Genomic DNA, 131,759 nt, shown 5'->3' with positions numbered 1-131,759 from the left:
TTCCTTCAATTTCCCAGTCATGCGGGTTTCATTTATAGTTTTGGGCTACTCTTTAATGAGACTTGCTGCACTTTGCAGATTTCCGCCCCAACTCATAGGCCTTACAGTACTGTAGTCACATTGAGTCGTGCTCACGCAGAACGCCAGCTCGTAGAGAACGGGAGGCGTGCTCTCTTCGAGCCGCGCCGCCACGACAGAAGAGCTCTCGGAGGGTTCGGCGGGCGACGCTTGTTTTCTCCCGTAGCACGAATCTTTTCACTAGGAGCGTTGACCTCGACGGCTTGAGTCACCGTCGAGACGCAGTCCTTTCGGTTTCCGAATCATCATGTACTCAACCACAGGTATATCTAAGGCTACAATTCTTGTGTTCCGAGAGCACACACTAAATGTCCGATAGTTGCTAACATTAAATAATTATTGGAAATTCGTTATTTGCACGTCTCCTTACGTTTGCTAAAGTTATCGGCTTTTGCTATTTCAATGGTTCGAAAACACAAGCAGGAGCCACCGGATGAGTCCTGAGTTCAATCACTCTTGAAAGAGCTTGTAAATCGGTTCAATGACATGTCTCTCTCATCAGAACTGAAAGCCGGGCGAGTTGGTATTTATTCATCGTCGAACAGCGACGGGTACATAGACGCACCGGCGCACACAAGAGCTGAATTCCTGAGGAATTTATTTTGGAACACTAAAAGACAGAAATGAGCATGTGCAAAAAAGAGCCAACGAATATTAACAAAACAAGGAAAAAACAGCAAAGCTATGCAGATCACTTGTCGTTCAGGGAAAGAAATTACTTCATTCTTTGGATCCGCGCTGAAAACTATGCCAACAGAAAAAGGGCAGAGCACAGTACTAGCGCTCGGAATGCATGAATTCCAACTCGCCCAGGTCTCAATCTTCCAGAAATATATTTTTCGGTCACTGCAAGGCGCTCTTTGACGCACATAATAGTGATGTTTTCAATAAAATATTACTATTATTCTATTAGTTCCGCTCAGGTGAAATAAGAACTAATGTGTACCAAAAAAAAACGTTCATACCTATCGTCTTTGCAATAGTTAAGTGCGAATAATTATCATTGCCAAATGAATGCAGGCGTTCTTTCGGCCTGGTATTAATGCATCGACCCTTTTGGTTTATACAAACACAGCCACAAGTTACGGTCAACATGTACTCGGCGCGTGTTTTACATCTTACAAATTTCAAATTTTCTTTCGTGTGACAAGCACTTCTCCCGATTTTTTCTTTGCCTTCTTTGTCTCAGCTTTGCGAAGTTATTTCAGCTTGTTAGCGACACTAAAGACAACACCACCACCAAACCTGTTGGCTAATTCTTTAGCCCATGCAAAAAACGGTGGATCTATAAAACGAGATGTGCACGCCTTCACTCTCTCCTACATTGGCTCCTTTATTGGCCCTTGGTGCTAACCTAACCATACTCATAAATTTTTCAGCCGGTCTTCAAATAGTAGGCTGAAGAAACCCCACTAATTTCAGCCTCGCTGCTTGATTGAAAAACCTAATTCACACTGTGAAAACGTGATTTGAACACCGCTGATCTATACTACACGATTGCACAAATACGATTTTTACTGTCTTGGAATGTCAGCAGTTGTAATGTGAGTTTGAGATCTAGCATCATTTAATATCAAGCAGGTTACATTTCGTTGCCATGACAGTGTCAAGCCTAGAAATCGCACTTAATTTTATTTGCAAATATCATGAATGAACTTCAGGCCTAACCAACATTCACGCAACATGATGTTGACAGTGTTGTAGCCACGTTTAGACCTGTGAGAAATAAATAGGTAATCAACAAATTACAAAACATCATTTAATTAAATTATTAATTGATTATTATTTTATTTATATATAGATATATTTATTTATTTATTTTCTCGTAAATTACATTGCTAAATGAACTTAACAGTGCAAGCTTTGTTCCGCATTATGTCACTCATGACTGTTGCAACTCTAGAGCCAATACATACGACAAATTTTCGGACAAGCAGCAGGGTTATGTTTCAACATTTGCATGAATTGTTACCAGCCGTTGTTGCTTAGTGCATATGGTGTTGGGCTGCTAAGCACGAGGTCGCGGGATCAAATCCCGGCCACGGCGGCCGCATTTCGATGGTGCTGGAATGTGAAAACACCCATGTGCTCAAATTTAGGTGCACGTCAAAGAACCTCAAGCGGTCCAAATTTCCGGAATCCCTCACTACAGCGTGCCTCATAATCTAATCGTGGTTTTGGCACGTAACCCCCCGCCCCAATTTTTTTTTCGTCAATTCTTCCTTTATTGTACGCGGTGTATTACAATGACTGTTTATGTGAGTTTTGGTCTTTTGGAAGCGTCAGCAAGAGTCTCTCATCTATGTGTCCTTTTGCGTTTTCGCTATTATTGTTTTGGATTTCCTGAAAAAGCGGATAAATCTGGAAGAGTTTATTCACCTTGTGGACTGCTTTCAATTTTCAATAAATACAAAGCAGCGACTGCAGTGCGGCTCATTGTTCGACGCGTGCTTTAAAACGCAAAGCGTTGCTCGGGAACTTTAGGAGCGCAGACAAGCATTTCAGACATTGTGATCGCTTCTTGATCCCACAAAGCCGAACGTATCATTTTTGATACGCTGAATTTGATGCCCGATAAATGTGATTTAGCGCTGTAAACCCAATTTACAGTCAATACTAGCGTTTTCGATATTCTGGAAGGAAGGTTCGGTTGGTGAATAGTTCAGCAAAAGAATTACTAATGAAATAATGGCCACAGTAATCAACTTTTACTCAATTAGAGTTTCGTTGTTTTCTTCATACCAATATACTCTCCGCGTGGCCAGAAGTACGTGTGAGCAAGTTATGATATTCTTCTACGTGAAATGGTGTTCGAGCTTTGTGGGGTTAATGTCATAATAATCCAATTCCTCATTATCCGACACAATGTAACATTCCAGAAAAGCGCCCCCAGTTTTAAAGAAAAAAAAAATATTTTAAACGACTTTAATTTGTGCTAAGTGGCTTCATGTATGCATTTTTGTGCGTAACATCTCGACAACATCGTTATATCTCGGGAGGATACAGATACAAAAATACTTAGTGCAGATACAAAAATATTGATATTTAGTACACAGCAAGGTCCCAAAGTGTAAACACTGTAGGGGGACCTTTTATAAAGTTAAGGAACACTAATACTACTTGACAGCAAAAAGGCAGCGAATTATAACAATACAAGAATGCAAATACAAATGCAAATGCATAATGAGGGAAAAGAATAATACCATGGAAAGTATAAAACGATAGGGGTAGGGGTTAAGCTGAAGTAAGAAACGAAGCAAACAGTATTAAGAACGACAGAATTGAAGTTGTGTTTTAAAGGACATATTCAATAAACGAAGCTATAGGTTAAACATAAAATTGCGAAGCTGATGTTTGAATGACGATATAGAAAAGGCACATTTAATGTTCAAAGGTGATTAATTCCAAAGTTTGATTAAAACAAATGCTACTCTTTGTGAACCATAGTTAGTTCGTACCTTAGGGAGTTTAAAATTGTTATTGGAGGAAAAGCGTGTAACATTTGAGTTAGTATAAAGTGTCGGATGAGAACAAATTTGAGAAGGTTATGGCCTTGAACTGCTTGATAAGCAAATGCGCAGACATTAAATTTCATTAGATTGTCAATATTCAGTATGTGCAGTTCCCGGTACAGATCAGTAACATGTGAACGTCGGTTGCTCCAGGTGAGAATGCGAGTGGCTTGATTCTGTACATGTTGGAGGGATGAAAGGTGGCAGCGATATGTTTACCCCAGGAAGCAATAAAATAATTTAGATTACTGTGAATCAATGCATAATATAGGATGACCAAAGTAGTCAAGTCAAACTAACATCTAGATTTTAGTAATACCCTAATACCATAGGAAATTTTGCGCTGTAGCTCATTAATATGCAAATTAAATTTCAAGCGGGAATCAAGTTTGATACCAAGAAATGAACACTGATCTGATAGATCAATAGGATGTGTGTTTATAAGGAGATGCATAACTTGCGCGTTATTTATTGACCTGGAATAGAAAATTAAGAACTTACTTTTCGAGGGATTTATCAAAAGCTTATTTTTAGCACACTATGCACTAACGTTAATAAGTTCAGCATTAAGGGCTGTTGTAATGTTGCTTAGAGAATTAAACGAACATAAGACAGTCGTGTCGTCAGCATATAAGATGCATTCTGATAATGTGGTTAGACACTGTGGAAGGTCATTAATGTATACTAGAAATAAAAGCGGGCCCAGAATTGAGCCTTGCGGAACGCCGATGTTAATTATTTTTTTAGTAGAATAGATGCCGGAGATGGATACTAATTGCTCACGATCAGATAAGTAACTACGGGAAAGATTAAGAGAGTTGCCAATAATGCCATAAGATGCAAGTTTAGAAAAAAGAATGTCTTGATTTAGTGTATCAAAAGCTTCAGCAAAATCTAGAAAAACAGAACCAACGAAGTTACCATTGTCAATTTCTAGTTTACATTTTTCTGTGAAATAAATAAGGGCTAGGTTACTCGAATACCCTTGTCTAAACCCAAATTGTTTCGGATGAAATAGATTAAATTTCGTTAGGTAGTTAGACGGGCGAACACGTATTATTTCTTCAGTTACATTGCTAAAGAATGGGAGAATGGATATCGACCTATAAGTAGAAAATTAAGCATTTGTCACCTTTTTTAAATACCGGGATAACCTTACTCATCTTTAACTCACGGGGAAATACGCCGGTTTCAAAAAATAGATTGATTGTGTAGGTGAGCACATCCGCACTATGATCACCAATCATTTTCACGTGGTTAGCAGAAATATTATCGATACCTGCGCTAGAGGAGTTTAGACTAGTCATTGTTCTTCTTACCTAATCCGGGGTAACAGGAAAAAGAAAAAAATGAGTGATGATGATGAGCGCGCTCTTGAGAAAGTAGTGACATCTATGTTTGGTTTATCACATCGACTGCTAAGCTGTGCTTTTGAAGCTAAAACGATGTGTGCATTGACCGCACGGAGACGCGGCGAACGGCAAACGTGTCAACTAATGCGGACAAATGTGCAGTAGGCAGGTCTTCCAAGGTGGTTGGTCTCCTTTCAGTGTTCCCTCCCGTCTGGTAAGCAAGAAAAAAGCGCTGATTTTACTCACCTCAGATGATTTAGTCGCGAGGCCTTCATAAAATTCGGCCTAGAATCATCGCGCACGCGATGATTCTAGATTAGCCGTTAGGCTTAGCAACAGACTACAAGCAACTTCGTACTCCACTTCTTCTTGAGGAGGTTCCCAAGGTGTTCCTTATGGGCACACGCCTGAATTCACGTGTGCGGGTTGACGCAGTAGACGTTGCGAAGAGTGAAACCGCTGCTTCGCTTCGCACGAAGTGATCTCCTGAAATTAGGGACGCTCAAGTGAGCATTACTGCGCAGCTAGAACAGCCACTCGTGCTTCTGTGCCCTCATACGCCTGGAGAAAAACAGGAGACGTATGCGTGCTCGAAGGCGTCGCTTTAAGATCGGGATGACGTTTGAGCTCATCATTACGGAACAGCACATAGATTGTTTTGCAACCATTAACCACCCATCTGCGCGACCCGCCGTGGTTGCTTAGTAGCTATGGTATTGGGCTGCTGAGCACGCGGGATCGAGTCCCCGCCACGGCGGCCGCATATCGATGGGGGCGAAATGCGAAAACACCCGTGTTCTTAGGTTTAGGTGCACGTTAAAGAACCCCAGGCGGTCCAAATTTCTGGAGTGCCCCACTACGGCGTGCCTCATAATCAGAAAGTGGTTTTGGCACTTATAATCCAACATTTTGTAAATATATTTACGCAGACTGATGTAGTGAGATAAAAAAAATGTCGGCACATCACCGCTCGGAACTTGGCCATGATTTCGCCCCTTCTAACGCAGGCTTTTATTCTGATCTGCATCACCCCACCGCCTTCCTGCTTCAACTATCCTGTTGGATTCTTCGATTTCATCGACTTACCTTGGAACCCTTCCGTCACCGCCCACGAAGAACTTGAAACCTGCCTACCACCGCCGTTCCGGCCACTTGTCAAGTATGACGCCTGGCAACCTGCCGGAACTATCAGCGCGGGAGATACGCATCGACTAGAAAAGACGCATCTGCTCTGGAGCCACTTGGGGCACATCACTGCTCGGAACTTGGTCATGATTTCGCCCTTTCTTACGCAGGTTAGTTACCTGCCGTCCTCGGCATCATTCCGTTCAAATGACCCGTTCTTGCTCGAGGTGGCGTGCCCCCCCTGTAATGTTTGATTGTTGTCGCCGAGTGCTTCGCCTGTCATGTTTCCACTATTTTAATGCATTCCTTGTTTTTTTTATGCTCGTTGAGTCAGGTGATATTGAACTTAACCCTGGGCCCCCTGTGTCATTAGAGTCTATTTCTGAGGCCTTCGCTCGTCTCGAACAATCTCATGCCACAATAATTGCCGAGTTGTCAGCTATTCATGGTGCGCAGTCAAACATAGAAGAAACTGTCAATCATCTGTCGCTGCTTGTCGATGATTTGGAAAGAAATATTGGGAATGTTCAATCGAGTAGCCCCTGCCCACACACTAGCACAAGCCAGAACAGTACTAAGCTCTCGTTTGAAATCAAACAACTCACCGAAAAATGTGATGACGCGGAGAACCGCCTCCACAGGTAGAACCTTATCTTTTTTGGAATTTCGGATGTAAAAGAAGAAACGTGGGCGCGATCTGAAGAACATGTCGTTTCCTTCTGTCGCGAGAAACTTCGTGTGTCACTTGATCCTGCTGCCATTGAGCGCGCGCACCGAGTGGGTCGTTACACGGAAGCAAAGAATTTCCCCATTATTGTAAAATTTGCGCGTTTCAAAACCAAATCATTAATACTTTCACCTACATCTCAACTTAAAAATTCAGGGTATACTGTTCGCGAAGATTATTCAACCCGTGTCAAATTGGCCCGGAAAACACTTTTTGCCTATGCTCAGCAAACTAACTCTGCGTTCAAGATACGTTTCAACAAACTTGTTATTGGTAGCAAGCAATACGTCTACAATGACACAACCGATACTATAACAGAGCTATTGTCGTCATAGCCACCACCACCACCTGCTTTCTGCCCACTACGTGCCAATCCTCATCAAACATCATTAACTAACAGAAATGCGCGGGCTTCAAAGAACATGACTCTAATATTGACAAATATCCGCAGTTACCTCCGAAAGAAAGAAGCAGTAGGGTCCCTTCTTGAAGATAGTCCCGCGGACATTGCTATTTTTACCGAGTCTTGGCTAACTCCTGGTATCGACGACACAGAACTTCTTTCGGAAACGAAACATTTTATTGCTTACAGGCTCGACAGACCGGGAAGAAGGGGTGGCGGCATCGTTGTTCTCTCGAAATCAGAATTGCATACATCCCCCGTCCATGTTTGTTCCTCTCACGAGATAATTTGCGTTAAACTGGCCCTTCCTAGCTGTACAAACATTATTGTTGCTTGTTATCGGCCTCCTAATTCCGACTCCTCCTCTCTTACCGACCTACACTCCGTCCTACTTGATCTGCACTCTCGGTTTGTCCATGCGAACTTCCTACTTTGTGGGGACTTTAACTTTCCCGATATCGACTGGGAAACACTGTCAGCACGGTCCGGTCCGTCGAACAAATTCATTGACTTAGTCCTCACGTTTAACTTCACCCAGACAGTTAAAGCGCCTACTCGTGGCGACAACATTCTCGGTCTTGTTCTCGCTTCCAAACCTGAGTTAATTGAGTCATTAACAAGCATCACTGGTCTGAGCGATCACGAGGTGCTTGTGTTTAATTTTTCCGTTCCCACCCTCACAAAGCAACGCTCCATAAAATACATTCGCGAATACAATAAAGCAGATTTTCACCCTATTAATCGTGAGTTAGAAACGTTTTTCCACCTTTTCCGGCAGGCCGCACCCACTAGATCAGTAGAACAAAACTGGTTGGTCTACAAGAATAAAATCTTACCCCTTGTCGAAACCTATGTCCCCCTTGTCTGTATACGTGGTGACTGTAACAAGCCCTGGTATAGCAACGCCTTGCGACAGTTAGCAAACAAAAAGAAGCGCCTCTATCGTGCGGCCAAGCACACGAATTCTGTAAAGAAATGGGAAACGTACAGCAAGTGCCTACAAGAATACATTAGCATACTGCGACGTTCTAAAAAGAATCTTTTTCACGAAGATCTTTAAAACATTATGCGCGTTAACCCCCAAAAATTCTGGAATCTGGTCACCCCGTGCAAAAGCCGTACTCAAAACATTTCTTTGGTTAACCATGATGGCTTACATGTCCCTGATATTGAGCGCGCAGATGTCATGAATTCATATTTTTCCTCCGTGTTCACCCACGAACCTACACTTCGTATTCCCTCAACACCTGCCACTAGTTTTTCCCAAATGCCACCAGTTTTTATAACCCATGAAGGTATCGCTAAACTCATCGACAACCTTAAGTTGTCAAGCGCTCCTGGGCCAGACAACTGCCAAAATATTGAAGGGCACCGTGAGCAGTTCTAGCCGTATTTTGCAAATTATTTTTCAGCAGTCTGTTTCAAACGGCGAAATACCAAATGATTGGAAAACTAGTAAAGTAACCCCAGTATTTAAGGCAGGCAATCGATCCGATCCTTCTAATTACCGCCCAACTTCATTAACATCTATTCCATGCAAGCTACTGGAGCACATTTTATATTCGCAGATCGCATCACACCTCGACAATAACGCTTTGTTTTATGAGAAACAGCACGGTTTTAGATCAGGCCATTCTTGCGAGTCCTAGCTTTTCGAATTCACCACAGACCTTCACTTAAACTTAGATTCTTCTTTTCAAACTGACGTCATTTGCCTAGACTTCTCCAAAGCCTTCGATCGCGTTCCACATCGGCGTTTAATGGCAAAACTGTCCTGCCTCCACATTAACCCTTTAATCTTGTCATGGATTGACTGCTTCCTCCGCGAACGCTCACAATATACAGTAATAGGGAACCACAGATCGCAAAATACTACAGTCATCTCTGGTGTCCCCCAGGGATCGGTGCTGAGACCACTCCTTTTTCTGATATTTATAAATGATCTTCCTAAGGCCATATCATCTTGTATCCGCCTCTTCGCAGACGATTGTTTCCTTTACCGCCGCATATATATTCCCGATGATCAGACTCTGCTTCAACGCGACTTAAATCTCATAGAAACCTGGTGTACGTCATGGCTTATGCAACTGAACATTTCCAAATTTAAGTTCGTGCATGTATCAAGAAAGCGAATTAACCTCAGCTATCCATATTCATTAAATTCTACACCACTCTCTGAAACAGAATCATACAGGTATCTTGGAATCATCGTGAACAACAAACTAACATGGTCTGAGCACATTGCAAAACTTTGTACAGATGCTTCCAAGTTGCTTGAGTTTATCAGATGATCCCTCGCTTTTTCACCCCGTTCTGTCCGTCAACTCACCTACGTAACATTCATCCGTTCGAAACTCGAATATGCCTCGGCGATCTGGAATCCCCATCAGAACTATCTAATCGATCAGCTTGAAGCCATCCAAAATCGCGCGGCCCGTTTTATCACATCGCAGTATGACAGACGACACAGCATAACTCTTATCAAGACATCCCTTAATCTTCAACCCCTGGCACTTCGGCGTAATATTTCACAGCTTTGCCTATTCCACAAATTGTACTATACATTCCCACAGCTAAGAAATTCTGTATTACACCCGCCGCTTCGCACCTCACGCCGTCTTTTCAAATCTTTAAGTTTGTGGAGCCATGTATGCGCTGCAAACTCATTTAATAAATCTTTTTTACCTAGCTCCATTACATTGTGGAATGACTTACCCGATTCCATAGTTAGTGAAATAGAACCTAATAAATTCAGGCACTTATTAACAGCACATTTCAAGGGCTGAGTTATTTTGCCGTGTCTTTGAATGTGTATGCGTGTTTTGTTTTGTTTCCAAGTTGTTCTTGAGCCGCTGCGTCTATCTTAGTGTTGATGCTCCTGATGATGTTAATATTGAACATGAACCCTGCACTTTGTATTGCTTTTTTGTTGTTACCGACCATTGTATATGTAACGACTGCTCCCCCCCCCCCCTTATGTAATGCCCTAAGCCAAGGGCCTTTAAGGGTAAATAAATGATGATGATGACTTAAGGATTCCTTCGGCTCTGAAACCATGCATTTTACTGCAAGAGCAGCAGGTGATCACAGCTGACACCGCCCTCTGCGAATGATGATCCTCTACAAAAACGGCACAAGCCCCCGCAGGGGGATAGGTCAAGCATCCAAAGGCAGTAGGAAAAAAGAAAGCAAATGAATATTTCGAGGAAACTGCCAATGAAAACGTGCCGCAATCTTAATAAATAATGTGTACCAGAGACCTTCACCTGCTCAAGAACTTCTATCCCAATTCTATATTCTTCTGCTGCACAGTGAAAGCCTAGGTGGCCTCCGAAGCATGTGCTCAGGAGGCACGTGCGTGAACGCAACTCCCCACACGAATAAACAAGCAAACGCATGACGGAACCAGTTCTCAAGTGCAGGTTGCCGCGTGGCGTATGAGTTCGAATCCAGCTGTCGTTGGGCAGCTTTGTCTTCCTGTGTCCTATGGCGAAGTCCAGGCCTGGCAACAATGCCTGGACGACACGATCGTGATCATCGCCAGCGTAACGGCAGCGCCAGCGGACACGCAGTAAGCGAGACCTAAATTGTTGCCGCAGTGCAAGGAAAGTACGAGAATAACGACATTGAACACACCGCAAGACGTGAGCCAGTGTGCGTGAAAAAAATTTGGAGTTTTGAAACAGTAGTCATTGAATTCTTCAATTTTATTAGTAATGTACATTTCACAAGCAAGAATGAGAAGACGCCTTCGTAATAACACATTACGCGCTGATCGATCCAAGAAAAATGAGAAAGTTCTATACCAGCCGTTTTTTTTTTCAATAAATATATTTGAGCCAAAACACGCGCTAATAATTGCTACGTCTCTTTATAGATTTTCCCTCACTTCCTTGCTAAAATGATTCAGAGTGCGTTGCCATTCTGTTTCCATGACGCACCGCAGTTATGGCAGATTAAAATTGGGCATATAAAATTACGCATATACGGTTCTGTTCGCCCAAACGTGCTTAGCATATTGGTTTCATTGACCATTGTTCTCTATAAATCCTGTGAAAAAATGGCCGGTCTCATATCGCTTTCCATTATCGCACTAATGTATCTGTCATGCGTGCTCACTGACAAAAATACAGCCCAAGTTATACACCACATTCATCTCATAATAGGTGTTCCTGCATTTAAGGCAGGAACATGCATTTAATGCAGGAGCCAGAAGCCTCTGCCCTTTTGTTCGTAACTATACGAGACAAAAACCTGGCTGCGTGTACAAGATTGTTTTTCGTTTTCTAACACAGTTGATGCTGTGCAAAGTAGCCCTAAGAAAGAAGCTTAGGCAAGCACAGATACTGTCGTAAGTTTGCTGCCCGTCAGATTCATTCGAACGCACACACAACAGCAAAAATAAGACATTAGGATTTCATACCTTCCACGCTAAAGCAGCGCGCGTAGTGGTAACACACTAGAGTGGTGAGTTTAGACTAAGAAAAAAAAATTGAAAGTCACACATACAGTTCGCACCTCGCGTATTCTTGCGTGATGATCGACATGAGTGATTCAATGGAGAGGTAACGCAATAGGAAATGAAACGCTTCACTGGTACTTCCGCGTTCAATTGTGTCTGAGCCCTTCCTTACTCTAGATGCCCGATATTTCACAAGAATGCCGTCAAAGTAAAGATGCCGCAGCGGGCAGTAAGAAAAATGACGTGCTTTCTGGTAGAATGGTATTACCAATTTTACTTTATAGGTTAGACAGTAGTAAACAATTCAACAGCCCATCATCCATTTCATCACCAGAAAGATGGATCTCTTCACTTATTTCGCATGATTGCGGCAACAGCGACAGACGCGGCATCATTTCAACGAGTCTTAGTATCCCATTCCGATCAGCACCAGGTTGAGAAATCCAATGAGCCCTAAACAAGCACACGTACACCACATCCCACTCGCTAGAAATCGACTTTCAGTGCAGATATAGTTGTGACAGAACAACAGCACGTTTATTTACAACTCGTACGCGCAGGTTGGTCTGAGACTATCGTCCAAATAACTGAGGTCCAAGAATGTCTTAGTTGCAGAGAAAATGACAGCTGGAAAAAGAAATGTTTTACGTTGCAAGTTTGCGAATTACGTCTGTCAATAAAAAAAATTTAGCAGCCATGTCTAGAACTCTGTAACTCAACACCAAAGAAACTTTTGGCAATTCTATAAACTACGTATATTAGGGCGTATAATGAAGACGCAATAAATCTGTAAGATGAGAGTTCATGTCAGATCGGTACTATCAAAGGCACAAATAGATTTTTGTAGAAAAAGAAATAGGCGCATCAATTGAAATTTGCTTCTGAATATTACAATTCGACGTTTTCCTTGAAATGTGCTAAACGTCATTGAAGTAGCGTCGGTGGCATCCAAATGACAGCTTTTATATATATATATATATATATATATATATATATATATATATATATATATATATATATATATATATATATATATATATAGGGCGAGCTCTAAATGAGCACCCCTCTTAAAGCTGTACGTGCGATTTTATGTTGTTTTAACACCGATGGCTATTCCTTTGTGGTGGTAAGTGAAGCACAACATGAAAGGACTTCTTCACATTCCTTAGAACATGGATATTTATTGTTACGATAACGAATGCCCAACAAAGAGGGAATTTTCAATTTCTAGCCAGGGCCGAACTATTCCCGCGTGTGGAAAGTATTGACTATCCTACAATCACCGCACTGGGCAGCTTTGTTGCGGCGAGTCCTTTGTGCAGACGCATCACTCGAGGTTATGCGTTTCCAAGCGGCACAAAACTCCTGCTGTTGATCCATTCTAGCGCCTGCAAAATAGTCTCCGTTGCATTATGCTATGTAGATGTACGCTTGAAAAAAATACCATTTAATATAAACAGCAAGGGAGTTCATTGATTCCATGAAGTTCTCATGCACACCATTACGGTGCTCTACCAGTGAACGAAGACCTCTAATTTTGTGTTCTTTGCGGTCACCAGAAATAGGTTGAGAGGCGAGGAAGACATCACATGTGCCACTTTCCCAAATAGAAGTGCATGACGCGAACAGCAACTCGCAGATCGTAATATTGGCAGTGTTGTAAGAACATTCCTATATCGACAAACGATTCTGCATTCTCGTTAACAAGACATTCAAAGCTTTTGCACGCACAAGTCGATGATTGTGGAAATTAGATCCGAAAACGAATAATTATATAAACGCTATCGTCTAACGCCTACCGATTCTTTCAAAAATATCAGTGAATTTGAATGCTGAGCACCTAATGGATTTGGCAATATTATTGGGCGTGCGTTTTTCACTGTGTTCGGAGGACTGAACATAGATTCGTGTTTTCCGCAGAAATGTACTTGAATGAAAAAAAACAACCGAGTACGCAGACAGTTGATGCCAATTGAACATCAAAATTAGTGGGGGTGGAGCATATGTTGAGGAGCATTGCTTTTGTCTTGTGTGAAACATGCTGCATATGAGAAATATGGATATGCTACAAGACACCGATATATAACAATTGACTTTTCATATGCACAACATGCAAACAGCTACGAAGTCTATAGATAAAAACTTGTTCAACACCTTGTGAGCATTTGACCATCAAGTACTGGTCTCGCGTTTGCGAAATTCTGTATAAAAAGATGCACTTTGTATACATTCATATCGTTGGCAGCTTCAGTCGTAGGATTAATCAATTATCTGGAAAATAATTGTGCGGCATGACAGAGCGACACGTGGAAGGGATTGCGTGGGGTGACAGTAGAAAAAAGAACAGCATGTCTTGTTAAGTGCTATAAGACTTGCTAACGACATGCATACAAGTTCGCAATTACAACGGATGAATATTATTTAAAACACGGTTTGCGTTAAGCCGCAGAGGCCAAATTCCCCCACTTCGGTCTACACCTCTATCAAGGCTTTCTCCTCCCAACGCATAAGGCTTTACAGGACAAAATCGACTCCTTGAAATTTTAGAAACTAACTTGCAAAATGAATTTTGTCTTAAATGTGTTTCACAATAATTGCGTCAGCGTTCATTTTCATTTATAATTGGTATTATAACTGAAATTAAAGAATAGTCACGGTACGTGTGAAGGTAAGCTGTCATTATAAAACAAAGAACGTGAAATGAAAACATAACGAAGGATGTGGATGAAAATTAGGTTTTCGCTCAGAAAAACACTTCTGGAGAGAATTCCGGCCTCCTGCACACACTGGCATGATAAATGCTGAGTCTTGGCTTCAGCGGAACCAACGTTGTAGATTCCGGCTTCGGCCCCCAACAGGAGAGTTACGCGCAGGCCAGTGGTTGGTCGATGTACTCCTTTTCGGGTATTTGAGCTTCTTCCGTGGGCGCTGCATCTTCACCCTGCGGAAATGTGCACTTGGATCACTTTAACGTACACCGGTTGCAGGCTGTAACAAGTCGAGTGCCAGCCGCCTTACACGTGCTGCGAGCACGGCACAAATAGGCTGAATGAATCACCTACGCGCAATTGCGCGCGATAGTCTGAGGACCACAGATGCTACCAAAAAAGAACAATTTTTTGCAGAACCTAGGCATGCAGGCTGACATCAAGTGCTACAACGTACTTATGGCTGTTCGACCAATGCAGTTTATTGAGACAGCTCCAGCTTGCCCCGAAGGGCTGTGCTAGAAGAAATCTTTATCACTGAAGCCATGGTTTGTGGAGCCTTGCTCGCGACCGTACGTACCGTACCGTGCTTGTTACTTCGTACTATGCTACTGCAAACATTAACATTTATTTCGTCCGCTAGAGGAAACTTGGTATGCGCAATTAGACCCAAGTTATAAGTTAGGCTGTCAGAGAAAAGTTGCCGTCTACAGATCCTATGCCAATAAGCCAATAAGCAACTTGTACAGAAGAGCACCTTTGCCATATGAAATATTTGTTATGGCCTCGAATCGAGGCCGGGCACATTTCAAGGAGAAAATGTAGGCAATGCGACAAGTCTGGCGAGGATGTTTTTGCACCGAACATTTTACGTTCCAGATCACCGAGAGTGCAGAGATCTTTTGGATGAAAAGTGAGCTGCCTCGGGGAAACCTTCTGAGCACACTGAACGTCACATTCCCGCTGCTGCTCAGGCAAACTATTTCTGGCAATACGTTATGCATGTAAAGGATTAAGAATAGTTGTTACATTTTTGCGTCCCTAGGCACCACAGAATCTGCATACATGTCGGTAACTATGTGCTTATACTTTGTCAGAGAACCTTGTGCAATCTGCATACATGTCGGTAACTATGTGCTTATACTTTGTCAAAGAATATTGTGCAATATTCGATAATCTATCTGCTTTGTAGCGTGGCCAAGTTAAAAAAGATGAGTACTTGTGCCCACTAATATCCATGTAGTGGAAGACATTTGTACCGTTTTTGCAGTTAAATTTTTGTAGCACACGCCCCCCCCCCCCCTGCCGTACACTCCGTTCAACAAAAGTTCCTACACCTGCTATTCCAACATTACGCGTGTCGCCTTAAAGTCAGCACTGAAATGAACACTGCAAATCAATATCCGAGTCAGTGCAACAGCACCATTTCGGATACGCACCAACAGCAGCCTGGTGCGACCCCGCTCATTCCGAGGCTTCTCGTACGCACCTTGGTGCATGAAGAACTGCGCGCACACGCGCGGTACACGATCTCGATGAATCCCACAAGGAGGCCAAGCGCCACTCCTCCGCCGAGGATGAAGAATACACCCAGGAAATTCTCTAATGTCATCACGAGGCCATCCTGTAAGAAGAAATTCGGTTAGGCTATTGCCATCAAGACAAACAAAACATTAGCGCTTATGTGGTTCCAACAAAAGAACCACATAAGCGCTAATTTTTCAAAGTGCTGAAAGTTCGTCCTCAATATTAAGCACGTGACATATCCAGGTGCCTTCGTATGCAGCAGTATTTCAAAAAAAGCATGTCAGTGAGCCTTCACAAAAAACAATTGTCCAGAAGATAATGATATATTAGCTTATTTTCCTGCTGGGCTTTATTAAAGAGAACCAGCTTTACATACATTCATATGATAAGTGTATGTGTATTGCAGACATATAAGATCTACAAGGGCAGCAAATTCAGATGTCTTACTACTTGAGCTGCAGGCAATGCATAACGCAGTCAAAGCCTCCAATACGCTGAAGAACATTAGTGTTATTGACTGCTATAGACTCGCTGAGCACTGAACATCACATTAAAGATATTTAGAAGATACCACAATTTTGCGAAGACATACACAATATTTGCACGTCTTCCCCATTCATCACCTATGTACACTGAGTGGAGGGATAACGTGAAACATAGTACAATAGTCTAGCAGAGAGACATGCACACTATACTTCAGCACCAGAGGTCCCACCTGATTCCCTCTATTCTGTGTTTACACCCATTCTTATATATGCTTACCTTTCTGAAAACTTCTTGACAGACAGATTTTTCAGTCCACCACTTCTTCTTTAGCTTTAACAGCTCCCCAGTTTCTGTAAGCCTGGCAATGGCTTCATCAAGAGGCATTCTGTTGAAGATAAAATAGATGGGCAAAATCACAAACTACGCACTAGTGCACTCAAGCACAGCATGCGATATTTTCTGTCATGCTTTGTGTGCATTTGTGTGTGAAATAATAGCAGATGAAGTGCAATCAAGATTTGTTACGCAGAGAAGCTCGTTCCATTCGATTATTTAAGATATCTTGTGAGTACAGAAAAACTTGTGCCGTGCCTACCATTCTTGAAGTGCGATAAGGAAAAAAAAATAACGCTTGATTTTCCTCTAATATAAATGCTGAAGTTATGCACACTTTCATCCTTGTAGCAATAGTTGTTTCGGTTCCTAACGAAAGACGCGCGCAAAGTATTTTAGGTGATGTAACAATAAAAAAATCAATAACGCCAACGTTAGGGAACACTGAGAAAGACCAAGTTATTTCCAGGAATATACTTATTAACATCAAAAGCATCTGAGTGTACAGCATCCCCTTTTAAGGTGCTTTTTAATCAAATACGTTAATAGGCGTTCGTGTCCTGAGAACACGTCGGCTACACCTCCTTTACGATATGTGAGGAACAGAAAGGTAGGAGAACGCTGCCAATATTACAATAAAAATGGGGTAATATCGTTACATCAAACTTGTTAATAGTTCCCGGATAAAAAACGTTTCCCCTGGAACAAACAAAACCGAGGTCTCTCTTGGATGTTGCAGCACAAGCACTGCACTCGTGCACATAGAAACAAAAAACACACGGCATCGTATATGTAGGCACATTAGCCCCGCATGTGACTTGGAGATTTCCTCATAAAAAAATGAAAAAAATCTGATTGCACACATGTCCCAGAAGTAAAAGCATCCATTGTTTTCTAAACATACACAAAAAATGTAATAATAAGACCAACATTTCAATATGACCATGAAAAGTTTCCGATTGATTTTAAATATCTTACACAGTTTATTATTTTTCAAAATTTCCCATGGCTGAAGACACAGCAATAACACCCACAGTGGCAGCTTAGTCGCTGTGTGTTGCTCTGCTAACCTCGAGGTCGTGGGTTTGATCGCAGCCTCGGCTGCCGCACTTCCGTCGGGGCGAATTGCAAAGGCGCTTGTGCATTCAGATTTAGGTACACGTTAAAGAACACCAGGTGATCAAACCTGTTCAGGAGACCCCCACTGTCGCCTGCCCCGTAATCATATTATGGTTTTGGAACGCAAAATATAATATTTTGTTTAGGCAGCAATAACACTCGACCAGCATTGTTTGAGGATATTTTTTCCACTATGCAGCAGAGAGAGAGTAAAACATCTTTATTAATAATATCTGAATGGCGAGAGCAGTGTGGGAGGCACCCTCAGTCCAGGGTCCCTAAGACGATTCCGGCGATGTTTCGAGCCCGTTGTATCACTGCTCGGAGGACCTCGGGAGGTCCATCGCGGAGGGCATCGTCCCACAGCTCTTTGTTGCGTAGGGGGTAAAGGAGAGTTGGCAAGGGAGGAAAGAGGTTTGCAGTGCAAGTATGTCTTTATAACGGAGCAAGGGATCCCCCCACTCTGAACTAGTCGCCTCACCACGCCGAGTCGCGCGGAGGGAAATTTCTCGGGCAACCGCATGTGCGCGTTCGTTACCCGGCAGCGAGGTATGACCAGGGGTCCAGAGTAAGTGGATGCGGCAAGGTGTGGTTAGTGTATTTTGCGGGATCTGTTTGAGAAATTGGTGCGCCGCTCTCGGGATGCCATGTCCTGATAGGAACGCCCGGCATGCCTGTTGCGAGTCTTTCAATATATACACTTCCTCAGGAACACGGATGGCGTATCGAATTGCAAGAGCAACACCGAGAATTTCTCCGTAAACGGCATTTGTTCCGCGCATTGCAGCAGAGTCTCTCAGGGATTCGGTGCCGTCCAAAACTACCGAGGTATAGCCCTCTTGAGTGCGTGATGTGTCCGTGTATAAAGTGTGTGTTTCCGGGATGTTTGCAAGCATGCGGCCAATGTATCGTACACGCGCTTTGCGCCGCCCTTTGTCATGCTCGGGGTGCACATTACGTGACAATGGATGAATTCTTAGTGCTTGGCGTATCGCTGACGACAAGATCGTTGGACGCGTTTCGGACTCAAGGGGTGGGACAGAGTATCCTAGCTGTGTGAGAAGATGGCGGCCAGTAGAAGTGAGTAGGAGGCGCTGGCGATGGCTGACCCAATGTGCCTCCAGCAGCTCGCCCAGTGTGTTATGTGTCCCTAAGTTAAGGAGACGGTGTGTGGAAGTATAGTTGGGGAGGCCATGGGCCAGTTTCGTCGCTTTGCGAATCATTGCGTCTATGCGAAGTTGTTGCGCTTGGGTCAACCGCTGAAATGGGAGATGGTATGTAAGGCGGCTGATCACGCATGCCTCCACCAAGCGCAGCAGGTCCTCTTTTCGAAGGCCCGAGCACCTGTTGGAGACCCTCCGGATCATAGCCAGAATTTGCTCAATCTGTCTGGATAGAAGGGAAACAGTGTAGTTTGACCTGCCATCCGCTTGGATGTGTAGGCCGAGGATACGAGCACGATTAACCTGTGGTATCGGTGTGCCATCCACGTGCACAGTGATAGGGGGAGTACAGGAACGGCTCAGGGGGCGAATGATTATGAGCTCCGACTTTTCCGGAGCACATATTAAGCCGCATTTTCTCGCGTACTCGGAAACTGTATCGACTGCTTGCTGCAGTCGGTCCTGGATGGCTCCGTCGGAACCCCGTGTCGACCAGATAGTAATGTCGTCCGCATAAATAGCGTGGGCGACATCAGGGATATGGTCGAGTAGCCGGGGGAGCCCTGCGAGCGCGATATTGAATAAAGTAGGGGAAAGAACTGAGCCCTGGGGTGTCCCACGTCCTACAAGGCGAATCGTACCGGATCGATGCGGTCCCATTCCTACGGTGGCTGTGCAATCTCGAAGAAATGCGCAGATATAGTTGTACATACGAATCCACAGTGTGAATGTGCAACATTGCGAAGGATGAGGTCATGTTCAACATTATCGAATGCCCCTTTTAGGTCTAAGGCTATGAGTGCTCTCGTTTGGGCGGACGACGGAGGTCCTATGACCTCCTCCCGCAATTGTAAAAGCACATCTTTGGCAGACAGATGAGCCCGATATCCGAATTGACAGTTAGAAAAGAATGATTTTTCTTCGGGGAAGGGCTGCAGACGCCGCAAGAGTACATGCTCCGTGAGCTTACCAATGCAGGATGTTAGGGAGATGGGTCGTAAGTTTTCAACCTTAACAGGCTTGCCCCGTTTGGGGATCAGTGTGATGTCGGCGTGTCGCCATGCTTGGAGAAGCATGCCCTTGCGCCAGCAATCATTGAAGATATGGGTGAGGTGGTTAATATCCGCGTCACTGAGGTTACGAAGGGTGCTGAATCGGATGTGGTCGGCTCCCGGTGCCGTGTTGCGGCGTAGGTCTTGTAGGACCACCCGCACCTCGTCAGATGTGATGTCCGCATCTAGCAATTCGTTCGCCTCGCCTACATAAGGATAGTCAGGGTACTGCGGCGGCGGGCCTGTGGGTATGAAATGCTTCTCTAGCTCTCTGAGGAGTGTCGAAACATCGTCCCTGTACTCGTGCATTAGGATGTGCAGCTGTTGAAATGTTTTTCCCTTTGTTGTGGTGGGATCTGTGAGTGAGCGAAGAATCGACCACGTTTTTGCTGTGCTCAATGTGCCTGAGAGGCGATCGCAAAATCCTCGCCAGTTATTCCTCGTAAGGATCTCTGCATACTCCTGAGATTCCCGTGTAATTTGATCTATACGTTTCCTAAGTTTGCGGTTGAGGCGTTGTCGTTTCCATCGTCGTGTCAACCCTCTGCGGGCGTTCCAAAGATGAAGATGAGGTTTGTGTCTGGTGTCTCGGTTGTGGTGCGCAGTGTGCTCGTGGTGGCCTCTAGATCTTGTGCGAGAGAGTCAAGCCAGCGTTCGTACCCTTGGCGCTCAGGTGGGTCCTGGCGACGTTCCCTGAATTTCGCCCAATCCGTTATACGCACATTTCACTCGGGCTTGCGCGCACCCGGTAATGACAAGGTGGTCGCCACAATGTAGTGGTCACTACCAAGGTGCTCCTCTAAAGGCCCGTGCGCAACGACTGGGCCAGTATTGCGCACGAAGGTAAGGTCAGGGCAGGTGTCACGAGATACGCTGTTGCCCATCCGAGTGGGGTGCTCTGGGTCGGTAAGGAGTGTGTATCTCATGTTACAAATGGCATTCCATAAGCGAGTCCCTTTAGCCTGCGATTTAACGTAACCCCATGCAGTATGCGGAGCGTTAAAGTCACCGGCCACCACACAAACCCGTCCAAACCTACCAATTTCTGTTAGTAGGTGCTGAAAACAGTGCGTTCGCGAACGGCGGGAACTGTATGCATTGAGTATAAACAGACTCTCGCTGCGTTTACCTTGCGTAATTATTTCCAATATTTGGTGAGGAATGTCAATGTTAGTGGTATGCATGCGACATGTAACATGTTTCGAAACTAGGGCTCCCACAAGAGGAGAGAAACCCGAGAACGTGCTGTAGCCGGATAAAGAAGGGGTGCAATTGACTTCCTGTAAGAGGATGACATCGGGAGGGTTCGTGGATGTGGCGATATACTGCTGTAGGGAACCTCGTTTTCGGCGGAATCCCCCATAATTCCACTGCCACACCACTAGTTGCTCCGCGTTACTCGGTGCCATCATCATCGCGAGAGGAAGCAGGCGGTCGTGCATAGGGATGCGGGCGCCGGGTGCCCACATCTGAAGGTTGCGGCCGAGAGCCCTGGTCGGAAAGCGCGCTTTCGTTGTTACCGCTAAGCTCAGGAACTTGCATGCGTGCGAAAGTGCACTCTATACATGATTTTACTTGCTCCGTAATCCCTATTTGAAGGGCCCCCATTTGGCGTTCTATCCTGTCCAGAGCCGCCTGCATACTAGTGCTCATGTCTGCCACCAGCGCGTCCATTTGTTTTTGTGGGCGCTCACAGCGCGCCTCCATGTCACCACGTAGGCGGGCTGTTTCTATTAGAGGATCGGGATTTGGTAACGAATTGGTAATTGGGTAAGAGGTAGGGAGAGATTTACTGGGCGGAGCGAGCTGTGGGGTACCCTTCGCCCGACCTACCTCCCGAGGCGCCTCCATTGCTGTTTTCTTCTCCGGGGTCCGCTGCACCCCTGAAGATACCAGGGTCACCTTGGCTGGGGCGTTGGTCTGCAGGGACTTCTTGTAGGGTTGTCGGGAAAATGGGGAAGGAGGGCGCTTCTCTGGGAGGCGCACCGATGCCTCGCGGGATCGGGACCGAGACTTGGAGCGGGTCCGGAACTTGCGACGGGAGCTCGAATGGGTCTCCGACCGGACTTTTCTGGTCTCCTTCGTTGGGGCGCGCGACGTTCGGGTCTCTGCCGTATCTGTGGTAGTGGTCGGGTCGCTAGAGGGTTGGAGTTCACGCTGCTCTTTCTCGAGAGCTTTCCGCACCCAAGCTTTGTTCAGTGTCTGCCTAGCACGCCGCGGGCAGTTTGGATCCGCTGTAGGGTGGGTGCCGTCACAGGATCTGCAGTGCGGGGTGCACGGATGTGACGGGGGGGGGGTTGTCAGTCCCGCACGTCGCGCAAATGATCACGTGCGGCGTAGGACAGTAATCAGCCCAATGCCCGAGCTTGTGACATATCTTGCAAACCAGTTGGCGGGGTCGGTGTGGGTAGCAGCGGAGTTCGGCACCATAGAAACGCACGTAGCGAGGCACTTTAAATCCTTCAAATGTTACCAACGCAACGTTGGTTTGACCCATCATTCGTGCTTGAAGTATTTGAGTTCCAGGAGCCACAAGCTCATCCACTAGCTTGGATGACGATGTACCGGGCAAAAGGCCAGGAACAATTCCCTTGCATGAGTTGTCTGGGGCCGCAAAAATATGTCGTGATGGGATAGACCCGCTGACCAAGGTTCAGCTCCCTCACCTTGTACAATGCGTCGGCTACGTGTGACTGGGGTGTCCTGATGATTGCCAAGTTCTGCTGAGGTCGCAGTCGGAATATGATGTCCTGACGATCCTCGGTGGTCAAGCCGGCAGCACTCCATAGAGCACTGGCGAGTTCTGGGCGCGTCCACTTATCGAGACAAAGTCCTCCGTGAGGCCGCAGAATTATCTTTTCATCGTGCAAAGGAAGTTGCGGCAGGTTCTGATTCCGAATGCGCTTGCGTACGGTAGGCTGGGAGGCGTCCGCAATGCCCAAGACGTTCTCGGAGGGTTGCGTCTTAGCGCGTGTTTGACGGTTGCGTGGCTTATGTATGACTGTCTTCTAACAGCCACCTGTGTCGTCGTCAGTTTGTCGTCGTAAATGTTCGGGGCAGCATCTTCCTCCATCCTTTCCCCGTTCGGAGTGTCTGCCTCTCGTTGTTGGGAGGGAAAATTGGCGACGATGGGATCGGCGGCCACTCCCGCAGTATCCACCTCGGGTGTCTTCGTTATTGTCGAGGAACGCGCGTCGGCGTTCTCCGTCGCCGATTGCGTCTTCTGCTCGTTCGAAAATGAGTTTGCGGTAGATAAATGCTCCATCGAAACAGAGCGGTGAATTGGTCGATGGCCCTTTGCACGCCCGTTTAGAACATGGGCCTCGGAAGAGCTGGTCGCTTGGCGCTCTTGGTTCATGGTGTAGAAAACACGCCAAGGCAGCTATGGCCCCGGCAGGGGCAGCTGCGTTGGAACTGCTTCAGAGCTGTAGAGGCGCGTGGAGCGGCAACAAAGTCCCGGGAAGAAAAGGCGGTCGGTGGGAAACGGCGAGAAAGCCGCTTCCCATACGACTCCCGGCGAAAGCGGCCCGGGTAAGGGCGGTCAAGGGCGGTCGGTGAAGGTCGCGTAGTCTCGACGGTTGCGGAGCGCGCCGACGACACGTCCGTTCACTTCGGCCGACCGATTGGAACTCCCTATGCAGCCAAGATTGTTTTCGAATGACAGCGACGTCGCATTTGGATTTCCCGCTTTGTGCGCAGCTCCATATGGAAAGAAAGAGCTCAATATATCACTGAAATATGTTACCAAATAAAATCGTATCAGCTCTAAGTCATGATGATTTCCTAGCAAAACTAAAACACTATTTTAACGTACTAACGTAGTGTTCTCTTGCTCATTCGTTATAGGCACCACTGTGTTATTGTGCGCTTTTTCCTTATGTTAGCTATTTCTTCCTCGCCATATTTTGATGTTCCTTGCACAAATGGTTTAGTTCTAGGTTAGCAGAGAGTTCCTTGTAGTGCGTAAAATTTTGTCTGGTTCTGCTTTTCGTTGTTTCACGCAGTATCTGCTGGTATGTATACCTTTTTATCAAGCATTTTGCTTGTATGAAGTGACCACGTTACGTTGATTTTGTGTATCTTCAACATCTTGGGTGTGTCGTTGTATTGCTCTTACCGCTTTTTTCTTTTGTTTTTGTGTTCCTGTTTTTGCGCTTGTCTTGGTTTTCAAGTCTATTAAGTATAATCGCAGTCCAGGATCTGATATTTTGACAGCTGAATTTTACGTTAAGTTTTGGAAGCTGTTAGGGAAGCAGTTCAGATCACTGATGAACAGGCTGCCCATTGAAGGGACTTTGTCAGCGTCTCAAAGAGAGGGGACTAATCACTCTCGTTTGTAAGGATTAGTCGAGAAGCACCAATCTAAGAGCATGACGTCCATTCACACTTCTGAGCAACGAATACGAGCTCATAACAAAGTGTCTGTGCATGCGACTCATTCCAATGCGCAACATTGTTTTGGGCCCCCACCAGGCATGTTGAGTCCAGGGACGTTCCACTCGGCTTCAAGGTTTAGCAGTAAGGAATTGACCTTCTCCTGCGGGCGAATGCAAGGAAACGTCCAGGTATTATCTGCTCCTTCTATCAGGAGAAGGCTTTCCATATCATTAGCCACAGGCACCTTTTACAGTGAAGCTATCTATGGCTAGAATCTGGAGAAGTATGTGTCTCCCCCCCCCCCCCCGAGATGTTGACAAAAACAGATCATCATGTGGGCCGATCCTGGTGATTTGCAGAAAGGGTCGAAGTGCAATGGCACATACCGCTGTGGCCTCGCTTGTCTATGACGATGTGTGTGGAAACGTCAGTGTATATGTACAAGGTGAAAATGTAAAAAAGGAAAAAGGAAACAAAGAAAAAGAAAGAAATGGAGAAATAGAAAAAGAAGCTTAAAGAAATAAAACAATATTTTTAAAAGGCAAAACAAACAACGAATTTATGTATTTGTGCCTTTATTCAACCAATATATTTTATGTCGAGTTTTGTAGCATGACCACCATATAGAACTTAATATAGCTATTGAGCAATACCGCTTCGCTGGTCTTACATCTTCGCACAGTGGAAGGGCTCTCATTTTCTTTTTCGATTTTTGTAAGATGTTAGCTACGTTTTGCGTTGTCAACACCAGGACGGCAAACCAACAAGCCCAAGCTGCTATTTTAATGAAACTAAGGTTCAGGAATTCAGCGCGTTGATCTGTCCACTGGCAACTCAAGCGACAATTCTTCGGTCACTTCTGTTTTCCTTTCTCACGTACTTAGCATGTCTGTCTCCTGTCCCAACCCGAACCAAGCCTATCTTGGAAAGAGTTACCTTCCGTTTTCTTTGAATAGAGACAACTGCTTGGCAAGTTCATAAATTGCCAAAGGATAAGGAAGGACTCAGGATTCCCAACCTGGGCATCGTGTCTACTGCACTACACGTCAGGTGGACCCAGGTCGCGCCTAACTCAGATGTGCTCCTGACTCGAAGATTTACTTATTTTTTTCTTAGCACTCCAGTCCGTTTGTTTTGGCAAAGCACATTGTCTCCCTGTGTGCCTCGCTCGGGTTACCCGCCCACCATTTATGCGGAGGCTGTCAATTCTCTGGTACGCCTCCAAAAGGTTCACCCCGCCATCAGTGTAGTTTAAACTCCAGTTCGAGAACTAGTATATATCCTCACCCCAGGTCGCCCCCGCATTGCCAAAGATACGATCTAGCCTTCCACAGGACAAGCTGGAAGCTCATTACGGCCAGCTTCTTTGACGCCAGGCGAGCTAAGTTCGTGTACCGCCTGGCACAGGGCTGTCTGCCGGTGAGCTACAGACCCTTCACAGCCATCCCGACTCGAGGAATGTGCCCTTTTTGTGGTGGCCGTGAGGATACGGTCCATATCTTTTCGCAGTGTTTGCTTCCCGCAGCTATTCTTAAACGGATAGTTAGTCTTTTCAGCATCCCAGGTGTTCCGTTTACGACAGTTCGTTTTCTTCACCCTTTGTCTAAGCAGGCGACAACCAGTTCGTGTTTCTTGTCGCTTGTCGAGTGCTCATACCAAGTTTGGTTGGCACGCTGTGATGCAGTTTTCGGGAGGTGAGCGCCGGGCCTTCTCCCAGTGCTTGCGAAAGCACTGAAGGACGTGTGGTTCCATCTCACCCGGGAACGGCATCGCATATATGAGAAGTTTCTCGAAGTGTGGGCTCCCTGCCGTAATTTTTTACGAGTCAAGTGGAAAGCTCTCCATTAAGTTATGAAGCATGCGTCTAAGGTCACTCGACTTGGCCGTGTGAGCAAGTCGATCCACGTGTTTTTGTTCGCCTTAGTGGAACCCAGAGCCAGAACCAGTCGTGGCGCATTTTCGTCGTGCGATCGCGCTGCCCTGCGGATGGCTTTGGTGGTCTCCATGGTTGTTTGCCTTGACCTCTTTTGTGTTAAGGCAATCCGAGGGTCTGTCGGGATAGATTCCCGCCAGACCGACATGGCTGTTTTTGTGTTGGGCACAGTAACTCAGGTACAGCAGCCCCCTTGTCCTGGAAGGACCGTTGGCGCGTGTAGAGAGGGGTTGCCGGGGTCAATGTGCTGAATGATGCTGGGTTGAAGAGCACATGTAAGCTCTGGGACGCGGCACCTCCGGGTGCCAAGCCCAGTTCCCATCTGACAACGGAAACATGCATGGATGTTCTCGTTTGATGTTTTCGTCAGATTTTGCTGCCTCTCATATTTTCCTTCTGCACTCTAACTCCCTTCGTAAGCCATCTCCTATAGCAGAAGATAAAACATTATGAGTTCGTGCATCACCTCTTCCATCTCACGTTATTGCTAACCTGTCCCTTGCTACGCTATGAGGCAGCGCGCCTAGACATAGGTGCCTTGTCTAATACGTCCCGTTGCACGTTGTCACATCTTCAAGAGAATTACCAACCTTTCAAGAGCGTTCAGGGTGCTTCCTACAAATGCAAAGTATTTTTGTTCTCACTTTATGGTAAAAAGCAACATTTCAAGCACCCGCCGCGATAGCCAAGTGTTTATATGGCTGCACAGTTGAGCTCTAGGTAGTGGGAGCGGTCCCCACAGCAGCGGCCGCATGTTGATCGGGGCAGAATGCAGAAACGCTCGTGTGCCGTGCACCGGGTGCAGGTTAAAGGATCTCAGGCGGTCAAAATCAATTCAGAATCGCCCACTTCTTGCGGGCCTCATAAAGAGATCGTGATTTCGGCACCTAAAAATAATGATAATAAAGAAAGCTAATTGGAGGAGCAGCTAAGTATATAAAGATTAGGGTGACATTGGCCCACCGGCTGGAACAGACATAACACCGCGTCACAGCAAAAAATTCTCCAATGCTCTCAATCCATATTTTAGGATTGGAGCTGTGACAAAACTCCGACGCCAGAAGAAAGTTCTTTTGTAGGTTTATAGCACGAGACCCCAAGGACATAAAGACGAGACAGTGGACGAGATCTGTCCTTGCTGTCTACTTCCGGTCTTGCGTTTTCAACCTAAATAAATAAACAGGCCGAACTATTGCCTTCAGTAATTCTGTTACGATGTGGTACATTGATTTAAAGATATATTGATGAAAAAGGGGCCCCGCCGACACCGAGCCGCTGCAAACAAGCGTACTTCGTCCTCTTCTTCTTCCGTCCTTGCTGTAGCTTTAGCGTAACACTCCTTCCTTCACAGACGAAGCCCGCTGGGCGAGTAACTGTTACGTCGATTCGGATTCACGGGGATGACAGCGTTTCAGGCGCGCGACGTGAACAAGCTGCGTCTTCTTAGAGCGGTAGTCATTACAAACGAGACGAGAAGTCGAATAGGTCACATCACTTAGGAGATTGGTGATGATGAAAGGCCCGGTGTAACAAGCCAGAAACTTCTGGCACAGGCCGCGCTTGCTAAGTGGTGTCCAAAGACATGCCATGTCCCCTTTGTCGTACGACACATTTTTATGTCGTGAATCGTAGCTGATCTCGGAGTGGTCCTGGGATGCCAACGTACAGAGCTCAGCTATGCGGCGTGCTTACTCAGCGCGGCATAGAATCTGGGCAGTAGAAGAGGCTGCATGAAGAGTAAAAGGTAGAATCGTGTCAAGGAAGCTGCGGGTTGGTCTGACATAAAGAAGATAGAAAGGACTGTAGCCGGTATTTGCATGCTTCGCAGTGTTGTAGGCGTATGTGATAAAAGGCAAGATGCCATCCCAAATTTTTGCGCCTGTAATCCACGTACATCTAAAGCATGTTGGTCAAAGTTCTGTTAGTGCGCTCGACGAGACTATTTGTCTGCGGGTGATACGGGATGCCGTGGCGAATCTGGCAAGTAAAGAGACGCAACAGCTCTTCGACTACGACGGCCAGGAACTGGCGACCACGATCGCTCACAATAACCTGAGGGAGTATAACGGTGCATTACGCAGTATAACGAGGGAGTATAACGGTCCATGACGCAGTATAACGGAGAACCGGAGAAAGCTCGAAACATCAAAAACCGTGGCCGTTGGCATCGCTGCGCTGTCAGCATAACAAGTCAGATGGTTGACGCAGATTATAACCCTATGGTTGTCGTTTGTTGAGCGCGGGAATGGGCCGAGAAGATGCACTCCAACCATTTCGAAGGAAATAATGGTGGCACCACAAGAGGAAGGAGTCCGACCTGAGCAGTATCAAGGCGCTTGAATTTCTGGCACTTGTTACAACTGGCCACATACTTTTCTATATCCCGTCGCATGGTAGTCCAGTAGAATCGGCCCTGAATGCGGTGGTATGTTCTGGTGAAACCCAGGTGCCCAGAGGTCGAGTAGTCGTGCATAGCATGGAGCACGTGGGCTCTCAAAGTCTTAGGGACCACTAAGACGGGGCGGGCACCATCCTCCGCATAATTCTTCTTGTAGAGCAGGCCATCTTGAATGACAAAGCAATTGTTACCTGTCAGTTGAGCAGCTGAGGCGAATAGGCCATCCAGGCTTCAGTCGTCACGCTGCTCTTCCCGGAATGTGGCCAAGTCCGGAAAAACCAGAAACTCATTGAAATTGTCGGCGTCACATGCACTTGTTGGTAGAGGGAGCCTCGAAAGACAGTCGGCGTCCGCATGATGTCGGCCACTCTTGTAACGGACTGCAAAGTCACATCCTGCAAACGTAGCGCCCATCGAGCAAGGCGGCCAAACGAGTCGCGGAGACCAACCAACAAACATAGTGAATGGTGATCAGTAACGATCGTGAAGCCGCGCCCATAGAGATATGGGCGGAACTTCTGTACTGTAAAGACGACAGAGAGACACTCTTGATCAGTGACGGTGTAATTTTATTCAACCTTGCTCAACGAACAGCTGGCATAGGCAATGGCATGCTCGGCGTCACCAAAACGCTGGACGAGGACCGCGCCGAGGCCGATTCCACTCGCGTCGGTGTGCAATTCTGTTATGGCAGAGAGGCCAAAATGGCGAAGTATGGGTCCGGAAGAGAGTAGGAACTTCAGTTGACGAAACGAGCAATTGCAATCTGCTGTCCAGGTGGAGTTTTACAATTGCTAGTAGGTACAGCGGGGCGTGGCGCTTCTCACTGCGCTTGACGTTTCTGCGCAGGCGCGAGTAAGAGCGGGTGCGAGAGAGAAAATCTGGGGGCCTGTGCACCTTGAATCTGCGAGTCTGCCTAGGCACAACCGAGGAGGTTTCTTAACGCGTGTTGTATGCGTTTGTCCCCTAGGCAAGCCGGCGGAGTGCCGTCCAGTTTGTTTATGCTTCGCCGCTGGCTGCCAGCGCGGCGAGGCAGTCGGCACGACGCCCGATTTGGTGATCGCTGTGTCTGAAGGGGCAAGGTTCTGACTGGTGTTGTATAAGTCGTGGGTCGATTCTTTAGTCGCGACGATAGATTGCACATTTTACACGCACTGCTGCCAGGAGGGCACATGTAACCGGCAAACGGAGGCCTCAGGAGAGCACCTGAGGTTATATTAAAGCAGGCGGCGCAAGATCTCGAGGGCACCCAAGCGGTAGCGGGGGGATTAAAGCTGAAAGCAGGGGGGCCCGTGGGTTGGGGCCGCGGAGGCCAAAGCGTACCCGCCCCGTACTCTCGTGATTCGGTTGACGTGTCATCAGTGAAAGCGCCTACGCTGTGACAGGTATCCACTTCAAAAGAGGCAAGTCGCATACTGCTGGGTAGCACGACAAACTGGGAGGCTAAATTTGACACCCAGGGAGTAGTTGTTCCGCAAGCCACAGAGAGGACACATCGCGGTACGAGCGTGCGTGCGTGTGCGTGTGTGCGTGTGTGCGTGTGTGCGCGTGTGTGTGCGTGTGTGTGCGTGTGTGTGCGTGTGTGTGCGTGTGTGTGCGCATGTGTGTGCGTGTGTGTGCGCATGTGTGTGCATGTGTGTGTGCGTGTGTGCGTGCGTGCGTGTGTGTGTGCGTGCGTGCGTGCGTGCGCGTGTGCGTGTGCGTGTGCGTGTGCGTGTGTGTGCGTGTGCGTGCGTGCGTGTTTTGCCAGTGTAACGCTCAGCGCAACGTAATCAAAGCATACGTTGTTCCCCACGTTGATAGCTAATGGGGCTACTAAGGGACACAAAAAAAACGAAAGGGAGGGGGGGAGTATTTATGCTACCTTATTTTTCCAGAAGATGAGCAAAACGAGAACAAGGTAAAAGCAGGAGCCCACGTTTCGACAAGTGGACTTGTTTTCCAGGCAAGTCCACTTGTCAAAACGTTGGCTCCTGCTTTCACCTTGTTCTCGTTGTGCTCATCGTCTTGAATTTCCATCTCCCGCCTTCCCCGTGCTTTCCCTTATTTTTCAAGATGCGTTCTGTGCTGTGTTGGCTTTTATACAATGTGCCTGTCTAGTCCTGTACTTGCAACTGTTTCTATTTTTTTTTATTTAGTTGCTATCCCATACCAATCAATTGGGCTCATTTCTAGCCATTTTACCTCAATTTAGGATGTTGCCATTTAATCGTTGTTTCTATTTTGGTGTGGAGTAGGTTAGCGCCTGATTCATTCATTGTCACATGTCACATTTATTTGTTTGCTCCCCCTCCTTCAACAACGAATAATATCCAACAAAACAGACTGGTGAGCTAGTTGGTATTGCGTGTTAATAGTACTTAGCGCAAAGAAACGCGTGACACGAGAGAAGGCGCGTCCTGTGCGCCTTCCCTCGTGTCGTGCGTATCTTTGCGCTGAAAACTATTCACAAAGAACAATGCCCCTCGCGTCGACTGAGGCGGAAAATTCAAAGCGCACCTGAGCGCCGAGTCCTTAGGCAGCGCCACGGCGAAGTTTCGTCGGCCGAAAGGCTCTCCCAGCGTGGCCGTGTCGCAGGGGCGTTGGCTGCTAATGTAGCCCGCCTTGTTGGCGTCCATGAAGAAGGCGTAGCGGCCCTTCGACGAGCGCACGCGCTCCACGCCGTCGCCGTCCGAGGCGGTGAACACGTGGGGCCTGCTGTTCATCGTTTCCCACATGCGCTTGTGCACGCTGGAGTTCAGGTTCGGGTTCTGCCAAGGGAACGAGATGTGCAGCAGCTTTCTTATGTTGCAGCACCTGCGGCGCCAGAGTGGCTCGCCGGTATCAAATAATTAACAGCAATAATTTTAACAATCAACACAACATGGTAATTACACCGACTATAAGACGCAATTTGTAAACAAGTGCCCACATTTCTAGCTTTGTACAGGACTACGTGCCAGATTTTCATATAATGGTTCCAACAGCACTCGAATACTTGGTCGTAAAGGCCTAGTTTCAGAGCGTATTACACACGAGCCTGGTCATATTGACTATCTCCTGCAACTTGATCACACCATAGGCGGACTTTGCTTTACACATTCCTGTAACCGCTAGTAAGACAGCTCTTACCGACGCGCTTTGCTCATTTAAATATCTTATTACGCTGCCACCTCTCAAACGCCACAGTGTGCAGCGCATGACGAAAGGAAGACACACAAGCGCTCCTTTCAGCCGGCTTTATTTCAATTATGGTTACCATATATATGAAATCTATTATCAAAAATATCACATCCTCGCTTTTCAATTGATCTCTATTCCATTCCGCAATCACTGCAAAGCGCTGTGATTAGCTCCATATTCCCTGTTACGTCTGAATAATCTTACGTCATCTTGCAAATGCTGCACGATCGCTGCTATATGTGTCAGTTGACAAAGCGACATCTTGCTGTCGTCACCGTTGTCGTCGCTGAGGTTGTATTGTTATCACTCCGGTGTCCGTGTCGTTGTCACCATCGCCGTCCTCAGTGCCACCTCTGTCACGCTGTTAACTGATTTGTCACACACTGCCTGTGCCTCTTTTGTGTGCCCTCTCCCCGAAGAAAATTGTAAGGAACGAGCGAACAAGTCTTCTCCTGCCTCGTTCAAAATAAAACTCATGCGCAGAGCTAGCCCACTCAGAGTGAGCAATACTGGTAGCCTTCTATTGAACCGACAATTCGACAACTGAGTCCACGTACAAACCTACAATTGACAGGAAGGAAAACTTATTAGCATTTTGGAGTAAGCATAACGAACTAAGCTGATCGTCGTTGTCTACCGGCTTTCCCGTCGCGGCTTTTTACTCACCCTGCTCCGTTGTTTGATGGGAAATCAAACTTCAATTCGTGCCTGCTTACATGTCGTTGGCACCACGTGCGAATATGTAATGTTGGAAAGCACATACGCAAATGCATACATTATCGAGTCCGGGTGTTGCTCTTTCTGCTATTCCCAATTACCTCGAAGTAGTTCCTGGCGGACGACTGCCTGGTGAATCCGTACTCGACGGCCGCCTGGTCGGCGAGGTCGTCGGCGGTGGCGAGCCGTCGGGGCATCGTCTCGGTGGAGAGGAAGGGCACCAGGCTGGCCGTGTACGCAGAGAACACGAACACCACGAACAGCCACCACACGTTCCCGATCAACCGCCCGGCGATGGACCTGTCCGCGAAGAAGCGAAAAGGGCTAGATTTCAAAACATTTTCATCCGTGCTGCCTTTACGGTGACAGCGCGAGAAGCTTCAAAAGGAACAGAAGCCAAGAAATTCAGAATCTAACGAGAAATTGACGCATACCGAAAGTTACTAGTAAATAGTAAATGAGTAAATAAACAGGAAATCAATTCCATTCTTTTATTTAGGATAATAACGTGCAAAGCGTGTCAGCACGTTTTGTCAGATCTGCGCCACGAAATAGTCAGACGATGGCGCAAAAAAAATTTCGCGACGGCGAAACAACAAGTGCATGTAACGTAATGACAACTGAAAACGGAAGGCTTTTCCTACGTGGTAGGAGACGTGTTATCAATTACATATAAATAAAATGGAGTGCGACTATGACGACAATGAACGAGCAACGCACGTTCGAGGCTGACTCACCTGGCGTAATACGAATCAATGTAGTGCGGCGTGAAGGCCTCGAGCGTGTAGCAAAGACTTTTGAAGAGTGCGCCCGACGTGTGCCGCTCGACTCCTGGCTTTTCGGCAGCAGCAGAGGCTCGCGCCGTGAAGAAGCTCACGAGGAACATGACGAGCATGACGAAGGCCATGCCGGACACGAAGAAGATCCACAGCTCGAACGAGAAGGGCGCCAGAAAGGTGAGCATGCCGCGGCCCAGCACGGGCTCGGTTCGCAGAACGAGTGCCGCGGTGCCGGTCTCCAGGAAGGGCAGGCTGAAGTCCACCGCCTCGCGGCGCTCAGCCTTGACCAGGGTGGCGGCGACGCCCATGTCCACTTCCTGCGTGGTGGACATGGTCGACTCTGACAAGCGTCGTCCTTTGCGGGCGCATACGCTCGCCGACATGTGGGCTCCGGTTGAAAGCACAGTCGGAATACGCGGCTGGTACACTTTTGCGCGCGAAAATACAATTCGCACTTCGTCACCTATCTGTGCAGCTGGAGAATGTCTAACAAGAAGAATAATGGTATGTGGGCACGGACGTACAAGAAATGTATCCTCGAGACGCCAGCTTCAACGCCTGGTGAGGCTGCGACAGCGAAAGTATGCCGAGCGCTGATGATTACGCCAACGAAAGAGAAGTCCAAGTACGCACAACATCAGCAACACTGTGGTTTTTGAAAATATTACAGCTGACGTTTCGTAACTTGGAGATCTACGATAAACGAGAAACGAAACCAACCGACAGCCTGTGGTTTATTTACCGTTCACGAAAATATTATTGCAACGTGGAAGGGTCGGTGCAGAAGTAGAAAAAATAGCAGAAGTAATCGTAGAAATTTCTGAGATGTTGGCGAAACTCGAGGCCCCGAAATTGCAATTCAATGAGTTCCCAGTCATGCCGGCGTAATTAGAAATGAACGAGCGGACGAATTCGCAGAAAGTGCACTTGAATAAAGAGAAAAATATACCATTCCGCTGTTCAGCAACGGGGTTATAAACATACCACGAAAGCTCTCGGCGAGAAGGTAATCTGCGGCATGTTTCGATCAAGAGTCCAAACGATCAATAGTGTATGCCGTAGACCACGGGCTTAAATTCACTGTATATGTGAAGATATCGTGAAGTCCGGAAACGTTTCACCGCTTTCGTTTTGATTTGGCACACACGAAGCACCTTCTTCCTAGAATCCGCCGTGCAGGCTCCACGTCGTGTTCGTGTAAAGTGCCGGGCGAGGATATAACCAACGTGTTGCTACTAGGGTAGCAACAGTGCTACGATGTCAGACAAGAAAGCCCACCACCAAATCCTATAAATAAATACACTCAATCCACTGGTGCATGCTATTGACTGGGATAATTTATCTGGTCAGTTAGTTAGTTAGTTAGTTAGTTAGTTAGTTAGTTAGTGACAAATACTGCTATCTCGGAGAAGAGACATAGAAGCGGTGCGTACAAAAGAATAACAACAATAAAAATAAAAAAAATTCAAGTTACAAATCGCGTGCATATGAAATACAAGGAATGGGGTACAGTATATACAAATCCAGAATCCTAAAAACTTAAGAATTTTATTAATTATTTTTCATTTAGCTGTGCAGATTTTTTCTTAGTAGATGGCAAGTCCAACTTACAGTTCGTGTGCGTTATTCACGGGACCGACATCTCTCTCACTGTAAGCAACACGAGCTGTACACGAAAATTCGTTCGTGCATAAGAACGGTCCACGAGAAAGGGCGCCCACTAATCCTAGTATAACTGACGCGATCACAGAGCAGCCTGCCCTTCACTAGGTAGGAGCTCAAGCAACTGGGGGAGTTTCTGAATGCATTGTCACATTCCATTAGAATTGTCGCATCCGAAAGGCAAGAAAGCATGAAGGCCAGAATATTTCAACGCTCTGAGTGAAAAATATGGGACACTAGCACGGACTGCGCAGCTACGTGAAGCTGTGCAGTCTGCGCAGCCTCAACGAGTTGGCTGTCGATCATCAAGTGCCCGACTCTACTGACTAAACGTTTGCGTACGCTCAGGAAAGTGGCACGTTTACATTTTAGACAAGTTACTTCACCAAAGATGAAGCTATATAAGCACTGCGTCGCTCTACGGGTGTGCAGCTGCATCAACGGAGCAGGAAGCGCAGAACAAAGTGCCGCTCAGTTGATCGCGAAAGGCAGATCATCGCTGTCTGTCATAGTTGCGATTTTCAAAACATATTTTTTTTTATTTACACTAATTTTTGGTATGGCTAAATTGCACTATGGAACTCTGTCGCCCTGCCTTGTATACGTATGTTGACTAAACTTAAAATAGAACACTAAACAATTTGCGTACAATACAGAGCATTCAAGCCCAAGCTCTGAGGATATGCCTTGGATTACCACGCAGTACGTCTACGGCTGAGACTATTGCCATTGCTCAAGATTATTCTATCACGACGCACATAGTCGTCGAGACAATGAGTGCACTGTCAGGCAGACTGCTCGGACCCCTTACCACCACCTTGCCGCCCTCACCTTGGAACGACCCCGCACGTCATTTAGCACAACTGTCAGTGCATATCGTGCCTCGCTTACATCGGGGTACACACCTGCGGCCAGGTCGGGGTCTCCTCCATGATGTTTGTGCCGTCCTGATGTACACCTCGGAATTCCAGTACATAAGAAAATGTCAGACATACCACCGCTTGCACTAAACCAATTCATCTTACTCCTGGTGTACGAGAAATACAGTAGCCACGTACACATCTATACTGACGGATCGACCACATCGACCAGTTCTGGGGGTGCTGTGTTTATACCGACAGGAGGAGTAACACTGCTATTCAAGACGTCACATGTCACGACGTCCACGGCTGCAGAGCTCACGGCTCTGCGCAGTGCGCTTCAATTTATTGATACGGAAAGTCCTGGTACATGGGCCGTGTTTTCCTAACTGAGACCGGCTTTACACAGAATGCAGTCAATTCTCAGACGTGGAGCTCACGAACAGCTAACATACGAAATCGTCAAACTTCATCACGACGACAAAGAGGAAGGGCATGAAATTATTTTCCAGTGGCTACCTGGTCATTGTGGGATCAGCGGAAATGATCACGCAGACAAGCTGCCCGAGAGTCACATCAAGAACAACACATCGTTCCCATTCCTCTTTCCAGGACAGACGCTGCAAGGCAGCTTCGTCACCTGGCACGCAAGCTCTCTTTAACACAGTGGAAAGCCCCAAATATAAGGTGCACCAGGTTGTACGAACTGAACCCTTTGCTACAACTACCTCCAACCGGGCTTCACCGACGTGAGGCATCACTTCTATACCGGTTGTGGTTGGGAGTGGCTTTCATGGAGGCGTACATTACTTTGATTGGGATGACCGACAGTGCTGCATGCGACGTCTGCGGCGTGGAAGAGCACATCGAACATTTGTTGTGTCATTCTAATCGACTTCAGTCGGAAAGACAAACATTAGCTATCGCATTGCGACGACTGCGCAATCGGCTGTCGGCTGTGCAGGTGCTACTTGAAGACCGTCCCCGTCGCTCGTTGGCCCACAAAGCTATGAAGGCACTGTTGCCTTTCTTAAGGGCGACTGGCCTATGTGAAGCTCTTTGACTCTCTCAGGCTCTCCACGCGCGTGCGCGAGCTCAACGTGGTTTTCCTCCCCCTCCCCTCCTTCTCTCTACCTTAACTTTATATTCCCGCTTTCCCCTCCCCTAGAGTAGAGTAGTGTTACGTTTCCCCTACGACGCGCGGTATAGCCGGCGCGGATGCAGCGGACGCGGGGCTTCATTCAAAGCGGCGGACATTTTGGCCCGTTCAGCACTGCCGTAACGCTTCCTGCCAAGCGTGTCCAGGCATGTTTCAATGCCACGTGTCTTCGTGTGTGTGTGTGAGTGTGTGTGCATGTTGGTGCCCACGCTCGTCAAAGCGCGGCAGCCGGGGAGAGGAGCTCCCCAACTGTGAAGCGAGGAGGTCTGACCGGCGCCGGCCAGGCGGTTGCGTCACTTCTTGTCTCAATGTGTCTCTCAGCGTGTCCTTGCCCCGCCATCACGTGCGCCCCATCCCGAGCCGTTCCTTCTTGCCCTCGACTCCGAGAGTATAAAAGCAGCTGCCCCCGGACGCCAAAAGAGAGGCTCCGATTTCTTCCGTCGAGTAACGTGCTCTCCCGTCTCTCCACTTCGGTCGACCTGACCAGCCGCTCTTTTGCGGTGCTAGAATAAACAAGTTGTTCTGTTAGCAGTCGACTCATGCTTTGCCAGGACCTTTGGATGCTTCCAGTTGTGCCCCAGGCCGCCAGGCCAACGCTACCCTTGGGGCTTGCGACCCATATGCAACAACTGTTTGCCAGCGGTGAGATCGCGACAACGGAGGCCAGCAGCGAAGATATGCGGTTGACTGTATGCTGAGCAGCACAACGACCATCCGGGAGCAGTGCAACGAGCCCTGTGTGATGACTGGTTGCCTGCAGCGGAACGACTGCGCTGAATTCTTGGCTCCGAGGTTTTGGTGAGTGCGGGACTTTCTACTTCTGAGTTTTGCCAGGCTTTTGTTATTGTGAGAAACAGAGCTGGTAATTGCGGTTGTCGTTGCTGCCGGGTTAGTTTGCGGCAAGACAATAGTAGGCAGTAGAGAAAGCAGCATTCAGAGCAGCCATGGATTGGAAGTCGTTGCGCAAACCGAAATTGCTGGAGCTTGCAAGAGAGTTGGGTCTGGATGTCTCAGAGAAACTCAGAAAACCAGAACTGCTAAGGGCTATTCTTGAGTTAGAAGCTGAGGATGACGAGCTGTCGGAATGCCTTGAGACCATTGAGGAGAGGGAGACGGCAAAAAGACAGGAGCGCGAACGTAAAGAACAGAAAGATGAGCGCGAACGTAAAGAACAGAAAGAGCGAGAGAAACAAGAGAAAGAAAAAGAGCGCGACCGTCAACACGCTTTAGAAATGAAGCGTCTCGAGGTAGAGATGGAACGCGCTCGTAATGGAAGCCAGGCACATGGTGCAGGAGAACGAGTATTGTTCAAAATGACTGACCTGATGCGGCCATTTAAGCTTGGAGAGGACATTGGTTTGTTCCTGGTTAACTTTGAGCGAACGTGCGAGAAGCAGGGGTTCTCTCGGGAAACGTGGCCACAGCGCTTGCTAACTTTGTTACCCGGCGAGGCGGCCGACGTAGTCGCTCGCTCGAAGAGAGAGGAGGCAGAGGAATTCGACAAAGTGAAATCGAGTCTGCTAAAAAAGTACAGGCTGTCAGCGGAGGCGTTCCGTCGGAAGTTTCGGGAAAATGAGAAAGGCAGAAGTGAGTCATATACAGAGTTTGCCTACAGGCTTATGTCAAACATGCAGGAGTGGCTCAAAGAAGAGAAAGCGTTTGGTGACCACGAGAAAGTTCTGCAGTGTTTCGGGCTGGAACAGTTTTATAGTCGGTTACCTGAGAACGTGGGGTACTGGGTCTTGGATAGGCCAGACGTTAGTACGGTGGCTAAAGCCGCCGAGCTAGCCGAGGAGTTTGTGACGCGTCGGGCTCGTGGAACTAAGGACGGTCAAAAGGGTGAATTTGGCTCCAAGTTTGAGAGGCCGAAGTTCACATACATGCGAGCAAGGGGGGACACACGTAGTGCGGATGCGAGTGAAAGCAGTCCGACCGAACGTAAGGAGACGGCGGCAGCCGAAGCCGAACGCAGAAAGCGGTTCGAGACGAGGCAAGCGCACGTTTGTTATACGTGCCAGAAGCCGGGTCACTTTTCGGCGCAGTGTCCAGAAACAAAAACAAAAGTCGTGTTTTTGTCATTATGCAGCGCTGACGAGAACATGAAGCTTCTCGAGCCTTACATGCGAGACCGCTTCGTGAACAGGAAAGAGTGCCGAGTGCTTCGTGATTCCGCAGCTACAATGGATGTAGTTCACCCCTCTTACATAGAAACCGATATGTTCGCGGGCGAGTGCGCATGGATCAAGCAAGCCGTGGAAGCTCATAGCGTGTGTCTGCCCGTAGCAAAAGTGCTTATTGAAGGACCTTTCGGAGCACTTGAGACGGAGGCCGCAGTGTCATCTATGCTGCCCCCCCCCCCCAGTACCCGTACCTCTTTTCGAACAGGTCCGATCACCTCCTGCGCGAGAAGGGGCTTTTGTTTGGTGAGGCTAGCGTTCAGGCCTTAACCAGATCGAGAGTTCGGGAGCTAGCTGCAAAGGCGGTAGTTGCGGAGCCGACGTCGAACAATGAGAAAGGGTCGGAGGCGCAGCAAGCTGATATTCAGAGCACGTCCGAACTGAATAAAATATAGCCTGTAGCGTTGAAGGCACCAGATACTGGAGAAGAATTGCCCGACACGGGAAAGTTAGAAGAGCTATCTGCAGATTTCCTCATCCCGCCTACGTCAGATGGACTTAAGAGGTTGCTAAAAGTCAGCCGGTCGGCTTTGATAGCCGAGCAAAAAAAGGATGGCAGCCTAGAAAACATGCGCTGCAATGTCAAGGAAGGTATTGCCAAGGAAAATGCTCGTTTTGTGGAAAGAGGTGGGGTCCTGTACTGGAAGTATCTAGACCGCAGGGGAGTAGAGTTCGATCAGCTGATCGTGCCTCAGTGCTACCGTCAGGATCTGTTGCGCTTGTCGCATGGGGGTTTGTGGTCCGGACACCTAGGAGTTAAGAAGACTAAGGACCGTCTCTTGCAAGAGTACTATTGGCCAGGGTGTTTTCGTGACGCAGAACACTTTGTGAGGACATGTGACACCTGTCAGCGGGTTGGCAAACCAGGGGATAAATCGAGGGCGCCGTTGAAGTTGGTACCTATCATTACGGAGCCTTTTAGAGGGCTCGTTATTGATACAGTGGGACCTCTGCCGGTAACAACCACGGGGTACAGACACATTTTGACTGTGATCTGCCCAGCGACAAAGTTCCCTGAAGCAGTGCCGGCTAAAGAACTCAGCTCAGTTGAGATAGCCAATGCACTACTGTCCATATTTGCGCGAGTTGGTTTTCCTGCGGAAATCCAGTCAGATCAGGGCACAGTGTTTACTAGCGCTTTGACGACAACTTTTCTCGAAAGGTGCGGGATAAAGCTGTTACACAGCTCAGTGTACCACCCACAGTCGAATTCCGTTGAGAAGCTCCACTCCGTCATGAAGCGCGTGTTGAGAGCATTGTGGTTTGAACAACAAACTGACTGGGAGCTGTGTCTGCCTGGGGTGATGTTTGCATTAAGGACCCCGCCGCATGCGGCTACGGGGTTTTCGCCAGCTGAGCTGGTGTAAGGTCGCTCGCTGCGGTCTCCGCTTCGCATGCTTCGAGACGGATCACTGCCCTCTCCAATGGCTGCAGAACATCTCTTCCACAAATGGCCGCCTCCTGCGCTGGAGCCTCGCTTTGCAACAATATTCCTTTGAGGTGCGTTACAAAAAGGGGAGTCTCAACGGTAACGGCGATGGCTTAAGTCGAGGCCCCTAACGTAGGAATCAGCCTCAAAGTTGTTTGTTACTGATGTTTTTCTTCCTGAGGCAGGATTTTTAACATATTGCTTTCGTTTAGTGTTTCAAAGTGATGACGTGCTTTCTAGTGCAATTTTCCAATTTGTGGCCGCGTTCTGAGTGCTGCTAGACTGTAAGGAACTAGGCAGTAGTATAAAAGGGGAAAGAGCCTAGCAGGGCTTAGTGAGGGTTGTGTCGTGCTTGCTGACTGAGCGGTTGAGTTTCGGCGTAGTTCTAACGCTTGTTGGGAACGAGAACAAAAATGGCAACTCTCCCGAAGTCACTTTGCAGTGTCCTGTGTGAACCTGAACGTGAGAACAAGGCCTTCTCTGTGCGCTGCGCTCAAGAAACGCCGAAGGACGACCGACTTCGTTTATGAGCATCATCGAGCGACATCCCTCCGGACAGCGGATGCAGTGCCCTGACCACCGGGATCTCCTTCTCCCGGCGGGGCGGTCTGTTACGTTTCGCCTGCGACGCGCGGTATAGCCGGCGCGGATGCAACGGACGCCGGGGCTTCATTCAAAGCGGCGGACATTCTGGCCCGTTCAGCGCTGCCGTAACGCTTCCTGCCAAGCGCGTCCAGGCATATTTTAATGCCACGTGTCTTCGTGTGTGTGTGTGAGTGTGTGTGCATGTTGGTGCCCACGCTCGTCAAAGCGCGGCAGCCGGGGAGAGGAGCTCCCCAACTGTGAAGCGAGGAGGTCTGAACGGCGCCGGCCCGGCGGATGCGTCACTTCTTGTCTCAACGTGTCTCTCAGCGTGTCCTTGCCCCGCCATCACGTGCGCCCCATCCCGAGCCGTTCCTTCTTGCCCTCGACTCCGAGAGTATAAAAGCAGCTGCCCCCGGACGCCAAGAGAGAGGCTCCGATTTCTTCCGTCGAGTAACGTGCTCTCCCGTCTCTCCACTTCGGTCGACCTGACCGGCCGCTCTTTTGCGATTCTAGAATAAACAAGTTGTTCTGTTAGCAGTCGACTCATGCTTTGCCAGGACCTTAGGATGCTTCCAGTTGTGCCCCAGGCCGCCAGGCCAAAGCTACCCTTGGGGCTTGCGGCCCATATGCAACAGTAGCCAACAAGACGCATTTCTCCTTAACGTCCCTGCCTTTCCTCTTTATTTCGTCTTCCTCCTCCTCCTAAAATAGAGCAGTTGTAAGATCACGCCGCATATCGTAGTGCGAATCAGTAACCAAATTACGGCCTAATTGGCTTACGGTTTTCTAGCCTAAGCTGCAAAGTCGCAAAATTTGCATCTCGCCGAAAGGGTCTCGCCCATTTCGAGTCGTTTCTAGAATACCATGTATAGAATAGCTGGAGGTGCTTGAGTTGCTAGAAATTCGTTTTAATCTTTTTGACAAGCCATCAACTAAGATGTACATTTATGACTCTTGTGAGGAATTTATCCAGTCATCTCATCGAGCAAATTCGTTCGCGCGATTAGCCAGCAAGAGCCACTGGCGTTTTAGACATTTATTGTACGGTAAATTCTAAAGAAAACTGCCAGCAAGAAAAAGATGTTGTTTGTGTTGCTAGTCCTTTTCCCTAACATCCGAGTTTTGCTCATTGGCCCAGGTCCTCGGATAGCCGATATCTCTCTAGCCAAATTTCTAGTGTTTTCGGAGATCAACAAACAACTGAAAACTTCTACGTAGCGGAGACGCCTTGCCTTCCGCACTACTTGTCCGATGAGTCCCGTCCAACCACCCTGAACCTTGTGGTCTCGGCGGCCGTAGACGGTCTCCTCCGCTGCCCTCAGCTCGTACTTGATGTGGAGCTCCCTGGCGAGGGCGTCCATCAGATCTTTGCAGAAGCCTTCATACCGATCGTTGCCAGTGCGTTCCAGCCCGTCAATGGAGTCCCTCACCATCAGGTACGGCTTGTCCTGCGAGGAGCAACCACAGTGCGCTGTGCAATGTAGCCAGACATGTAAGCTGAGGCTGAAACAGGTTCCAGTTTCCTGCGCACATAATGCCTCTGCGTCGCGGTACTCTGGCTCCAGATTATCGGAGGCTATGTCGCATCACTGCACACACTTTGACGTTGTACAAGATGTGATCCAGAGTGGTTACTTTAAGGGGAGGATGGGCCATGGAGAATTCGTTCCAACGAAGGCCGTGAGGTCAGGCTCATCGAGCGTTGTGTAATATTAAATTCTAGTGCTTTACGTGCCAAAACCACGATCTGCTTAGGAAGCGCGCCATACTCCAGTCTGCGGCTCTGCACAGGGCAAAAAGTGACGGAGTAGAAGATAAAATAGAATGAGAGATGCGTACAGTTTGAGAAGTGCATAAATTTAGAGGCACAATGCTGCAGCATCGCTTACGGCACACGAGTAGGAAAGTGAACACGGCAATTCCGAGAACCACGTCAAGCTGCTAAATGAACGTGGCGTGACTGCTTCTGACACTTCTCGAAATCAAGGGTTCCTTCCCCAATGGCAAAACACTTAACTTAGGCACTGTGACTATGCAATGGGAATGTGGGCAATAGATCTGCAACGTCATAACCCCTGGAAACGCTGCCACGACACCGCATATGATTGTAACGATGCTACTTTTATTTATTTAGAGCGGATATAGCACGGAAGTGCGATCGGAAGGAAGGCGTCGTTGCGAACAGGCTCAAAGGTGACGCCGTGTAAGTCTTGAAGCGCACCGGTCCGGCTCATTGTCTCTACAGCGTTGCTTCTAGTTATTTGGCTGGCGTATACCTGTGGCAGTGCATCAGTTGCTCTACTGTATGACGGCACCAGGAACCACAAGGCTCCGCGTTACCACCGCCACCATTTTGGAACCAGAGGTGAATGAAAAAAGAAGACTGGGGCGCTGGTTTCCCAGATCCATACATATTATTTTCATTTGAAGCGGCAAAAGCTTATGCCAGATACTTATTTCTTAATGTTAAGAATGGGTGATAACATTTTGGTATTTATTGTAAGCAGCCATAGTAATGAAGTAGCCCTCTGTTGTATACACTAAGGCTAGGTTCCAAAATCACTAATACTTATAAGAGAGATGAAGTGGGAGCTACGAAAGTTGTCGATTGAGTACAGTCACTCCGCACAGAGAGTGAAGTGACACGGACTGCAGTGATTGTTACGATTCCTTATCAGATCTTTTATCAGAGCCCTGCTTTTCATATTTATGCTACTATGCAGACTATTTAATGAGCTAAGCTGTCACACATTCCCGCCAAAGAGGATATGTGACACCGTGACACACGGCTTCCTTTTTACACCACTTCGATGCTGCGACAACGCAACACTTTCCCTATTCTCCACCACCACCGCCATCGCTGAGTGCAACTCGCTCTGAATAACACAAATTAACTATTTGAGGTGTTGTAAAGCAATTTTTAAAGCCGCGCAGTGGCTCACTGATGGATTGAACTCTGGCCGGGTAGCTTCGACGTTATTCATTCTTCCAGATTATTTCACTCTCTTGTAGGCCTGGGCGAATATTACAAGTTTCGAACTCGAATCGAATGATACACGCTATCTATTCGTATTTTTATTCGAAAATGAAGAATTAGGTATTTTTGAATACCGAAACACCAACTGTTTCGCAACATCTCACTGTTGAAGTCCGCTTACTGTTCTCCGTCTGCTAAAGAAAGTACCGCAAATTATGAGAAGTGAAACGAGGGCAAATGTTTTCGAAACAATGCAGAATCAAAATGGCTAATGTATTTTTCGCTTTCGGTTTCCCGGTGGAAGCCTACATTGCAACAGGTGATCTTTGCTTGTAGTCTGTCATCTAGTATTTCTCGCAGTCTAGTCATGTAGCAGTTTGATGTTTTATGCTAGGACGAGTGCTGTTTTCGTTGCAGCGGGTCCTTTTCCGTGTCTATACCACACACAATCCCTTGAGCAACTTTTTCTTTTCTCCTTCCACATTTTCTTATGTTTTTTTTTCAACAGGCATTGATTGAGAGTTTTTCGAAAGCTAGACAAACAGAAACCATGTATTCCTGAAGAGCTTGTTTGCAAACAGGCTCTAAGGATCTTGAGAAGCTATTCGTGCGGTTCTCTTAATGACAATTAGTCATAGTGTCTATAAAACTGATTACAATTGCCCGCGATAACTGTCTTTTGTTTCCCCTACAGTACAAGCATGGTAGCTAATTATACTGAAATAAATATTCCCGCTGTAAATATATGCGTCTGCGTTTGACTGTTTGATATTCCTTTCAATCTTGTATTTGATATTCTACAAGTATTCGTTAATGTTTATATTCGCCCACCTCTACTTCTTTAAGAAGGCACTCTAGTGACTCCGCGACATTTTATTCATTTCTTGCGTGTCGCCTATACTTCCATGCAGTTGAAATTTGCTCCATAAATGTCTTGTGATACATGCCTCGAAAAAGTTTGAGCAAGGTATAAAATTTATTTTTTATTCGGCAATTGCTTTAGCATGTCCATGACTCCTGCCGCACACTTCAGCTAACTAGACTTCAATCACTTCTTGCGTACCCACCACTTTCCCCAGGTCTTTGTAACTACTCAGTACATGATGCAACTTACTCAATTCTTACAAAGTGTCACTCTATTCCAATTTTTAGTTCTCTTATAGCAGCTTTCCTAGGCGTCTTGGTGGGTCTAATTTAAGTTCGATACTTTCGTGGGTAAAGTACCGGCTCATTCCATTAAGGTTTTACTGTGGCCTAATGTTTATTTCAATTACATTAAATGTTTAAATAACACGGTGGGTGTTGTTTGAAGTTGTTAACTTTCAATGAATCGTACAATTAACTATGATTTTTATCGTGTAACCTGAATATCGTACACAAATCCCCTTCACATCACAGCCAAGTGTCATCCTAACCCGATGTTCTACAAAATTCAAGGTGGATGTTCAGCCACCACTAAAGCGCGACTAGAAAACGCACGAACGAATTCAATCGGGCCGTTTCTGAGCTCAAAATTGCTTTTCCCAGTAAATTGGGAGAGGCCTCTAAAGAAAATGGCATCAAACACTTTCTCACCAGAACACTCTGTACCAAGTACACGCGGTCCTTATTGAGTTCCTCTGTAATGTTGACCAAAGGTTCAAGGGGCTTAACCACTGGTTCGAACGCCTTAGTGTCTGACCACTCTGCCACCTGAAAGAAAAGCAAATATAGGGTAGAAACGAAGCCACTAAAGCATTCATTGTTCATATCTTGTTGTTGTAAAACTGACGGCATTCAACAAATCTGACGACATTATACCGTCATCCCGCAAAATCTTTAATTAGGGCAAGGAAAATATTGACACCACAAACACATCCTGGGTGATGCAAGATAAACTTGGTCACGTTTATAGCTGAGAACACGAAATTGTTCTGAAAACATTATCTTTCAAATGTCGAGAGGTGTGTACGTGGAGCTCCAGAAACAATGGCGTGTCGTATGCACGGCGTTACAGACGTATATGAACGAACTAATGTCGCGTTTAGCGCAAATAGTTATTTCCAGCTGCTTTCTTGCTCCTTGTCTCGCAATGTGCGGCCTTGCGTAGGTAATCGATGGCGTAATCATGCCAACAAAACAGAAAAAGTCCATAGCAGTACTTAACTGCCCCCCCCCCGGGGGGGGGGGGTTGATTCCGCGTCCGCGAAGCGAGAGCACCGTCATGTGGCCGTTAGCGTGCCCGTTGTGTAAATTAATACAAGTATTGTTTAGCCTGAAACACATATACAATTGAAAAAGAGAAGAAAAAGCAGGAAGCAGGCTGGTAACTGCTACCAGGAAAGGCCTGCTTAGTCTTTAGCAAGAATGCAGAAATGGAAGATAGTTATAAGGGACGAAAGAACTAGCTGGGGAAAATCAAAAATCCTCAAGTGAAACAATGAAGACAAGGAGAGTAGAGTAGTAGGAACAGAAAAAAAACTACTCCACGTCCAGCCCTTAAAAGAACGTTATAAAAATATCCGTTCTCTCGACACTCGCAAAAAGGAACAAAAAAGAGGAACAAACTGGTAGCGAAGTCCGCATCTTTAAGGAAAGTAAGGAGCGCGTGATTAGCCTGGTCATCTCGAGGTGCTGCAATGCTGCAGCTATTGGTGTGATTGTACTGCAAAAATGCGCAAGGTCGTTTGGCTTTACTGCAGTACGGACATTGTGGTGAACACTTCCTTTCTAGTCAAGGGTTCGACGAGAAATCATCTGGTGAGGGAAGGTCAAAGAAGAAGAAAGCGTACACTCGTCAATTCAAAATAGAACACATATTGATGTTTCAGCGCCCGTAGGAGCGCCTCGATCATAAAATGAAATGCACAGCAACAGCGATTACATACACACTTGACGTACTATTACAGATGCACTTCAAGTACCGACGTTCAGTTATATGAAGGACTCAAGAGTCCTTGTTGTGAAGTTAAAGAACACGGTCATCGGAGTTAGAGACGTCGTGGTTTCTCTTGATGTCAAGTCTACTTTCACGTGCGACTCGGTGGAGTACGCTGGCGAGTGCTACAAAGAAGCCCTGAACATTCCAACGCTACCTTCGTGCACTCACTTTGTAGTTGAATACCTTTGCCGTCTCTTGAACTTCTACCTGCGCAACATTTATTTGAGCTTCAACCAAGTATTTTACAGACAGACTTTTGCAACAGCAATAGATGCCTATGCGTCGGCGATTAGCACAACGCTTGCTTTGAAATCATTGGAGGAAAAGGCCTGGCCACGTTCCAGCCTGCCCTAAGATTACTTCTATGCTACGTGGACAACTGTTGTGTTCTTCGGCGACACAACGTCACATGTTTCCTGGCTCATTTGAACTCCTCCTACAGAACAATATAGTTCACCGTGGAAAAGGAGGTTCACGGCCACATAGCATTCCTGAATGTCGGCATCAAACACGCCAAGGGTAGCTTGGCAACGATAATTCTGATTATGTTTATTGGCCTTCCCTTTGAAACGTAGCGGAGAAAAATAGTCGCCCAGCTTGCTTGACCTTCAAGTGACCTTCAAGTAGGTCACGTGACATGACGTCAAATGATGACGTCACACCGGCTACAGATGGGGCCTCATATCGCGCCGTCGGTCGCCTCCCGGCGGTGGCCACCATTGACCCTGAAGTGAGATCACATGATGTGACGTCACGTGATGACGTCACACCGGCTGCAGATGGGGCCTCATATCGCGCCGTCGGTCGCCTCCCGGCGGTGGCCACCATTGACCCTGAAGTGAGATCACATGATGTGACGTCACGTGATGACGTCACACCGGCTGCAGATGGGGCCTCATATCGCGCCGTCGGACGTCGCCCGGCGGAGGCCTCCAAGCTTCGGTTCGCGCCGTCGCGCGCGACGCGGCGGCGGCGCCACCATCGCTGCATTACGTGATATGTGACGTCACGCCAGGGATGAAGCGGCGCGCGCCCGCCGTCGCGTCAGTCTCTGTGCCCGCAACCGCGCCAGCGTCTTTGCGCCGGGCGTGTATGCGGTCAAGATGCCTCCAAACGCTAAGGATACGCTAAAGTTAAGCCCAGTGGATGCGAAGCATCCACTGGGCTTAACCTTGATAAGCCTCCAATTTTTGCTCTTGACTTCTTTCTTGCCGTTTTTTTGTAAATCTCCATGGTTCTTTATTTTCTGTTGTTTCGACACTTTTCATTCAATTCACCATCTCTGCTTCTCTCACTTTCCTTCTTTTATGACTCCTGGCTGTCTATATACATTTTAATTACCCTGTATATTATTGTAGTGCCCACCGAAAACCGCCATCTGCTAGTTTCACCACCAAATGACGCTTGTAAGGTCCTTTAAATAATGTTGCTTCGATAAAATTTAGCCGACTCTGCACTCATGTCGTCTAGACGTTTCCTTCGTCCACGTGTTTCATGAGCAACGCAAGGTATTAATGTACTTTGGGTTGCGCACGAATATGCGAAGCTACACCCGTGGGCGAATACCTCAACTTCAATTCAACGCATCCTATCGGGTACAAAGGCTCCGGAGCGCTGGTACTACCTGCGCGTACTTTCTTCCTGTGTTCCACAGCTGATGCATGCAACCTAAAGCTCCAAAGTTCTGAAACTACTTGACCTACAACGGATACCCTCATCAACTATAATTAGGTGCCAAGAAACAAGTGCTGATAACCATTCTGCTAACCCTACCGCTGCAAGTATCACACGAAAGAAATGGGCATCGATCTCATCACCAGTGTGAGAAAATCATTCTCAAGAATCTTCAAAGATTATGACGTCCATCTTCCTGCAAACAAGCTAATCCAGCAGCTCGCCTGAGCGAGAGAGAATAACCATCATTAGTGGGTGAATGCAGCTTTGGAGAGGCGTCCTCATTCCAGAATGCCTTGAGCTCGGGCCGCGTCCTGGGCCCTCGCAATCAGCCGTTGCTGATCCTCGAGGTCGGAGCTAGCCAAGGCTCTCTCCCAAAGCTCGTTAGTGAGGTAAGGGTTCGGAGGATTTAATGGTGCCGCTCTGCAACCCCCTACTATGTGCCTGAGGGACCCGGGCTCTGCGCAGAAGCGGCATTGCGGAGAGAATTGTGTAGGGTCTATGAGGTGATTTCTGGTTGGGTGTGGGAATGGTATTAACCTGTAGAGCTCGGAGGAATCGTTCCTGCTCTCTAGGTAGTGACTTGTGTGGGGGTGCATATGTTCTGCGGGTTAGCTTGTAGTGTTGTGTGATGTCTTGGTAAGAGACTAGAGGGTGCATGCGCTCGGGTTCAGATTCCTCAGCGTCGGCTCGGTGGGTCAGATCTCGAGCCACGTGGTTGGCGACCTCGTTGCCAGGAATGCCTTGATGAGCTGGCGCCCAGATGATCATGACTGATCTCGTTGGCGGCTTTTGATTGATGATCCGGAGCGTAGTGGTATGAATTCTGCCGCTAGCAAAGTTGCGGCACGCCTGTTGGGAGTCGGTCACTATGACTTCAACCTCTGTTTGGAAGAGCCCGAGGGCTATGGCCGCTTCCTCGGCTTGGAGGGGATTGTTTCGTGTGGGCGAAATGCTGCACCGATGTTCTGTGTTGACGGCTACGGTGGCTGTTGTGGCTGCGCGTCTGGAGTAAGAAGCCGCGTCCGTGTAGGCTGTAGAGGGTGAAGTCCCGTATCGCTTGTGTATGGCTAGGGCGCGGGCCTCCCTTCGCTCTGCGTGGTGCACTGGGTGCATATTGCGAGGTAGAGGACGTACGGTTATGTTGCTCCGGATGGCATGGGGTAAGCTCACAGTCTGAGGCGGCGGATGGCTCAGAGGGGCAGAGAGCCCCAGGCGTAAGAGAATGGACTTCCCTGCTTCCGTAATCGCCAGCCTTGTTCGCTGACTGGATAAATGTGCCTCGATCAGCTCCTCGGTCGTGTTGTGCACACCTAGTCGTAGTAGGCTTTCTGTGGACGTACTGATCGGCAGGTCCATCGCCTGCTTATATGCCTTTCTGATCATTCTGTTGATTTTCTTGAGTTGCGTCTCGTTGAGTAGTGCGTATGGAATAGCGTAAGTTATTCGAGACACTACGAAGGCTTGGACAAGCCAAAGCGTGTCCGCCTCCCCCATGCCTCTTCTCTTGGTTGTTATTCGCCGGATCATGTGCGTAACTTCGGTTGTTGTATTCTTAAGCTTTTGAAATAATATTGTATTGGTGCGATGCGACTGGAAAACCATTCCCAATATCTTTACGCTCTGAGTCGCAACTATGGTGTGTCCCTCCAGCTGTATGTTGATAGTGGGCGAGTCGGATGTGTGCTTCTTTCGCGGTGAGACCAGGAGTAGCTCCGACTTTTGGGGGGCGCAGCTGAGCCCGCATGACTTAGCATAGTCACTCACCACGTCTGCAGCTTCCTGCAAGCGGTTCTCCATTTCCCCGATGGACCCTGTGGACGACCAGATGGTAATGTCGTCGGCATATAGGCCATGCCGGATCCCTGGGATGTTATCGAGGAGCGGCGGTAGGCCTATTAGGGCGATATTGAAAAGGAGAGGAGATAACACTGCACCCTGTGGTGTGCCGCGCCCGCCCAGTAGGAAGGGGTTTGTGGCTTTGTCCCCGACCTTTAGGATGGCTTTTCTATCTGAGAGGAAATCTCTGATATAGGAGTACGTCCTGGCCCCACAGCCCAGCGCGTTTAGCCTCTGTAAGATTGCTGTATGCTTGACGTTATCGAACGCCCCTTTAAGATCTAAGGCGAGGATAGCCGTGGGGGAGTTGCGTGTCGCTGGTACAATCACCTCCTCTTTCAGCTGAAGTAGGATGTCTTGAGTTGAGAGGTGTGGACGGAATCCTATCATCATTGTTGGAAGTTTCCCCGAGTCCTCCAGGAATGGTTGTAGCCGGTTGAGAACGATGTGCTCTAGGAGCTTTCCTACACACGAGGTGAGGGAGATCGGTCGTAGGTTTTCAATGGCTGGTGGCTTGCCTGGCTTCGGTATCAGACGAACCTCGGATATTTTCCAGTCCTCGGGAAGGTTTCCTTTCCTCCATACTTCGTTAAGATGAGCGGTAAGCTCTAGTAGTGAGGGGCTGTCAAGATTTACAAGTGCCTTATTGGTAATTTGGTCCATTCCCGGGGCTGTGTGGCGTCTCAAGCCCATTATCGCCGCTGTTACCTCATGTAAATGAATGTCCTCATCTAGGAGCTTGTTAGGGGCGCCGGTGTAGGGTGGCAGAGGCTCCGATGGCTGTGTGGCGAAGTACTGGGCTTTGAGAGTCAAAAGGAGGTCCGCCTCGTTTCCAGGAAATTGGCGAATTACTCGGGTCATATTGTGGTGGGATTCCGTTTTGCTGCTGACCGGGTTGATTAAATACCTCAATAACTTCCACGTCTTGGAAGTACTCAGTCTTCCTCTCAAGCTGTCGCAGAGGGATAGCCAATTCTCTCGGCATAGCGTGGTAGCCTATTCCGCAGCCTCTTGTGTGAGTAGTGCTATTCGCCTCTTGAGCTTGCGATTTAATCTTTGCCTTTTCCAACGCTTCAGCAGGCTACGCCGGGCTTCCAACATGTGGAGCAAGCGAGCGTCAATGCTTGGAGTGGTGGTGGATGTTTTAAGCATTTTGGTGTGCGCCTTCACATCCTGGTGAAGCTGAGTGATCCAGTCCTTAATTGACTGAATCTGTTGGCTCTGTTCGTGCGCAGCTCTTTCTTCTCTTATCTCCCGCAGCTTGGTCCAATCCGTGAGGCGAGCCGTGCCTATCCTGGCTTTGTATTCGAGCCAATGGAGAGTGGTCGCTAGCAGCGCGTGGTCGCTGCCTAGGTACTCCTCCAGATTGGTCCAGCAAGCTTGGGGGATACTTCTGGTGAGGGTTAAGTCGGGGTTCGTGTCTCTTTGAACACTTGTGCCAAGCCTCGTGCTATTCCTTGGATCGTTGACGAGTGCGAGATCCATGTCCTCAATAACTTTGTGAAGCATGTTTCCCCTGGGGTTGGTGTACGTATAACCCCAGAGGGGGTGGGCTGCACTAAAGTCGCCCACAATTAGAAGCGGATGGTTGCCTGCTGCGTGCGTGGCTTGCTCCAAAACCAGTTTGAGGACCGATGGCGCGCTTTTCGGCCGACAGTAGACGTTTAGAACAAACATGGGACCTTTCTTCTTTGTTGCCTGCGGGATAATTTCAAGCAGAATGGCAAGCGGTTCGGATTGCTGGAGATGGTGTTGAACGGCCACTAGCTTCTTACTGACCAGGGTGTGAAGGCTGCTGCCTGTATCGGTGCCATAAGTGACGTATCCGGGTAGGCGGACGTGTGTGTTCGTTCCTCACAGTGCGATGATTTCAGGTGGTCTTGTTGATGTAGCGATGTATTGTATCAGTGATCCATACTTGTTGTTGTAGCCCCGGCGATTCCACTGCCACACCGTGGTTTCGCCTGGGGAGCCCCCGCGCTTACTGCATATATGTTGAGGCGGAGCCATCTTGGTTATCAAGGGGTGGTGATGCGTGCACAAGCGGAGGTTCTGGGGAGCCCAGAGAATCTGGCAATTCTGGTAGGGTCTGATGAGCTGTTTTCTTGGGGCGCAGCTCGCCTGAGTTAACGACCGCATTGGAAAAGAAAACTTCCATGGTTTTGCCTTCAGAGTCCTGTGTGAAGGTTGCCAGGCAAATTATATTGGCGAAACCGAAAATCTAAAGAAAATTACCAACCTTTCCCCTACCGGAAAAGGGGGGTAAGCGAAGCTTGTCCTGCGTGCAGCTGATCTTCGTCACGATTAACTCACGCACAGGTAACGGTGCCGGATTACTTCGGCCTCCCGCTCCCTCAACGCGGGATCGTCTTCGCGCTGCTGTCGAATTGTCTCGGCTCGGGCGGCTCTAACGGCTGTATCAGCGCGCCGACTGCGAGCCCTTTCACGGGCGAGTTTTCGCTGCCGCTCGTCGAAGGTTGCCCGTTTCTCTGGGGAACGCAGAAAGCATGGCCGACCCATCCGTTTTCTTAGACTGAACTGAACGGCAACGAAGCCAGCACAGCGCGCGCGATGCCCTTTCCAGCCCTTTTCCTCGCCGGCGGAAGAGAAACGACTTTGATTGGCTGCGCGCGTGGCGTGAGCGCGGGCCTATCCAGCTGGAACACATGCTAATGACTCACGTTCCGGCGCAGCTGTCAACTCATCAAACCGCCCTTTCCCACAGCTGCTCTGCTCTGGGAGGAACTAAGCTTTTTTACGTGACCAGGACAGCGCCACTTGTGAGCCAACCAAACTTCGCTTGAAAACGGCTAAAATAGAACAAGAATGACGGGGCCAAGGGACACCGTTTCTCGAATGCCTAGGGCGAACCCCAGGAAAAAGACCATTAAATTACCTGGAAATCAGCCTCTGTCATCGTCAAATAAAATAATTTGTCATCCCAGCTCCTTCTAGAATTATTGCACATGCAGTCTGCTACGCATGCCCTAAATAGAACGAAGGGCCCTCTCCCTGATATCTGTTCAAGGATATTACGTCCAGTGCATTTATAACCGCGGTTTCTGCGCACTTCGTTTTGTCATCAAGGGACTCGTAAGGGCACAGAAATGACAACGCGCGTTTTATTTTGAATTGGCGAATGTAGATTTTCTTCTATTAACACTTGCTCTGCGCGCGCGCATGAGTGTGCTTGTGCGTGTGCGCGCGTGTGTGCGCGTACGTATTTTATACATTTCGAGCAATTCATGAAAATATGGAAAGGCTGAGGCAGTACAGGAAGTGCGATCTCAAGTGTTGAGATTAGTAGAAGATGATGTCTCACTTGACAAAATTTGCTTTTTTGCGTCCCCACATATATAAGCGCTATATAAGTTTACACCATGAGTGTAAACATGTTGGAGCGTATTGTTGAACAGTGACCGCGAGAGTTGATTTTTGCGGTTCCAACTCACCTTGAAAGCCTCATTCGTGGTGTTCAACTGAACAATGTGCACTTTGTAGTCAATTCTGCATCCGTCATTCGTGAAACGAATAGGACCAGTCAGACCTTGGAAGCTCCTCTGAAAGACAAAAGAAAAAGGGAAATAGGTCCATACGAACCCCGTAACTAAACGATGTCAAACGTGCCAAGTAAATGGTGCTTTCACATGTAAAAAACTTATTGTGTGGAAGTCGCATCAGAATGGTTTCTCTTATACTTTCATCCATGATTTGGTGAACAGCGCCCTTGTATGCGAGCGGTGGGCTATATAATCGCTCGTGCTTTACGATCTTCCCCTCACATATATCTTGCCTCATATCGCACTCAAGCCCCGCTGCACCTTTTCGCAAGCTTTGATTTCGCGGGTTCGGTGACGATGAATGCCGATGACTGAATATAATGACGACTGATGAGCAAAGCAGCTTAAAGAGCAGGTTTGGCGGCAACAGCAAAATGGACTAAAATATGAGCGTTTGTTTGCATGACGTGGCATCAAATCATCCCGCTCTGTAAAAACTTAATCTCGAAAGGCCGCCACTGCTTCTCGTTTCAGATGTGCGACTTATGATTAAGACGGCGATCTGGCGTAAATGCAACATGACAAGGTTTCATAAATACACTAGAGGGAACAGTGGCGCTAGTGCCTACGGGAGCTGCAAGTAGCTAGGGTAGTTCAGCCAGCGTGTGAATTATGGGCAGCGCATGGATTTGCCTAATCTTCGTCCTTCTGGCTTTCAATGGCTTCGTGACTTCGCAAAGCGATAATTTTTAAGAAGGTACTGCGTTATGAATAATTAAACAAACATTATCCAATTTATCCGACGGCAGGATTCGAACACAGGACATCTAGAGCAGAAGCCAAATGTTGAAACCATTACGCCATTACAAGCAGAATCACTGCAATCAGCAGCGATTATGCGTGTTTGCACAGTGTTATTACGTTTTTCACTAAAATAAGAAAATATTGGTTTGAACTTTAGACCTATTTAGGTCCAGATAAAGCGTAATAAACGAAGCCACAACAACGTCTGAAGCCGCAAGCACGAAGATCACAGAAATTCATGTACTACCCGTCATTCTCATGGTGGTTGAACAATGGCAGTGCCAGGGTTCAAACTACTAATTGTAGGAAACTATATGTGCCAAATAGCGCAGTTGTCAAATCTTGTTTCTTTTTCTTTTGGGGGGAAGGGGGGAGGGGGACCATGTGTAAACCATGTTACATTATTTGACCCCTGTGGCGACTTTAAAAATAGCACTGCACGCTGGTACTTTAGGTTATAGACACATGTAATTATATGAACGAGATGATCGGCATTTTCTCTTTGCATCGATGATTCTTGTCTGTTGCACTGTACCTTTTGGCCCCTTAAAATGTATGCTCATTAGTAATGGTGTGCGAATAGTAATTTTTGAGACCGAATCAAATACGTATCGAATAGTGCCAACAGCGAATTGAATCGACTGTCGAATACCTTTAGGACAATTTTCTACTAATTAGCAGGTCTTATCGCAATGTATATAAAACGATGTTCGCTTCCGTGTATTGATAACGTCAGCAAGCTTATGTAGTTACATCGCACAGTTATGAAGCGTTCCTTATTTAAGAAGTCGCCGTTTCGCTCGAAAGTCGAAGCATGGATTGCGATAACAAACTAGTGGACAGCTATAGGAAGTAACGATAGTAATTTTGTCGGCCATATAGACTTGTAAACATAGGCATACTAACTAGATTAACAAGCATGGTGTCACGCGCGCACAAGCAGACATGAACCCATCTTACTTGATGACCGCGGAAACTTGCTGTCAAAACACCGGAGTGAAGAAGGGCGGCAGCACCAGCAAGCGAATTGACCTTCGCTGCTTGTCGCATCAACGCAAACCACCCAAAGAAAACACAGCGCATGGCGGACTCGGTGCTCTTCGCAGATGGCTTTCAAGATACAGCGGCATGGAGTAGAACGCATGCCCCCTCCCTACCCTCCCCCGGGGCCTTGCGCGCGGCGGGAAGCGGCGCCCTTTCTCGCCGAGTTCCTCCCTTTAGTGCGTGAGATTGAGCCGCGATCGCCGGCCCACCCTCGCCTGCTTTCACTCGCACATACAGCATACACCGCGCGGCGACGATATTATCGCACTTGGACTTTATACGGAACCTCACGGCGACGGCGACACTGGGGCAGAAATGTACTTGGAGCGTTCATATAATTGCTATCACAATAAAAAAGTCGCAGTTTCGCCAGGCAGGCTAAGAATCGACTGCGATAGCGAATTAGTAGACAGCTATGCGAAGTAAGGACAGTAGTTTGATCGGCCGTATAAACTTCGAATGATTGGCTTACTAACTAAATTAGCAAGCGTGGTGTAAGCGCACGCAGGCAAACATGAACACTTCACACTCGATGACCGCGGAGACTCGCTGTCAAAACGCTAGTGTGAGGAAGCACCTCACCAGCTGCGACAGAAATGACCTTCGTGCTATCTATGGCTTCAACGCAAACTGAGCGGCGAGAACGCAGCACGCACCAAGGTATGAGCCATCTACAAATCGCTTCCAACTGTAGTACGCATTTGCTGCCGGAGCAGAACGCCGCCGCCCCCTCCCTCCCGCTTTGCCTCCCCGCTTTTCTCCCTTGCGTGCGCGAGATTGAGCCGTGATTGTCGGTTCCCCTTGCGCGCTGTCGCGAAATACGCAGTTGCTGCCGAAGTACAACTCGGTCCTGCTCCATCCCTCCCTCCCTTCCATCTCCACAAAGCCTTTCTCACGACAAAAGATGGCGCGTTTCATCTGAGCTTTCCTTCCTTGCGCGCGGTAGATATAGCGGCAATCGTCTGCTGCCCTCGCGCGCTTTGGCTCGTACGTATAGCCCATAGCGACGGTGTTGTCGCCCTGGACTTTATACGGAATTTGACGGCGATGGCTACGCCGACGCCAACGGCAGAAATGCGCGTGGAGTGTCCATATAATTGTCATCGCAATGAAACACAAATGAAGAATTCGGAAGAATTTAGCCGTTTGTTGAATTTAGCCTCCTCATTCGCACTCACCGGAGAGTGCGAATGATTGCCACATAGCCGGTAATGTCTGGCTGCCGGAGCCCGCTCAACCGAGCTTTCATGTTTATGCCTGTACTGTATTCGCGGGAATGAAGTTTGTCGTATTTGTTATCAAATTTTATATTTTATTGCAGACAGGTGACGCTCTGAAATAATCAAAGACTTGACTATTACAAAAATATTCGTATTTACGAATAGTGACTATTCGGTTCACATAGCGAATATAAAAGGCCACTATTCGATTTGTTCTTCTAAAGTCTCGCATATTCGTCTCGAAAGTTTCGCATGTTCTTCGAAACTCTCGCAGTACACCAACGTCAGAGAAGTACGACAGTCCGGGGTAAGTTTGTCGGCTAGATTACCTTTCCCTGGAGACACAAAGAACTGCCAAACGCAGTACTTTTAGGAAATATGCTGTCAAATTCCAACCAATTGTGAGTATTGGTGCGTCTCACAGTAAACTGATCAAAAAGAAGAAACGGACTGTACTCGGAAAAAAAAAACGGACGGAAAGCTCCTTGCTAAGATAGATGGCTGCTGTTAAGAACGGCCCAGCTGAAGTGCAAGTGTTGCCAGCCAGCTGCGACAACGAGCGTCAACGTTTCCTAGAGTGCCGCCGCAAACCTCTAGCCACGGCGTCACTAAATCGCTATTGTGACTGAATGAGTTCGGTGGGCCAACTATTCTTACCGAACCCACCAACGCGGACGTCATCTGCTATGAGTGGGGGAGTTGCCGCGGGAACGTCGTCGGAAGCCCCTTCCCACGCGCCGACCAAGACGAAAGACAATGGCTACCCGGGCGCACTGCAAGGGGTAGCTCCGAGTTCTACGAAATCCGTGTGATGTCGGTTTCGGACCGTGAACCAGTGTGTGTGTGTGTGTGTGTGTGTGTGTGTGTGTGTGTGTGTGTGTGTGTGTGTGTGTGTGTGTGTGCGTGTGCGCGTGTGCGCGTGTGCGCGTGTGTGCGCGTGTGTGTGTGTGCGCGCGTGCGTGTGTGCGCGCGTGCGTGTGAGCGCGCGTGTGTGCGCGCGCGTGTGCGCGTGCGTGCGTGCGTGCGTGCGTGCGCGCGCGTGCGCGTGCGTGTGCGTGTGCGTGTGTGTGTGTGTGTGTGTGTGTGTGTGTGTGTGTGTGTGTGTGTGTAAACCGTCCCGCAGAGAGGCGGCGTGTTTAATTACGATGACTGGACGAACGTTTCCGCCACCTTGGAATCGGGGGAGGACCGAGTGTTTATAAAGAGACACAGCCTTGCCCGAGCTATACACATAGCCCTTAAGGATCAGCCCATCGAAACAGTAACCAAACAACTAATTGACAAATACCTACCATACGGAGGTCAAGAAAATCACCCTTAAAACGGATAACGCGTGCAGGATGATCAGACGCCTGGCAGGAAGACACAAGGGCATGAAAGAAGATAACCTCATCAGGTTAATCAACTCTTTCGTGCTCTGTCATATTTCATACGCCGCTGCCATGTACAACTGGACGCAGGTTCAACTCAAGAAGCTTGACTCAGCGATCAAGAAAGTTGTTAAAAGCGCATTGGGGCTCCCAATTCAAACCAGCACTGCAAAATTGCTCAAGTTAGGAATACACAACACGACCATGGAGATCGCGGAGGCTCAAGAAACATCACAAATAGCGAGACTATCTACAACCAGCACGGGAAGATCAATCCTGGACAAGATTATGATCAACCCGACTACGGATCCAGCACAGTACACTAAAGTTAATCAAGAATTCGCAGACAACATAATTGTCGCACCGCTACCCAGGAATATGCACCCAAAACATAACATCAACAGGAGAGTTGCGCGAGCCAGGGCGTTAATCAAGAAAATGGATAAAGGGGGCAGAGGAGCCTGCTTTGTTGATTCGGCTGCTTACAACGATCGAACTAAGTTCGCGGCGGCAGTAGTGGATCATCAGGGCAATTGCACCAACTGCGCCACGGTCTACACTAGCAAACCTGAAGTCGCTGAACAAGTTGCCATTGCATTGGCACTAACAGACGATAGATTTACAGAAATTTATAGCGACTCGAAAACAGCTATTAGAGCTTTCAGTAGGGGGAAAATTGCCCCACAGGCTGCGTAAATAATTAACAAAAGGCAAACAAATGTTACGCGTTTCATTTATTGGTTCCCGGAGCACCTTGGTTCACTTGATGGTATTCCTGTCAATCCAAATGAATCGGCCAACAGCGTCGCCCGCGACCTTACAGACCGGGCCGCTTCTACATATGGTTTTGATTCTGCTGGATTGGAGAACTTACAGAGAGATACCCTCATTACATACAATGAAATTACAAAACATTACTACATGGGAAGGAGGGAGTTTCCACCCCCTCACTATAGACTAAACAGAGCACAAGCAGTTACACTTAGGCAATTACAAACAGAGTCTTATTATTCACCTGCACAAATAAAGGAATGGTATGACATTGCAGACATGAATATTATATGCAAAGCATGCAAAAAGGAGATATGCACGCTTGAACATATGCTCTGGGAGTGTGGGTCGCTCGGCCCTGGCATTTCCCGGAATCGGTTTTTAGGAATGATAAGATCTCCAGATCATATCCCTCAAGTCCTGGCTGTCCAGTACGCCCGTGATAGGGCTAGGAGGCTTGACCTCCCGGTCCCAACATGAGACTAGCCAGGCGGGTGGCAACACCTTGTACAGGACAAGACTAAAGTTCTTTCCTCCTCCTCCTCCTCCTCCTTTATAAACGGCTGTTGTGCGGATGCTCGAGACACTTTCTTAAGCAGTCATGTTAGACTTGGACTCTCTCAAGCAGTCATCTTAGACTGAGGTACTTTCTCAAGCAGTCATGTTAGACTGATATAAATACTGTAAATAAACCCATATTCCCCGTTCTCGATGAGAAGCAGTCCTTGCCTTCATCAACGTCCTCAGCGTGGATAAGTTAGACGAGGGCATGGGCCAGCTACCTTCTAATTCATGCCCGACTCCAATCTTGACAACGGATCACGAGCGATGGGATTGAACCCCCAATCATAACACTGCACATTTATGGTCACGGTGCAGCGCGTTGAGTTTTGTTGTACAGCGCTACACATGCAAAATATGCCTGAAATACCTGACATTTTCAAGCCGTGTTGAAAGCCTTTCTGCGCAGTCACTTCGGTGCATTAGTTATACAACCCATGAATATGTAAGAACACTAGTAATGCTTTAGAGCTGAAACTTGGGCTTCTTGTTTCTACGTTACGTGCATTATAGCAATTTCCAGCGAAAGCAATAGGAAAGCAAGCAAGTATGCTGAAAGACGCTGGTAACCAGCGTCTATCTGTCCACTTGCTTGTTTTCCTAGTTTTTTTCTTTTGTCGCTGGAAATTGTTATAAAGCCGTTAACCAGCACGCAATTCTTGTAACAACTGATTTCAACAACAGAAGAGAGATGTGAGTACATTATATATATATATATATATATATATATATATATATATATATATATATATACTTGGATAAGCCACAGTGCCAAACACCCACCCCTCGAAGATGTTTGGTGATGATCTCGCCGAGTTCCTGCGGAACCGACGGCCGCTCTCCACAGCCTTGGTGCGGCGCGTCCGACTGCGGCACCGCCTGGGCGCCTTCCTCGAGCAGCTCGGCTTCGAGCCGTGGAGGTTGGAGAACCGCCGACGGGCCTCCGTCTCTCCTGGTGGCCGCTGCTAGCGAATCGTCGTCCTCGTGGTCCTCAAATATGTATGAATACCGGTGCGGCACCACGCTTCGCAGCTTCAGGCCCTTGTACGTCTCCACTATCAGAGACGCCGCATCTTGAATGAGCGCCTCTTCTAGCTGCGTCGAAATCGATACAAACATCTTCCAGCGATCGTTGCAAGAGAACCTTCCTCCTCGAAGGTCGCGCGCTGAACCATGCACATTGCCACGGCTAGTAAACCGCATGCGTACGCTGCCGAAATTGGCAGACGCCAATAATTTAAAGGAAATTGCACAATATCTCAATGCATGGCAAGCAAGTGATTTCACCGGAGTCGGTTTCCAACCTCACACTAGGCCCTCCTTTTGAACATCCCTCTTATAAACGCTGCGTAGCCTTCCGCTCGTTTTTTCGTCTGTTTGCACTTTTAACAATTTTAGGTATCTGGCGCTCGTACCCATGTTGCTCTATAGAGGTCACGTGCCTTGCGTCAACCCCCTCCCCCCCTTACACTCGCATTCATGGTGTTACACCAACTACATCGACGTGACTCGAGTGAAAGGCAGGCACGCAGAGGCAGGCTAGAACGCTGCAACAAGCGAGGATGACCCGCACCGTGATTCTTTTCTCCCTGGGCTCCTGTGAGGGATCCATTGACGACTGCTGGGAGACGTCCTCGCTGACGAGCCGCAACGCAGTGATGTTCACTGCTGCAAACTCGGGAATCTTGTCGTAGGTGAGCTCGTTAACAACCTGAAATGAGGCGTGGTAACACGTATACTGTCAGACAAATGCTGTACTGTTCTCTTCGCTAGACGGCAAAACAAGGGCTGCTAAGACGACGACAAAATTCGTTGAAATCAAAGGGCATAAAAATCGTCATGTTTGTCTTAACAGCTCACGCAGTAGAACATATGGTATACAACATCGTGACCATAGCGCCTGTAGCAACTGCACGTGATGTTCAATAAATGATGCGACATAAAATAAAAGGCCACCGAATAACCGAATCAGACACAAACAATAAAGATATCACCCGCCACTAAGAAGTGTAAATAAAGGCACAAAAGTAAGGGGATCACAGAACTATAGCATTACGTATGTCAAGGACGGCCTGTCACACCCTATTCACACTCAGAGATCATGCTATATGAGTCACGTGTGAACGTCCAACCCAATAAGGATCGCAGATTGCCATCCCATTTGCACATTATTAGTGGCAGATCAGTTCTGCAGAATCCCGCAAGGTAGAGGAAGTATCATGAAAGGGGGAAAAATATTGTTTGACGGTGGTTTAACAGCAACGAAACGAAAATAACGTTCGGTACAAATTGATTTTAGTGGTTATTTAAACAATCATTATACATGGACACGCCACCATTACATGAAGCAAAGATGCAAGAAAAGTTAGCACAAAACTGCGTGATTTAAGTGACTTGTCTTGGTATAAAAAATTCTGCATGTTGTGGATGTTAGCCAGGGATCGCGACTCAAAAAAACGATGGGGATGCCAGAAAGGTATTCGAACGCGTCCACACGAACCAGATTGTTTCTGAGAATTAAGTCTAGCCAATACTTCGACAATCTTGTTGGCATGCTAAGTCACTGCAATGCGGAGAAAAAATTGGAGGACGCTTAAGCTTCGTCTTTAAGAGCGGGACGTGATAGCATTCAAAGATCCCTGACTGCTGCTCACGCTTCCCTGCAACTGGAGCTTATCTAACCTTAACAAGTTTACCAGGAAACGCTGGCGGCGAACGCTATGCTCGAAGGCGAGCTTTCTGGTAGAAACGCGGCCTCTTGCGTCGGCCGATCCCGGAGATAGTGCATAGCCAACCCAAAAAGATTACGTAATTTTTCAGGTTTCTGTCATTGTTTCGCACTTTCAATATTTCAGTCTGAGAAGATTGAACATAAAAGGCATGCGCTGTTTGTGTTTTCTTTCATGACATTTGCTTGTGGGCTGTCCTTTACGTGGCATATATATATATATATATATATATATATATATATATATATATATATATATACGTAGTTCTCACGGGAACGCAGGCGCCGGAAGCCGATACCAGATTTTCTGCCACACCTTAACGCTATCGCGCTAAACGTAAAGTTCGTACCGCACGTTCGGCTGGTCCTTTCGGAGCACCCTAGACCACTCGCGCGAGCAGCGTTGCCTTCGACTGAGTGAAGGAGAGCGTGCGCCTTGCGTTTCGTCGGTTCGTTTCGAGCGCTCTCAGCCGCTCCGAGCCCTGACGTGGGAATAGTCGTCGAGACTGAGAGCGTTTCCCGCCCCGTGGTCGCAAAACAGCATCGCTGGTGTTGGCGACGGTCCGCCGTAACCATAGGCCACTGCATGCGGGAGCAGCGCTTAGCTGGAGTCTCAACGGACGTCCCACGGGCGCCTACGGCGTTGTTCCCCGAAGCAGCGCCTGGAGCTTTGGCTATAGACGAAATCGGAATTTCGCGGTAATTACAAGGTTTACATCTTCGATTTCCCCCTCTGAGATCGAGTCACACGATCGGCTTGCCTGCTTGTCCTCTACCATTACTGAATTCATTACCAATGGATACCATTAGTGAATCTGCGGCCTCGTTTTCGCCCTCATTAGAATTCAAAATAAGGAAGGGATGGCACAGCAGCGTGATATAAGTGGACGCGAGCATGGGCGCCAGAACCCAACGCAGCTGTTTCTTAGGGTTCTTGGACTTGTGCAAGCTCGAAAGAACCGCGGCTCACGTTTCGCCCATTTGTGAGAAGTAACCTGAGCCGTGCAAAACCTCCAATCGAGAGTACCGGATTGACGAGGAAGAAATGGTAGTTCCGGCGACCCATGTAGATGTCTCGCACGTGGTCCACGATGATTCTGCGGGCCACGTCGAAGCGGCAGTCGAGCAGCACGTGCTTGCGGCTCTCCCGGTCCGTGGTCTCCAGCATGCGGAGGAAATCGTTGGCGTCGCTGCTGTTTGTGATGCGCTTAACGAAGCGCACCGTCACCGGATTACGATACGTGTGACTCAGCAGCCGCTGCAGTTTCGAGGGACCTGCGTCAAGAGCAATCAATCACTTACTGTGTTATCCTTCTTGCGCTTTTACAAAGCGCCGCGAACAAGGGCCGTTCGGTCACCCCCTGCTGGATTTGGTAAGAATAATTAGGAGGAGGAGGGAAAGAGATAAGAATGAGGAAGGGAGGTTAACCAGAATCACGTCCGGTTGGCTACCCTACACCGGGGAAATGGGAAAGGGGGAAAACAAAGATAACAGGGAGAGAGAGGAGGGAAGGAAAGAAGGAAATTGCAGTGAGTTCGCTGACGTGTGTGGCCTTACAGAAATTGCATTAATAGTAACAGATGGTCGCACAAGCCCGTCGTCCTTAAGAAGCACAAAAGTGCGTTCACCGCTTTATGGGCCGACGGGCGATGGGGGCGGTGTTTCAGCAGCACCTGCACAGAAAGCGGCCGATTGTCCAGTTTTTGAAAAGCTTTGGCAAGTTCTTGTCTCTCAGGGGTGTATCGTGGACAGTGGCACAGCAGGTGGTCGATGTTTTCTTCCGTGCCACAGACCTCGCATGCTCCACTGTCAGTCACTCCAATTAATGCAGAGTATGCCTTTGTGAAGGTAACTTCTAACCAAAGGCGACAGAGAAGCGTAGCTTCACGTCGAGGAAGTCCGAGTGGAGGCCGGAGTTGCAAGGAGGGGTTTAGTCGATGCAGTCATGTAAGTCGTAAGTTTGGCGAGTTCCACTCGGTCAGTGTGAGACTGCGTGCCAGGTGTCGAAGCTGCCTAGCGGCGTCTGTCCTCGAAAGCGGAATTGGAACGCTCTGCTCTTCATGATGTGCTGTGCGAGCAGCGTTATCGGCGGAATCATTGCCACTGATTCCACAATGGCCAGGTACCCATTGAAAAACGACCGCGTGACCTTTTTGTTGGACATGATGGTAACGTTTCGCGATTTCGTATTTCAGTTGGTCATGGCATCCGTGTCGGAGAACTGACTGCGTGCACTGTAATGCCGGTTTTGAATCACAGAACACAGTCCATTTTCTAGCTCTTTCAGATTCAATGAATTCCAGTGCTCGACGCAGGGCCGTTAGTTCTGCCGCCGTTGAGGTCGTGACATGCGATGTCTTGAAGCGCAGTGTCATTCCTCGCGTTGGTACCACCAGGGCACCACCGGAACTGCACGACGTAGTTGATCCATCGGTATAGATGTGCACGTGGTTGCTGTACTTTTCATGCAAAAGAAGTAAGGTCAACTGTTTCAGAGCAGAGGCCGGTAGATCTGTCTTCTTCTGTAATCCCGGAATCATTAGATGTACTTGTGGACGACTCAAACACCACGAAGGAAACGCTGGCTTGGCCGCAGGTGCGTACCCTGAAGTAAACGACGCACGATGTGCACTGACAATGCCGCTAAATGTCGAGCAGGGCCTTGCAGCAGTGAGGCTCGCCAAGTGGTGGGAAGGAGTCCTAGCATAATGCCTGAGAAGCATACGCATTGTCTCAACGGTAATGTGCGTCGTGATTGGTTAATCCTGCGCAAGGGCAATGGTTTCAGCCGTTGATGCACTGCGTGGTAAGCCAAGACATATCTTAAGGGCTTGGGCTTGAATACTCTGTATCGTACGCAGGTTAGACTTGCAGGTGTTGGATATTGCAGGCAGGCTGTATCGCAGGAATCCAACGAACAACGCCATGTAGAGCTGTAACATAGCGTGTATAAATACTCCCCAACTTTTTCCTGCAAGGAACCTGAACAGGTGACAGATAGCAGTCAGCCGCTTTTTCACGTAATTGACGTGCGGAGTCCAAGACAGGTCTCTGTCAATTACTACTCCCAAGAATCTGTGACTTCTGCTGTATGGTATAAGTTGTCCGTTGATAGATACGCCGTAACCAGACATTGGCTTCCTCGTGAATGCCACCATTGCGCACTTTCCGCATGAAATTTCCAAGTCCTTCTTCACGAAGGTAGCAAGATGTCATTGTGGCAGCCTTCTGAAGCCGAGCGCGAAGCTGAAGTCATGTCACACTTGATGTCCAAATGCAGATGTCGTCCGCATAGATGGAAAGTCGTACGGTGCTTGGCAGGTTGTCAACTAATCCACAGAGGGTGAGATTGAAAAGAGTCGGGCTAAGCACGCCGCCTTGGGGGACTCCTCTGCTACCGTAATGCTCGGATGTCGGGCCATTTTCTCTGTCTACATAGAATGGTCTCCTCTGTAAGTAGCTGCACACCCACATATACATCTTACCACCAAGTCCGACGGCTTCTAACGTGCTAAGGATGGCTTCATAAGTGACATTATCATAAGCCCATTTAACGTCTAGAAACAGAGCAGCAGATAGTCGCTTACAGGCCTTTTAGTGTTGCACAAATGTCATCAAGTCAACAACGTTGTCTGTTGATGAACGGCCACGTCTGAATCCGGCCATAGCATCTGGGTAGATTTCATAGTACTCTAAGTACCATTCCAGACGTGTTAAAATCATTCTTTCCGTTGTTTTTCCGACAGAGCTGGCAAGTGCTATCGGACGGTATGAGGAAATGTCCAAAGGCGACTTGCCAGCTTTCAGAAGTGGAATGAGGCGAGTTGACTTCCATTCTTGCGGAACCGTACCCGTCTGCCAGGAGTCGTTGTACAGGAGCAAGAGCGCCTTCCGAGCTTGGTCTCCTAGCTTACACAGGGCACGGTATGTAATGCCGTCAGGTCCTGGCGCTGAAGAACGCCTGCACAAAGCCAGCGCAGCTTCTAGTTCTTCCATAGAAAAAGGGCATTCCATGCGGGGATCGCGTGAGAACACTGGGTGGTCGAGCGTTCCCGTACCGTTCCATCGGAATTTGCTTCGCCAGCAATCTTTCTGCAGAAAGATTCAGCGACATCAATATCTCTACATTGTAGATGGAGTGCCAGAGATTTAAACGGGTAGCGCTGACCAAAGGTTGTGCGAAGGCCATGAACAGTCCTCCATATAAGCGACAAAGGTTTTCGCGGATCCAGGGACTCGCAAAAGGATACCCATTGTCGCGAAGCCAGCTTTTTCATGTGACGCTGCATTTTCTTTTGTGTTCGTCTAGCCAATCCCAAATCATAATTGGACTTCGTGCGTCTGTATCTTCGCTCCGCACGACGGCGAATTGCTCGAAGCTCGCTAGTTCGATGTCGAAATCGGTGCGGGAAGAACTCTTCGAAAGCAAATTAGCCTTCCCACATTGCACTTGATATTCAGCTGTCTCGCCTAATTTCTCGTGGAAGCCAAAGGCTTTTTTCTTAAAATTTATTGCATCATCGTTTCCGCGGCGAGTGTGCTCAGTAGCTCGCACACTATAGGTTAGGTGACACCGCCGGTGCCAGAAGGAGCGCCAATTGCACCATCCAGCATTCGGTGGCTCGGCCGAACGCCCTAGCTCCTCGTGCCTCTTTCGTGATTAGTACTATTGCATGCACCTTATGCAAAATGGCTGGCCTATTTATCGGTGATGGCTACTCCTTTACACACAGTTTTAAGGAGGTGTGTTATTACAGGCGCGTTTGCGTTATGTAGCATGCAATATTCAAAGTAGGCAATATACAGGAAGAAATTGCAATGCGTTGATCGCCATGCCTTTCTATATCGCCTTCCTGAGCCGTTTTCGTCTCTTTTTTTGCCGCGTGCTGCACGAGTGACGCGTGCTGAGTTTCCGTATTGCTGTTCGGCGGATACCCCTTCGTCTGATTGGTGGGCAAGCGAGCCAAGCGTCACAGCCGTGTACACGGGTGGAGGCGAAAAAGCCAAGTTTTTTAGTCATTCAGCAAAACCTCGCGACAGTAATTAAAATACTGCGTTAATGAGTGCGCTTGAGATGCCGAATATTTCAATGAAACCCCCAGCTCTCGTTAGCTATACACGCACTTGCACTTTATCAACAGATCTTGACTACGTAAACCTGTGATTCCGCCTTTATAAACGCCCATGGGTTGCTCACAAAAAAAAAAAAATAAGTGGGCAGTTTCACCCAAAGGGCGATGTACCGACAGCGATAGCAAGGTTTAGCATTGCGCTTAGGCTCCTCGGACGGTGTTCTAACATTACGAGGGTGCGACACGTTGGCGCGACGCAGCGCACAAAGCAACTCCTGCTGGCTAGAAGGAACAGCGCCCTGGCAGCTACCAGGCGTCTCACAACGCTGGCGTCACGAGCCGTGTCACCGGTGGCGCTGGAGGCGTCTTACCTCGACGGTGCACGAGCTGAGGCGGACGGGAAACCGCCGACGCTATGCCGGCGCCCAGCAGTGAGCTCACTGCCCGTTCTGCTCAGAGCAGTGTGAAGCAGTAGCGCAGCAGGAACGCTAGTGCGCCGCCATTAATGGTGTGCGCACAGCGTTCATGCGGATGCCAGAACGCACAGCGACACTGATTCGATTGAGCATAGCGTTGACGGTGCGTTGACTTCGCTTTGCTGTTTTAGCAGCCAAATGCACTCCTCTCCGCAGATTCTCAAGCCCTCCGCTTGCGAGCCACGCATGAGCCGTCGAGCGCAACAGCACGACAGCTACGGCACCGACGAGGTTTTTGTGCCACGTTCGTATGATTGCTAATCAAACCAGTTGGAAGACAGCACTGTGTATGTCTCTCTTCCTTACGTGTCTCATTTTACGCGATCTTATTCGATGATAATGAATAAGGCACTATCACAGCCTGAACTACCGCTCCACACTGGCAAGCTGCATCAGGCACATATTGTAACACCGCGGCAGTAGAGTCTTTTTATGCTCGCCGCCTATCGGCACGCGCCTTACAGGCATGCGTTTTGACTACATGCAATCATACAATACTAGCGAAAGACCAGAGCTGTCGGCGGCCTCACAGAATGAGGAAGTACCGTTCTCCGAGTCGTAGACGTAGATGAACCCGGGCCATTGCATGTGATCGACCATCTCTGAGACGGCCGGCAAATAGTCGGGAAGCAGCGAGACGCCCAGGGAGTCAGCCGACGGCAGGTTCAGGTTTCCGCCCACGTTGACGCTGCAGTGCTCCTGGTACGAGGTGGCCACGTACGGTACGTTCGTGTTCTTGAACAACGACTGCAGCGCCAGCGACGAGTGGGACGTGCTCGACACCACCACTGTCGTCACGTTGGTGCGCAGCTGCTCGCACACTGCGTCGATGACAACGGGCAAAGAAGATTAAAAGGCAAAAAACATGGCCGTGATGCACGGCTTTCGGGTAACTTTTCGGAACAGTAACGAAGAACGAAAATTTCCTCCTATGCTCTGTGTAGTTGCCTGCAATTGAGCAGATCGCACGCGTAAGTGCGATTTGCAAGGCTCTAATACTGGTCAGGTGCTGCGGCCAGCCAGGAAAGAGATGCTCTCCTTGCGACGGTGGGCACAAAACATATTGCCGAAGCAGCATTAGAGTAAAAGGCGTCGTATAAGGAATATTAAGTTGCCGCGCACAATATTGTCGGTTGACCACTGAGGTTGCTTATAGACTTCAAAAATTTTTGTCTCGCCCCACAAAATATTTACTCAAATTAATATTTCTAGATCACAAGCTGGTGCGTATAATCAGTTATCTAAAATATTTTGATCTGGAGGGCCTTAATGCGCATCTTAGGTCTGGACATCGTCAAAAAGTGACTTTTTCCTGATTCGGAAGTGACTCTATGGAAAAGTCCTTGATTTCATAGTCTAAGATTATTTTTATCATAAACTATATTAACGGCAAAAATATTTAAAAAATAATGTCACTGAAACGTTAGCGATGTCTATGCAAGAAGTTTCTGACAACGCACAGTCTTCCTTTTTAGTGGCACGAGCGTAGAGGGGCCCTCTTGTTTCTTGCGCAGCACTTCCGTTTCACCTCCTGAGACGACCGGGGTCGGAATTCCAAACAAATCAGAAAACAAAAACAAAAAGATAGTACAGTACAAAATTCATGGGTTTCATTGTGCATATGATATCAAAGCATTTTTGTTACAAGTTCAGTTATTGAAGTGTCTGGAATAATTAGAATTAATTAGAAATAACTGATCACCACACACCAAAGCACAGAATCGTAGACTTTAGAGACCCGCCACGTGAGCACGAATTTGGCGAAATTTCTGGAAACCCGGAAGTAGAAAGCGGTAGTAATGACGTCACTATTGACGTCACACACAAGAAGGTGGCATGATATTTAACCACCCAATAAATGGAAAACAGTTGCCTGGCGTAGACTGAACATCTGCCCAGCAGAGCGGATGTGACATCACTCCCTAATCTCTCGCTTCTCCTCTCCCAGCGCGCACCTGCTCTCTCGCTCGCAACAGCTGCCCACTCGCGCTCGTTACATGCTCTGACGTCAGCACTGGAGAGGGCGCGTAAGTTGCGCTTCGCGCGGAGCTCGCTAGGGGGCTACGACCCACCAGGTGGCGCACGCTGCGCTTCCTCCTCGCCTTCCCTCGCTCGACGCCCGCATATCGTGCCAGGGGAAAGACGTTCGCTCGCTTAACCTAAAGACCACCAACGCCGAGGTGCCACTACGAGACACCTAAGTCAAAGATTAGGGTCGCCTACCACTTCTACTCAGCCAAGTAAACGGGGGAAAACTGATAAATGCGGTCGCCTATGACGTCACATCAAAGGTCCACGACAGTAAAGTAGATAAGTAAGATATAAAATAAGATTTGTCATTGTTCCTAGTTTTAACCTTGATTTTTTTTAAAAACTACCCGCTACCATAAATTTTTTTTCGAGAAAAATACTTTCATACAATCATCATCTAGCCCATTTATTTAAGAGAATCGGCGATGGTGACTTTTGGCGTCTGGGCGTTTCCTATGGAATGACCTAGCTGCCGCACTAACGAATACTAATCGCCTCGTCAAAACGTTGGCTCCGGCGACATTCCTTGATCTACTACTGCCGATTACATAAAGCTCCATAAGTAAGAACCCTAGCTAAAGCTAATCCCCTTTCCCCATCCCCTCCCCCCAAAAAAAGTTCCCAATCCCTTCACTCCGCTTTATTTTAACAGGATATTGATGTTCTTCCAATTCTATATTTTAGCAATATTTCCATGATGTGGCGAAATGGTCTTTGTTGGCCAGTGCAATAGCACCGAACACATGTAAGTCAAACGGAGCGCGCTAAGGGAAACGGCTTGAACAACAATGACGCGGTCGATATGTCTCCATGGTGACCGGCCAGCTGGACGCGGGAGTAAGCAAGGAGAGTGGCGATACGTGCTCGACTTTTACGTGACGAGTGAGCGCGGCCCTGTTGACGCCACGCCCACCCTTTGCTCTCCATCCAGTCGCATGGCAACGAACGTGTGTAGCGAGCCAACAAAGTGAGAGACAAAAAAATGCGCTTCCCAACGCTCAGCTGGCCGTCACATGGGATTGTTGTCAAGCAACAAAAGCGCGACGTAGCCGGCCAAAATGTGTTACGAATGACAAAAGTAGTAATTGCGCCAATGATGACCACGCAGGTTTGGTTTCTACAAAGAGTAGTCTCGAAAATATTATTCGCGGTAAATAAGAACAATGAATATTTATTTGGGCATGAGACTTAGTTACACCACACAAGAGTGCTATTCTGCCTTGGGAAATGGAGAAAACGTAGTTATGGAGAGGTGGTGATGACGTCAGACGACGTGGCGCGCATAAAAGCAGGCGCATGATAACTATTTCGCGCTCACGAGTCAGGAAGTGCTGTTTCATTGACGGAAGCCAGCACGAAAAAAAAGCTGTAACAGATGTATTTAAGTAATTAAATGGTAAAGGCGTCACTTCTTTGTGTTAAGTGGCAGCAACCTTCCAATGCTAATTGAGGCACGAGTCACATGCGCTTACACAAAACACTAGATGCACATAAAAAAGCATATACACGAGTAGTAACCGGATCACAGCTTACAGAGATCCCAACTAATTGCCAAGCTTCGAAATCTTAAGAAAAACGCTAATTTGGTTGCAATGTTCACGAGGAGAGCTAATTATCCAGGAGTTTGGATTCTGTGGTTTTACGGTGCGAAAACCACGATTTGATTATGAGGCACGCCGTAGCGGGAGACTCCAGACTAATTTTGACCACCTGGGCATCTTTAACGCGGCCCCAATTCGCGGGGCATGGGCGCATTTCGCCCCCCATCAAAATGCGGCCGTCGTGGCCGAGCTTTGATCCCGCGACCTCGTGCTTAGCAGCGCAGTACCATAGCCGCTAGCCACCACGGCGGGTTTATCCAGGAGCATGGAACTTGTGTTTACACAAGTTGAAAGTCTGGAATGGAAGAAGATCTTCATGCTTTTTTTTTCTGCTGGTAGAGGTTGCTGCCTGCTCCCTAACAAATAACGGAAACTTTCTATATGACATAACGCGATACTGGTGAGGAATACCAGTACCGCAATATCACCTATCACAAGGAATACCGCAATATCACCTGGAACGCATTGATTCCGTAAAGAAAGGCAGCATCGGGGTAAACAGGCATTTTCAAATGTCGAATGCATCCCAGTGGCTTAACTTCAGGAGTTCCCGTGTTTCATTTTATGCTTCCAAGGTATCGAAATGAAGAATATACTTCGTCACCACTTGACACCCAAGACTACACAGACTTATACGTGGGAACAGATGGTTCTCCTCCCGCTCTAGACTCATCATCAACAATTCTTTTCTTTAGTTGCGGCTGGCATTGTGTCAAAAACCTGTGCTCTCGTTTACAGTTTTACTGGCATCAAAGTTGTAGTCTCAAATGCTAACACACTACGTTTGTCTGATTAACCTTGCTGGCCTAAATTAATTCAATTTGGCAAGAATTACAGAAAGCGTGTATGCATGCATGTCTGCGCATACTATAGTATACAGTCTACTGCTGTGCGCTGTAACTAGGATAAACGGTTTCGGCTTCTGAAATATCCCGTAAGATCCTGTAGCGCAGAATCGCAGTGAACCCGCGTTTGCGGGCAAAAGAGAGGCTTCACTTTAACCAACACCATACAGAGCACTCGAGGAAACGTTCGCAGGTTTTAATTTTCACTTGACACTTAGCGCAGTTTGAAGAAATCCAATAGCAGCTGCGACGCCAGACTGTCGAGCACTCACGTGTTCTGCTGGTGGAGAAGAGGTCGGTGTCTTCCAGTGTGGCGAAGTTTGTCTTCACCTTGAATTTTATCTCCTGAGCAACGTTGCTGTTGCTGTAGTTGTACATTACTCCTTCATATGCGGACTGTACTATGTTTAAGTCTGGCTTAAGTATAACACCTGAAAAATAAGAGTAACGCCACATCAACCCTAATTGCGTATTTCAACAGTTTTATTCTCTCTCCATTCATCACTCACAATGCCCCTTCTTCGTGCTCTATCGTGTGCTTCGCTAACTCCTCTTGTTTTGTCTACCTTTTCTCTTTTACAGTAGGAAGCCGCTGTGCCCTTCTTGGTGGCAGTTGCCAGCTACCTATGCAAAACTAACATTAGTAGTAATAAAGCGAGGCCCTTTTCTACCCAAAAATTTAGTGATCATAATAGTCATAACCGAGAATGCTAATGAGGAATACTGACATTAAAAGCTCGCAATTGCTGTAACTCATAATTGCACTTTTAAATTCTGTACTGGTAAAGGCCGTAACAGTAACTTATTTTAGTGTGTTTATGGTATAGAAAATAAAGTTTATCAGGCACAATTAGGCATGAGACATGATTAATAATAGACATAATTAATTAATTAGGCGCGAGGAACACACGTGCTGAGAATTGCTTTTATGATAAGCCCTGCACTTTCTTTTTCTGCGTTCTGCTTAGATGCAAGCACAATTTTATATAATGCGCGTGTATTTAATGGTGCTATTTCAAGTAAGGGGTTTAAAATGCCTACAATCCGAAAAATTAAATGCGGCACCTCATTCTTTTGTGCGTATACCATGGCCAGTACCCACAGGTTATGTTATGTGTGACTGCTAAAAAATGAGCGTACAGATTAGAGACTGGGCATTTGCCACTGAACATATGTAGCTAATGTTAATTGCGTACTGTAGATACTAATTAAGGTGAACATAATTACTAAAACACGAAATGTCTACCGTCACTGCATATATTGTATATATTGCCAAACTCAACGTGAAATATAAATAGACTCCCCTAGAGCTGATAAGATAACCATTAAGCCTATTTAAAGATGTTTCGCGTTGCGCACGTTGTTAAAACAGAGAGCACTGCTAACTGAGCTGGTGGTACCTAAGCAAATGGGCGTGGCTAGCAGGCGCAAGCAGTGCATACGCCAACTTGTGCAGTAAAGCGCAGATGATCATCGCGGTGACAACCGCGTGCTTCCTGTCTTTGCAAGGGTACACGTTATCACACAAAATTATTGGCGTCATCCTCGTAAAATGTACATGGGTGAACACTCGGACGCATCAGACGATGGACATCGCAGTTAAGAAGCCAGTGTATTGCCACCTGTTGACGACATCGCGGATGAAAGTCTAGAGGCGGAAAACAGCAACGGTTCTTCCTACAAAATTACTAATGTGGCAGGTACAATAATTAAATGGCGTTAACAGGCTCTGAGCTTTACAAACCATGGGTCTCATCATAACCTTAACTGCGTCAAACGAAGCGTCACAGAAGGAGGGTGCAAAACTGCGAGGCGTACCTATTTTCACAGCTCCGGCAATGCGGACAGATTGTAAGCCAAGGAGGATGGTGACGGAGACGAGCAGCCCCTCCATGCCGGCGCTTCTCGACGCGTGAGTGGCGCCTGGCCTCCCAGAGTTCACGCGCAGGCTATCTGCACAGCGGGCGGTCGCCGCTCTCCCGCGCACTTCACTGCTCTTCCATATCGGGCACGAACGGAAAGACTAATGCAAAAGAATATTTACGCTCCACGAAACAATGGGCGCACGTTACACCACTGTTTCGGATGAATATATACGTAGACACGGGAAAGCCTGGTACATCGACAAGGATCAGGAGCAGGATGCCCCTGAGGAAACTGCCGAATGGATGTGGATGCGGATCCCTAGACAGAGAGCATCGATCCCTTCTGCGGGCTGGGACGACACGAAGGCGCGAGGTGGGTGACGTCACATATGGCGGGAGGCAGGCGTGGCGCCGCCCTGTCGATCGATCTTGGTATTAACGTTGTTCGACCAGAAGAGTGCACACCGCCAGGCCTGCCACAAAAAGGCAGAGGGCGCTGTTGGACGGATCGGTTGTTGCCAGGCTAAGCCAGTGGCATGGTTACGATGGGAATTTCGTGCGTGCTAGTCGGAGTGGGCGAGGCACGTTGGGGAATACGGTCGGGCGTGCGCTGCTCAAGTGGGATTGAAAAGTAGCACGAGTGTGGCAGCTGATGGTTCTTGTTCCTAGTCCTTCAGATCGGCTGCCCGTCCACTGGAACTAGGGCATAAAAGGGCGCGTGGTGCTATTCTGTGGCAACACGTGCACGCCATGTGAATGGAAACTTCACCGCTGTGTTTACCTTTCCAGTGGCACAGGAGCGACGCACTGCTCTTGAGCATAGTGCAGCCGCACATCCGAATGACAGCACAAGGGAGTCTACGAATGACGCGCCACACAATCATCGTTCTTCTTTTCTGCGAACGCTTACTAGAGGCAGTTATACCATAGCTTCCGACTAAGTACACTGGTTTGCTTCACGAGGCGCGGTTGTCACGTACTGTTTCGTGCTGACGAGACCTGCTTCTGCCTCCTGTTTCTATGCATGTCTTGGAACACTGCTAAATTAAGACTTTGAAATGAAAAATCAGAAGCTCGAATGCATATATATATCTGCGCGAGCAAGCATAGACTTCTCTGAATGAGTCCTTATACAGGGCACTAATTCTAAAGACACAGTACGCTTTGCTGCAAAAGCCATGTTGCAAGCGAAATATTTCTAGAACACGTCGTTGTTCTCACCTTTTCCCAAGTCACCCGATGATTTTAGTTTACCAATGATCATGCGTTACAAGCACAACGTTTATTCAATAGCTTGCGTCTGATGTCTCCCGTATTTTAATCATACGTGCGTTCTGTCCACACTTCATGCCCGGTTCTGTACTTACTTTGTGCCACCCTTGACGCACAATGACAATGAAAATGAGATGACAATGCAGCTACCTTCTATTCAGCCTGTATTCTTCTTCCATCTTTATACATATATTAGACCTATTTAATTAAAACACTATAATAGCGATTTGTAAATAACTATGGAAACGCCTAGAAGAAAGGGGGTTAACCGAGGGGCCCGATTTTTATTAGCCATATCATGAGAAGCCAACAAACACTGACACCAAGGACAACATAGGGGAAATTGCTTGTGTTTAATAAGTGGAATGAAGAAACGATAAATAAAAGGAAATTGAAGTGGATGAAAAAACAACTTGCCGCAGGTGGGAACCGAACCGAGGGTCTCGAATCCGGCAACATTGATGCCTTCAGGTAGCATATGTGGATTTACTGACCAGTTGCCTTCACCCAAAAAGATCACGTTCTCGTGACGCCTGCGGCAAGGACGTTCCACGTCCGCCGCCAAGGTTTGTGAGTGGTGGCGCTGGCTAACACTCCCAGGGTTCTACTAGTACACATAAATACCCAAGAAACTGGATGGGGAAACAGCGCCGCGGTAGCTCAATTGGTAGAGCATCGCACGCCAAATGCGAAGGTTGTGGGTTCGGTTCCCACCTGCGGCAAGTTCTTTTTTCATTCACTTCAATTTCCTTTAATTTATCGTTTCTTCATTCCACTTATTAAGCACAAGTAATTTCCCCTATGTTGTCCTTGGTGTCAGTGTTTGTTGGCTTCTCATGATATGGAAACACCTACGTGACATATAGTCAGACATGGTTGACCAACTTAAGCATCGTGCGTAAAAAGGCACCATGGTCTAGCCATCCTTTCTGCGTAATAGCTTAGTTGACGCCTCTCTGAAAAATTTGGAAAGAGGAAGTGAGACTGGAGCACATCTCTCTCAACTTTATTATAACAATGTTGACACAGAAAAAGAATATTCAACTGCATTACTTTGACAACAATGCGCAGAACATAGCTTTCTACTTAAACACACAGGCCATAGTAAAACTGTCCTTGAAGTTTGGTGTTGTCGATGAACTCCACCCCTTTTGGTCAAAGTTATCCAATCAAGCACCACATTGAATCAACACATGAGGTATTAGTGATTCATGAATTCGAGAAAGAAACATTACATAAATTCATCGTTCACCAGTGGGAGCCTTTATAAGAGCGACAATTCTGAGCAGTTATTTAGAATAGATTACGGCCGCCAAAGACAACCACTTCATTTTTGTAAGGAATCATAACTAGCAGTGATACATTTTAATAGCAAGACATGAATTGCAATTAGCATATATTTGGCTGTTCACCTATTTTTGAAAGCCCGCGGTGGTTATGGATCGTCAAGAAGTTTTCACGAGCTATGCATTTCTAGTTGCATTCATGTACTGGAGCGATGTGTAGACGCCGCTGATTGATGTAGCCGCAGGGCGGCTATATTGTTCTGCTTGCTGCAGCGTGAGTGAACAGTTCATGAAGCGGCATGCACTTAATGTTTGCAATGCAATTTACTTTACCATCCTATAAAGCATCGAAAATATGGCAAAGAGTCAGTTTGCAAATGCGGAAGCGCAATACACACACGGACGGAGAAGAGAGTAGGACGAGCGCTGAACGGCCGACGACATTATTGTGAATGATTCTCGGATATTTACGTGCTGTCCGAGCCAGGGGTTATCACCTGCGCATGCGTAAATATTCAAGCTCTTTGTCTGAAAGCGTGGTGGATGCCATGTGACACATCCCTTGCCAAGTCTAGAAATTCGTTCACGTTCTGGGATATCTCGTGTCACACGCGCATTACTGTTCTTAATAACAGCAGCGTTTTCAAGATCAGGCAAATATCCCTTGCAAGTCGGACAATGACTGGCTTCCATAATTCCATTATCAGGAAGAGTAATACGCATGTGACATGAGAAATCCCAGAAACTGAACGGATTTCTAGACTTGGGAATGGATGTGTCAGCATGGCATCCACCACGCTTTCAGACAAAGAGCTTGCATATTTACGCATGCGCAGATGATAACCCCTGGCTCGGACAGCCCGTATATACTCGAGAATCATTCACCACAATGTCGTCGGCCGTTCAGCGCTCGTCCTAGTCGTCTGGTCTCCGTCTGCGTCCTTCCTTGCACTGCACCGCCTTTTCAAATGTGTACCAACACGCCCAATTCGACACATCAATGAATCAGTTCCGCGTAAATTCACAATTGAAGAAAGTTTGATGTGAGGGGACAATTGTCACCCACCCGAGAGGCAATGGTCCCAGGTTAGATCCTAGAACCAGGGTAAAATGCTAAACCGCACTTCTCTCGTTCTGAGAAACTTCCATAGTGCTTTCTTTGTAGCCTAGTGCTACGCTGCCGGGCGGACGCACATTTTCTCCTTCCACGAGTGAAAATGCGGCAACAATGGCGGCATATTTAGAGCCCACTAATATGACATCACACTTGCGATGAAGCAAAGCCCGCTCTACAGCTGAGTATGTATTCGCTTGGGGGGCAGCGTGTGTATGAAATGTTAAAAATGCAAGCAAGCTGTTAATCAGAATCTACTGATTCATTCCATTTAGCTGCGTCCTGTCCTTAAAAAGCAACCTTAAGCGAAATGTAATCTCGCGTGAGAAAACGACAATTACTCAAGGAGAATGCTTGAAGCGGCGATAAACAACTTCGTGCGCACGGTTCACCAAACTCTGATAACAAGAAATCATATGCAACTGGATGCGTTGGCTAAAATGATTTCAACTGAGGTAATTAGGCATAACCGTTTTTAGACGCTGATTGATTGATGTACAGATATCGTCTCAAAGAAACGCAGGGGCTACGAGTACACTGTAAAATAATTTACACCCTAAAAAGTGAAAAGGGTGTAAATGTGTCTATAACTCACATCCTTAGGGTGTCCCTTATATAGATAATACCCTAAGTGTGTGATTTAGACACATTTACACAATTTTTCACTTTTTAGGGTGTAAATTATTTTACAGTGTAATGACAGCGCAAGAAGGCGCAAGGAGACTTAAGAATACGGGGCGACCTCTATGAAATGAAAATAATTTATCAGGAACTTACGTACATTTCGAATGAGAGTAAGCGCTGCTTCCCCGTTCGTCGGCCGCATTGCGCCTTTTCGCGCCTTTAGTACCATTAATGTACACCAGCTCTCCAAGTTCGCCATATCTTTAAGAGATTAGGCGGGACGTCTTAGTGGAGAACTCGGATTCACCACAAAGGGTCCTCGCCTAGCTGCACATAAACGGTGCACCCGCGAATGTGTTTGCGTTTCACCGCCCCGGAATGCAGCTGTCGCGAGGCGGGAACAAGCCTGAGGCATCGTGGTAGCAGGACGCGCACGAGACACCGCGGCAGCTGGTGCGCGCCCAAGTGCATGAGCCGCAGGAGAACACCCACGTAGCTGGCGTAAAACGGCACTTTGCTGATGAAACTTATAACCTGGAACTGCGCCGTGTGCTACCGAGCTCAGGTGAGCCGCTTTCCATACAAACCATGTCACAACGTGTCGCGGAAATGTCTACATATTCCACAATAACAAGGGCCACACACAAGCGTCAACAGTGCTGAATGTTGGAGAGCTTTTGTATAACACGCCTCACAGCTCGCACATTCAAGGAAAAGGAAACGGCTGTTGGTGAGCGCTGCGCAAGAGCGACAGTTGTGGCGATTCCAGAGCACTTGCGAACAAGTGCTGCTGCGCGCCGTCTAACAAAGCTCCCGACCAGCTAATCGTCGCCGCCGCTACGAGGAATCTGAAACGGGAAACCAGTGGCGGTGACATGCAAAATTACTACTGGCAAACGTCACAACAGATAACTGCATTTATATGGTGACATTCTAAACCCACCACGCCCACTAGGGGTTTTTCAACGTAGGCCACATGGGCAGTAATTAACAATTATACATGATGATATATGTAATAGTGTTTATAACGTTTAATTAATGTAAACGGTGTGGGAGATTTCAGAACAGCCAAAGAACTCGTCATGTTGACTTAGTTAGGCATTCTTCGGAACAACACATACCATCACGTACGAAACTTTCTTCGACAGCACTTTTCCATTGGTTTGCTGGATCATCGTGCGGCTGCCTCACATAAAACATTTAACGATGCGCCAGCAATATTAAGGAAAAGCAACGAAACGAACAAGCCAACGTTTGCTATGCGCATGGCTTCCTAGCGAAAAAAAAAACTACTTTAGGACCCAAATACTCTGTCTGTATTACTTGTGTAGTATATGCAGAAACCTGGAGGTTATTGAATTCATCAGACCTACTGAATAAGTAAAATACAGTACAAAAAAGCAAGCATACGAACTTCATTTCATTTTCATTTGCTGCGTTATTTCCTCTCGAGTAGCTTGCGTATAACATTGCAATTGCCTTATTCCAGCAAATCACACAAGTAAACCTGTTCCGAAGGCAAGGAAATCGGCGAAACCACAGGGATGTGCAAGTATATACACGGTGCTTATAGTACAGTCAAAGCAGCAAAGTTTTGGGTGGATTTCGGCAGTGAATATCGCAAGACGACGAAGCCCTCAGCTAGGCTGGTCTGAATGCATATCTGCGATTTGGAGCTGATGTGTCCGCTTCACAGGACAAAGCTCCGTCCGATCTTACGTGGCAGAGAGCAAGGCGGCGTGATATGATAAGATGACTAGCGTGCACGATGATGGTTCTTTGTTTCTTTCGACATGTAATGGTTAAGAGGAAGCTTTAGCTCGGGCCCAACTCGGACGCGGCCCATTCAAATACATGTAAAATGCATAAACACTTTTCTGAGATAGTCCCTGGACCAATTTCAATGAAGTTTGTTGCCTTTCAGAAAGAAAGTTAAATTCTAGTGACTGTTGGAAGTGGAATTTCGAATTAGGGCCTGAATTCTTATAAAAGAATTCTCGAAAATTCGAAAGTTCGGAAAAGATATAGAAGCACGAAGTTCACAAATTAATAGCTCTGCATCAAGAACAGATATCGGGGTTCTGTAAACCGCATCCATTAGATCATTCAAAGCGAACAAATTCGATATGCCAATTTATATCTTACGGGAATGTGTTACGTTCTGTACAAGGGTTCTGCAAAATCTGCATTTCTATATAATTAAGTTCTTTTCAGATTCATCTCTAACATATCAATTTTGCCCACTTTAGATGTGCTATTATATACAATTCACATAATTGTGATACCTCTTTTCATTGCTGAGTTACACAGTTGTAAACCTGATAGTTTCTTTTCCTGAAGATTTGCAATTTTGGCTATTTTTTTGCAAAAAAATTGACAACCCAAATAAGAAAGTCGAAACAAACAATCGCTACATCTTAAGCTTTTTTTTTTTTAACGCAACAAAAATCGTCAGATTTCGTGCAGTGGTAGCTGAGAAAAACGATTCTCCTTTTACATGTATTTAGATAGCAGCATTCGAGGTAAAGCTTCCTCTTAAACTTCAGGGTCTGACAATGCCACCGAACATCTACAAATTTATGCAGGGCATCTGTTCGTGTTATTGCAACCTAAATTGGGACCAATATGGTCCCATCAGCTACTTAAATTGGACATTCCGTTTCTGCCGCTTTGTGGAAAGCAGGGTAACAATTATATCCATCAGTGTTGTCTGTCTTATTCTAAAACTTGGGTCTTTAACACACTATACATTGTGAGCTCTTCAATGTAGCAGTATTTTTTTGCTATTCGGAATGGCCCACATGTTCATTTTTGCGGGCTTTGAATATGGGCTGCAGAATCAACAACGTTTTCCAAGTAAACATATGGATTCCAGAAATAATACTGTAAAATTATGGGCGAAACGAATGAATGAAAGGCAACCAGGCAAGTTCCTTACAGAGCGATTCCAATAAACAGTACGAGTTTGTTGAGTGCCTCTTCAGTGTTGATGCGCTATAAACCGAGCAACCAATAGTTATTTACATTACCAAGAGCTATGCGGATTGTATACGAACACAGGTGGCATGTAAAATTAAGTCGCGATTTGAGCAAAGGTGACAAAGCGTGTGCAACGCTTCAGGCTTGCTCTGGATGAAGGTCGACGAAGGTCCTTAGGCGATCGTCTTTAGCGGTGGGCCCGTCTCCTGCGCAGATCGTTCGGACTTGAGCCGAGCCTGGAAATGAAGCAATGTCCGCAGTCACGAGAATCCAAGGGTCTTTCGACGCCGGAATGTTGCAAGCTTTAAAACTAGAAAATGTGGAATCCGGTGTTCTTATGTGCTTGTGGGCTAATTACGGGACTAACAGAGAATTACACAATAGTAGTTTTAGGCCTATTTTCAGACACTAAATGATTCGCGTAGTAGGTTTCCTCGGTGTATTTTGGGAACCTAATGTGGAGTTAACATTTAGTAAGAACAGAAGGAAATACTGGGGGTGACGTCTGTACAAAGTAAGTGGTTTATGTGTTAATTACTGCTTTTTTACTGCGTGGAATGTCTATCAGCCGCCTAGGGAGAACTCTATACCTGGAACCGTGTTCACATCTGGTGAAACTGAGCGGCACCACATATGTGATGTTGCATTAAAAGGCGTTGGTTAACCATGGCCTTAGCAGAAAATAGCTTTTGCACATACTCGAATGCGTTATACAGCGCCAATTTCTCAGTGTCGTGGGAGAATTTAGCATGGTACCTAGTTCACTACTGGCGAAATAAGGAGAAGGAAAGAGGAGGGCATATTAAGGATGATGTGTGCACGAAGTTTAATGGTTGTGGCTGGATTACGGGCCTTGCAGATGCATATAGAATACTCGTTTTCTTTGAAGCTCTCTACATATTTAGGTAGTGTAGTGTCGTAGGGCGACACTAGGTGCCCTTAGTTGCGTAATTAACAAAGCCATAACGAGATGGCCCCATTCATTGTTGCCCGTATACATATATATATATATATATATATATATATATATATATATATATATCAGTGCTCGTGTGAATAAAGGGTCTTGCGTTTCTGTGTGGTATGGGTTAACGTGATCGCACTGCTGGCCAACGCTTCAGGTAGTGCGCAGAAGGTGTTTATGGTGTCAACCCTGAGCTCAAGCTGGTTTATAGTTGGTGGAAATAGGGAGTATGCTACGTGTGATGTAGAGGAAAAGTTGAAATCGTATTCGCAGCGGGAACACGCTAAGTTTACCAAGTGACGTTTACGGCAGCATTCGGTCCCAGCGCTAAATGCTTACGGCCGGATATAGCGAATGATGACATTTTACAGTCTGTGCTATCAGCTGGTTAGTATCATGCGGTCACACTCCTGCTAGGACTCCTAGGACTAACTCTGATGCTACGTGCAACTTATCTTTATATACATCTAAGAGAACATAGCTGACTGTTCTCCGTCAGTCGCGTACATTACTTTTCCCGAGTTGTCGAGTATCTCTCCGTACAGCGAAAACGACTTAACACCTAAGCGGAAACAGGCGGCTAACTCACTTCAGCCGTAAAAGCCAATTTTCCTCACCCATGGCCCTCTCTGGCTTCAGTGAAGGCCTTCGCCTTCAGCCTTATATTACCCTTCGCGTTCTATAATGTTCCCGCAATGATACATCCTATGCCGTGTAGTCACCTGCATCACGTAGACTGCATACCGCGTAGTAGTTGCCCACAGAAAGCATCCGCAAGTGCTTCAGTTTCACCCATCATCAACAGATGCGACATCGCTAACATTACGGCCATAAATTATTAATGCCCTCGCGAGTTCAAGAAGAAAAGGGCCGTACACAGCCCTCCGAGACGTACCCAGATGCAAAGTTTGTTGCAGCCTCGCACGAGTAGTTCCACTAAACCAAGACCGGCGCCTTCCAGTATGAACCCGGCCATAGCGAGAGCAACCGGAAGGAAGAGCCGCAGCTTTATCGGCTCGTCCTGCAAAACAAGTGCACGTTACAACGAGGACGAACACGTGTCATCAAAGTGGTGAAAGGGGATCGGCGTAACGAAAGATTAAAGTTGGGCGAATTAAACACAGTCGGGGAACTCGCCATCTGATGCCAGTGTTTCTCGAAACTGGTGCTCGTTGTCAAAGAAAACGATGTATTCCTAATTATAATCTTTCTAAGGGTGACTAAAATCCCCGAACACATTTCGAATATTGCCAATACTAATACGACCAGCACGGGTTACGGGTCCGTTATAGTGATAATGTTAACGGTAACCATTATCCTTTTTTTATGTCGTAGTTAGGTTCCTTATACTCGCATCGCAAAAGCCACGCGTAGAACAAAAAATAGCTTCGATATGATACGTGGATTGAATAATGTGCGCTCATGCAAAGCGCTATTACCCATCAACTTTACAGAATGTAAAACTCACCTCGGGAGGCTTGTCGCATCGGGTCGACCACCACTTCCGTTTAATTTCGTCCAACTCCCCTGTCTCAGACATCGTCGATATGGCACGGTTGAGTGTTTCTCTGCGGAAGATAATGGCGGAAAGTGACAGCTTCAGTCCACGCATTGAAAGCCCCAGGGGCTCACGTAAGCGCGTGCATGAAAAAAAAAGGAAATGAGGACCGAATGCCTCGCCGAGAACAGCCACAGCTATGTTTCGACGCAGATGCATTGCTCCCAATGTGGCCGCTCGGCATTACACCGCCGTGTGTGTCACACTGCGTAGCACGCGCGGGAGCACATGCGAGCGCGCCAGCTTCCTTTGCGACAAGAGATAGAATAAACGTTATTTTCCAACGGATAAGGTGGTTTGCGACAAAGACGCAGCCACGAAACGGGCAAATTTGTAGCATTTGATTAAGCGCTTCACGGAAACTTGGTTTCACGTAGATTCCAAGATGCGAGTTTGATCGGCGTAATTTTTCTTAAAAAGAAAATGAAGCGCGGAGGATGGGCGTGACGTGCACGAACTGACAAAATAAGGTCAAATTTACGCGGAGTGTTGCGCACATTTTTCGGGCACTAAACCAAGAAAAGCGATGCGGCAGTATTTCAGTTTTGGAGATCTAATGCTGTAGATATGTGCGCTACGTCACGCCGTACTTGTAAGGAGTCGACAAAGAATACTGCGCAGCTATCAGATAGCATGCTTCGTGCGAAAGTGACAGGCCGAAAAGCGTTCTCCCAAGCCACGCCCACAGCGCTGACCTCAGGGTGGCGTTCTTTTCCACGGCCAGCGCCACGTGCCACGCGCGGTGGCGCGCTCGTATGACCCTGGTGCCGCAGGGTGGCTGGCCGCTCAGGTACTCGGCGGCCAGCGCATCGGCGAACACGACCAGGTTTCCAGGCGAGCTGCTGCGCACCATCTCCACACCTTGTCGAAGTGAGGCCACCTCGCGGCCTCCTCCCTGTTCGGTGACGTGGTTGTGGAACCTCTTGGTCGTCTCGTCAATCTTACTCTGCGAGAAAGAGGTACGCGGGACAAGCTGCTCCTACCAACCGGTGTGCGTTTCTGCAAAGTTACTCGAGCGTGCCAGCAAGGGGAAAAAATGACACAACGGCCGGCTTTCAAGATGTAGAAACACTTGGTTTGACCAGAATTCTAAGAGCTCGGACTTACATCATATTGATCCGTTTATTGAATTCAAATTTTCACTGTCATTAGACAGAACTATGGAAACCCTCATTCATCGATTAAGGCTAGGCACAACCTACACAAAGCACTTCTTGCACAGAATTGGCCGTTCGGAAACCCCCGAATGTGATTTTGGATTTGTAGACGAAGATATATATCACCTCCTTCTAGATTGCCCACATCACGAAACACCGAGATGCCGACCTCGGTCAACCCTACTTAATTTAGACTGCAGACCTTTCAGTTTAAAGAAAGTTTTGGGTCCTTGGCCAACAACGTCCTTGCAGAAGAGCGTTTTAAAAGCACTAAAGACTTTTCTTGGACAGCGGCATTGTTGGACGTTATTAACGCTTTTATTGTTCCTTTCATTTCAATGTCGCTGTATATATGCATGTGTTTGTGAATTATGTTATGTTGACTGTTGTGACAATATGTGTTAATGGATTTACGCGATGTGTGTACCACCCTCTGACTAAAGACTGTGTTATTAGGCGACAGCATCGTTTGTATTTTTTAGACATTTATCTACATAACAGTGGAGACATTTACTTGTATATTGTATGTACCATGTTTTTCTTACGTCATAGTCTTCCTGTAAAATCGTTGCGTGATAAGTCCTGGTGTTCGGGTGAAAAGATTTCATATGTAGTCTTGTACCCTGTAAGTTGTATGATGGAACCATTCAAGAGATAAGGAGTAGCCGGCGCCTTAAATTGTGCGTCGACATCTCCTTATTTCATATCAATAAAAAAAGTCAATTCCGTGGAATTTCTGTCTCACGGGTTTATGGTAGCAGCTGTGCCAGCTGTTCTCAGGTTACCTTTTTGAAATCATGACGTTTGATTGTAACGGACAGTGCATCTCATCGATATTATTTCTTCCTTGGAATAACGACAACAGAAACACGTGCAATGCTTCATAAACTGTGTTTATTGATGATGTCCTCAGCCGAACACGAGTTATTGAGTGGTTCGGGCTGTTCCGAGAGAAGTGATCCTAAAATACCAACTTCACTTGAGCCTACCTTTAATCAGTCGCACTTGATGTTATGAAGGTTGTTCAATGCCAAGGTTATCCCAGCGCTGCTAACAAGTTATTACGAGTCTCAAGTGAGAGACGTGGTTCGGGCGTCACTTCGAGGGGCCGCTTGATCACGCCGCCGGAGCGTCTATAAACGGGGTATAACTGGCCTGCGCTACCGAGACGCCAGTTGGCTAAGTAGAGCTACGCCCTCATCCCTGTCCATCGCCGAGTGTTTCTTGCTCGAGAGGAGTTGGAGGTCGGGAGGTACGACTCAGGTAGCGAATTGCCATTGAAATAACTCATCCCCAACAACGACCATGTATGTGCATGTCGTCGATAACGACGCGCTCACCATAAAGTATCTCCTAGTGGCTGCTGTCGGCACCCACATATGCTTGAGTTGTGTGCTGTCCAGTTGATCCCAGGACTCAATCTCATACCTCGGCCTCAGGTACCAGGCCAGCTCGGTCGTGTAGGCGGAGAAAACCAGCACCAAGAAGATCCACCAGAAGCTGCCCACAATGCGGCCAGAGACAGACCTGCCGCCAGGTGCAACACACTTGCTTCATTACACGAGATTAGCGATGCCAAACAGTGCAAGAAGGTGGCACTAGTGCTCATATGTAATATGCTAAAAGTAGCGCTGGTGTCAAAATAAAAACTCTTGATTACGTTTCGTTGCTTGTTTTCGCGCTGTATTTCTCAATATACTCGGTAACCGCCACGCACTACTGCAAGCAGGCTTAAAGAGAATACACTGCAGTTGTGGAGGACAGCACCTGCAGAAAGCCTAGTGTACGGCAAGCACTTGGAACCGCCCCAAGGAACTCTATTATATGAAGTGTGAACTGTGTCGTCATCCGGTGCAATAAATGATCTTAGATAATTAGGTACAGCACAGCTTGTTTGTCAAAGTGACACAGGGGGGAATGCTACTCTAGATTCGTCAATTTCACTTTTGTGAACAGACGTGTCAGAGTTAACGTGAGCAAGCCCTGGTAAGCCAGAAAGGACAAAAGAAAAGGAAACGGGTTTCAAGTTCTTGCATGAGATCTCGTTGTGGCATGAGATTTTGACTGCGCCTGCTCGGTACTCGTTAATGGTTAACGAATAAAGATTACATTCCATGCAATATGAATAAAAAGCTCGAACTCGTGAGTCCCAAAACATGCTAACACACTTAGAAATGCGTGACGTCCGACTAACGCAGAGACATGGCGGGACCGGCAAAATTCAAGAGTCGGAACTTTTCATTTTTCTTCCCCATCACCCACCCTTTTTCCACCAAGTAAACGGAATTGAAGTCCTCAAAATAGCCTTCCCATGACTAAACTACTAACCCACAATTGTTCTTTAGTTTCTCTTTAACGCTCGTGTTGCAGTTGGCATCAATGTAGCTTGTTTACTGTAATTTTTTTCCGTATTGTTATAGCAAAGGGATTACCGCCGTTCGCGGCACGTAGCATGTGCACAGTAACCACTGCATTTGAAAAACTGAACGTTATTCTCCTTTCCCGCCGCCCCGTTTCGTGGCTTAACACTGGCTCTTGTGACGTAACCGGCGCAAAGAAGAGGAACGTCGTAGCTAACCAGCCAAATATCAGGGGTGCAGAAACGGGGAACAAATGTGGAGCTCCGACTGTTGCGGACGCTGCCACGCGTACCTGGCCTTGAAGTTCGCGCACGACGTGTTGGGCCCGCTGTAGCTGGTGGGACGGGGCTTGTCGGCATCTGAGGAGGCCCCGGCCTGAAGCTCTAGGCAACAGTGCACGGCGCTTTTCAGGGAGACCAGGCTTATCACGCCCAGTACCAAGTACACGGCCACTACTGAGGCACCGAAGCCCGCCCACAGGCGCCAATCGAAGGCGGCTATGAAAGTGCGCAGGCCCACGCCCTTGAGCGCTGTCCTTCTCACCACTGCCGCTAGGCCGGTGTTCAGAACGGGGAGCGTCATGTCCACGTCGTACCAGCGGTGAGATCCGACCGCCATGTCACCTACGGCGACGTCGGCCTCCTGCAAGTCGGCCAAACAGGATCGCGCACTCGTAACGACCTCTGAATTGTTGGCTAGAAAGGGGATTCGTTCAAAAACGGAATAAATAAAAGAGTGCCTTTGTATCATAACTAACACCTTCACACTTACACCTCAACGCAAAACCGATATTAAAACACCTTGGTTTCAGAACTACAAGCAGCCGATGAGTAAAATGTCACTGACCACGTTGCTGTGGAGCAGGTAGAACGACAGGGATACAGGAAGCCACATTCGACGGAAACGCAGAGGACGAAGCCACCAGGACCAACTCCGAAGGTGTCGACGCCTTGAAACGCTATAAGCTTTCACGTCAGAAATTACCCTTGAAACACGTAGAATCATAGTTCATACAGCATGCTCTTTCTGTGGTGCCAGATGATAAAAAAGGCCGGCTTCGCAATTTATTTATATGAAATCTTCAAGGAGAAGGCTTTAATGATATTTCTAAAATAAGAATAATGCAGTGTGTTGGCTAGTGTGCCTTTCTGTGTCCCTGCTGTTCTGCCTGCGCTACATCAACGCAGAAGATGTCATGGCCAAGAGTCCCATATACCTACACTCATCACCAACCACCATAGTGAAAACCGCGTCATGCACACAAACTATGGTGTCAAAAATAACTCTTACTGTTAATAATCTGCGAAATCCAACTGTGTGTTAGGCCCATACTTCATCCTCTTCGGCCACATATTACATCGTTGCATGGAGTCACCGTTCATTTCTCAGTTTCATCCTCTTAAGAGACGGGACGCCCACGTACGTCTACGCATCATCGTTAATGCGCCTGCCTCTGAGATGTTCTTGCCACTGAATATGTTTTGTGCCAGTTTATGGATTATCAGTTACTGAATCAAGTGGTATCAGTCCAGTGAGCACACAGAGGAAGAAACGTAATCAAATCCTAAAGCATTTCACACTGTGAACTGCAATGCAGTCGGACGAGATACCCCACAGTGTCAGTGCTCGCTTCTGCTGTGCCGAGTCGAGGCTGAAAACAGGGTCACAGTGCCAGTGCTGGGCCTACATCTCCTGCTCAGCGTTAGATGGCGTGCACGTAATTACCCCGTTGAGGATCTCGCTGATCATGCCTTCCCAGGAGCTCTTCCAGCTAGCCATCTCGGATCCCTGCTTGACAACGTGAATGGCGTATCTGATGCCGGTGATGCGGCTGATTGCCTCCATGAGGTCCTTGTTGAACCCTTCGTATTCTGGTTCTCCCCGGTCAGTCTCGATGGGCCGAGTCTTCCGCATCAGAAATGGCTCTGCCTGGAAGCGAAGGGAAAAGAAATTGGGCACTCGAACCACGTGTCTCTCACTGCCCACCACGGGCGCTTATTTTAATAGCTGGCTTCCTCAGGAGCGCCGATCAACAAGGACCCTTGTTCACTGTAATATTAGACATTTATAAAAGATTTAAGTCCTTTATAATAGAAAAAAATAATTCAGCCGCACACTTTCATTAAGCGTATTGCTTCATATTCTGGAAGCCGTGTCTTTGCTATCGATAATACGTAGCCGAAGAAAGGAGAAGTGGTGGTGCTGACTAGTTGCAGGCAAGCGCTCTATACTTTGACGCGTCCGACGTAGAGACATGCAAAAATATCTTGTATCGATCGCTGGAAAATAACGCCCCTCAATACAACTTTGCATTTTGTGCGCCATCGCGGCTGATGAACGTTATGAGTCAGTCGCGGGACGTGCTCATTGCCGAAAACTGCAGCACGTTTTTTATCGCGGTGCACCATTATGCCTTCTCTTATAAAGCTTCGCTAACATCGATTCCGACAGTGCGTGAGATCTGCAATTTATTTATTTATTTATTTATTTATTTATTTATTTATTTATTTATTTATTTATTTGCACACAGACCGATCTTATTACAGCTACAACTCAGTTTTCAGGTTACTGCGGCAATATCCGCTGGCAATCGCCTCACCAGAGTCATTGCAACCCTGTGCACGTAGTCCTTGTCGTATTTCGTGGTCACTTCGTCTTGTCCTCCAATTGACATAAAGCCACGGCTCGACCAAGTCCCAGTCTGCGAAAAACAAAAAGTCACTCAAGAAGGTAAATTACGCTCTCTATCCGAGATGATATCTCATACTCGCTGTGACTGCTTGCTGTGGACTGCAATACGCGTGTTTTTGCATGTGTACGAGTATATACTGAAAGTTAAAATTCAGCCTCAATAATGACAACAATCATTGTCCACTTCCGGTTGCTTCGTTGTCTCTCAAAGAAGAGAAAAAGAAACGGGGGAGCAGTTTCCCTTTCCGCGAGACACTACCTAAAGTGGAGAAGCGAGAAGCTGCAGGGAGCGACGGAGTCTGTTGGAGGTGAGACATGCATCGTCCGGTCGTCGCAATGCATTGGAGAGCGCTTGTCCTTGTGATTGAAATTGAGAAAAGTGGAACAATAAATGATCGATGGTTCTCTTCGCTGTCTCACATATCGCACGCAGCACTGTCTATTATTATACATGTGGAATGACATGTGGAATGTGGAACTTTTAGAAACAAAATTATCTAAACTGTACGCCGGCTGGAAAAGTGGTGTCATAAAAATTATATAAGCGGAAACCCTGCTATGTCTCAGTTTATAGTTTATTCTCCTCAAAGAACTATGACAGCTAGTTTAGACATACGGCTATTCAACGTTGAAATTAAGCAAATAGGTTGTGCTAAGTTTCTAAGAGTAATTGTAGGTTGCAGTCTAAAATTTAATGCTCACGTTGATTCAGTTGTTAAGAAAATTGGCTTAGGAATAAGATATTTAAATAAAACTCGTTCAGCTCTTAGCATTAATACACTTCTCTCACTTTACCATGCTTTCATTCACACAAGGACATTAAATATTGTATTAGTGTTTGGGGAAATACTTATTCTACTCACATGTCTGATGGATCGTTAGTAGCCAAAAACGGGCATTGAAAATTATAACATTTACATCCTATATTTAATCATCTAAGCCCCTATTTCTAACATTGGGTGTACTTCCTGTTGTTTCCACATATGAAGCTATTCTGATGGTCCTGTTGTATAATGTCATCGATCGTCAAGTTTCCATCGATGCTTTTCCAATTCACCGATTCGCTAATAAAAATACAACTAGGTTTGTTTTGTCAAATAACTTTCTCCTACCAAAAGTGGCTACAAATTACGGTAAACAAACTGCCTGTTTCAGTGCTATCTTCATTTGTAACAAGCTAAAAGCTGATTTAAGTATGTTGCCATTTAGCCGTTTTAAATCGTCTTCGGAAACGTATTTGCTTTCGTCACTTTAATTGGTCTATTTATTAGTTTTGCGTTGTCTGTACTGATGTCCGTCTATGTTCTTTTTAAACATTTATTATATTTTTGTCAATTCATTCTTGTGCTTACTGAAATTATTTTATCCAGTTTTGATCGCAGGCCCTCCCACAGTTCTTTCGGGCCTCCTCCTGAAGATGTATCACCTTCATGCATGTATTCTATTTTGCATTTGTGGTAATAACCTTCAAACTCGAAAAAAAAATGTAACGTGAGCCTTTGTGAAGGCCACTCCCAACCAAAGCCGGCAGAGGAGTGAAGCCTCTAGTCAATGAAACCCGCGTGGAGGTCGGCGCTGCAGGCAAGCATTTGGTCCGCGCAGCCTGGTGCGCCTTGCATTGTGGCTGCGGACTCTGCGCTACTTCGGCGCAGCGTGCGTGGCCGCTTGTGGTCAGACGCAGGCTATTCGACAATTATTCCTCATGGTTTCCGCGCGATATATTTTTCCTCAAATTTGTCGGAATCTCTTGTTCAGTGTTCTTGTAGCATATTACAGCTCACCTTAAGCCACTGATTTTTCCCGTTGACTTGAATCACGTCGACCGTGAAATTGACGCGGCAACCTCTCTCGTCGAATTCGACCCTCCCTGTCTTTCCGTCAAATACAACCTGAAAAAAGCAGAAAATAATTAAATTCACACAGCTCGTACTACCTAGAATACGCATATTCTATCGTTAGGTATTCTATCAATCAGACACGCGCCATCACGCGTGTTCATTACAGTGAATAACTATCAGCTAGCGCACCATAACCACGAACTAACTAAGAGCGGTTGTAGAGCTGTAAATGTGCTGAGCACGCGCTTTCGCGGTTTGACGTAACTTTCGTGTCTTTCACTTGTGGACAGAAAATTGTTCTCAGAGGCCACAAAACCACAGTCGGTCGACGAAAGACGCAACGGTAGCGTTCGGGTGACAAGCACATCGAACAAGAAACAAGGGAACTATACCAACAACTTGTTTTATTCGGTTTAGCTTTAAATTACCGGTTGTTGTTTTTGATTTTGCCACATACATAATCTCGGCTACTTAATCGGAACAGCTAGCCTAAACAAGAAACAAACGGCGATCGAGGTTGCGGTTAGTTGTGTAGGTAAAATACGTATTCGCGCCACCGTGTAAAACAACGCCCTGCACGCAGAGCTTAAGACGAAGCCTAGCACTTCAAGGCACTCGCGCGGTCGCAGTCGTTTAAACTCCCTCATTTCGGTCATCATTTGTGCAATAGACAACGCTCTAACTTTTGGTTCCCATTATTTTTGTGTCGTTCTGTACTAAAGCATGCTATGGATCCGCAGTTATTACGCGACCAAATCAGTATCCTGATAAGCGCAATAACAAATGGTTTGCAGACTACCATATGATACGACACTTCTCGCCTTCCAAGCAAAGGTACAGTGAGGAAACACGGCAGATATAAAGGCATTCTTGCGCACTAAACGTGCATTTCAGATTTTTGCAACAAGTACCCAGATTTCGCACTCGTCTATCAGACAGGGAAACAACATGAAAAGGAATAATGTACGAGGCTCGCGAAACACTTACTCCGTGCCTGTTTTGGTGCCTATGGGTATGTGGCTGAACCCGCTACGGGGGATCGGCCATGAGTCGGGCGGCGCTAGGTAAAGAGGTAAGAAAGCTTAAATGAAGTTTTGTAAATTAAGAGTGCCTTGCTTTGCATTTGGGATATCTTTATGTTCCTTCTTTCTTCATGAAAACAGACGAGGAGGTTGCAGATGTGAATTTGGATGAGATTTTAAAAACGATCATAGCGGGCAAAGAAAGCACTTCCTCCCGTAGTATAAACTGAGTGCAAAATACGTGCAAAATACCCGAATAAAATAGGATGAGCAAATGAAAACTAAGTCGGGCAAGATGTCAGTTGCACAGTACTCAAGTCACGACACTGGCGACCATCGCAAGGATTTCCTGCAGGAATTTTGAGCTCCTTGCGGCATGAGAGTCCAGTGAACAGGGACCCTATAACGTAAAACTATTCCAATATATTTTTATTCCAATCTTTTGACATCAAAATTGCGTAACGGACGACGCAAGCATCAGGCGGTGACCCCCAGGGTTGTCTGAACAGACCAATCAAGCGCTCTCCTCGTTTATAGGAGGTCACTTTTGTTTGCTTTAAAAACGAATAACGTTGCCTACACTGAGCGGCTTGCCTTATCTAATTGGCTGACAAAAGGCGAGGAGCACGCTCAAGTGGATAGGGATTCGATGGGGCTGAGCCAGTGCCCTGAACTTCGATAAGCGGATGAAGAGGGTGGTGTCGGCGCCTGCGATTGGTCCGTTCCCTTACTTGGCTTGCGTTGGCTGGTCCAAAATCGCGGCGGCACTCAACGGAAGGTTATGAACGGCGCTAAAACAGATCTTCAGCAAGTAGTTTGCAGAGCGAGGTAGTAAACGTGCGGAAAGGGCTCGAAAACGTTACACAGCCGCGTCAAAAGCTTTATTGTACGCAAATAAGCCCGAGCTGACCGGCAGGTGCGAGTAGCCAGTGCCTGAGTGATCGGTGGCAGCCATACTTTATTACTTTCGGAACGGATCAGCCTGGGCCTATTCAGAAGAAAATTCAGTTTTGTTCGGCATAATAGCGCGTCTTTAACGCGTACACGTCACTTTGACGCGGAGATTTTTCGCGGTTTTGTGTCGTCGCGTGACAGGCAGGTGAAGTAGGTGCAGCCCGAAAGCTTTTGACCAATAGCCTAGGGCTAATGGCGAAAAGGTGTCAAATGAGAAATAACTATTTTTCGTTCGTTTGGTCCAATCTTGCATAATCAGCGTGTACACGTCATATCAAATGGGGAGCTATCGCAAGTTTCGTGACGTCGCGTGACAGACAGGTGATGTGGGGGTGGCCCAAACAAGTTTTGACCAACCGTGGAGCGCCGATTGCAGAATTGGAATAGAAAAGTTTGGAATAGCTTCACGTTATAGCGCCCCAGAACGTTAAATACGTGCAACGTATTTCTGACCTCATTTCGCCTGTGTAATGCACTGTTGCTGGAAATGGGCTGGCTTTCAATTTGCGTTCTACGTACGCGCGGCAATAAGGTCAAGAAGCGTTTCACGTGATTGCAGTTTAATAGAGTCAGTTACAGGAGGTGCATTTCATCCGTTATAACACTACAGCGAATGTGCTCATTAAAACTAGCTCTGTGGCCTCCGTACTGAAGAGAAGCGTCGGAAACGGGGATCCTGAGCAGACGTTCCAAGCATAGCAAAGTCGCATACGGGCTTTTTCGACCAACGCTGCGCTCGAAGGTCGGCGTTATTTTCCTCGTCCGTTTTAGCTGCGGCCAGCAATTCGAAGGGCGGTCGCGCAGCTTACGCCCTTGAGGTACGAGTCGACCACTCGGCCCTGCTGGTGGGTGAGGTAGGCGATTCGGCCGCACTGGGAGGTGGCCGCACCAGGGGCTGCTCGCACGCGGTCCTCGAAGAGGTCGCCGTTGCGGGCGGGGGGCTCCTCCCGCAGGGTCCGGTACGCGCCGATCAGCAGCTGCGCCGCGTCTGCGATGGCCGCTTCTTCGGCCTGCGACCAGCCGAGCGACAAACGCTGACACGCTCGCCTTTCGGCGGGTGGGGGGTTGTGACTTATGCTTCAATTAAGCCTAGACGAACACGTAAAAACGAGCTGCGTCATTTTTTGTTGCGTCTTTAGAACCCCTCTGCGAGTTAAATTTTTGCACTTAGCTTGCGAGTTACAAGCGGCTGTCTCAGAGCCTCTTCGTGTCTACGGAGCGGCTATGTTGACTGCGGTACACAACATGTAGAGTCTACTACAAGGCAAAAGGAGTGCGAATGGTACATAGGTTCAAGCCTGTCAAATTCACTCAATATCAGGCGGCACATAGCAGGAATTTGCACGTAAGCAGACGGAAACGCATTCAGCAGTAGAATACGCCTATTTACCCTCGTCTCTATCTCGGTAGTGAATTATTTATGCTGACTAAACCAGACAAACGACTGATAATGGCATGTTTGTCGTTGATTTTATTGCTGATGCCGATCATCTTCTTTCATAAAAAATTGCAATTACCTAATATATTAAAATAGTTCATTATTTCTTCTATGTGACTAAAGTAACTCAGAATCAGAATCAGAATCGGTTTTTATTGAGATCATTAGAATGATTACAAGTTGTTAATATTCAGGAGGAGGTCCCGGAGTCAAAGACTGCAATGGGACCTCCTTTACAAGGTAAACGTAATAAAACAAAAGTACAGCCGTTTTCAACAAAGTGTTAACATGGAAAAATTACAAGTTTTAGTATGAATACCATGATTGAAGAATTACATATGCATAAATGTCATGAAAAAGAGCACTGTAACACAATCTCGTAGACAACTGATAAAGTAACTGCGTAGATGACGTTAAGAACACAGTAGAACTAGTTAACTCGAATGTATATGTGAGGCAGAAACAGAAACGTAACTGTATGGCATTGAAAATGAAATGAAGGCACCCTGAAAGAATGGTTGTGAGTATGGACTAGGCATCAGTATTGGACAGAATGTAATCTTTTAGTTGTTTCTTGAATTCGTGAATTTTAATTGTTTTTATGTATAATGGTAGTGTGTTCCAGAATGCGACAGATGAAAAATGGACGCTCTGTTTGCCATAATTAGTATGTATTTTAGGTAAAAGGAAGTTCCTATTTATTGCAAACCTGGTAATATTAGTATTTAATAGAGAAGATTGTGGTAACAAGCTATTGCATCGTGTGTAATTGATTTGACGGAACAAAAAGGTACCTGGATTATATTTAACGAGTTGTGTGACTGTAAGAATGTGATTAGTTCGTAAAAGATATGAGGCGTTGTTGTTATATGGGCTAAATGTAATTATCCTAATAGCCTGATTCTGTAGAATTTGCAATGAGTTTAAATGGGTTACGTAAGTGTTTCCCCAGCAAGTAACGCAGTAATTAATGTGGGAATGAATAAATGAAAAGTATAATGATAGTAATGTTTGATGGTCAAATATGTTTCGTGCTGTTAGAAGTGCCCTAATCCCGTAGGTAATCTTCTGTTTTAGTTTGGTTATGTGTTCAGTAAATTTAAGATGTTTGTCAACTTCTATGCCAAGATAATTGCATGAAAAACTTGCAGTGATAGGACTTCCGCCCAATAAGATAGGAGGAATGGAGTGAAGTGTTCGTTGTTGAGAAGTGAATACAACAAATTTTGTTTTAGACGGGCTTATCTGTAGCTGGTTAGTATGGCACCACTCCAGCAGGCTGTGTAAGTCGCCATTAAGGTTAGATACTAAGGTTGTAATATATTTATTGGAATTAATAATAGTAGTATCATCTGCATAAAGTATACATTTCGAATTTCGAATGCCGTCTGTTTTATATTTTTTTTTGCTGAAATATAACATCAACTTTTTTCTGCGTTTGTCGTAAGATAAGCATATTTACTCCAAGAATTTGCTCAGTGATCTCGTACCTGCTTTTATCGCAGGAACTTTACCAAGTGCTGTGTTTTACGATTACCACCGCAAGAGCAAAAATTGACTAATGCGGCAGTTCCTAGCCCGTCGTCAAAACAATAATTTGAATTCCAGGGAATGGCATCGAATAATGAATTAACTTACCGTTGTTCTGTAATTGTAGGTTTGCGTCAATTCCTCGGTGTTTTGGAACCTGAACGCTGTGATGTTGATAGCAGCGAATTCAGTGACTCCTTCAAGGTACCGGTGGCTTACAACCTGCGATAAACAAAGAAAATAACAGCAGAGGAATCTGTATTTTTTATTGTTTAATTGTAACAGCGATCACCAGGAAATTTTCTCCAATAACACCGCGTTATAAAATAAATACCCTCATTTGGTTTGAAACAGTACGATTTATTTATTTATTTATTTATTTATTTATTTATTTATTTATTTGTTTGTTTGTTTGTTTGTTTGTTTGTTTGTTTGTTTGTTTGTTTGTTTGTTTGTTTGTTTACTCAGCACTTTGACTGTTTGTCAGACATCTCTGTTTACATTTCATGCTTTCATTTTTATTATAGTTCCTTAGTCGGCTTCCTCTCTATCGTGCCTATACAGTTATGCTGTTTCTCCATCCGTGACATCAGGTTTAACACTTTTACTTTTCTCTGCTCCGGTTCATGCCGTTAACGCAATAATTACTAATAAGTTTCGCGGCTAATTTGCTCCCCTTTGAGTCAATGTTTTTCTTTTAATTTTACTAACATTTCGCGATGTATTCCCAATGTACTGTCATGAGAATGTAAAGGGACACACAGTACTTGGGAAGAATCATTGTCAAATCTGGGCGATCGACGAGCTCTCCTGTAGCGTTTGCGAGCACATTTTTTGCAACCTTATATCGAACAGATGAACATGTCTAATAATACCCAGCATGCTGTTTTAGACGGAAAATTATTTTTACATGATCTACTGCTTCTTCGTCTGGCGAGAACGAAAAGGAAGCGAGCTGGGCGTTTTGCGACACCATCATCTCCCCGAATTTTCATGCTACCTAAATTGATGCACTCTTTGAACAATTCTGCAAACATTCAATGCCGTTGGCATTCAGGCCTATTTATTGCCGGCTAAAAATGAAAAATCTATGGGGCGAAGTATTGTTTTTAAATATTATTGCATTCGTTAAACATGTGGCAATCTATTCGGTGCGTAATCTGATGTGGGGCGATTAGAAAATTACATAAACAACCACATAGCAAAATTAGGCTCGTATCCCCCATAGGATCACTTACACACCTAGGGTCCCTGACGTGCCGCTCGACCATCTCAGATTTTGGTGTTAAAGAATCGTGGCTACTTAATACAGTGTTCAGAGTTATTTCCTAAAGAGTCTTTGCTGAAAGAAAAACACATTTCCTGTGACATCACATGCCTTCAAGGCTTGATTAGCACGCAAAACATGGTGTAAGAAATTTTATAAAAATGATTTTAATGCCTTCACAACGTCGCGTGCTGAATCAACAAGGATTCATCTTCAATACATAAGGTACTCATCGGCATATTAGGTAAGATATAGATCCTAAGTAGTCCCGAATTGCGGCAAACATCTACCAGATTAGCCGCTTTCTTTTTAATTTGGCCTTTTGCCACGCTCCGAGAAGTTGTTTGCTACCACTTCCCCCAGAGCGCAGTAGCTGTTTTGTCTCAGACAGTTGGCCCGCGCACTTTGGTAGTGCAAAGCCACCTTCCGCAGAGCGTGAGGGCCCAATTTTATTGCCCAGTCCTAATATTTATTACACAATTTGTCTTTGTGTTGTCTTCGTGTCATACCTCCCAGAGTGGGCAAGGAGCCATCAGGCGCGGCGAGAGCTTTGGAGAGCACTTTTTTATCGCGTCCTATCGTTTTTCGTAGATTCCTACTCACACTCCTGCCGCAGAAACTTCAAAACACGCACCTGATGGCGCGCGTGCGAGGAAACTAGTATGTGTGGGGTATTCATCCCGATTAGAGAAGTGTGTAGGAAGGAAAGAAGGGAAGCAAGAGGCGTAAAGGCGTAGATGCGTAAAGGCGTAGTGGCGTAACTCAGGGCGTAAAGAGGTGACGCTTTTTCTGGGAAGAGGGCAATTATCTCGTCATGGAAACGCACGTATGAACGTTTCTCAACGTTGATAGGTCGATCATAACAGCGGTCACTGTGGACCTCATGTCATAGCAATAACGCTGCCTGCTTCGATGCTGCTGACGGTATTTGTGCCTTCTTCTTGATGCCTAGAATGGTAAGGTATACTCGAGGTGAACGCAGAGACCACAGTAGAAACGAAGGACATGCTGCTGGGACTTAATAGGATGGTAGCGATGCTCCGTGAGTAGTCACGAGATGGCTAAAACTCGCGTGCGGCCTGCTTATTGGCAGGCAAGCAAGATAATGAAAGGGTGCCCTTGCGCCATTTCGAATGTGCCTTCTTAGAGAGTAGACGGCAATGTATGTTGCTACGGGGTCCTTACGCGCTATGACAGTTGTGGCTGCTGTGGATGCACATTTAGGGAGGTCGAGGCACGTCCATAGAACTTGGGCTTGTAATCCCTGGAGTGCACGAAGGTTAGTTTTACTGGTGCATCCCAGCATGTGCAAGCCGTATCTCAGGAAGCCCATAAATAATGCATGGTACAGCATCGATTGCACAGATGCGCCCCAAGACTTTCCGCCGACAAATTTGAATACATGGGCTATTGCAGTCAACCTCTTTTTTATATTTGAGGTATGTGGCGTCCAAGACAAATCATGGTCGATGATGACTCCAAGTAAACGGTGCTTTGTTTCGTAAGCAATTTTTTGGCCATTTATGCATATAACATACGGAGTCATTCCCCTGCGTGTACATGCGACTAATCGGCACTTTTTTTGGCAATGATCCAACACGGCCCAAAAGTGCTACGTTGAAGCGCGTGGGGCTTAGCACCCCACCTTGCGGTACACCTTTGCTGGTTAGATGGTGGAATCTCATGTCATCCTCTGTAAGCGCGAAGAAGGATCTATGCCCGAGATACCTGCGAACGCAGCGCAGCGGACGGCCACCGGTGCCCACATCAGTCAAAGCATCGAGGATCGCTTGGTGTGCTACATTATCATATGCGTCTTTCACATCAAGAAACATCGCCACCGTTAATCGTTTCATGCGCCTTTGATGTTGAATAAATGTTACCAAGGGCACTATAACATAAAACCATTCTGAACTTTTTCTATTACAATTCTGCAATCAGCGCTCCACGATTGGTCAAAAACATTTTGGACCACCCCCTCTTCACCTGTCTGTCGCGCGACCTCACGAAAATCACGATAGCTCGCCATTTGATATGACGTGCACATACTGATTGTGCATGATTTGACCGAACGAAAGAAAATTAGTTATTTCTGATTCGACGCCTATTCGTCATTCGTCCTCAGCTATTGGTGAAAAGATTTCGGGCTGCACCCACTTCACCTGCATGTCACGCAACGTCACAAAACCACCAAAAACTTACCGCGCCAAAGTGATCTGGGGCCCTATAACGTAAAACTATTCCAATATGTTTCTATTCCAATCTTTGACGTCAAATTTGCGTAACCACTGACGCAAGCATCGGGCCGTCACCCTCAGGGTTGTCTGAACAGACCAATCGAACGCTCTCCTCGCTCATAGGAGGTCACTTTTGTTTGCTTGAAAAATGAATAACGTTGCCTAAACTGAGCAGCTTGTCGTATCTAATTGGCTGACAGGAGGCGAGGAGAACGCTCAAGTGGAGAGCGATTCACTGGGGCAGAGCCAGTGCACTGAAAATCGATAACCGTATGAAGAGGGTGGTGCCGGCGTGTGCGATTGGTCGGCTTTCCCTTACTTAGCTTGTGGTGGCCGGTAGAAAATCACGGCGGCATGCAACGGAAGCTTAATAATGACGCCAAAACTGACCCTCAGCAAGGAAGAGTTGCCAGAATGAGGTGGTAAACGTGCCGAAAGGGCTTGAAAACGTTACACGGCCACGCAAGAAGATTTATTATACGCGAATACACCCATGCTCTCCGGCAGGTGCGAGTAGCCAGCGTCTCAGCGATCGGCGGCCGCCATCTTTTATTCCTTTCGGAACGGGGCAGCCTGCGGCTATTCCGAAGAAAATTCAGTTTTGTTCGGCATATTAATGCATCTTTATCGTGTACACGTCACTTTGACGCGGTGAGTTTGTGCGGCTTTGTGACGTCGCGTGACAGGCAGGTGAAGTGGGTGCAGCCCGAAAACTTTTTACCGATAGCCGAGGGCTAATGGCGAAGAGAGGTCGAATCAGAAATAACTGTTCTTTCTTTTTCGGTCAATTCATGCATAATCAGTGTGTACACATCATATCAGAAGGGGAGGTATCGCGGTTTTCGTGACGTCGCGTGACAGACAGGTGAAGTGGGCGTGGTCGAAAAAAGTTTTTTACCAATCGTGGAGGGCTGATAGCAGAATTGGAATAGAAAAGTTTGGAATAGTTTTACTTTATAGCGCCCCTGTACGCGTTAAAGATGCATTAATATGCCGAACAAAACTGAATTTTCTTCTGAATAGCGACAGGCTGCCCCGTTCCGAAAGGAATAAAAGATGGCTGCCGTCGATCGCTCACGCACTGGCTACTCGCACCTGCCGGAGAGCATGGGTTTATTTGCGTATAATAAAACTTTTTGCGTGGCCGTGTAACGTTTTCGCGCCCTTTCGGCACGTTACGACCTCGTTCTGCGAATTCTTCTTTGCGGAGGATCCGTTTTATCGTCATTCTTAAGCTTCCGTTCCATGCCGCCGCGATTTTCTACCGGCCACCGCAAGCTAATTAATGGGAAGCGGACCAATTGCAGGCGCCGACACCACCCTCTTCATCCGCTTATCGCTTTTCAGTGCAGTGGCTCGGCCCCATCGAATCCCTCTCCACTTGAGTGTGCTCCTCGCCTCTTGTCAGCCAATTAGATAAGACAATCTGCTCAGTGTAGGCAATGTTATTCGTTTTTCAAGCAAGCGAAAATGACCTCCTAGGAACGAGGAGAGCGTTTCATTGGTCTGTTCAGACTACCCTGCGGGTGACCACCCCATGCTTGCATCGGCTGTTACGCAAAGTTGACGTCAAAAGATTGGATAGAAACATATTGGAATAATCTTACGTTATAGGGCCTCAAATCAAGGACGTTATAGATGGGTAACCGACCACGCCGGAAGCCCGCCATTGCATTCGAATATACCTCATTATGTTCTAAGTACCATTCAAGGCGCGTCGACACCATCATTTCCATTAGTTTTCCAACGCAACTGGCAAGAGCAATCGGACGGTACGATGCCAAGTCTAATGGAAATTTAGAACTCTTAAGTAAAGGTACTGGGCGGCGGACCTTCCACTCACAAGGAATCAATTGTTTGCACCAGGATTCATTGTATCTATTCAGCAGTACACTGCAGGTTTTTTGGCCAAGGTTTTCAAGTGCCTTGTATGCGACTCCGTCGGGCCCAGGTGATGATGACTTCCTACAAGTCGCCAGCGCCGCTTTCATCTCCTCCATAGAGAACATGAGATCTATTCGGAAGTCCTGGGATGCCGAAACATCACGTGGTGTTGATACAGGCAGTGACGGCAATCCAGCAATCCTTGCGCAGAAGCACTAAGCAACATCGATTTCATGTCGTCCTTGATACAGAGCAAGATACTTAAAAGGGTGGTGCTGTTGCGGAGACAATTGTAGGCCACGTAGAGTTCTCCATATTTGACACCGAGGCTTTCGAGGATCCAAAAACTAGCAAAAGGATTTCCACTGTTCAGAATGTGTTGTATCAATGCGGCGCTGGATTTTCTTTTGGATCCGCCTCGCCTCCCACAGATGGTGGATACATTTGGTGCGCCTGTATCTTCGTTCTGCTAGTCGGCGAATCCCTCGAAGCCTTTCCGATTCGCCTTCCTATTTTGTATACCTTGGAGCAGGCATAAAAGCGAACATAGCCAATTGGAGTGCATTTCGAATCTGAGTCTCCAGGAATAAAGTGTGGCGTTTTTGGCATTCGTCTTGCATACGCGACCTGAACTTCGTCCAGTTTGTTCTACGTACGGAGGTAGTAGATAGAGACTTCGCCACTAACTTGATCTTCAGATAGGTAGGAACGTTATCACTTCTATGGGTTTTTATGTCTGAGGACCACTTTACACTGCTTCGAAGACACCGAAGTACCAAAGTCCAGACAACTGTTGTAGATCAGTAAATATGTCAGGCTGCCGTCATTCAGACAACAAAGCTCTTGGGCCGACGCAAATGCTATTAGTTTTCTTCCCTTGGAGTTCATCTTCAAGCTCCCCCAGAGCGGGTGGTGTGCGTTCAAACCTCCACTAAGAATCCAAGGGCCAGGTTTTGCGTATAACAAAGCACCCAGTCGCTACATGTCAAAAGGACTGGTTGGAGAAATATGTGCCGCGACAAGAGTGAATGTAATTCTCTGTGTTTTCACAGTTAAACACACGTATTGGTCGTCTTCGTGAGGCAAAACTGAATGTAGCACGTAAGTGTGTTCACACCGAACATAAACGACGACGTTGTTGAGGACTCTATACGTTGGATGAGAAAGCTTGATAGCCCGACAGCCGGATTGTAGATTGAAGGTTGGTTCGCAGACGCTGATGATGGGAAGTTTCTTCGAGAAAATGAAAGGTCGAAAATCCGAAATTCTTGATTTGAGGCCTCGAGCATTCCACTGAAAAAGTTATGCTTCCTTGACATTTTTACGGAATGACACTGGTAAATGAGCCATGATGTTATTCAAGACTTGCAAGTACTGGATTCGTCACGTTCAGTACCTGCAGTGTGCGGCGAGCATTCGAGGTGTTCAAGTTTGTCAGTAATGTTCGCATAACATTCATGAGTGACCTCAGCATAGCGAGCACTTGCAAGTCCTGGGATTTCGCGCGGACTGCTACAGGGCCTGCTGCAGGGCCTGCTGTAAGGCCATTCGTAGTTGGTGGACGAGTCGTTTCTCGTGGTTCTGCGAGTTGACGTGGCTTCAGTAGAGATGGCCATTCTTCACTTAAACCAGCGACGGTGGGAGTCCCTCTCTCATCTGCACTGGTAATGCATGACGTCAGCGATTGACGACCAGTCTTCGCCGGATTGTGCAGTTCCTTAGAATAATCAGTGTGTTTTCTCGACTTGCGGTTCCGGGAACGTCGGCGTCTCAATTTAGTTGCCGCTTCTTTATGTATCGAATGGTTTCTAACCATCTGTCTCAAGGTCCTCTCTTCATTTTTCTTGAACGGGCAATCTTTCGAAGTCGCATCGTGTGCACCCTTGCACTTGGAGCACTTGAAGTCTGTTGCACAAATGTCAGAGCTATGTGACTCGGAACACCGTGGGCACATGCCTGGGTTATTACAGACAGCAATCACGTGTCTGATTCTCTGACAATTCCGGCAGTGTAGGGGCCTCGGCGCGAAAGGTCGTGCAGTATGAGAAAAATGGCCGACCTCCACGTGCCATGGTAGGCAATCACCTTTGAAGAGGGACTTCACGCAAGTTGATTTGCCAATACGTCGAGCTTGTATTATAGCAATGCTCTCTGCCCTTATTTTGATCAAAACAGGCAGATCACTATCACAAATTGAGACACCGATGTTGTAAACCACGCGTGCAGTGGTTTTCAAGCTCTGTGGAATGTGGCAGAACACTTTGAGAAGACTAGTTGCGTAGAACACTTTGAGAACACTAGGCAGAACACTAGTTGCGTAATTTTCATCAACGTATCCAAATCGCTTCGGTTAGTAACATCAATAGCGAGGACGTTCTTGCGGTTATTAATTCTGACGTCTTCTATCTCGCCTGGAGCGAGAGCCTCCAGATAAACAGAGTGGGCCTTTCTATTGAATCACTTGAGGTTGTCCGTAGTCGACTCGGGAATAAAGAGAATCCTATGTCCGGAGCTCTCAGCGTAAGAGTCACAGTCGACTTACTTGTTGCAGAGGTCCCGCTGACATTTCGTCTTTCCGCTTTCCGGCGTGCGTAGACCTCGAAGCCTTCATCGCCCGAAGTGGCGTCACCCGAGGGAGAGTAAAGCTCGGTGTCGTCGCTGCCAGCTTCGCTCTGAAGGCAGTTCCTCTTCCTTCGAGTAGCTCCCTCAGATGCTGGCAGGTCGGGACGGTGCTCGACCGAATCCACTTCCATCGCCGAAAAAAGGAAGCGGTGTCTCCCAGCAGAAGCCGGTAAAAATCTACAATATTCCAGTGAGGCCAAAACAGTTATGTGCACAACAACCACTTCGTAGTCTTCCAAAAATAAAGTCGTATGCATAAATTATGCATAAATCAGCACCAGCTACTTCTTCAGCACGCACTTGAAAGCAGAAGCTGAATAGAAAGCGCGCTAATCGCAAGGCGAATAGCTCTCTTTTTGTAGTAAGCCACATCAAGGTGTTCCTAACTAACAATGGAACTATGCAGTATCACTGACAACTCTGACATAGAATCAGACGACGTCTGTGGCGGGCTGCCGTTGGATGTCCGTCTTGGTCCAATGCTGTGATGCATGGCGCGATAGTCGATGCACCTTCAGCATCACGTGTACTTACGGTAAATAGAAAGAATCAAATACAAGTGTCTCAGTGGCGTAAATTTTGGCCGCATTTACAGGCGTTAATTTAGAGGCGAAGTGGCGGGACTAACGCTGTATTCGGCGAAGAAAGAATACAGTGTCGCAGTAAAAAACTTCACTTTGGCAAAACTGGCTTTAAATGAACTTTCTATTAGCAAATCAAACACTAATTTGCATGTCAGTAGTAAAGCTGGATTTGGAGCTGATTAATTAAATAAAATTTGCGGCACTATAGACAAAATTGGAGGGGCCTGCACTGCACGCAATATAGGCATGGTGACGCTGATTATGAAGTCGTCTTGCATTTGACATTAGTGTCAATTTAACTCACCCAAGCCACGGGTGTTCACCTAATTGTCCATACACGAAGTTTGAACGCTTTGATCGCAGCCGCGCACTGCAGAATTCCCGGCACTGCTTCGTAGCTTTCTTCTTATTTATTATGAATAAATACTACATGAATGAAGTCGACAGTTTGACGGAAGCCCCTTCTGGTTGTTTATAACCTCCAAGAAGGTTAGCATTGTCGTTGCCTCACATGGCAGGTCGCATCGTGGCAGAATTGTTAAACTTTAACTTAATTATCTGAATTAGCTATGCCAGAACCACAGTCGCATTTTGCGGCATTCCGTAGCGGCGGAATGGGGTTTAACTCTGACCCCCTGGGGTTCTTTAACGAGCGTCTAAATCCAAGTACCTGAGTGTTTTTGCATTTCGCTGTCGTCGAAATGTGGCTGCCATGGTTGGTATCTAACAGCGATCTCGACTAATGCCGCAACCGCAAAACTACCAAGGTGGCGGACGCGACCGCTTCTGTATATTGTCGCCTGTAGAGTCTATACGCTGCTGCGGCTTTGCATCCGCACGCCGTGCGTCAGTTGGCCGCTCGACCAATGGAGCTTGTTTTCAGAAACAGCTTAAACATACGGCACCGTATCTTGAACTTAAATTTATCCAGTTTGCGGGCAACCGGCGGTCGTCTCTAGCAGTACCGTTTCCTCGCCCTCTCTAGTCGGCTTTTCCATTCCCGCCCTTTCCCACATGTGTGGGAACTGCGAGGAAAGAGCGGCTGCGTCGGTTCTACCAATTCTCTGCCTCCTCGAACGACTCTCTTTCTGGGCTGTTGCACGATAGTAAATAAGGTAAGCACTGAAGTTTCTGCAATGGTTTCGCGAGTGACGATGGACAATTACAGCTGCAACGATTATATTGTGCCGACGCTAAGGGAGCACCAGAGGGCGTTGGGACGACCGTCGATGGAAAGGTCCAAACGTGTTTCTCACGTCGCCTTTCGCATCTGCCCCGCTCCTGCCATGTAAATATCCGCTCTGAACTACCTCCCGCCGTGGCGTGCCAGACAGCAGCAGCAGCAGCAGTGGAAAACTCGAAGGAAGGAGCGAAGAAAGCTTCGCCTTTAATAATCAACCGACCCCTTGGCTTTCTGTGCACTCCGGGAGGAACGACAATAAGACAACATAAAGAGAAATTTCATAATAAATATTAGGACTGGGCAACACAGTCGAGTGCTCAGGTGATGGGGAAGCTGACGTTACACCACCAACGTGCAAGGGCCGACTCTCTCTGACGCAAGACAGCCTCTGCGCTTTGCAGTGAAGTTGTAGCAAGGATCTATGCCGAGCATGGCGCTGGAACTAATTCGAAAGTTTATATCTCGCTTGAAGCACAAAGCAAAATAAGAGAATAATGCAAATCGAACACCAATAAGAAAGCCTATGTAATGTACTTTGTGCCATATTCCTTAGGACTAGTGTGCCCATGGAAAGTTTTATCGGCGAGGAGGAACGTAGCATCAAACGAGAGTCGCCCCACCACTCTCCTCCTCGCAGTGGTATGTGCGGATCGCTGTTTCTCCCATCGCCAGCTTAGAACGCCCCCCCCCCCAGCGGTGTTATTGATAATTATCGCGATTGCAACATGTTCATTGTGCGATTGCTGCTATGTTAGATGACTCAAGGTCTACGGGCTACCCTTTTGCTGCATTCGGTTGTAAAAATTCCTTTCGGAAGTGAATGTGAAGTGAATTTACAGCCGCGGCGACTTCGTGGACTTCACTGCTGCACTTACAGACAAGCGAGGACTTTGTATTGCGCGCATAAACAGGAAGGAGTTAAGGCCATCGGTTTGGTCACGTGTTTATTTAGATTTTTGTTCCCAGTGAGCTCACGGCGACGAAAGTGGCCCCCATGATCTAGCTGTAACGTGAACTAAAGGTGCGTATTCGAGTCAGTCAACTATGGCCAATGAATTAAGTCACCGTGCGTTCGCAATAACGTTCATCCGTTCAAATGTTTTCTGAGAGTATCGTGCTTGCCAATCAATGTTATGGTGGAACTTGATCGGTGACGTGTTATGAAAGCAGAATACTTGCTGTGGAAGAAAATGAAAGCGCGTTCTTTTTCGTTCTGCAACCGAAGCCGTGCGCCGGCTGCCCCTGACTCTCCACTGCTTCCGCATCCCACCGTCAAGCCGACGCATCGTGCGCTCTACTACTTCAGAGAATAAAGGCCGGAAAGGCCGGCTCTTTTGGAGTCGGCCTTTGCGCAGGCACCTCTCGAGACCTAAGCGTGCGTGTATTCATTCAACGCGTGGTGTGCGCCTGTTTGATCGTTGCATGTTCGGGGCCATTGTTATCAGGCCGTTTTATCGAGTATTTCGTGTTAACCACCTTCCCGATCGAGTTATCTTTAAATTCTTTAATTCGCGAAGCTCATTGCCCAAAGGCACAGAAACCAACACTTAGAAAGCCGTATTGGGGCAATCTTAGGCACATGCAAACTACTGAAAGTAGTTTCCTCGTAGCTTCGCTAATTAGCTGGTTTGGAATGCACGTCGGGGCGGCACACCGCATGGCACACGGAGACGCCTCTTATTGTCACCTGAGCGATACCTTAATGGAGTTCAAGGATACACATACAACAATAACACGTTGCACGTACGTTACGTACATTGACAATGTTCAGACTTGACTCGCCTCCCATTTCGACGACGGCCAGCGTTCGGGCAGTGCCTCTGAGACCGTCGCCGTTTGGTATTGCGGTTATGTCGAAGCTCAAAGCTTAGTAACGACTCGATAAGAAGTTTCCCGCTCGCAAAAACTTGTCGAGATCTCTCAGAAAAACGCGAAACTTTGCAGCTCGTCGTCAACAGCCCGTTCACTCTACACCCTTCAGTGTGATCCCACGTACCAGCATGGCGGCATAATGTGCCAGACGATAGACGTCGCTGTTGGCATAAAGTGGAGCCGCCATCGATGAAATGGGTTATATGGCACACTCTCTATATATTTTTTCACAGAGTCTGCTTATATGGCGCGCTCTGTGAATCAGCCAGTGCTGACGTCAGAGGAAAGGTACCATATATCATACCAGGGGGCGCCACACCAACTTTTTATTTTCGTCATTTTCTGGCTTACAAAAACTCAATTCTCCTTACGGTTGAAGAATTATTTATTACACGAGCCTAACCTTTCAATCTAGCTCAATTAAATATTTCCATTTAGTGCCTCTTCAAGACACAAATGGCAACTGTCGCATCGGATACAATTAATAGGTTGGTATTTTTTTATCTGTGGCTCATGTACTTTTCACCTCGGTATCTTGCATGTGTATCGTCATCATGATACGATTTCAAAGCAGCTTTTCTTATCCCTGACCTCACGTAGCTTAAATAAAGGGCTTCATTGAAGAGAACACATCCCACATTTATCTATAAGTTGATTCACGCGTTTTATGCACCAAGGAAAGCCTTCAAAATAAACGAAATGTAGTTTGTTTACAACCTTGTTTTCATTCATACATTCAGTCAGTTTATTCGGCATTACGTCACACGGTGCCAAGAGAACAAACCTTCCTTAAGGTGCCGAGAGAGAAACTCAAAAACCAAAGTGAAATCATACAGAAAAAAAGTTTGAACACGTGGATCTTGCCTCTTATTTAGTTTTAATTATCTTAGAAGCTCTTATTTTCAACATACAAACTGATCGGTTTTTTATCCCTATTTATAAAGAAAATGTTTTGCATTGGATTTAACATTCAGAGACACTTTTTTAGATATCATAGTTCCGTTATAAAGGCGAAGTAATGAATGTGACAGCAACATCTTAGAATATGACACGAAGTGTAAGACTCGGTGGCTGTATTGGCAGCATGAATTGGTCAACGTAAGCTGCATAAGTAAAAACGAGGTCTTGTGCTGGGGATTGTTGCGTTTCGCCTGCGACACGCGGTTTTGCCGGCGCGACTGCGGCGGGGCGGCAGACATTTTGGCCCGTTCGGCGTCGCCGCAACGCTCCCCGCCAGGCGTTTCCAGGCGTTTCCAGGCATGTTCCGATGCCACGTGTCTTCATGTGCGTGTGTGAGTGTATGTGCCATTGTGCCCGAACCAGGCGATGCGACAGCAGGGGTCACCCTCTCCTTCCTGCCATTGTGCCCGAACCAGGCGATGCGACAGCAGGGGTCACCCTCTCCTTCCAGTCATTGTGCCCGAACCAGGCGATGCGACAGCAGGGGTCACCCTCTCCTTCCAGTCATTGTGCCCGAACCAGGCGATGCGAAAGCAGGGGGCCACCCTCTCCTTCCAGTCTTTGTGCCCGACCGGCGGCAGTGTGCGTCCCCTTAGCCCATTGTACAATCACGTGCTCGTCTATTGAGGGGTTCCTTCTTGCCCTCAACTGCGAGAGTATAAAAACAGCTGCCCCCGGACGCCAAAAGGAGGGCTCCGATTTCTTCTGTTGAGTAAAGTGCTCTCCCGTCTCTCTACTTCGGTCAACCTGACCGCCAACTCTTTGCGATGTTAAAATAAACAAGTTGTTTTGTTGTTACCAGTCGACTCATGCTTTGCCGGGACCTTCGGATGCTTCCAGTTGTACCCCAGGCCGCCAGGCCAACGCTACCCTTGGGGCTTGCGACCCAGGTACAACCACGGGCGTCAGCGCCGAGTTCCCAACAACCGATGCCATCGGTGGGATCCAAACAACTGTCTGCCAGCGGTGAGATCGCGACAACGGAGGCCAGCAGCGAAGAGATGCAGTTGACTGTATGCTGAGCAGCTCAACGACGATCCGGGAGCAGTGCAACGAGCCCTGTGTGACGACTGGTTGCCTGCAGCGGAACGACTGCGCGGAATTCCTGCCTGCGAGGTTTGGTGAGTGCGGGACTTTCTTCTTCTGAGCTTTGCCAGGCTTTTGTTAGTGTCAGAAACAGAGCTGGTAATTGTGGTTGTCGTTGCTGCCGGGTTAGTTGCGGCAAGACAATAGTAAGCAGTAGAGAAAGCAGCATTCAGAGCAGCCATGGATTTGAAGTCGTTGCGCAAACCGAAATTGTTGGAGCTTGCAAGAGAGTTGGGTCTGGATGTCTCGGACAAACTCAGAAAACCAGAACTGCTAAAGGCTATTCTTGAGTTAGAGGCTGAGGATGACGAGCTGTCGGAATGCCTTGAGACTATTGAGGAGAGGTCAAAAAGAGAGGAGCGCGAACTTAAAGAGCAAAAAGAGAAACAGGAGTGCGAACTTAAAGAGCAGAAAGAAAAAGAAGAGCGCGAACACGCTTTGGAAATGAAGCGTCTCGAGGTAGAGATGGAACGCGCTCGTAATGGAAGTCAGGCACGCGGTGCAGGAGAACGCGTATTGTTCAAAATGACTGACCTGATGCGGCCGTTTAAGCTTGGAGAGGACATTGGTTTGTTCCTGGTTAACTTTGAGCGAACGTGCGAGAAGCAGGGGTTCTCTCGGGAAACGTGGCCACAGCGCTTGCTCACTTTGTTACCCGGCGAGGCGGCCGACGTAGTCGCTCGCTTGGATAGAGAGGAGGCAGAGGATTTCGACACAGTGAAATCGAGTCTTCTAAAAAAGTACCGGCTGTCTGCGGAGGCGTTCCGTCGGAAGTTTCGGGAAAATGAGAAAGGCAAAAGTGAGTCATATACAGAGTTTGCGTATAGGCTTATGTCGAACATGCAGGAGTGGCTCAAAGAAGAGAAAGCGTTTGGTGACCACGATAAAGTTCTGCAGTGCTTCGGGCTAGAACAGTTTTATAGTCGGTTACCGGAGAACGTGCGATACTGGGTCTTGGATAGGCCAGACGTTTGTACGGTGGCTAAAGCCGCTGAGCTAGCCGAGGAGTTTGTGACGCGTCGGGCTCGCGGAGCTAAGGACGGTCAAAAGGGTGAATTTGGCTTGAAGTTTGAGAGGCCGAAGTTCACACCCATGAGAGCAAAGGGGAACACGCGTAGTGCGGATGCGAGTGGAAGCAGTGCGACCGAACCTAAGGAGACGGCGGCAGCCGAAGCCGAACGCAGAAAGCGGTTCGAGATGAGGCAAGCGCGCGTTTGTTATACGTGCCAGAAGCCGGGTCACTTTTCGGCGCAGTGTCCGGAAACAACACCAAAAGTTGTGTTTTTTTCAATAGGCAGCACTGACGAGAACATGAAGCTTCTCGAGCCTTACATGCGAGACCTCCTCGTGAACGGGAAAGAGTGCCGAGTGCTTCGCGATTCCGCAGCTACGATGGATGTAGTTCACCCGTCTTACGTAGAACCCCATATGTTCACGGGCGAGTGCGCGTGGATCAAGCAAGCCGTGGAAGCTCATAGCGTGTGTCTGCCAGTAGCAAAGGTGCTTATTGAAGGACCTTTCGGAGCGCTTGAGACAGAGGCGGCAGTGTCATCTATGCTGCCACCCCAGTACCCGTACCTATTTTCAAACAGGTCCGATCACCTCCTGCGCGAGAAGGGGCTTTTGTTTGGTGAAGCTAGTGTTCAGGCCTTAACCAGATCGAAGGTTCGGGAGCTCGCTGCAAAGGCGGTAGTTGCGGGGCCGACGTTATCAAACAACGAAAAAGGGTCAGAGGCGCAGCAAGCTGATATTCAGAGCACGCCCGAACTGAATAAACTTGAGTCTGTAACGTTAAAGGCACCAGATACCGGAGAGGAAAATCCCGATGCGGGAAAGTTAGAAGAGCTATCTACTGATTTGCTCATCGCGCCTACGTCAGACGGACTTAATAGGTTGCTAAAAGTCAGCCGGTCGGCTTTGATAGCCGAGCAAAAAAAGGATGGCAGCCTGGAAAACGTGCGCTGCAATGTCAAAGAAGGTATCGCCAGGAAAACTGCGCGTTTTGTGGAAAGAGGTGGAGTCCTGTACCGGAAGTATCTAGACCGCCGAGGAGTGGAGTTCGATCAGCTGATCGTGCCTCAATGCTATCGTCAGGATCTGTTGCGCTTGTCACACGGGGGTTCGTGGTCCGGACACCTTGGAGTTAAGAAAACTAAGGACCGTCTCTTGCAAGAGTACTATTGGCCAGGGTGTTTTCGGGACGCAGACCATTTCGTAAGGTCATGTGACACCTGTCAGCGGGTGGGCAAACCAGGGGACAAATCGAGGGCGCCGTTGAAATTGGTACCTATCATTACGGAGCCTTTTAGACGGCTCGTTATTGATACAGTGGGACCTCTGCCGGTAACAGCCACGGGGTACAGACACATTTTGACTGTGATCTGACGAGCGACAAAGTTCCCTGAAGCAGTGCCGCTTAAAGAACTCAGCTCAGTTGAGATAGTCAATGCACTACTGTCCATATTTGCGCGAGTTGGTTTTCCTGCGGAAATCCAATCAGATCAGGGCACAGTGTTTACTAGCGCTTTGAAGACAACTTTTCTCGAAAGGTGTGGGGTAAAGCTGCTACACAGCTCAGTGTACCACCCACAGTCGAATTCCGTTGAGAAGCTCCACTCCGTCATGAAGCGCGTGTTGAGAGCCTTGTGTTTTGAACATCAAACTGACTGGGAGCTGTGTCTGCCTGGGGTGATGTTTGCGTTAAGAACCGCGCCGCATGCGGCTACGGGGTTTTCGCCAGCTGAACTGGTGTACGGTCGCTCGCTTCGGTCTCCGCTTCGCATGCTTCGAGAATCGTGGGAAGGTAGGGGCGACGACCCAGTCGTGGTGGAGTACGTACTTAAGCTCCTCGAACGCTTAAGAAGGGCACAGGAGTTGTCAGGTGAAGCAATGACAAAGGCCCAGCAGAGGGCCAAGGTTTATTATGATCGGACAGCCAGGGCCCGTCGTTTTGAGGTGGGCGATGAGGTCATGATATTGCGCACATCGCTAAACAACAAACTAGACGTGCAGTGGGAGGGCCCAGCATGAATTGTTCAGAAACTGTCGGACGTTAACTACGTGGTAAGTCTGCCAGGAAAGCGGAAAGCACAGCAAGTTTACCACTGTAATCTGCTCAAACCTTATAGACAAAGGGAAGCAGTGGTGTGCATGATGGTAAACGTTCCTGAAGAGCTTCCGGTCGAGCTTCCGGGACTAGGCTCAGTGACGAACAGGGAAGACACCGGTCAAGTCATTAGTGACCTTATCAGTAAAGCACCGCTGTCGCCTGAGCAGAAAACCGAACTACACCAGCTATTACAAGAGTTTCAAGGTCTGTTCTCTGAGAGGCCTGGTAGGACTTCTGTCCTTACTCATGATATAGAACTTACCTCCCCAGAGCCAGTACGATCCAAGGCGTATCGGGTGTCACCCCGCCAGAGCGATACTATGGAGGCTGAGGTAAAGAAAATGCTACAGCTCGGTGTTATTGAGGCAGGTGAGAGTGATTATACCTCCCCTTTGATTTTAGTTGAGGTACCGGGCAAGGAACCTCGTCCTTGCGTCGACTACCGCAGGCTTAATTCCATCACTAAGGATCAAATTTATCCGATCCCTAACATCGAGGAGCGCCTTGAGAAAGTTAGTAGCGCTCAGTTTATTTCCACCCTAGATCTTGTCAGGGGTTATTGGCAGGTTCCACTTACAGAAGAGGCTAGTAGGTATGCGGCGTTCATTTCACCAATGGGAACATTCCGTCCTAAAGTGTTGAGTTTTGGTTTGAAGAACGCGCCATACTGTTTTTCAAGCCTCATGGATAAAGTGTTGCGGGGACAGCAAGAATTCGCTTTACCGTATCTAGACGACGTAGCGATATTCTCCGCATCCTGGTCTGAGCATATGGCACACTTGCGGGCAGTGCTAACCCGCCTGCGCGAAGCGGGCTTGACAGTAAAGGCTCCTAAGTGCCAGGTAGCACAGGCCGAGGTTGTCTACCTCGGTCACGTGATTGGTCAGGGTCGTCGCCGCCCCTCTGAAATAAAAGGGGCCACTGTGCGAGACTTTCCGCAACCGCGCACAAAGACCGATATTCGGTCGTTCTTAGGTGTCGCCGGCTACTATCAGAGGTACATCCCTAGGTACTCTGATATCGCGGCTCCCCTGACGGATACTCTAAGAAAGTCAGAGCCTCAAACAGTCGTCTGGGACGAGACAAAGGAAAGAGCTTTTAGCGCCCTAAAGAGTGCCCTAACAAACCAGCCTGTGCTACAATCGCCAGACTATACAAAAGGGTTCGTTGTTCTGTGCGATGCTAGTGAGCGAGGCATGGGCGTTGTACTGTGCCAACGGGAAAAGGGAGAAGTAGAACACCCCGTCCTGTATGCTAGTCGTAAGCTGACCAGTCGTGAGCAGGCGTATAGCGCCACCGAGAAAGAGTGTGCATGTCTCGTGTGGGCCGTTCAGAAATTGTCATGCTATCTAGCCGGCTCGAGGTTTATCATTGAGACGGATCACTGCCCTCTCCAATGGCTGCAGACCATCTCTCCCAAAAATGGCCGCCTCCTGCGCTGGAGCCTCGCTTTGCAACAATATTCCTTTGAGGTGCGTTACAAAAAGGGGAGTCTCAACGGTAACGCCGATGGCTTAAGTCGAAGCCCCTAACGTAGGAATCAGCCTCAAAATTGTTGGTTACTGATGTTTTTCTTCCTGAGGCAGGATTTTTTTTAACATATTGCTTTTGTTTAATGTTTCAAAGTGATGATATGCTTTCTAGTGCAATTTTCCAATTTGTGGACGCGTTCTGAGTGATGCTAGACTACTGTAAGGAACTAGGCAGTGGTATAAAAAGGGGAAAGAGCCTGGCAGGGCTTAGTGAGGGTTGTGCCGTGCTTGCTGACTGAGCGGTTGAGTTTCAGCGTAGTTCTAACGCTTGCCGGGAACGAGAACAAAAATGTGAACTCTCCCGAAGTCACTTTGCAGTGTCCCGTGCGAACCTGAACGAGAGAACGAGGCCTTCTCTGTGCGCTGCGCTCAAGAAACGTCGAGGGACGTCCGACTTCGGTTATGAGCATCATCGAGCGACATCCCTCCGGACAGCGGATGCAGTCCCCTGTCCATCGGGATCTCCTTCCCCCGGCGGGGCGGTCTGTTGCGTTTCGCCTGCGACACGCGGTTTTGCCGGCGCGACTGCGGCGGGGCGGCAGACATTTTGGCCCGTTCGGCGTCGCCGCAACGCTCCCCGCCAGGCGTTTCCAGGCGTTTCCAGGCATGTTCCGATGCCACGTGTCTTCATGTGCGTGTGTGAGTGTATGTGCCATTGTGCCCGAACCAGGCGATGCGACAGCAGGGGTCACCCTCTCCTTCCTGCCATTGTGCCCGAACCAGGCGATGCGACAGCAGGGGTCACCCTCTCCTTCCAGTCATTGTGCCCGAACCAGGCGATGCGAAAGCAGGGGGCCACCCTCTCCTTCCAGTCTTTGTGCCCGACCGGCGGCAGTGTGCGTCCCCTTAGCCCATTGTACAATCACGTGCTCGTCTATTGAGGGGTTCCTTCTTGCCCTCAACTGCGAGAGTATAAAAACAGCTGCCCCCGGACGCCAAAAGGAGGGCTCCGATTTCTTCTGTTGAGTAAAGTGCTCTCCCGTCTCTCTACTTCGGTCAACCTGACCGCCAACTCTTTGCGATGTTAAAATAAACAAGTTGTTTTGTTGTTACCAGTCGACTCATGCTTTGCCGGGACCTTCGGATGCTTCCAGTTGTACCCCAGGCCGCCAGGCCAACGCTACCCTTGGGGCTTGCGACCCAGGTACAACCACGGGCGTCAGCGCCGAGTTCCCAACAACCGATGCCATCGGTGGGATCCAAACAGGATCCTCTGTCTGAATACTGGCATCGGAAAGTTCCTTTGATGTTTATTTATTGAAGCCAACGTCCTTCTTGGCGGCTTTACCACCTTCTCTGCGTGTCGGGTATGTTTCAAACCTCTTTTCTTTGCCGATCCCGAAGGTAGTGCACAGCCGCGCCAATAAAACTATATAATTTTCAAGTTTGAGCTATGTTGTTGTTACGCACTTTTAATACTTAGGCATAAAATTATTTAAGATAAAAGGCATGCGCTGTTTGTGCTTTGTTTCATGACATTTGTTTGCGGGCGGACATTCTCAAAATCTGAGGAATAATTTTGTCAAGGATGTAAAACCTGGTATGAGCAACATTAGAGATAAAATGGTGTGGCAATATAATCCGCATATGACACATGATATGGCATGTAGCATACATGTACCTAAATACATACGGAACCTCACGGCGACGCCGACAGCTACAATGACGGCAAAAGTTATCTTGAATTGTCCATATGAGTGCTATCGCAATAATATGTTTTGGCCACCCCAATTGACAGCTTTGATATTTGAACACATTTAATTTCACAATAAGTTCTGCCTGAAATTTTCTTACAATTATGAGAGAATAAAGAGTGACAACAAAAATATTGAGCTCTAGCTTTGCGTTGCTCATTGTAGTTCAATAACGACACGTGTCTTTCGCAATGTACTTTAGTAGATACTGGAGTAGTATCATCCTGTAGACATGACTTGTTTAATATTGTGTCCTAATAAACCGTTATGACTGCAGACGTCTTTCTACACTGACGGCATCATTGTCTCTGGCTCAGGCGTAATTAATACATTCAGGCTCCTGAAGTGAATGCAAATCTCACCACGACATTGACGAAGGCCGAAAGGGCTTGGCCGATGGGCTGATTAGCGGACCGTCGTATTTTCGACTTGATGTCATGTGTATGTTCTAGACAGACAGGCTGTGCGCTTGTTTCATAAAATTTTCCAGCGTAACTGGAAAGGCCGTTAAGGAAAACGTCACGAGCAGAGGTGGTTGCACTCACGGGCCTCGCGAGCACGTAGTGATAGTTCCTCCGGCCCATGTAGATGTCTCTCACGTGCCGGATGACGATGTCCTTGGCGAGCTGGTGGTCGCAGTCGAGCACGACCAACTTACGAGCGTGCGGGTTGGCGCGCTCCATGCCGGACAGGACGGCGTGCGCAGCCTCCGAGCCTCCGTCACGTGACACTCGCAACGCCCGCGTGACGCCGAGCCGCTGGCGGCCTTCCGGCGGCTGCAGCAGCCGTCCCAGGGTGGCCAGCGCTGCGGTTCAGCACAGAACGCGTCTGCTGCGCTGCGCGAACTCGCGACACTTGCGGAGAGAATGCTTACCACCCGGGTAAACTATACAGACCAGCCCGTCTTTCTTTTTTTTTTTTTGCCAAGGCTATAAACCATACGGCGGCCACACAAGCTTTGATTAAGTGGGCGTATGCTTGAGACCAAGGGGCCATGACGAAGCATCGACACTCGCAATGCCACTACCGGTAAAACAGCACGCGGAATACGGAAATAAACGCGTGCTTCCCTCCAGACATCACTCAACCCGTCCACTTTGACTGTGCCACGTCCGACTGATTGTCCGTGAAAATTCTGATTTTAATCTTGTCAAATAGATACGGCATTTGCGTAGAGCCAGAGCAACCACTAAAGCTTCTTTCTCTGCAGTTACATAACCTCAGTGCACTGCAGTGCCTCGTAGAGAAAAAGACAAGCAGATTGATTTAAAAGATACAATGCATGCGAATAATAGTCAATGCATTTTAACGGTTCGCAGTTTTCTTGAGGTCTCTAATACGTTACCTAACACAGCCAGTGCCGTGGTAGAAGGCACCTCCACATGGTCCGAACGGTAATGTAAAATCATTTTTGTGAAGATTACAGCAAAAACAAAGACATTGGTATGTGTTCGCTGTGCTCCCATTGCTCCCATTGTTCGCTGTGCTCCCAGTGTTCCCATGCTCCCATTGTGCCAACCATTGGCATTCGGTTGGCACAAAGCAAGCGCCCTTTTTTCCTCTTCGCTTATACTGGCGTGAACGCACCAATTTTTCGCACCATAGCCGGGAATAAATGCTCGATAATGTACAGCTAACACTTCCACCCCCCACCCCCCACCCCCATCGCATGAAATTAAGATATCTGTGCGTCGTATGACACGGACAGAATAATCACGAAGCGGACAATAGCAAATATATATGTCTGCCAACTCGCTCCGCTTTCGGTCGCCAAAGCGTCATGTATTAGCAACAATGACAATGACTAGAAGTGTTGCAGTAGGAGACAACTTGATAGGTCGATTCCCATGCTGGTAATGTGTGCTACAGCGACACGTTCCCTTCCGATTCGGAATACTATCTATAAGAGACGCAAAAGCTAACTATTTTTGACCCTATGCTGGGGCAATAAAGGTCAGTATTAGGTCTAGTTAAAGCTATACATTACTGCTACAATATGTACGACGCACACATTTGCCCAAACACGGCGCTTTTATAGAAACATTACGCAAGGGCACGCCAGAATTGTGTGAAAATACGGCGATTGCTCCTGTCGCGTAATATTTCCGTTTATATTTGAATCACTGCCGTTAACCGGTCCTGTCAATAGAAGAGCTTATTATTTTATATGTTTGAACATGAGTGAGAACACTGCGCTAGCCGAGCGCACCTGATGTTGCTGCCGAACAATTCACTGCTGCTGCCCCCTCACGCCGCTCTTCTCTCCGCGAACCTGTAAGTGAAAGCATTGCTTTTGCAATTGCTGTCGAAACTACGCAAGAATTGCCATTCATCGATAAGGATTCCAACTGTGGGACAATTTTGCGAGCTTTTCTATAGCTATTTCATATGCAACGAGCCATCTTCTCACTTTCACTTTATTTTATTTTCTGCTACAGACAAAGTCTACAACATAAAAGGTTGACAGTCACTTTAGCATACGCTAAAGAGGATGAAGGCGGAAAGCCTGCGCCCTCACGGTACATTGATTAAATTACTTTAAATTTTCATTCCAATACATGGTTACTTCTATTACTTGAAGATTATATTGCGCTTAATGTTACTCTGTTACTTTTAATTACTTAATTAGTTAAATAGTTACTTAATGTTACTGTTACTGTTACTTAATGTTACATAAAAGAACGTACGCCCGGCGTCAACATATTGCGGCTCACAAGATCTGAGAAAAAGCTGAATGTATTCGCAACCTCATAACCCAGTCTGGTATTTGAATGTCAGGCTTCGACTACAATATGCTAACAACATTGTCGTATGCAGTTTTTTTACTGGCTACTGCTACGGGCTGCTCGGGAATTAAACATTTTCGGAGATCCCGTGTTCCGGAAGCTTTTGTCGCCCGGTGTACGTGCCGCAAACTACCAGCTCGTTAATTGCTGTTCGAGGACAGGCTTATATACAAGATGATGTGGGGAGGGGGGGGGGGTGTAATAATATAAGGTACGACAAGGCGACGACATGTGCTGATGTGGTAGGCCGGAGGAGCAGCGTTCACTTGCACCCGTTAGCCCTGGCAAACTGCCGTCACTTTGTCGTGTGTGCGTGCGCGCGCGCGTGATACCCATGACGGTGATTGGCCACACAAATAAATTAAATTTGTATCTTAAAAAAATGCTCCCTTATTCCTGCTTCACAGCCTTCACAAACAACTTCGTCGGTTTTGTTTTCTGCTTACATAAACATATGTGGCCCAATTATATTATAGTATGGCTTAACATAATTAATCTTATTATTGTTGGCATTTTGATAGTTCATTTTATATAAGCGCCTCTAGAAAGCAACAACCATTCGAAAATTACATGCAGAAATTATATGTAAATAAATTTAATGGCTCGAAACGTGCGCGCAGAAATCTTGGTTGCGGAAAGAACCACAAGAACAAAATTGTAGATTGTGCTGAATATGTAATTTATTGCCTACCGCAGACATGTGGTCGCACCTGTGTTGAGCAAACCGGCCGCTGCCTTAATGACCGGTTGCGCGAGCACGGTTAGGATGTCAAGAACGTGCTCGGTGGCTTTCTTGCGTTGCATTGCGAGAGTTGTGGTTGTGTTCCGTTGTCTGACACTTGCAGAATTGTTGGCAAAAATATGAATCAGCTCGCAAGAGAGATTCTCAAGGCGGAAGAAAAAGGAAATATGCGTGAAGTACGCGTAAGCGTGCCGTCCATCGCGCCGACAAGAAAATGATTTGGATGTCTCAGTGTGCCAGCCTCGATTGCGTGGAGTTTTTTACTCGCAATGCCTTGCAGTTCTGCCATGTGATGTGCTCAGATTATGCGGTGTATAAAAAGCAGTGTCAGCATCAAAAATAGCATGTTGGAAGTAGCGCCTGTGTGTGTGTGTACGTGTGCCTTTCTTCGTCCGTGTTTTCCTTGCGCTGGCAGAGTTCGTAAAAAGAAAAAAAATATGCCAACCTAGCATATATACTGAAAAAACGCACGGTAATTTCTTCAGTTTAGCCCGCTTCATTTCAGTAGCTTCAGTTCAACGAGAGAATTGTACGCCGACATATAGTATATCATTGTATGGGTGATAAGATGGATTTATTTGGCAATGTTCAATAGAAACACTGCAATATTACTTTTGTATTGGCCAACATGTTACTAAAATATCTAGTCTTACGCCCCATCAGTTGTGGACTGAAACGAAATAAGGCAAAAGCACAATGACTGCTGATGAGCATAACATTCGGACATTAAAAGTGAGTCTCGGCAAAGGAGCGTAATAATATTACGGCACACACAACGCTTCTTCCACCCTGTAGCGTTCTGCACGTGAGCTAGCACTGTCCGAAGAGACTGTGCGCACTTGTGAACGTGCGAAAACAAATTTCTGTCGTTTTGTGCATGTGCTGCCCCTTTAATGCTGATGTGGCCTGTGGCCTAAACCTGAATAAGCAAATGAATGATCCTTTTCTTCCCAAAGCGATGAGGGCGGATCCATTAAACAGGAACACTTGTTATGCTACCCTTTACCATGGTCTGAGTCGTACACGAAGACGGCCGAGTGGAAGTTCCAGGCGCGGGCAAGGTCAAGCACGGCTGCCGACAGGTCGGGCATCATGCTGACCCCGAGAGGCGCGGCCGGCTCGGGCAGCCCCCGCGGCGAGGAGTCCTCGTCGTCGCGCGCCGTCTCGTTGGCCGCCGCGTCGTTTTCGGGGGCGCAGCTTTCGCCGGCTGCGACGCGTGGCACGTTCGAGGTGGCGAAGAGCGAACGCACTGCTGCGTCCGAAAGCCCCGACGTCGGGATCAGCACAGTCGTCACTCCAGCAGTTAGCTGTCGGCACACTGGGGAGCAGGAGGAAAAGAAGAGGCCGGCTTCGCATCGCGTATAGACAATGGCCCAAGTCATCCCCGTTGCGTTGAAACGCTAGCGTGGGACTCAGACTGGCCGGGAAATAGTCGGGCGGCATGAAGGTGACAGAGAAAATGAGGCTGCATGACAGGAAAATGATACAGAAACGAACAACGCCGAGCCCGCAAATGCGCTCACGTTCGTGTGTCACTGTGAAGAGGTCGTCGCCGTGGTCGACTGTAGCCACGTACGTGCTGAACTCGATGCCCAGGCGCTTGGCAGCCTGGCTCGTGTTGAAGCTGCTCATGGCCCACTCGAATTCCCGCCATGCGTCTCTATGCTTGGGCTCAAGCAGCACGCCTGCGGAGGACACAAGGAAGGCACGTACAGGACCTTGATAGTTATTCGGCAAGTGTTCTGAACGCGGCCACACAAATCAAAATCAGCGAGGGCCAGAACGAACTTCTCCGAAAGCCACACAGGCAGCACTTTAGCGAGTAATCCTGCACGCTTTGCTGCAGGCAACCTTTGTTTGCCCACACCAAACTCTATGATATTCTCTACACGTCTTGCAAGGTCACTTCGGTCTTCGAAAAACAAAAGGCGATTCTGTTTATAGTCATAAAATAGAACATCTACTCACAGCATAGGTGGTTCTGAAGACAAGCCACTTTCATGCCAATCTTAGCGATGTTTTCCTAGTTGTTCTCATTGAGGTTCTTATAAAACCAGAGAAGGGGCTACTCCAGGTGCGCCTCTCTTAGCTCCGGCAAACTGTGCAAGTATAGACGAGCTACAGCTGGAATGTAGAGACGTAGTATTTTCGTGTCACCTACAAAGAGCCGGGCACCAAATGGTCGCTGTTTCTGAACTTTCAATGCCTTGAGACGCCGCTGAATCTATGCCGAAATATTCTAGGCGTGTCCTGAAAATTTAATGCTGCGCTTCTCCACCTACATATCGTTATCTCAGGATTTATTAACGTTATTTGATATAAATTACTGAAGAAAAATACTCAGTGGGCATGGCAGCAGCCTCAGCGGCAACACACTAAGGAATCCCTTCTGTTTCGTACTGCAGGTTGCTGCAAGCCGAGCCATCATCATGCAGTTGTTTTCCCGCTGCACCACGCAGCAGTGAAATACTGGGGGCGTATCCGATGTCATCGACACGTGCCGGTGACATTTGCCTCGTGGAAGATTCGTCGCCGCGAACTATCATTACCGCATCTGTGCGAACTGCGTTTACGTCGGACCACATGACCCGCTTCCCCGCTATAAAAGGCCAGACCACACCGAGCTTCACCAGTGGAGAGAGATGCAAGTGAGAGGAAGGCAGGGAGGTTAACCAGACTTAAAACGTCCGGTTTGCTACCCTGCACTAGGGGAAGGGAAAGGGGAAGTAAAGACGGAAAGAAGAGCGTAACAAAAATAAAAGCAAAAAAAAAGATGAAAAGGGACGAAATGGGGTCATTACAGTCTTTCTAAAAGGCCACTGTCACGTAGAAAAGTCAACAGAGCCTTGACCGACTTTTGCTGCGACGACAGTTCACGTCGGCATTCCAAAACTGACTTTTCTGAAAGTGGCCTGTCGTCAAGGCGTGCCAACGCGGTCGCTAGTGACAGCCGGTGCGCGCTGTATCGAGGACAGTGGCAAAGCACGTGTTCGATAGTCTCTTCGCCACCGCAGTGTCTGCAAGCCGCGCTGTCGTCCATACCGACTCGGAAGGCGAAGGATCTTGTGTAGGCGACACCAAGCCACAGTCGGCAAAGTACTGCTGTTTCGAGTCGAGAGAGTCCAGGTGGGGGTCGAAGTCGAAGGGATGGGTCCAGTCGGTGTAGACGTGTATGTTTTAAGCTGGGTGTGTTCCATAAAGTTTTGATGGCTTCATTTGCAAGCACACGAATTTTCGTTGCAGCGTCTGTTCTTGAGAATGGAATGGAGTCTTGCAAGCCATCCTCGTGTGCAGATCGTGCTGCTGCGTCGGCATGTTCATTGTGGGCTGGCAGCAGCCTCAGCGGCAACATGCTAAGGAATCCCTTCTGTTTCGTACTGCAGGTTAGTCAGTACTTACCTACTAAATGCTATCGAAGCGATGATCGCTTCTTAGTGCTGCTGCCCTGCCCACTATCTTTTTAATTTTTTTAAATGTTTTCAATTATGTCTTTTCTATGCCAAGTGACTTGCTGGTATGTGGCGATATAGAGGCAAATCTGGGCCCTACAGAAAAAGAAATGCTTTCGGAATTACTGATCAGCCAGGGAAAGTTGACCACATTTGTGGAAGCCGAGCTGAGTTCTCAAAACGATATTGAGAAGAACATTTCAGCAGTGACCAAACGCATAGAAGGTTTTGAAAAACAGCTTACTGGTTTGAATGCACAGAACAAACGTGTGAAAACAATGGAGGACACTGTTGCGAAGGTTGATAAACAGTTATCTGCTTTCATTTCTAAAGTCGACGACTTAGAAAATAGGAGTCGCAGAAACAATTTAGTTATATACGGGCTACCTGACGATGACGAAGAGACAGCAGCTGGGCTTGAAAGTAAGGTAGTGACTGAGGTCTTTCAGGGCAAATTAGGATTAACTGTCTCTGGCATTGAGAGGTGTCATAGAATTGGTCGCAAATTTAAATATAAGAAACGCCCCGTAATACTCAAATTTTTAGACTACCGAAAAAAGGCATCAGCATTGAAATCCGCGCACAAACTAAAGGGTTCCGAAATATCAATCTCTGAAGACTTTTCCACCAGAACGCGAGAAATACGAAAGCACCTGTGGGAGAGTGCCGCGCAAGAAAAGGCCAATGGAGCCAAGGTAAAACTAATGCATAATACATTGTCCGTTGACAATATCATGTATGGCTGGGATGAAGTTAAAGGTGCCCCATTATAAGCTGAGCACTCAAAATAACTGACAGCACAAGCCTATTCCTAAATCACTAAAAATACTAAATGTAAATTGTAGAAGCATATTAAACAAAATTAGTGATTTGGAAGGAATTTTACTTTGTGAACATCCTGACATCGTGGTCTTAACAGAGACATGGTTAAATGATACCATTTACGATAGTGAATTTGTGCCGGCTTCCTACAGTGTACTTCAGAAAGACCGTAGGGGTAAAGGTGGAGGAGTTGCCATACTCTTTAAAGAAGATTTAAATATATTGAGCATGCCTGAAATGCCTAATATTGAATGCATTTTCTGTAAAGGCATACCATAACAATGTCCGGTATATTGTAGGAGCACTGTATAGGCCGCCTGGATCGCCTGTCATGGTCTTGTATAACCTTAAAGATTATATTACAACCTTTATTAAGCTAAATTATCGCATTATTTTAACAGGCGACTTCAATTTGCCGGATATTGACTGGTCAACATTCGCACTCAAAACGCATAGTGAGGAATCAAGTGAGGCAATGATTGATATAGCTTTCTCGTTTGACTTGGCGTAAACTGTAGAGCTCCCCACCCGAATACAAGGGAATTCAAAATCTATTTTAGACCTCTTCTTTTTTTCTGGAACAATCCTCGAGGCAACTAAGTGTGTAGTGATACCTGGTATCGGACTCCGATCACCAGGCTGTTCTCCTGAACCTTTACGGCATGACTCTTGATAAAGTTTGCCCTAAAATGTATTTTAGAAACTTCTCCCGTGCTGACGATGTTTCCATTATTGATGTTCTTTCCTTTAATTCTGATGCATTTTGTAATAACACTGCAAGTATTCAAGAACTTTGGGACCAGTTCAAGGCCATGGTACATGAATGCATTGAATGTCACGTGCCGGTTATTGTTAAAAAGAAAACAAAAAACCGATGGATTTCTCGGGCGACACTGCAGCTAAAAAGAAAACTCAAGCGCATGAAACAGAAAAGAAAAGAAAATATTCTTTCTCCGGAATTGGAACAAAATATAGCTTTCCTTAGTTCTCAGCTCAAAAAGCAAATGGCCATTGACAAACAGCATTATTTTGAAAAATATTTGCCCAAATTTATATCAGAGTATCCTGAGAAATTCTGGCGTTCGGTTTCCCCAACCTCAAAGACCCATGATCAGTTTGAAATCAAAGGTGTTCTGGTCAGTGATGCACACGATCTATCTAATGTCTTCAATGAACATTTTAAGTCCGTATTTACTAACGACAATAACATCTGTCCAAAATTTGAAGCCTCACTGCCGCCCTTGGAGGATCTTGTCATTAGTGAGCATGGTATCTTAAGTATGCTGCTTAACCTCGAGGTAAAAAATCACCTGGACCAAACAACATACCTAATGCCTTTTTGAAAATATATGCACAATGGACATCTAAATATTTGTTTGTTTCATTTACAAGGTCCTTGTGTGAAAGTCAAATCCCAAGAGACTGGGGGACTGCCAGAGTGAAACCGCTTCACAAAAGTGGAGACAAGCGATTGATCAAGAACTACCGCCCAATTTCGCTAACATCGACTGCTTGTAAACTACTTGAGCACATAATTCACAATCACATATCAAACTTCCTCGAAGCTAACAATTTCTTTACTAAATATCAGCATGGATTCAGGAGTGGTTACTCAACTTGTACACAGCTAGTAGAAACTATACATGATTTTTCCTCTTCAATTAACAATGGAACACAGATTGACGCCGTATTTATGGATTTCTCGAAAGCTTTTTACAGGGTCACTCACGAAAGGTTCATTTATAAGTTACACACAACACTTCATAACAAACAATTAGTAAAGTGGATTTCAGCCTACATTTTAAACAGGGAACAATTCGTTGTTTTAACAATCATTGTTCTGAGAAGCTTACAGTTCACTCTGGCGTCCCTCAGAGCTCTGTTCTTGGGCCTCTATTGTTTTTAATATACATTAATGATATTGTGTCTAACATTCCTGTGAAAATTAGGCTTTACGCTGACGATTGTGTCATTTATACAGAAGTAAGAAGTGTCTCAGATCAAATACTACTAAATAGCGCATTGCAAAACGTTTCCGCATGGTTTGAATCATGCCAAATGTCCATTAATTTTGAAAAAACTGTATTGATGAGGATTACTCACAAAAAGAATGCCTTACCGTTTGATTACAGTAATAATGATGTGACACTTGCAGAAGTAAAATAATATAAATATCTAGGGCTCTGGGTCACTAACAATCTCAGCTGGAACAAATATATTGATTTCATAAGGTGTAACGCTTTTCGTAAATTGTTTTTCATAAGACGGCAATTGCGGTTATCCACTCCATTTGTCCGCCTCCTTGCTTACATATGTATTGTCTTGCCTACCTTAGATTATGCTGCTATCATTTGGGAACCATTCACTAAGACTAACATAAACAAAGTAGAGAGGGTTCGAAGGAGGGCTGTTCGATACATATATAATAATCACCGACGTACATCGATAGCACATCTTTTAATCAAAGCTGGTCTGCCGACAATAAATGAGCGAAATCGTTCTGCAAGACTTAAATTCATGTACCAATTATTTAAAGGACACTACAGAACTGAACTCACCCATTTAGTTCATTTTTCGTCTGGGTATGCGACCCGACAACGACATCAGCTAACTTTAACTCCTTTTCGCATCCGTAATAACTGTTCTAAATACTCATTTCTTCCACGAACTATTACCGATTGGAATAACCTCACTAACAATGAAGTGTTGCAACCGTCATTGACGTTATTCGCTCAACATATTACCTAGTCTGTGTTACTGCATTTCATCACTTTACTGTTCTATTGTGTATTTTATTATTTTGCTGTTTGATATCTTCTTCTAATGTATTCCTGATGCTGGCTGCAGAGCTTCAACCTGCACCCTTATTTCTTTTCTTTACATTTTGCCATTTTTGTGAAACTGTTTAATTCTTTTTCCCACCCTGCTATAATCCCTATACCGGGATTGCAGTATCAATAAATAAATTATAATTGAATTTCTTTACGCAAATGAAATGAAGAAAATTCACAGTCGATTATATAGTCCCTACTGCGAAACTCCAGCGCAGATTTATACGTGTTTTCATTTCGCGATATACTGGCTGGCGCTGACAACCTGCCTCGTGCGGCGCGTCGCAAACGGAGCAAAGTGGCGCGCGACTGCCTCGCTGATCGGGAGAGGCAGTGCGTGGGTGCCGCGCGGGCGCGATTAACAGCAACCGCCGCAAACAAACCTGCGCTCACACAACGTAAGCTGAAGTAAGAAAGATTACGAGTTTCTTTAAGGCGAATTAAGCTGCAACAAATGAATCAACAGCCATCGGCAAGAAGTAAGAAATGCGGAAATAGAAGCGGATAACATTTTTAAAAACCGCTTTGCTTCCTTCGGAGTTCTGCCATAAACTTTAACATTCTGCGAAATTTTCGCAAACATATAACTAAGCACCACGCTACTCTTGGAGGTGCCACTACCACATAACTTATTCCATCTCGTTGCTAGTATACGAATTCCTCGAGTGGCGCAGTGAATGGCGAAAGTTATAGTGCAGCTCTTTTTTGCATTGCTCCTATGTCTTTAATAGAGAAGACGAATAGAGAGAACAGTCTCGATATGCACCCAGAAAGCGGACTGGATTCTCACTGAGCCTGTTCACCACAAACAATTCTTACTGCCGAAAGTGCAAGGCGGTGAGAACTGCTAGCACAAATTAGGATAGCTGCCTCCTGCGATTCTTTCTGTCTATCTCTCGTGCCACTCTTCTCTCAAAAGGCGCAATTAAACCGGCGCACCAGCGCTTAAAGAATGCTTGTCAAGTACCTTTAACGACCCCCGTGCAACATTCTCATCTTTCTTTATTTGATCTCCACGGCGCGCTTTTTTGGTCTTCTTGCGTGTGAACAATGCGGAAAGCATTTTACTGCCAGCAAACATGAAAGAGACGTAGACGCAACGGTGCGCTCCCTCTTTTACTGGTCTGCTCTCGCTAAAACGTTCTACAGTTAGGCTTACCAACACGCGCAACATACGGCTGTATAACGCATTTCGCATTCTACATGGTGTGCTAGGATAGCAAATTTCAGCAACAGCCGCAGATGCGAAGTTGATCATCAATAGCATGTGTCGGCCATCATTGCGCACTTCATATTGTGCTAAACATTAGTGCGGAGACTTGTTCAAAACATTTCTTTGCGATTGTGAGCTATTAATATCCCCGTAACAGTTAGCATAGACGCCCTCATGCGACTGCATAACCGAGGGACCACAGGCGGGGTTGTCGTCACAAAACTGCTACGGTCGCGACAGAAGCTAACAGTTACTTTGAACGATATCGAATAACTTGATTCCATTATCAGTGCTCAAAAGCAATGCTGCCAAGGCTTAGATTCTTCGTTCTCTCATAAACCTTTTTTTTGCACTACTGGTAGCTTAAATTTCGCTTTCCTCTATGCAATTCTGTCCCGAAGTTCGAGAAGTACTCCTCAAAGTAGCGGCGCGTTCTTCTTACTGTGTTGCTTTTCTTTCGCATATTTTCAGATTTCTTCACACCTGAAATGCCAGTTTGAAGTTCTGTACAGGCACAACTATGCTCGATTTCTGTTCCTCGAAGACGAAAACAACGGCTAGAAGACCAATCGCACTCGTGGACAGCTGCCTTTGTTAGCATGATATGCTGCCACTATACTCAAAGAGGAATAGCAACGCGGCTGAAACGGCCGGCTCATATGCAAATGTACTGCAACGTTTTTACTTGAAATATACGATTAGCTATTGACTGTAAATAAAATTACGCGACCTCAGATAGAAAAAGACTATGAGAATTTTTCTTGTTAGGCTATGAGTTTATATGTCTGACTGCAGAGAAATTCTTCCCATTTTATTTTTGTTACAAGTGTAAAATCCTGCCCGTCGAGATTGTGAGCAGTTTCGATGAAGCAGTAAGTAGTAAACGACGAGATCCTTGCAAGGTAACCTCGCTCCACGGCCACTGAAGTGCATTGATTGTTATGAAGTGTAACATAGGTGAAAAATACTTCTCCGAATTCGCTTGCCTAATACTCTCGTCAATCTGCGCTGGTGAGAGCCAAGTGTAGTTTAATAACACCACCCTGTTTGCAGCAGTACATGCTCGGTTGAACGACGCGGCTGATGTTGCCGCACTAAAAGCAGCACAACTCTGTTGTGGCTCGAGCCCAGTGGCGGGAGAGTGAGAGGGCACCACTCACCAATTCTGACGGCTTGGCAGACGCCTTGCCAAAGGACGAGCCATGCAATCGAGAGGAGCCACGCTCGGCCGAAACCCCGCTCGGTGCCCACTGCGGTGGCGGCGGCGGCCGTCGTCCTCATCGTTACACTCTATCCCGAAAGATCCCGCACAGCTGACGAGCCCAGCCAACTACGCCGTCGTGAGCTGCGAGTCTATTCCTAGACAGAGTCGCGTCGGCGCGGTTTGGACTGCACTGCGTCGTTCCCAGCCACGGATGTGCCGAGCACGGCCTCGCTCCGCCGACCGCGATGCTGCGAGGCGGAAGATGCGACCTCCATTTCTGGGACCCGTTCGGGAGCAGTGTTTTGGCTTCCCCTCTCTCCCTGGGATCCGGATGCTGCATCCCTCTCTTTCCCTGGCGTTCCTCGCTTGCTCTTCGGGCCTTAATGACGTCATAGGCCCGGGCAGCGCGCACCTGTCGCCCTCTGCAGAGAGCCTGACAAAACTCGGGCGGACGTTCGCGCGCTACGCGGAGGGCGCCGCGCGAGGCTTCGGTGCCACCGAGCGCAGCGCCCCGTGTGCGATAGGCAGCCGCCGTGACGGCGCACAGAGCCGCTCGCACGCGTCCGCTTTCGTGTCATGTTTTTTTTTTCTTTTCCCGGTGTTGCCCACAGAACAGCTGGCCCCGACTCTCGTCGTCATGGGGACGGACTGTGGCACAAAAGGACATGCTTTGTCACGTGGGTAATGCGTGATGAATAAACACAAACCTGAGCTTCGCACGAGTGGTGCCGGCCAGCAACGGCAGCTGTCTGAAGCGTACTGTCACATGTTGCTTGCGTGCATGGAGTGATTATTTATAGTGTGCGTTGTGCTCCCGTGAAACCTTTGCTTATGGCATAGCTTGTAAGACTTACAACAGGGTCTAAGCATAAAGGGTGTTCTTTTTTTCCCTAATGCTGTTTACTATTGTTCGGCCGTCTACCATTGTACATTATTATGTTTCGTTACGCATAAGCAACATATATAAGCACAAATTTTGTTTACTCCCCGCTGTAAGCTCTGATTATATTGGCAGCATCCCTAAGGAAAAATAAAATAAAATATATACAGCATCAGGATTCGATGCCTACAATTCTAGCGTAGGGCATTTTGTAAATACGGGTCGAGCTTTCTTGTTGCGGCAATGCTGGAGCTACTGTTCTTCTTAAGTACGCAACGCCCAAAGCGCCTGTTTTCCTCCGTTTTCCTCGTTTGCTCACATCGCCTCTGCGTTAGACGGGCAAGTGTGTTTAATCGAATGGCAACTGTCATCTGGCTGCTTTCAAATCTGTGTCACTACATGCAATGTGCGACGTTAATACGGCGTATTGT

The 131,759-nt window shown here is 47.2% G+C and overlaps 2 protein-coding genes and 1 non-coding gene across 3 annotated transcripts; 1 reads left to right on the top strand and 2 right to left on the bottom strand.

The window, feature by feature from the left end:
* Positions 1 to 13,732: 13,732 nt before the first annotated feature.
* Positions 13,733 to 74,903, bottom strand: LOC142578657 (glutamate receptor 1-like). The gene is made up of 15 exons (XM_075688100.1): positions 74,538 to 74,903; positions 72,992 to 73,150; positions 68,788 to 69,063; positions 63,721 to 63,968; positions 61,539 to 61,676; positions 60,749 to 61,060; positions 54,148 to 54,255; positions 45,838 to 45,954; positions 42,518 to 42,733; positions 33,372 to 33,730; positions 32,736 to 32,934; positions 31,255 to 31,505; positions 16,657 to 16,765; positions 15,857 to 15,991; positions 13,733 to 14,600 (listed from the first exon to the last, which is right to left on the bottom strand). Exons 1-15 carry the CDS (start codon positions 74,611 to 74,613, stop codon positions 14,523 to 14,525), a joined length of 2,781 nt encoding a protein of 926 aa, XP_075544215.1. The 5' UTR covers positions 74,614 to 74,903; the 3' UTR covers positions 13,733 to 14,522.
* Positions 74,904 to 76,505: 1,602 nt separating this feature from the next.
* TRNAW-CCA (transfer RNA tryptophan (anticodon CCA)) lies at positions 76,506 to 76,578 on the top strand. The gene has a single exon. It is a non-coding gene; the product is annotated as a tRNA-Trp (tRNA).
* Positions 76,579 to 77,998: 1,420 nt separating this feature from the next.
* On the bottom strand, positions 77,999 to 130,933 carry LOC142578656 (glutamate receptor 1-like). Its single transcript, XM_075688099.1, has 15 exons — positions 130,405 to 130,933; positions 122,453 to 122,614; positions 121,936 to 122,247; positions 117,947 to 118,206; positions 97,480 to 97,593; positions 95,213 to 95,413; positions 92,371 to 92,478; positions 90,498 to 90,599; positions 89,624 to 89,827; positions 88,191 to 88,540; positions 86,879 to 87,065; positions 85,077 to 85,327; positions 84,292 to 84,391; positions 83,719 to 83,844; positions 77,999 to 82,095 (listed from the first exon to the last, which is right to left on the bottom strand). Exons 1-15 carry the CDS (start codon positions 130,523 to 130,525, stop codon positions 82,033 to 82,035), a joined length of 2,661 nt encoding a protein of 886 aa, XP_075544214.1. The 5' UTR covers positions 130,526 to 130,933; the 3' UTR covers positions 77,999 to 82,032.
* Between the last annotated feature and the right edge of the window lie 826 nt (positions 130,934 to 131,759).

The sequence above is a fragment of the Dermacentor variabilis genome, chromosome 4 (assembly GCF_050947875.1).
Source record: "Dermacentor variabilis isolate Ectoservices chromosome 4, ASM5094787v1, whole genome shotgun sequence".
Lineage (NCBI taxonomy): Eukaryota > Metazoa > Arthropoda > Arachnida > Ixodida > Ixodidae > Dermacentor > Dermacentor variabilis.
The sequence above is the reverse complement of the archived record's forward strand: the minus strand, read 5'-3'. Positions and strand labels throughout refer to the sequence as shown.

Bases quoted from the DNA above. Each gene is read 5' to 3' on its own strand.
- LOC142578657 (XM_075688100.1), bottom strand. From the start codon at position 74,613: ATGGAGGGGCTGCTCGTCTCCGTCACCATCCTCCTTGGCTTACAATCT. The intron at 63,969-68,787 runs GTACTTCCTCAT...CTCTTGACGCAG, and splicing joins CGTCTACGACTCGGAGAACG to GTCCCTCGAAACTGCAGCGG. The intron at 16,766-31,254 runs GTGCGCTTTGAA...TATCTTCAACAG, and splicing joins CCTAAGGACTCGGCGCTCAG to AATGCCTCTTGATGAAGCCA.
- LOC142578656 (XM_075688099.1), bottom strand. From the start codon at position 130,525: ATGAGGACGACGGCCGCCGCCGCCACCGCAGTGGGCACCGAGCGGGGT. The intron at 97,594-117,946 runs GTGAGTGCAACC...TGTTTATCGCAG, and splicing joins ACTACGTGCTCGCGAGGCCC to GTTGTAAGCCACCGGTACCT. The intron at 84,392-85,076 runs GTCAGCGCTGTG...TATCTTCCGCAG, and splicing joins GAAAAGAACGCCACCCTGAG to AGAAACACTCAACCGTGCCA.